Source organism: Tetrao urogallus, assembly GCF_951394365.1.
Source record: "Tetrao urogallus genome assembly, chromosome: 20".
NCBI lineage: Eukaryota > Metazoa > Chordata > Aves > Galliformes > Phasianidae > Tetrao > Tetrao urogallus.
The window spans coordinates 9,225,607-9,360,423 of NC_136833.1; the positions used below are offsets into that span (position 1 = coordinate 9,225,607).

A 134,817-nucleotide genomic window follows, 5' to 3' on the forward strand; every position below is an offset into this window, starting at 1 on the left:
GACGCACCGGAACGCAACCGCTGCGCTCCCACGTGCGGTCCGCGCGGCGTGCAAGCAAACAAACGAACCGACGAGCAAAAGCGCGCGTCGCACCGGGAGGCGGTCGGCGGCAGCTCCCATCGGGAACGCCCGCAGCACGGCCAGGCCCCGTCGCCTCACACGCAGCAGAATGGCCTCGGCCACGCCGCGATCCCGCAGCACACAGTGGCACCGCGGACAGCGGCCGCCGTGCGGAGCGGCCCAGAGCGGCTCCCCCCGTCCCGCTCGGTGTCGCCGGGTGACCTCCAGGCCGGGCCGACGGCACTGACCTTGGGCTCGGCGCGGCCGTGCAGGACCCTCTGCGGCCCCCAGAGCGCAACAAACGGCCGCGCGCGAGACGGGCACAGAACCCCCGGCACCGGCTGAGCGGAGCGGCAGAAACTCCGGGCCCGCGGCCGAGGGCTGACAGCCCGGGACGGAGGGCCGCGAGGATGAAGGGTTCCGGGCCCGGCCGCACGCGGTACTTACGGACGGTCCGGCGCGGCGCTGCCCCTCCCGGCGCCGGTGCCCGAGCCGGTCCCGGTCCCACCCGCCGCCCCCCGCCCGCGCCGACCCACGTGCCGCCCGGCCGGGCCGCCGCGCTGGGACATGCACGGCACCGCGCCCCGCCCGTGCGCCACGCCCCTCTCGCGAGAGCGGCGCCGGGACCGCCCCGCCCGCGCGCCGCGCCTGCGCGCCGCGTCCCGCTGGCGCCCGAGGAGCGCCCCGACCGCCCCGGCATGAGGAGGATCGCGGCCTCGCCCCCGCCCGCCGCCATTCGCTGCTGCGGCGCTCCTCCCGACGTCTCGCGGTGCGGCTCCCTGTCGGAACCGTCGGCCACGCTGCTCCTCGCTGCCGAGGGGAAGTTCCGGTAGCACGAGCCGGCGGAGAGCGACCGCAGCCTCTGGGTGCTGGGCTGAGGCGGGCGGAAAGGGCCGTCGGGGCGGGGAACGCCGCGCTCCGGGCCGTGGGCGCTTCGCCTTCGTTTCAGCGTGAAGTGGCGCCGTTCCTCACAGCGCTGCGCGGCACGGAGCTGACGGCGCGCCGCGAGGAAAAGCTTTGGGGTGGCGGCCGGGCAGCGCTGCGCGCCGTGCTGTGCGCGGGCAGGTGGGCGCTGCGCGCATTTGCGGCGCCTGATCGTGAGATGTTTCCTTTACCGAAGGTCACGAGAGCGCGTGTAATGATAAACATTTGAGCTGTGGGGTCACAGGAGCTCAGGAGCCAAATGTTTGGAGCAAACATGTAAGTTTCTTCCCTTGTTTTGTTGCCCTGCCCCTGCCAGCGCATGGCCTCACCTTGTGTTCGTACGCTGAGGCCTTTACTCCTCTGTGTGCTTTGCATTGCTCTGAAGCAGGCTCCCCTTTGGCTCACTGCCACTCTGTGCCATCTCTGGGCCACGTTCAGTCACGTCTGTCTGTAGACAGTTGGGTGGGTCTCACACGCTGTAGACCTCTGCTCTCACTGTGAGAAGAGCTGGAAGAACCAGTAAAAAGGGCAAAGAACCCTGGCTGATACTGCAGGGAGCAGGAGGACACAGGCAGCAAGTGAATGCACTTCACAGAGTGCAAATTAAGGCAGAGAGAACAGAGCCCAGGACAGGTGAGGAGGCAGAGGCAGTCACTGCGACCCTCACCTAGCGTCTTATCTTAACCACAAGTACTGAATTAATAAACAAGGGCTTGGAAAACTCAGCCCCAGTCAGGCCTGTCTCTGATCTGCCTCTTCAGGACACAGTCACTTCACTTACCTGCATCTTTAACGCCACGGTCTGGGTGAGCAATTCTTGTACAGCTCAACAAAGCCATTCTGCTGAGCATCCAGCTCTGCACAGAATTCGTTGTCTGAGCATACTAGTCAGGAGCAGAAGCTGCAGAGCAGATCTTTTTCATTTTTCTAAAGGACAGTGTGCTATGAAAAAAAACCCAACAGTTTAATAGTTCAGTGGGAGTTTCTTAAACACAGAGTTAGTCATCTAGTCATCACTATAATGCCATCATTTGACTGTACCTTGAGATGCAGCTGTCGAACTTCATCGTTGCGTTGAGCAGCAAAGTTGTACTTGTTTGAACAAGTTACATCATGGGAGACTTTATTCTACGTTCTCCACCCACACAACCCTGCAATTTATTTTCACCTGAGAACTTGTTAATAATACCAGCGAAGAAACTAATGTTCCAAGATGTTTAGGATTCACACACAAATCTTAAATTCTACTGGCAGAAACAGAGCATCACTGATTTGATAGGGAATAGTCAGTAGCACTCTTCACAGCAAGAAGAGTTTTAGTTCTTAGTTCCATGGCGCTGTGCCTGAGCATGATATACTTACTCAGGTTAATGTGTTTTCTGCCTACTTTATCAATCCGGATGGGCTTAAAGGGAGGAAAGCAAAATAAGCATTTGATGATCACAGAAGTGACCAACTTGCAGTAGAACTCAGTGCTCTGGTAGGATGCTGAGGAGCAGACTTACAACATTTCATGCAATGGGTGTTTCTTAGATGTAGCGGTTTGCCCACGACAGCATTTGGTCACTTTAACTAATGGCTCTGAGCCACCCTGGGGTCAGCAAAGTGGGGCAAAGTCCAGGACATTTCTCCCCTGGCCCTCGAAGCAGTGCACTGTGATAAACAGAACGGCCACTTTGCTTTTATCTGCTGTGCTTCCTTAAACCAGCTGCACACAGCTGTGAAGCAGCCTGAGATGAGGCTGATCCTCACAGTGATGTTACCGTTCGGAGGTGTCAGATTCAGCTCACTATATGTGCCAAAGTTGCCCTCAGTGCTGGCACCCCACCAGCTTCTGAAAAGGGCTTTCAGCTGTTACACCCGTGCAATTTTTGTTGTTTTTTAGCGTTCACAAGAAAGTCTGACATTGTTACAGAGAACTGCAATTTTTTATGAAACATCTGGGCTGTCTGAAGTGTGAATATTGAAAAGACTTGTTATCCCAGTCAGAGGTATTTGGAAATATTTATGCTGGCCAGAGACAACGTAGTATTTAGGAATTATCTACTCTCACTACAGGTCAGTCTTATTCAGGGGTTTACAGCAGTTTAAACAATTGCAGTTTTCCTTTTTGTACAGTTTTACCCTTATTTACCTCTAGAACAAAATTTGTACCCTTTCATCAAAGAAGTTCTGAATTTAGACTTCTTTGTAAAATATTCTGGCACATTGGTGCCAGCTGGGCAGGGATTCTGAAGCTATTTCCAAATGGAGAAGTGGTTGCTCTGAGGATGCCACTTTTTTCCCTTGTGTAGAGTTGTTCAACTGCATAAAGGCTGAGCTAAAATAACTCCCCTTTCATTCTGTACCACAAGTAACAGGGAAGGTCAACTGTCCAAAAGAAGAATGTCAGCATTTTTAGCAGCAGTCGCTCAGCGCGGCTGCAGAAAATACCTCTCTTAGGGCTCCTCTTTACACACAGTGCTGCTATTTCTGATACAGATTAATGAACATCTTCTCTAAAGTAAAGAAAATGTACTCCTATAGAAGACACTCAACTAATTATGATTCATAAAGGCAGCATACAAGTACTTACACATTTTTAGTGGAAGAGTATCCCCATAAAAGAGAAATATTTCTTTTTTGTCATAAAGGTTGCCTTACAGTTGAAACTTGAAGCTTTTAAGCGAGAAAAGCCCAAATAGACAAATTATACTGATGTGTTCTTTAAAGGCCAAGCAGCTGTTTTATTAAAATACTGAATTTACATTAAAAAGTCTGAGTCTTTCAATTATAATAACCTTACTGAAGTGACATGAAATCCATGACAAGGAGCTTGCTTTATTCTGTCCACATTCTGTCCTCAGTTATCCACAGACACTTCTGCTACTATTCAAAACTGTGCAAGTTCACACCCACGTAGAAGCACATTTGTCTGGAAAGACAAATCCCAAGGCAATTGGTTCTCATTTTCCCTAGGACAAACAGCTTTTCAGCTCTCAGTTTCAAACCCATCCAAATCTGTGTCCCAAGAAACAGGAAAAGGATTTCAGGATATACCAACTCCCGTAAGTGAATGACCTTCAAACAACTTGAAGCAGGTTGAATTTACATTTTACTTCAAAAAAAGGCAAAGTACATACATGAGGAGCAGATGGGAGGAACAACAGTTACCTGAAACCAGGCTTCTACCATTTCTGCCTAAGCTTACCAGCTGTGTCTGAGTCAGCAGGGCTCTGCCCGCCCTGCCACACTTGCTGACCACAGGAACAGGACTGTTTGTATCGAGGGAACATTTTCAAAGGTGAGGCCCGAGTGGAAAGAGTAAGATATCATACACAGTGTAAGTTTATAGTACACAGCTTTGTTTTTAAATGACATAACGCAACAGCAGGAAGGAGAAGTAGTAGTTAACAATTACTAACACTAGAATAGTCAAATTTGTATGTTATACATATACAGCAACTAACTGCTTTACAAAAAAAGCAAAATAATACAATATATTGTCACATGTATTTACAGTGTAGTAAATATACTTTTCTGTCAAATTTTACACAAAAAATATTTACAGGTGAATATACTGCATTAAAAAAAATGGTGGGACCAACACTAAAAGTGACTTTCTGTGGTAAGTTTGTTGCATAACAGTAAGACGTGCTTCATTACATTTGTAAAAATTAAACTTAGGATGAAACAGAAAAAGCCCTAAAACCTACAACCCATTTAGGAAGAGAGCACTGGAATGCTCCCAAGTGCTCGGTCCACAATACTTATTTGAAAGGTTTCCTATTCCTGGAAACTTCATGCACATTAAAGCAGAAACATTGGCATAATTAACAGGTAGGTTATGTACTATTCAAATACTACTGAATTATCTTTAAGTCAGGGAAAATACAAACACAAAATGTTAATCATCTTTACAGTACTTAACTGTAGTTAGTACATAATGGATAGCGTGTTCTGAAACAGGGGTGTCAAACATACAGTCCCCATAGTGTCGCTACGTGGTCCACGTGTTACAATCAGATTTTTCTGGATTTAAGTTTTCATTCTGAAGTACACAGACTGCATGGCTGCAGAGCTGATCCTCAGACCATGGGGAGGGCAGCCTGTGCGGTGCTGAGCGCCGCCTGAAACAGTGACTGGAAGGTCTGAACCTGGGAGTCTCCCACTTACATCAGGTTTCAAGCCTGATCTTGAAGCACTGTCACCAGCAACTGACTGCTGATCACTAGCATCAATGGAATGACAGGATGAGGAGAGGGACAGAGGCTGGATCAGAAATGGAGAGCGGTGCTCACAGGAATGAAACAGAGCAGGACACAGAATATGCAAAACAGGAAAAGGGAGCAAATAAGGAAGGATGTGAGAAAGAAAACAAAAAAGTGAAGCAATAGCAACGGCTATTACAGGGAGCAGGTTTTCATGGTGATGGATGACAGTAAGGCACTGACCAACCATATACTAATCAAAGTTTACGAATGAAAGGAAGGCGTTTTCCCCCTTGATCTAAGCACAAACGTCCTAAACCCTGGTGTTGCTGTGTGCCGGGGCAAACACAGCCCTGAATTACATCTTTGCTGTAGACTGTGGCCACCTAGAGTACTGCATTCATGTCTGGGCTCCCCGAAGGCAGATACGGACCTGCTGGAGCAAGTCCAGAAGAGGCCAGGAGGATGCTCAGAGGGCTGAAGCAGCTCTCCTATGGAGACAGGCTGAGGGAGTTGGGCTGTTCAGCCTGGAGAAGGCTCTGGAAGACCTCACTGCGGTCCTTGGGGGCTGCAGGAAAGGGCTGTCAGGGAGCGCGAGGGCTTCAAACTAAAAGGATAGACTTAGAGCAGGTAAAAGGAAAAAATTCCTCACGGTGAGGGTGGTGAGGCCTTGGCACAGGCTGCCCAGAGCAGCTGGGGGTGCTCCGTGCCTGGAGGTGCTGCAGGCAGGGCTGGTGGGCCCTGGGCAGCCTGTGCTGCTGGGAGGTGCTGGCAGAGGCTGCAACGTGAGCTTTAAGGCCCCTTCCGTCCAAACCTTTCCACGGTTCTGTGTCTACAGTTACACTCAAGTTCGGCTCTTTTTTCCTGAAATGTTTGACACCCCTGCTCTGACAGTTCGGGTCACCTCACTGAACTACAGAGTGAAAACGTTCAATGACTCCTTGCCAACAAATAGAACAAATTAAATTTTGCCGACTTGCTTTATCAATGTATCATTTGTTTCAGTCAGGACTGAGAGCTTACAGTAGTTCTGGTTCTCACTGAAAAGGTAATTTTGGTTTCACCATACTCACAGCTGTAAGAATGCATCAGTTCTTATTTCATGATGCATTTTCTATTGAGGCAATGCAAAATATTAGAAGAGTTGCTCTCAAATGCACTCAGTCCAAACAGAGCAGAGCTGGCAGTTCATCTGGAATTATTTTTAAAGAAAATTTTCTCACAGAGAAACAACTGAACATTAGCTTTTTGTATCAGTAAATCACAAGAGATTCTTTTTTCCTCCCACCTATGGAGGGAATAACTCTAAAGGCTTCTACAATTCATTGTCTTCAGCAAAACAGAAAGGGCTGGAAGTAGCTTGGTTCAGTATAATCAGGTGCAAACCGACAGCGATACCGAAGCTATTAGCAATTTGATGTACGAGATGAAAAAGGTTTTTAAATCAGTGACTCCCAAAATTACAAATGCATAGCAGCTGAAAAACATGGCACAAGTCACTGCTCTGTTCCTTAATTTAAGTCTAGCCTTGTAACCCTTCAACAGACCTAACAGTTCAGGGATCATGATTCCACTGCAGCTCCTACACAGTCAAGAGTAAAAAAATGTGGTTAATTGCACAAGTCTTCATATTTTCCAACGATTCTATTTCAAGATTGCTAATTCTACATTTTCATCCTGTTTTGGCAAACTATTTGCATATTAAGCTTGTGTTCATAGTTCTTCCAGGACTGTAAACAAATTAGAAGAATTGTTATTTTATGAATCAATACAATAAAGGCATTTATTTACATAAATGTTACATTGTTACTGTGTGGATACACGTGAATTATGTGCTATATCAATAAAATCTGAACACTTATAATTGTACCATTCTCTAATAATTTAGCTGTGGAGTTTGATTTACTGAAAGCCACTAACAAAATTGCACTAGAGGATTTCATTTTTTTCATATAGAGGATATACTTTTCTTCCCCCCTTCTAAAGCCATTTATAAGCTGTTAACTTCTGTTCTTTAACAGCTAACAGTTAACAGCTATTAACAGTTAACAGCTAGTTAACAGCTGTTAACTGTTCTTTAGCAGAAGGTTTGCTTAGCCCTACAACGAGCTGTCAGGCCTTTGTCAGAATGCCCATCCACCTCAGATCCAACGCTCTGCGCATCTTCAGCCCGTGCAGGTCATGTCTGTAGCACACAGTGCTACATCTTTACACGTCATGCAACATAGCAGCATATTATCACAGTCCCCATTGCTAATGCACTACCGTGGCTGGCAAGTCTTTCACAGTGATAGCAATTTCAGTTTCATATAACCCCCAAGTAGGAGCCCTTACAAACTAAAACCCCTTGAAAGTTCTGCAAGAGAAGTTTGATTGCAAATGTCTGTACTGATAGCAGAAATTGCACTGCAAACATTCAAACGTAACCTGGATTTGACAAAGCGTCACTTACTTTTAAATTTGTGTACCTTGAGCAAACATTTCTGTTTTTATATCACTGCTTGGATGGCACAAAAGCAGTTTTGCCAAACAACCTCCCAGAGCTGAAAGTTAATCAATAAAATTTTCCCCTCTGTATCCCAACAGTTTATCTGCCAAGAATTTCTTGAAAGTGTGTATTGTTAGAAGGGCAAAACTAAAGCATACGTTAAATGGAAGAAAGAAGCAATACATTTTAAACACTGCTATAGTGACACCATAATAGTCAGTTCTTGACAGTTTTCTTAGAATCATAGAATCGCAAGGTTGGAAATGACCTGCAAGATCATCCAGTCCAGCCATCCTCCTATCACCACTGCTACCACAAGCACTAAACCACATCTTGCAGCTCCTCGTCCAGACGCCTCTTGAACACTGCCAGGGACGGCGACTGCACCACCTCCCTGTGCAGCCATTCCATGCCTGACCACTGTGTGAGAGAAAAAGTTCTTTATGTCCAACCTAAACCTCCTCTGGTACAACTTGCGGCCATTTCCTTGGGTCCTGTTTGTTTCCTGGGAAAAGAGGCCAAACCCTCCTCACCACAGCCTCCCTTCAGGAAGTTGCAGAGTGCAGTGAGGTCTCCCCTGAGTTCCTCTTCTCCAGACTGAACCACTCCAGCTCCGTCAGCTGCTCCTCATCAGCCTTGTGCTCCAGACCCCTCACCAGCTTTGTTGCCCTTCTCTGGACACACTCCAGGGCCTCAATGTCTTTTTTGTAGTGAGGGACCCAAAACTGAACTCAGTACTCAAGGTGCAGCCTCACCAGAGCTGAATACAGGGGATGCTCACCTCCCTGCTCCTCCTGGCCGCACCATTTCTAATGCAGGCCAGGATGCTGCTGGCCCTCTTGGCCACCTGGGCACACTGCTGGCTCATGTTCAGCCGAGCACCAACCAACACTCACAGGTCCCTTCCTCTTCACACTCACAGCCACTCAGCCCCAAAGCCTATAGCACTGCATGGGGTTGTTGTGGCCAAAATGCAGGACCCAGCACTTGGCCTTGTTGAACCTCATCCCATTCACCTCAACCCAGCAATCCAGCTTATCCAGATCCCTCTGAAGGGCCACCCTACCCTCAGGCAGATTGACACCACCTCCCAACTTGGTGTAATCTGCAAAACTACTGAGGATCCCCTCATCTAGGTCATCAGTAAAGATATTAAACAAGATGGGCCCCAGTACCACAGTACCAACTCCGGGACGACGCCACTTGAAACGGTCTCCAGCTGGACTGAACTCCACTGACCATTCATTACTCATGGGGCACAGCCCTCAGCCAGTTCCTCACCCAAAGCAGGGCAGACCTGTCCAGGCCACGGGCAGCCAGTTTCCCCAGAAGAAGCCTGTGAGAGACCGTGTCAAAGGCTTTGCTGAAGTCTAGGTAGACTACATCAACAGCTTTTCCCTCATCTACTATGTCCCTTGTCTTTCCACTGTACAACCTTTTATAGTCTAGTTAAAGTACAGCAAAAAAAAAAAAAAAAACTCCTTTGGAAAGACAGTTTATCCAGTCTGGTCCATATACAGTCCAAGTGTTTGAAGCTATGGTCTGGGGAATGAAGAGACTCAGGAAGCCTCCTTGTCCTCTCAATTTATTGCTGATTACTAGGAATTTAATCTAATCGACCAATTCTGGCTAAGCTCATTGTACTGCAGCTATTGTTAACTTTCTTTTAAGCACGGTAAAAAAAAGTCCACAGCTAAAAATCCTACAGGTTTGAATCAAAACCAGGATGATAGTAACTTCCCCTGGCTCATAAAGCCACTACCTTGAGAAGTGTGCAAACAGGATTAAGTATTAACACTTTCCTTTATAGAAGAAACAAACAAGGCGAATCACAGAAGCAAGGTAGAACCGTCTATGGGAAATGGCTTTCATATTTGGACAAGGTATGTTCCGCAGTGTTGAAGAACTCACATCTCCTTTGCCTACGAAGTCCTTCAGGGTCTACAAGTGGTTCTGAAACACTGGCTTAAATAAAAAAAAAAAAGCAGAAAAAAAGTACGAAGGCATTAAAATTGAGGCAATGTTTCAGGAGTTGATCATCTGGCAACATGGCTGACAGGATGGGAACTTGAAAAATTAAGTGCAGCATCACAACTGGTGGGGGGCCCTTTGCAAGAGGCCCACGTACGTCAGTCAGTTTCAAAAAAAAAACCCAAAAAAAGATCAAACAAAAAAAACAACCCCAAGTTTCACACAATCTTCTTAATGCTGTGACGTTTCAAGCTGCCAGCACTTCGCTGCTTTTGCACCTGGCTGGCAGAGCCGTGGCGCATCCTCCCGCTGTTGGTGTGGCCAGCGGTGGGCGAGAGCTCCACGTTCTCCTTGTCGATCCCTGGGAACACACACAGACCAACGAATTAGCCTCGCTGCTTTGCCACCCTGCCGTCAGCACCATAACGACAGATGTTTCTGCAAATGAACAGGTTAGCATGGAAGTGCCTTCACGGTACAAAATACTGTGACACCCTCGATGCCAGAATCAAGGCATCGTCCGGCACCCTGCCGGACGATGCGGCGCCAGGCAACGGCAACACAGGTGGCACCCGGTGACTGTGCTCAGGATACAACCCAGGTCTGCCATGCGAACAGGTGGCGGCGAGGAGACAGCCTCTGGGAACACAAGCGGCCAGCAGTGCTGCCCTATAGCTGGGAAAGCACTTCAGACATCCAACTAACAAAATATTTGAAATAACTCCTAACTCTCTTAGCAGGAAGTAACACAGCCTTACTGGTGACAATGACTCGCAAATGAGAGAACTGATGCAGCTGTTTTATTGCAGTACTGCAATATGAAGAATAGTTTTTTCAGATCAAATGTACAACTCTGAGCTCAGAAAGCACAGCCCCTGACCAGATCCAACACTTCCCTGTGCTAACCTTCGTAAGGACAAGAAAAGTCACTGCAAATACTCCTGAAATTCCACTAGTAACAAACAGGGCAGTGAGACTCGGGTCCAGTTCAGGAGGGAGGGCAGAGTGCTGTGCTCTGGAGTTGCCTCAACACCCTGCAGCTGACAGCAGTGTCAGAGCTGCCTGTGCACGAGGCTGCTCGTTTGCAGGAGCACCTGCTCTGATGTATTTGTGGGCAGAATGAACAAGGGTACTTGAAAAGAAAATGCTCCATCCATACCCTCAAAAGATGCCCTCCCAAATCAAGAATAAAGAAACTCTAGGGCCAAAGCTTGGACATAACTGCACGATCGCTGACAAGACGTGAGTCTGGAAATTTTCATGACTGCTATTGCAAAAGTGCTGCTCTCCCAGACAAAGGCAGGAGGTAGAAGGCGAGGATGAAACCAGCCTGGATTTCTACCCTAGTGCACATACTCTTCTAGAAGCTTTAGATGAATTCTACTGTGTTGTGCTAAAGGAATCACATCAAACAGCCAACCTAAACAAACCCCTCCAGTGTAACTTCATGCTGACATGATGACAGCACATGATTGGGTATGAACCACTGCTCTACATCTCTGGGATACAGTCTGTCATTTGAAGACATAAATGTCTTAGTGCAGACATGCTTTCAATCAGTCATTACTTTTATGCTAACCCTACTTTGAGTTAATCACTCGTGTGGCAGCATCTTCGTGCAGCTGTCACTTTACTTCTGCTACAAAATGAGTATGCTTGAGGCACGTCTAACAACACTAAGCGCTTACAGTACATGTGCAGCATTGGAATGAGTAGTAGGAAAGGTATTTTAATGGGAGAGACTCAAAGTATAACCAGCAGCAAAAATTAGGATGTCTGACAGCAAATGAAAAGGTTGGAGCAAAATCCTATCACTACAAACAGTATCTCCCACACTTCTATGTCTCATCCCTCTAAGAAATTGATTCTCATTGGCACAAGCAAGAATAGTGATTACACTCCACTGTTTCACACAGTTACAGTGAAAATCGAAACTACATTCAGAAGCTGTCTGTGGTCTGCTGTCCTGCTCCCCGTGTGCGTGAGCTCATGAAGTCACAAGCTATGATGAGAACAGGAAGCAACCTGCAAGGTGAGTAAAAAAAGTCTTCTGCAGTCTTATTTATTTATTTCTCCACACAGAAGCAGAAATCAAAAGGTGCTGTGAGAATTCATTTTATTGAACCCTCTGTCTGCTGCAATTTAGTCCAAAGAATTTGTGTCTGCTTCCTGGCAGTGTGCAAATGATGCTGAAGCTGACCTCCTGTGAAACTAAAGAGCTCATGAAATAGTTTTACATTTTAGCTTAATATGTGCAGCAGAATAATTTCACATACCAAGCTTCCACTTCTCTATTACCAAATGTATCTTACTCTTGAAGATGTGAGTGACTTTTGCTGCTATTCCATTAAATATTACTAGCATCACACGAGAAATGCAACAGCTTAGCACTTACACTGAAGCCATTCCTGTGTCCAGGATTAGTAAACCACTTCTCATGCCACAAGCCCAACCCTAAAGCAGATCAAGCAGCATCTCGTGCAAATATGATGGAAGTAGAGAGTACCTTGATGAGGAAGCTGCATGAAAACTGCAGATTTAGAGCAAGGCAGAGAAGCTTTACAAACACAGAATGAAAGAAAAAACGTAAGTGAGTAATGTCTGTGACAAGGGGTGGGGAGAGATGACAGACAAAACATTCAATGCAATTGCAAGAATGCAATCATGTTTGATGTGTAAACACATTTAAAACATAACAAGATGGAATACTTGGCTGTATAAATTCAGTACATTTCCTTACCTATCAAGCACCGCAACTGCTACTGACCTGGGGAGTGCTGGGAAGTTGCGAGCGAGGTCATGGAATTGGAAAGGTTAAGGTTAGCAGTAATGCTAAGCTGGCTCTGCACTGCGGGAGGATACGGAGATGTGGGTGTCAGGAGAGATTCTTCACTGGTTTCCTCATCAATCCCAGGCAAATACGTGTCAATCAAGGCATCGAGAAACTTCACTATGAGCTCAGCGTAGTCTGGAATTTGTGTTTGCTGTGAGAGATGGGGGGAAAAAAAAAGGTTGGTTCACTTCCTCCCACTTTTCTGTCAATGAATTTCACCCCTAACTCACTGTAGGTTTCCTGTGCTTTTGCCTGAAATTTATAAAAAGCATCTGGAGGCAACTATGTGTGAAAATCCACTTGTGATCCTTCCCAGATTAATCTAAATGCAATACAACAGAGCACTCGCAGATGTAATTTCAGTTCATCTAAGAACTGCAAAGCCAGAGGAGGGGGCTGTTCCATTCGTAACGTTCAAAGCAACCGAACTTAAAATGTTATTAAGAGTATTACTTGTACCCCCCAAAGCCTACTGACGGAACACTGCTACTCTGCTCGTACAGTTCTTGTAGCAATGACTAGAAGCAACAAATGGAAGCACAGATGGTCAATGGTTTTATTTCTTCTGTTGTAACATAGAATTTGTCCTTATGGAATTATCATTCTTAACGATTAAACTCTTAAACAGTAAGATAAGGATAACAAACCAGAGTTTCTGAATAATATTCCATGTCTTTGGAGTCTGCAAACTTCAGGGTGCTGAAAAGCTGTATTTACCACCTGACTGCTTTTATCCAGCCTCAGTAAGTTTACCTTGAGTTCATCAAAATAGCTGCTGCAGGCTAAAAAACTTCTAGCCATAAAAGCGACCCTTATGTTACTGACTTGCTCGTGTAAGTTTTGTCATTTATCACTTCTCTGCATCATACCTGGAGCATCAGCGTGCTTCATAAAGAGAACAAAGGTAAAAATTGATGAATTTATCTCTTACCTTGGAAAATGGGCCAGCAAACCTCCACAACCCATTAAATCCAAAACCTACAACAACAAACTGAATGTTATGAAGGATTTATGAGGTCAGAGAGAATCCAAACAAAACTGATCAGCTCTTCTGCGAAGGCGTTTTCATTAGGATATCTAACTTTGAATTCAGTAATTAAAAAAAATTACTTTGTAGATAAGAAGTTTGGTATTGGGGTGGAGACTCCTCATGGTAGACAACACTCTGAACAATCCCATGAATTGGATTCAACAAATTTGGATCTTGACACAGCGACAAAAGGGTGTTGATCTTGGAATCCAATAAATTATGCCTAAAGAAAAGAGCAGTGGGTTATTTTTTTTCGCAAAATGAATACGCACCTTTCTAACCCATATCTAAAAAACTGCACTGAAAGAGTATCCCGAAGTACACTTTGTATGTTTCGATATGTGCTTGGGTTACTGATTAGAAAATGTGAGTCTATCTGGGACAAAAGTATATAAAACTGTACATGTTGACTTATATAGAAAACTGTATGACCACGTGAAAAGTAATTTGATTTTCCACAGTACCAAATAAATGCCAAAGCCATGCAAAGTCACCAGGCTACTGTAATGGCAGCAGCGACACTGAAAGCTTTAGGGAGGAATGGATGGCTGCACAGACAGGCTCCTGGCTGCTCCCTGGCTGCTCTGCCAACCTGCCCAGACCCCAGACGTGTGCCAGAGGGCCGTCTGTAGCAGTGCTGTGTGAGGATTCCCATTCCCCTAAGAGCATTCCTTCTTCCCCTACGTTAAGTAAATGTAATGTTCTCAAACTGTGATGGACATTTGTCTCAAGCAAAGGACAGACTGCTGCTCATAAAGTACAAATGATAAAGCACCTCACACGTGCTTGCCCTGGTCCAGAGACATTTTATAGGAATGCCAAGTACCGAATCATCACAAACAGCTTCAGATACTTACACAACAGGAAAGACCTTTGGGAAGACAACACTGGCTTCTGCTAAATACTCATACAGAATCCGCTGGTCAAATTCATCAGTAGTGTACTTCACTAACGTTGCCTGTGATAATGCAAAGGAATAAATCAGCATGGTTCTGAGGGAGGCTGAGTAGTTACAGGCTTTTTTGCTTGTTATTGTAGTTTAAGGTTTTTAAGATTCCAGGATTCCAGAAGAAGCAGCATTACAGAAGATTAATTTGAAGACATGGCATTAAGTTGTTTTATGTCATGAGAAACAATAAGAACAGTTGGGTAATAGCTTCTATTTTGGTCCAAAATTAGCTAATCAGTTTTTGACAGAACTGTGCAACTGAGTCTTTCTGCATTATAACAGGGCTGCAAGGTGTACTGGTGTACCTGGTGAAAGCACTAACGTACTGGTTGCCACATTACAATTTAGTCAGGGTTTAAATTGAATTGTGCTGGTATTCTAGCAATTTTCTCTTCTTTTAAAATACGTAATACGTAAGAAAGCTTCTTGTTATATAAAATCAGTTTGTAGTAAAATTCTGTCAGGAAAAAGAATCAATTGTTAGACATGCTCTGAACTATAATATAGAATCATGGAAATTCCAAATTTTCCCCTCCCATTGTTTTTAATGGATCTATAAGAGTGATTCCTAGGAAGTGTGAAGAAAAGCAGCTAAAGAACAGAGTGGCACAGTGCATTCTAAGTTTGATCCACGTGAATTCATGAAGCACCACAAGGAGCGTTTCTTTGGACGGTGAAAGAACATCAGAAAGTAACACACAATAATATACAGAAAGAAGGCTTACAAGAACTGTAAGCAGCAGTGCTTGAATTTTTGGATCAGTCAGAACTTCTTCATCCAGGAGAACATTTGACTCAGAAACAGAAACTTTTCGGAGATGGGGGTGCTGCTGAGGTGATATTCTCTGGGTTTCTGCCAAATAAAAAAGACCAACTAATCAAAAGCAAAATAAACCTGAGCCAAAACAGAATTATATTTTGCATAACAAGTTCAATTATATGCAAACTTCAGAGTTCACCATAATTTCCATAAGGTATAAAAAAGCAACAATTATGCTGTAATACTAGCAGAGCTAGATTGTCACATGGGATGTATTATCAAATGGCAAACAATAACCCCAATTTCCTATTCAGTGAAATACAGGCCCAGGGGTGGTAAGTAATGTTCTCAGGGTCAGGCAGCAGACTGACATCAGATACAACAGAAGAACCCTGGTCTTGCATTGCAATTGGGGATGGGGTCACAGGAAGCAGATGTGGGAGAAGATGAAGAGAGGCATTCTAGGCATCACATCAGATTCCACTTGCAAAATCTGCAGCTAGGGCTCAGTAAGCCATAAAAAGCCAAATTTTACTTATTTCACTCCTGCATATGGTACTTTATAGCTGCCCCTTATCCTGTATCTACAAACTGAGCAACTCTAACTCAAACCTCAATTGTCAGAGATATGGAAGACTACACTCTCCAGAAGCCATTATTAAGATATCTCTCCCTTACCTTGCAGTAACCTAAGCAAATAAACATTGAATTTGGAAATAATCCTTTGTATATAAATACAAAGCATTTATAATTAGTGTTATTCTGAAATGTTAGTCCTGTTTCTCACCCATTTCATAATCATTTTCGGCTACTCTCCTCATTTTGGGAGGCGTTGTGATTCCAGATTCCATGTCTTGCCTTTTAGGAGCCTTTGTGTCCGATATCAAATGGTCAAAACTTTTCCTTGTACCTAAAAACAATTTATCAGGAAATTAAAAACATTAAACCTAAATCCACACTTCAATATTTCTGATTGTCTGGCCAACCTACTATCCTATCTGCAACATATCAATAGGAATCTGGGGACATTTTCAGAGGTGGTAGAGAAACTACGGGTACACCATGCCGCTCTCCATCACAGTTTCCAAAATGCTTCACAATGCATATGAGAATAGCATGCAGTTTATTCAAGTATGTAAGCTGTGGGCATGCTATGGTTTCCTGCTCAACACATCACATTGAATAAACATGCCAAAATGTGATTACTGAAAAGGAAGCAGTAACGGGATTGTAATGAAAGAAATGCCTCTCTTCTTCCACGTGCACTCACGTAAAGTTATGTGCAGAACTCATCTTGTTTCACAGAATCATCATGCTTTCAGTTGGAAGGGCCCTTTACAGGCCATCTTGTCCCACCCCCGCAATGAACAGAGACATCCACAACTCCACCAGGTGCTCACAGCCTGGTCCAGCCTGATCTGGACTGTCTCCAAGGATGGGGCACCACCACTTATCAGGGCAACCTGTTCCAGCGCCTCACCATCCTTACTGTAAAGAACTTCCTCCTTATATCCAAACCACCTCTCCCCTCTTGTAGTTTGAAACCACTGCTCCTTGCTCTGACACAACAGACCCTGCCAAAGAGTCTGCTCCCCAGAAAACTGAACTGGCATCTGAACCTTAAGTATCTCAATTATCTTTTTTTTTTTTCAATCACTTCAGCATGCACATTCTGAGTAACATTTCCCATATTCCTGATCAAAGCAAACCAAATTATTCCTCTTCAATTGCAGTGTCCTCTCTTTCCATTTTGTAGAAACCATGTGCATTGCTCTGAATTGCTCTGAATTAGGAGTAAGTACTAAAAGTCAAAACAAATACAAGTATAATTTTTCTCCAGTAACATTTCATGGAGTATCCTGTAGACAAGTTAGTAAATTAGGCATCTTAATAACCTAGAAGCTTTTTAGTGTTCGCTTGCGAAGGCTGCCCCATATCCAAACTCATGGACTTTCGCGTTCGAGGGCTTATCTGTCCCACTGTTGGGTAACTGGCAGCCAGATGTCTGTCTGAGCCCTTTGGTGATGACCACGGTTGATTTTCCTTTAGTGTCCTGAAAGTGCAGAGAAATTAAGAAAATCTTTAAAACTTTTGCATATTCAGACATTAATTTTTCAGCTAGCCAAAGTATCCTATATTAAACCCATATTTTCTAGCAGTTTAATCTCCCAGAAAAATGTTTTAATAAAAAGTATTTATGTGGCTAGAAAAATGTCTGAGCTAGTAAAAACTAACAATCTGGTATGAACCTAATGCTGAAGAGCCGAAAATAAAGCAATAAACCATCAGCAAATCTGCTCATGAGGCAAAACGTAAGACATTAAACATCTGCTGCTCCGTACTGGGTACTAAAAGGAGAGGTACTGAGTAAAGTGCTCCGCACTGAGAAAATCTGACTCTGCATGGCACTTCAGGGTTGACTTCCCAGCTTACTTCTGTGGCTGCATATGGACAATGGATAAGATGTCAAAGTTTCCCAATGACAGGAATCAAGCAATTACTTAGCATCTCCTTGCTTCTTAAAAAGACAATTTTATTCTAAAATGCAACTGAAGAATGAGGTGAGATTAGGTCTCACAGAAAAGGGTTATCAAAAAAGATTAAGAATCTCCAAAGCCATTAACTGAAGTCTGAAATTGCTTCAGAGATCTCAAAATCATATTCAGAGAAATCAAAATCATGCACAAATTTCCCTATGATTCTCGGTCACAGCAGCATGTTGGTCAGGAAGCACTGATGTGCAGGTGAACACTAACTTAGCTTTAACGAACAGGGGGTTTAGTTTTCTATATATCATACCTTACCTTTAGATAACTTAGTAAAGAAAATAGAGATTGAAATTTGGGTAACTTTTATTATCGAAAGGATAGACAACCAACCTATAGCTAGTGTCACTGTGATGTATGGGGTATGTATCCATAGGAACGTTTTCCATTGCGACGTCTGTCAACAAGAGAGACTTCCTATGTTTTAGGCTGCAGCGACTTCGAACTTCCTCAGACACTGTCAGCAAAGCTAAATTAAAAAAAAATACAAAGTTGGTGCAAATTTTCTATGTCAGGAATACACTGAAGAATGTAAGCATCTATTTACATTTCTTCTTAGTACAAAAAAGACCTCAGAGATGTAATTACACCTTACTGAAATGTACAGATTAAAAGTCGGTCATTAAAAAATAATTGTATTCCCCAACTAGCTAAAATTCCATGATGTAAACATTTGCCCTCATACAGCCATGTTTTCTGCTTCCAGACCACTAGAAATGTAAATTCTGCAAGGAGCAACACACTTTAGAACTTAAAACCAAACACCTCCAGTCTCCCTGAAGCATTTTGGAAGTTGCACAGTAGGTCCTGAGCTGACAAGCCTTCAGACCACACTGCGTCAGTGACGCACAGCAGCCTAACCCAGACTCTTGTCCAACTCCAGTTACAAGTTTCCTTCATACTGATAACAGAGTCATTAGCCTAACACCAGAAGACATTCCCACAACAACCCACTCCTTTCCAGTTAATGCAAGTTCAAAAGAATGTTTGTTTAATTTCACCTGCTAGGTAAGCCACGCTCTGGGTGTTCACCTCGAACTTGTCACAGTTCCTGTGTTTGTTAACCAGAGCTAGTAGTGTATGTAGAATCCTGACTGTTCTTGCTACAGTGGTAGGTGAAGGATGCCTGTACCCTGCAAAATGAGGTTTAAACACCAAATCCTGTATTTAATTTTTGAATACATATTTACGAAGCACAAATATTTTTTAAAAGCATTTATAAATACTTCCCAGCATGTTCTCAGGACACTTCATATGTAGAGTAATGAAGTACAGCGCTAACAGAAATTGCACATTCAGGACTATTAATTCAGTCCCTCTGTCCAAAATCACATAATTACAAATGTCTGTGCGTATATTGCATCCATATCTCACAAATCAATCTTCAGTGAGGAGACACAGGCAAGCACAGAGAAAGAAAGTATTCTGGGAGAAAGAAGTAATGTACTGCAGCAAATGAAACCACACATTCATTTTCACACACGAGCAACATGCACTCTTACCTTTCAAGAGGTGCCCCACTAGTGCAAAGTTGAAATTGGAGTTGAAATTTAGCCCAACAAAATGATCCATCTGTTTGCAGTGCCATTCAAGTGGTCTCCTGATCTCCATGAACACCTCCTCTGGGCTCTGACTCACAGAAAATAAGACATAAGAATATTTCATACAAGCATAGAGTGGTTTTGGCTGGGACCTCAGCGCACATCTCCTGCCATGGGCAGGGCCACCTCCCACCAGTTCAGGCTGCCCAGGGCCCAGCCAGGCCTTGAGCATCTCTGTGTATGGGGCACCCACAGCTGCTCTGGGCAGCCTGTGCCAGGGCCTCACTGCCCCCATTATGAATTTCTTTCAGAACAGCCTATTTGATCAGAGGTTACTCATCATAATCAATTAAAACAGTGACAAAACATAGTAATTTAAGAAAGAACAGGAACCTATTGACTGCACTCCTGACTTGAATACATCTATGTATTTCTCTGTTGTTTGGGACTAACCTAGTTAGGCCGTCATCTCTACATCACAGTGTACTGCTGATATTACACAAGTAAACAGCTTGTAACGCAAATTTTAAGTTTTAATTGCTTAATTATTGATCACTAGGGTAAGGAATATATATATTTTCTTTTGATTAGAACTAACTGCTTGCATGAACTAAGGGTTAATCACAACTGACTACTAGCAGAGGGCTTGCTTACCTTATCATTGAACACTCGAAGGCTATCCAAGGTATGCAGATTCTGTTCAAGCAGTGCTGTACCTGCTGAGTACAGGTTGACTTCATCCAACTGCAGTACTGCCATGGCTACCCAGAAGAGGGCCTTGTGCATAGGAGAGTCCTAGAAGTTGAAGGGAAACAAAGAGACCACGATTCTACTTTCACATAACACAGTGCAAAGCTACCAAGTAAACAGTGAAACAAACTGAAGTTAATATAGATTTTTTTTTAAGTCTTTAGCTGTGTGAATGAAAGTCAAATATGCACATTAAAGCAGCCCTTCAAACACACCTTCAAACACAAAAAGCAAGGTGTTTTGTTTCTTTTTTTAGCATATTTTTAAGGCATTAACAAAGAAGGAGTTGCAAATGCATCCATGCTCTCCAGAAACCCCGCCATAGAAATGTGTTCTTTTATGTGTGCATGACAATGCCACTCCACAGGTAAATTCTGAAGTGATTCATTAATGGTGCACCCACTGATATGCTGATCAATTCACTGAAGTAACATAAAATGGCTAAATTAATCTCAAGTAAGACATGATCAAAATTTATTACAAGGCATGATCAGAAAGATGTATGAACAACTGCAAATTCAAAAGCCGAGATGGAAAATCTTTTGGTGAGAATGAATGCAAACTGTGGTGCAGCCTTTGCGTACGGCCCAGTGATGAAGCAGAACTGTACATTCTGAAGGCTTTTTAAAGCTTCTGCACATACAAACATCTGTGACATACTTCCCATATGCAGTACTTTCAAGCGTGAGTCAGAACAGCGATGTGTGAACATCAGATACCACAAGACTTACATACATTTTTAAGCTTATACTCGTAATTATAACCTACAAAATATATTCTGTTTCCTCCAAAAATCCAGTTGCTTACCTTGTTAAGAAGAGGCTGCAGTTTGGTGAGTGCTATAACTGTTGCTTCTATTAGAACTTGGCTATTGTAATTATCAGGGCCTTTTAAACAGCTCTCAAGTCCCTTTTTGTAGAAAAAAAGAATAATAAGAAAACAGAACCCATAATTAGATTTTGCTTTATGAAAAGATGAAAGCTCTAAACTATAATGTAGTTCTCAATTAGTTTACAAAGGCTGAGTTCCCTTTAAACCAATTTGAAAGGAGTTTCAGAAATGAAGATCTACACAAGCATTTATTTATTGCTGTAAACAATCATGCAATGTCTATTAAAAAAGTAAGGGTGCAAGAGCCACAGAAGGGCTTCTGCAGTTCAGACACTGCACAGTTAAATTTTATGTCTACATAACGTTAGTAAAATACTTGAAGAAATTCAGCACTGTTCAGCTGCTATAGAACACAACCTCCTTTAGAAAATATGGACATAATTACCAAGCTAGGTAATATGTTGCAAAGTTTTCTTATATAAATATTCTGCTTTTTATTGTATTTAGTTGTTAATGTCCTTAAAAAAATAATAAAAAAAAAGAGTAACACATACAGGTAGCTGCATTACCAGAAAATTGCTCATTTATTGTAATACTGACTCTTCTGGATCCAAATTCAGTGTCACAAATTTTAAACTCAATATTGAGAACTAATGTTACTCTACAAGTAGCTGCACTGATAAATTTATTGTCACCAAACTAATTTAAAATAGAAGGCCTACAAAGACAATTTCCTATCAGGTTTCTCTGTAGAAGAATATGCTTGAAGAACGTATTTACTGTGAAATCATGCTGCATTTTATATTCAATAGGAATACTAAAAAAAATTAGTTACGTTATGTGTCAGAGAGGAAGACAAACACAGACCCTTATACCTTGCTAAGAATTCGGATTATTTGTTTTATTTGTCCATGAGAGACACGCTTACTTATACAGCCAAAGACAACAAGTGCTCTTGGCTGCAGGGATGGATTATACTGGAATGCAAACCTGTGGAGAAACAGAGTACACTGCATTAAATGAACATACAACAGACAAGCTGTACAATGGAAAACTGAAAATTCCAGGTGTACTACAGGCAGTTAGGGGTCATGCTTTGAGATCTATAACATACTTTTGAGCTAGTTCAGTCCACTGGTCCAGCCACTTGCATGTTGGAATATCTCTCATACAAGCCTAAAAAGAACGAAATTGTTTGAACATATATAGCATAAAGAAAATGAATTACTTTAATTCAGAGTGCTCAGTTATTCTAGTTGTCAGAAATGCTCCTTATCATGTCACTGGAGGCACTGCCCGTTAAACTGCTTGCTGTAGAATAAGCAGCACTAACTTTGTTTTGAAACACGTACCTCCATGATCTCCAACAAAGCTTCAGTAACCGTTTCCAAGGAGGTCAGTGCAAAAGTCTCCCTCTCGTAGGAGCCAGGTGAAAATGACCTGTCTCGATAGCTGGAGCGGAATGCTATGACTGCAGCTGATTTCACTTTGCTGATTCCAAACAGCAAATAAAATTTAGGCAGAGAAAATTCAGTCAAGCTCAGTCTTAAAACTTGCTTGGTCTCCTCTGTTGAACAAATTTTTACACATTAGACTTAAAACACTGACACACAATTCATATTTTAAACACACTTAAGCTCACTCTCCCACCAATACACAAACAGGTGATAAACCTATGCATGTTTCTATACTGTTTTCTTTGCTACTTGTCTCAGAACGTGCCAGAACAACTGTGGCCTGTTGCACAGATCATTGAAAGCAGTCATGAGAGAGAGGCAGTCTGGAAATAGATACAAAGAAATTTGTCTACAGATGTGATTTTCTGAGACTTTTTCTCATATTTGTTAAGAGAATGGAAACACGGAGCGCTCCTGCATTGGAAGGCCAACATTCCTGTCAGTTCAAACTGCAGTTAAATTCTGGTTTGGGCTCCCATTGCAATTAAGTCCCTTAGATCAGAAGAAAATGAAGGCCCTGGTACTGGCACTGCATATTCTTACAATTCTGAACTTTGTTCCAGTACTGTGTACTTCAAACCCATTTTTTAAACAGGAAGGCTTGCCTTTCTCTCTGTGCATCACAGCAAGGCTTTTCCTTAAATACAAGTGTCTGTGTCTATGCACACACTCTGTCAATACACTTAGATATCATGAAAGGAGCTTTTAGATACTTAAAAAAACAAGATTACATAAACTTCTTGATTTTTTTTCACAAAATCCAGCCTGATTTTATACTGTACTTCTGTAGGGACTGCTGCCCCTTCGCTATCTCAAATATTTTAGGATTGCTAAAGTACAGCTGTATGCAACATTCCTGCTTTAACCATGCAGTTTCAAAATTTCCTTATGTAACTGATATTTGTTACCACATTATGCAACTATTCAAAAGATGCACATCAGCCAGTTTTAGCACAGATGCATTTTATCCTTAATCTGCATTACAGGAACTTACTGGTACTTACTTTCTTCTCTTTTTCAAAGACCCGTTATACAATTCATACTACACACCTGCTTGAAACCAGTTGTATTTTAACTCCCCCTTCATAGTTATTCTGGCTCATACCCTTATTCTGGTTTCTACACAAGTTCAACAGCAAGACAGTATTTTCAAGCTCAGAATTGTTGAAAGAGAGAAAGATAACTCTGGTATTTCTGAAACTAAAAAGCAACCAATTGAAAACCTGTTAAGAACTTACCACTAAAATGAAGCTGTGAGCAAGTGCACAGAGAATGAATGATGTTGATGACAAGACCATGAGTGGAAGCTCTGAGAGAAAGGGGTCCTGTGGCCACCAACAAAGTAACCACATGAAAGAGGTAGGGGAGATGTGCAGCCACATCCAGAGAATTGTTGAAGGACAGCATCAGCATGTAGCGTGCTAGAATGGCAATATCATCCCACATCAGGTGCTGTTCCAGCGTAGGAGTTGGAGACAGACAAGTCTTGTCAATTATTTTGCACATCCTTCCAATCACCTGAAAAGAGAGCAACCATCTTGCTTTTATGAAACAAAGAGCAGAGCTCAAAATTTCAGTAGAAGCAGTTACAAATCAACATTAGAGTTATTCTTCTGGGTTTTTTCATTATTGCTGAGTCATCAGAAAGCATCTCAGTGCTACGCTGTTATCTAAAGGTGAAATTACTGTTCAAGAGGCAAGGAGGGAACTCACTTTGCTTGAAACCAATTTTACATTTCCAGAAGCAAGCGCTACCGCTGTGTCTGCCATAACCTCAGCTTTAATGGATCCTAAGCCCCCTGTGGCACTAGTTTTGATGAAACTGTCCAGCACTACGTCAAGAAGATCTGTAATCTGGTAGAGAAAAAAAAGCCTTTCTTACTGTTTGGTTAACATAATTTTTCTACAGTAAACAATCTCCTGAATGAGTAATCATTACATTTTTTCAGTTGAAGGTGCACAGCTATCGTAAGTGTAAGCGACAGTCCTAGTGATCTGACATCTTTCTGGAAAAAGCCCATTGAAATATTAGAACTGCAAAATGAACTGCATCAGATCAAAATGCTTCACAACTGCAGAAGAACTATGATACGGTATCGTTTTTATTTTGCTCTCTGCTTCAAAGCACAGCTATTCATAAAATGCTGCACTTTGCACTTACTGAGAAGAAACTGGATTTGAGGTGGAAAAGAACCTCAAAAAACACTTCTGGGAAACAAGCAAGGTCTTATCTGTCAGAAACTTTATCCTCATGTAAGTGATTGAAAACACTATAATCTGCTTATGAACAAATTACAAGAAATCGTGCATAATTTATACCTGTCCAAGACTTCCCCATATTTTAGCCTGAATAGAAGGGTACATCTGTTTTTCATTTATTGTCATTGTTATAAGCTTATCAAGAATAGCAGTGACTCGCTGGCGCTTCGCGTCGTCGTTGTGTTTGCAGAATCGAACCAGATTGGACAGCCAGGGAGTCATGTACTCCAGACAGAGATGTTTCAGTTCAATACCTGAAATAAAAACTCACTTTGTAACAAAAGATTGCTGTTGGTGTCTCTGAACAGGTAAATAATTATTTGCAAGCACTACCCTTTCATTTTCCTGCTAAAGTAACGACTATCAGATCTGAGCAAATAATACCCTAGAATACAGCTTTCATAAGGAGCACACTGTTAATAATAACATCCAATAAACATCTGTAAGAATCTAGCAAGGAGATTTTGACATTTTAGTATCTTAAGACATGTGACAAAGATGTGTACGCTTAGTATGAAGTGGGACTAAAGAAAATTTCTCTTTAATCTTAAGAATGTATTCCAAACTGCTTCCAGCAGTAAAATCAGAGCTGTTTTATGTCTGCAAAACAGAGATAACAAAAGCAGAATGGTAGAACCAGACAGGAGATATCATCAATCTGAAAGGCTTAAATTTGAAAGACACAAACTGTTTTCTTCAGGTATCTGCTAGAACTCAAAACTTCACCAAGATCTTTTTTTCTTGTTCTCTACATTCTTAATTCTGGTGAATCAAAAACAGTGTGATAGAGATCTGATCACCAGATTACTCCCTGTACAAAACTGACAGGGGTACGAAACAAATAATTTGTGCTGTGATCACACTGAGTAATTGTCTAGATAAATGAGATGGCTGGTGAAAGCTAGAAAGACTGGGCTCAGGCTGCTTTATTTCTTTCTATAATATCTGCTTCCTTTTTTTCCATGCAGAAAGAAAAGGGTACATTCAAGAGTGTAAATCAAAGTACTGTTGGAGTTTCTGCTCCAACAGATGCCCCCCCAGGTCACAACATTGGCTTTTGAGGATGACACAGCTTCACAGAAACACAGAATTATCAGATTAAACTTGATTGTTAAGAAACAAATATAAACGGGTCATCTTAAAAACATCCAAATCAGTTCTAGGAAGCATTAGTAACAAAGTTGCTGTGATTCAGTAACATGAGGAAGTCTGTTAAACTTGACAGCTTAAATCCTTTCATGTTCACAGTTAGTAGTGAGGAACACCAGCGTTACTTACTCGATTTGCTAAATCCTGAAATACACTCTTCCAAGAACTCTAAGGTAAGGTGTGGCTCATTAGCTGCAAGAGTCTTACTAATTGACACAATAAAGAGCGTGTTGTTGGCAGGAATACATAGACCTGAAGTTTCCAGTAACTGGCCCTCAATCTTTAAATTAAAGGTACAGGTTAAGGCACACAGAAGATTATAGGCAGCAGACCTGTAAACAAAGCAAGCAATGTGATTTGTAATAGTCTTCCTGTCTGTTTTGAAATACACACATTACACTGAGACATCACAGCAATGGCAGTCACATTTCCAAAACCAAATCAATATTGTTATATAATGTATTATATTTAAAACCTGAGCTGCTTTTCTGCATCAGTTAAGGTTCAGAGACAACATTTGCCTCGGACAAATGAATTAAATTACTCCTTTGTTTTAAGCTGTTTCTGATGAAGTTACAGAGTATGCTGGAAGAATTTGGTACTAGACTTCTCAGAAGAGCATCCAGTTCCAGGAAATGTGAGGTATTTCCAAATGCACCTGAGTGGCTGAGAGGCAGGAGCCGAGGGCCACAGTCTGACAGTGAGCAAGGACTCATTTTTGGAGGCTCTGCAAGGGACAGCTATTAAGCAAGAAGTTCAGCACCAAGCCAATCAAATGTACCCAATAAATACATATTGCAAACCAAACTTTTCCTTACAAAGGGAAATTAATTTAAAAGATCAGTACCGCAAACTGGGGTCTGAGCTTCCCAAGTTGAGCAATGCTATGTTCAGCAGTGTTCCAGGAACATCCTTAGGGCGAATTTTAGTGTGCTGTGGGATGGAGTCTGGTTGTGACAGCTCCCACCGTGTCCGTATGTGAATAATGGACCTCACAATAGCTTCACACTCCTGATGCATGAAGGTGAGCGGTGTTCCCTGGTTGGCAATCGTCAGTGTAAACTGATTCTCATCAACAAGACATATTTCCTCAATCTCAGAGGCGTAGTATATGTCATTTAAAAACACTGTCTGTCCCAGGACTCTCGTTCGTTCTGCTGATGTCACTTGCACAGCTGTTGATCCAACCTTAGAAAGAGAATCAAAAAATGGTTGAGCACTTGCTGTTAATGATACAAAGAGACAAGTCTGACATTTCTATCTGACCAAGATACATGTATGAAATTGTATGAAATAATACTGTGTTGTGAGACAGAGAAGAAAATTAAAAGACAGCAGAAACGCATTTAAAATCTTATCAAAATAGAACAATTCACTAATAAAGCATGAAAATACTTACTTTAATAGACACTTTGGTGTCTTTGTGAGCCAACTTGAGGGCATTGTGAAATACTTTCAAGTCCTCTTCCAAAGCTAAAGTAGCTGCTGGAAGTTTCTGCTGGTCATGTTCAATGTGCTCCGCCAGCTTTCCTGGAGAGTCTATGAAAATCAGCCTTTTGCTTCCTTTCAAACCTGTCAAGAGTCTTTCGTGGTATTTGGTGTATTCTCTGACCCAAGAATTACAGTTATAAATAAAAACTGCTGAGACATTTTCATAAGCAAAGCCTGGAAAAACTACAAACCATTTAGAAAGAAAGTCAGTTTTAAAGCGATTACTGGGGCCAGCATGTGTGAGGTCCACCACAATTTCATATGGCTTTGCGTAGTATGGCTTCAGAGTTAGCAGGACGTGGTATATCAGTAAATCTCCATTGATCTGGCCAGTCTTGAAACTGTAAGAAAACATGACAGACACTGTTGGCTTTGCCTTCTAGACCCATAACAAAACATTTCAGTGGTGCGTCACACACACTGCTACACTAAAACAGATTGCTATTTACACAGCCCCAAAAATGTCAAACTCAAAGCAATGACACTGGACTGGCATCCATAGCCTAAATTCTGTCACGACTCATATTCCAACCAAGTTCAGCCCAGTATGCTACAGCTTGGTTTGGATTCATTCATTTTGAAGTGCCACACCACTTCCCACAGCCATGAAGTCTCTGGACAGCCAGGAGGCTGATCCAGCACCTCCAACCAAAGGAAAAGTAAAATCCACACTGCTGAGGAAGAGTGCACTGATTGGCTCAAAGCCAATGCAAGTTAAGGGTTTCTTTGAAAAAAGGTGTAAAGTATCACCCCAAACTCTATTTTTATTACTTTTTATATTTTAAACACATTTCTACAGGTTCATATTATACCTACTTTTATAAGTAGAAATAAATTATTTAAATAGTCTTGGTTAAGACTAATTAAACACTTACATACCATTTTTTTCAGCTCATTTTGTCTGCTAAATACTGCAGCAAGCACAACAATGTACTCTAATGCTTGGTGGATGGTTTCTAAGAACGGTTGGTCCTTTGAGTAGTACAGAGGACACATCTGTGAAATAATTCTTACCTGAAAAGCATGCAGGAACTATAAAAATATTAAGAACCCTTTGCTGTCATTCAGTGCTTTGCTGAATGTTATGAGATCGAACAGAGCATCTGTCTGAACCAAGTTTTCAGAGTTAGTACAGCAGATAAAATTCTACTAGAAAGGATTAAAAAGCAAACTTTGCAGTAGTTTTTGAACTTTTAAAGACTCGTGCTTGTTCTGAGCTAGCATCAACTCAACTCTTTCAAAGCAAGACAACAGGCTACGGAAACATCTGCTAAGCACTGCAAGCACAAGTCATTTTGATCTCAGAGGGACACTGCTCCTGGTAACAGCTGAGTTACACCTGAGCACAGGATAACAAAGGAGATACCCATCACAAATGTAAAGTATTTATCTGTCTGCCCGAGAGACTTTTTTTCCTGTGTTACTTCCTGTTACTCAGAAAGCTAATTTGGGCAAGTTGGTGTTTTTCCCCCTCTAAGATGTCATGGCATAGTCGTTTAGAAGAAAAAAAAAAGAAGAAAAAAAGAAGGAAGTGGGTCATCACTGTGGTTTTAGTTCTCCACTTAGAATACAGGACATGTAATTTCAGTTACAGATTTGCTTAAAAAAAAAAAAAAAAAAAAACCAACAAAACCCAGCACTGTCCAAGTCTACTTGCTTCATGTTAATGGACGTTTGCATCCCAAGAGCAAATACACACACAGAGAAATCTTACTGTTAATGGACTAAATATCAAAACACCAACTTTCTTTTGACTGCACCACAGAAAGGTAAGTGCACATTTTCCTTCTACTTTCAGTTCCACTTGAAAGTTTCCTAGATTTTGTAGGAAATTATACATGAAAGTAAGTTTGACTTTTTTTGTTTAAGTACAACTCCACCAGTAACAACAGTTAACAATCAATCTCTGCCTGATTTAAGGAATCTGATAAACAATTGCTTTCAGTGATGCTAGAAGTTGTTCACAATCAGACTAAAGAAATAACAGCAGTCTACACTGCTCTGTAGTTCCTCTTACTGCGGACTGACACTGTTACTCTGCACTGACAGAGGACCCTATCAATACCTGGGCACAAATTGCTGAGTTAAAGAAAAACAGAAAAAGCTACGTAATGATCAGTCCCTTTGCTAACATGATTATAACTGAAGCCTTTACAATACTAGTTTCTTTATTTTTAAGAAAAGCATATTGGTCCAAATAAACATTCGTACAGCTGCAGATCTCGGGCAGTAAGGATTGGAGTGCATCTGCACTGGAAAATGCACCTCATTTCTGCACGTCATGTAGAAACTTTGTGAAATGCCCTGCTTCCCTCCACCCCCAAAAAGGTTGTGCTGTTGCTGCTTTTCCTCCTTTTTGAAGACTGCAACAAGGCGTTCCCCAGTAACTGTTACCTCAGGAAGATAAATATTGTACCCAGGCTGTAGCTGATTACTAAGATGGTTTCTAATTCAAACTTAACAATAAGGACTCAGAGCAGTTTAGTTTGAAGTGCGAATTGCAAAGAAAGATACAAATATATCCTCCTCTCCTCTGCCTCATGAGCAGCCACCCACCATCTCACCCTGCTCCCATCCCAGGCCTATCACGCCCTTCCCTTCCCTGGGGGGCTCCAGGAGTATGAAAGATGTCATTTGGATATTGAAAAGACAGGCAAGCTTAGCTCTCTGATTTTTGAGTGTGAACACATTAAGTTCTCTGGTAGATAAGCTAAATTTCAACTATGGCAAAAGCAAATTTATTTCTGGTACATTTCCAAGTTACCAAAACCTAGAAACATACAGATGTGCTTTGTTACCTTTAAAGTAACAGCTGCAAGAAGAAACACATTTCTACAAACAGCACCATTAGTGTCAGTCATCCTTGATAGCATTTATACATGAACAAGATGTAAACTACAGCACTTGGAGGAAACATTTCATTCTGTTAACAGAGACAGGGAGCACAACAACCAGCCATAAGACCTGAGCCTGTCTCACACACATAAACCTGAGAAGACTCGGCACAGGCATGATGCAGTAACTTCCCTCTCTCATCAGCATCACTCTGAGGTTGTCCTGTTTGTCTCTGATTCATGGTGCGAATCTGAATATTACCCTAATGTAGAGCAGAGCATAATACTAATGGTAATCGGCACAATTTCAGAGGTTTTAAAGGAAATATCAAATCTGAAGTGTGTTTGTGATAAACAGTCTCTTGTACAATAAACCAGATATTAGAGAACAAAGATCTTCCTAGGGATTTATGAAATACTCCAGACATCCGTGATAAGAAATGAAACGATTAGAACAAGTTACTGCTGCCATTTACAGGAATGTTTTCATTTAAGGTCTCTGCTTGGCCATCTGTACAAGCACAGTTACTTCTCCCATATTTGGGGAAACACGGTGAAGCAGAAAGCGGTACTCTGTAGGTTTTACATGGGTGCCTCCCTTCCCCATTTAAAAGCAGAAGTGATGAACTTAAAGATGGTTAGCTCTAAAGAGGAGGAACTACAGCAGTCTGTATCGACACCCACAAATCACGGAGCACTCAGCAGAAAACACTTTCCTCTCTTTGCTTCATGTTCTTTTTTCATCTTCATACACATCACACATAAACCTCCAAACACTGGAATTCAGCGCTGTAGGAGCTGAAGTCCAAGACCACCAATTCAGTCAGGATTCCAAGCAGTTGAGTGCACCCTTCCACACATGGCAAGCACGAGGCCAAGTTACAACACACTGCTGATCAGAAAAGCTGCTGGCTGCTAAACCCGACAAGCTGATTCAAACCTCTAAGAACTAGCATTGCGACTTCGTAACACCAGAATTTCTATTTTTGTAGGTGACTGAAGATGAAGACAAAGAGACATGGCAAACCACATTCTGCTTTCCCTCTTGGGATAATCTTTTCATTGTGTTTGCAATTAAGTGCAAACCATACTGACTATCCTGTGGTTACCAATGAAATCTGGTATCCAAACTGCCAAAACCTAACTTGTAGTCAGAACACAACAGAAGCCAACACAAAATCTCCTGCAGGCATTGATTTTAACGACAAACCAACACCCACTGCTGAAATGCTGACAGCCACCCCCCAGTCTTTATCTTCAACAACGGGCCCGAACTCCTCATCTTCCTCTGCCCAAAGTGTTCCTGACACTGGAGGACCTAAGAATACCAGCACACCCAAGATCCCCATGACAAAAGAAACATGTGAAGACAATAAGTTTCTTACACTGATTTGCTTTGTTATAATAGCAGCCCTTGTACTCATCTGCACCTTCCTGTTTCTGTCAACTGTTGTAATAGCAAATAAACTGTCCTATGTCAAAAAAGCTCAACAAGGAAAACGTCGGCCCAGGAGCAATGGCGATATTCTGGCTACCAACAGCTTCTGGCCAACTGCAGCAGGAACGTGGCAGAGGATACCTAAGGAGACAACTGGAACTGATGTGGTAATGCAGGACTTGCTATCAGAGAGAGATGCTGCAATCCAATTGAGAACCCAAGATGAATCCACTGAGAGTCACGTTAAAGACACAGATAATAAACATGAAAACAAAGAAACAATGTCACACAAAAGCATTTTTACCAATTTTGTAGTTGAGATTTAGTCAACTAAAAACACCTTCAGCTTTTACATTTTATACTGGATTAACATGAGACAGAAACTTAGCTTTCAAGAAACAACACACACTGTAACATGGGAAAGCTAAACCTTCAGGTTTCTCATTTTTAAAGGTAGTGGGCATGCTGTGAAAACCTGTACATCAAGAAGGGAGTAGGACTGCATTAAAGAGATTTTTAGAAGTAGCACCAGGGCTGTTTTAACTCCTTTAACCAGCAATCATGGTTGTACCATGAACCAAACAGGATAAAGCAGGACAGAACTTTGCCATTTTCAAAGATCACTGGGCGACAAAAAAAGGAAAGGACAGTTAGAAAATGCTATATTTACGCAGACTGAAGTGCTACACAGGCACTTGCTATTTTAAGAAAACCATAATTCAGTCACGACTTTGATGCCATTACTGAATCAGGAACTATTCTGTTAAAATGCCTTTCACGTTTATTCTATCAAAACTTCTTAAATCAGCTTAATGTCTTTTGAACCAGACTGAGAGCAATCATGCTTTTTGCTTTGATTTTAGCTGTAAATGTATGAAGCTTGTACTGTATGTTAAAATATAAGAACTCCTTTTTGTAATCATCAATAAACTAGAAACATCAGTAAAATGTTAAATTAATTTTAAATAAAGTTTACATTCTGTTTTTTCTCCAAGTCACGAGGGGTAAAACCACAGTATCATGGAAAAGCAGGAAAAAAGTAGAGAATCACGATCCTATCAGTGGAAAGAAGGAAAAGAAACAGTAACAAGAGTGGGATCTGCAGCCAAAAACAGGTGGAAACTGTGAGGATTGAAGGGAACTTGAGTGAGGTAAGACTCAAGAAAGTGTGTGTCATAATATCAGGATTTGCATGTGCAGCAGGAGTTGGCAACAGACTGGAAAATAGCCAGCACAGCCAGCAAAGCACAGCAGCAGGCATGGGACATGGAATAGCTATAGTGGAAGGCACAAGAATACACTTGCAAAATGCTGTGAGGATAGACATACACGTTTCTTTGGCAGGCCAAAACACTCAAGGAGACAAAAAAGTAGTTTGGGTTATGATACGGAAAAGAGACAGCAGAAAAACAACTGCTTAGAGCACGCAGTCCTCCTTTAATGGTGGCAACAGGCACCAACACTGTCCAGACAGAAAAGCAAAGTGGGGAAGGGGAGGCAGAGGAAGGGTGAGATCTGCAGCTGCCTGTAACACAGCTACCTGAAGGAAGATGTGCAAGTCAGCACCTCGTGATCAGAAGTGCTCTATGACTCACTGTAGCGAGCCTACGATTGCATTTCCATTAATAACAATGATAGCTCATCAAAACCACCACTGAATTTTTATTAGTAAAAATGAAATCCAATCCAAAGTTACTTCTGTGTCATTCAAAAAAATTTGTAAGCACAATTATTTTCAGCAAGGACTGGAAAACAAGCATTCATGAATTCCTACATAACAGACACATACCCAACAAAGGCCACCTAAATATTTGAGTTTTACAAACACAATTGAACGGAAAAGTTTGCTTTTAAGTCATGCAAACCTTGAGCTAAGCTTCTTAGTAATCCTCCTACCCTTGACACTTCCTGCAGCAAGTGTTGGTAAACTTCCTCTTTAGCTGCAGAAACTTGCTTCAACGTGAGGCAAGCCATTTCAGAGCTGCTCGACTGCTAGCACAGCCTGTCCTCTTAAGGCTTCAAACGAAAAATAAGAGAATGCTTGCTTGACAGAAGACAAAGGTAAGAATCAAATTCAAAATGTAAAGACTTAATATTTGCATTATTTATTTTTAAATGATCTGCACTTTGTACAGCACTTCCTAAGCCAATTCAAAGTTCCTGCAGTATTTGGAAGATGCAGACATTCCATCCAGTTCCTAAGGTGTTGCCACTGTGAACTATCATGAACTCTACACATATGCACCATTTCAATATATTTTAAAACAGAATATATTTTTGAGCAGAAGAAAAGAAAATGGGGTCCTTTTTATCTGTTTTAAATCTTACGTTTAGATAGTGATCTCTAGAAGCATTAATCTGCTGCTCATGCATGTTTGCATCGTTGCATCTGAAATTAACTTTTATAGTTACGCATACTGAGGTTCCAGGTGCAGCTTCACAAGAGCAGCGTGATCACAAATTATCTCAAAACACACAAAGTAACTTCAGGTAAAATCACAATAGGTGTCTGTATTTTAATGATTTGCATCACACAGAAATTCAGAAACCTGAACTCCGAGCAGCACAGGAAAAAAAGTCTGCTCCATCCCAACTTCCTACCGTTAACACAAACCTCCTTCGTTACAAAACCTTCCCCGGTGCAGGTGTTTTTTTACAAAGACAGTTAAATGTTGGAGTTCTGTACCATTATAGTTGCAATATTTGGAAACTTTTGCAGAATTATTGCACTCTAACCTTAACTGTGCAAGTGAGGGAAGAACAGGAAATAGACCTTAAAGAACCTTTCACCCAGGTCTCAGCTTATCTCTAGGCTTCTCTCTCAGTCCTTCAGGTAATAAAGTAGGGCAATTTTCTTTACTCTTGTTTGTCAGTACTGCTGTGAGTGTTTCGTATTTCATTTCACATCCATAATCATTTCTGTGACAGATAAAAGCTATTTTGAAACACACTTTGCACTTCTCACCAAACACCTTTTTCAGAGAAGGTGGAAAACAAAAAAAACCCACAATGATATTGATATCAGAGACAAAGCTGTCAACCATACAAATGACAATAAGCATGCAAGTTCAATCTGGCCTATTTGTTTTAGACTCTAAATATAAAATTGTCTGGTATCAGTAGTGTCACTTCAGGTTCAATTTAATGTGTTTTACTTTATTCTTGATGTAGGAGGAGACGTACTTAAACAGACTGCAGGAAAATGGTCAGCAACGCAGTAATATTGCTTCTCTTCTGTGGAGAAATTTGGAAATCACTTTCCACTGAAATACCTTCAAATGTTTCCACAAGTGAAAGCATCGTGCATGCCAGCACCAGCAGCCCGGCAGAGGACAGATCTACCACGTACCAACTGCAAACAACCGGCCCCAGCATGCAGAAGCCTGCAGGAGCGCTGACTGCTGCGACAACACTGCCACAGCTGCCCGAACCACACATAGAGCCCACCAACGGGAGCTGGGTGGCAGCAATGATAATGGGCATTGTTCTGGTTGGTATGGTAATTGCTATTAGTATGATTGTTATATGGAGATGCTGCAAGAAGCCATTGCTAGCCGATTCAAACTGGGCAGGTCAGTCTCCATTTGCAGACGGAGACACTCCAGATACCTTTGTGGACTCCGGCCAGGCTACCAAGCGTTTGTCAGTTTTATTTATGTTGCCTTGGAAATTAAGAGAAGAAGCATCCGTACAGCACGACCCTCCCGCATCAGAGAAACCACCCAACGGCGCGGCCAGCAACGCCCGCAGGCAGCAGCCCGCAGCAGAGCACAGCTGCTCCGCCACCGACCCCGCTGCAGCAGCGGCTCCCGGCCCAGAAGCAGCGAGCCCAGAGCAGGTGCTGCACCCACAGCCTGCCGAGGGCCTCGAGCTGCCGCCTCCCCCTGCGTGGCTCACTGAGCTCACTGAGCCGGCCGAGCAGCACGCCGCGGATCCCGGCCAGCAAGAGGAACTTCACTCGGAAGTGAAGGAACCGTATCCCCCACCGCCCCAGCTAATTACCGAAGAGATCTGTGAACCTCCGCCACGGCCAGAACAGCCTCAGTAGACTGTGCCAAAATAACTTTCCAAAACGCTTCTCATTTTTCTTAAATGAAGCACTCTTCAAGTAACTGAGTAATGGAGAAGTTGACACAGGCAAGAACAGTGAAACCACAGCACGAGCAACAGCTCCCCGGCATTTCTCAACTTCAGCTTTCACAAAAGGGAAGAATCCCTTACTGCCTGCAACAAATCTTGGCAGAATACAGCACGCCTGGTGCCACTGCACGGCCTAATAGTGACGCCACTGTGCAGATAACAAATGATTCCCGATTTTGGAGTCTGCAGAAAACTGCGTGTACCTCTGTGTTCAGCACATGCAACACACAGATGGATGTGCACAGTGAAACTTTAGAGGGGCTCAGAGCTTCTTGCAAAGGTTTGTTCTATTAGACTACGTAAATGAACGCAATGAATTCAAGTTAATTTTAATAAAGCTTTCTAATTCGAAGATGTTTTGGTTGCTTAAAGCATAACAGAGTTATTTGCTTAGATACAAAGCTTCTAATTCAAAACAGTCTAAATGCTCTGGCATGCATACATACAGACTGCCTCATACAGAGGTCTGTTTTCTGCGTCAGATGGAGGAGCCACTTGGGAACAGAGGATGACAGGTATTTAAAGCAAATCCCTCAGCAGCCAGCAGTCCAGATCAAAGACCGATGAAATGCATACTGTAAAAACTCTCATTATTTTGTTTTATTTTTCAGTAGTATAGTAGGGTATTTTTGATAGTGTAGTGGCTGTGAAAAAGAGGATATGACTCCAAACACATGAAAAACAAAAAGGTGGTGTTTTACCCAGATGCTGGTTTTGGTGGATGAAACAAACAGTTCACAGAACATCCAGACAGACAACTATCAGAATTAGCTGCACATGTTTACTAATTTCTTCCTTTTTTCCTCTCAAGCAGGATTTTCAGAATGGATTCAATGTAATTAATCTTTAAAAATTGGTTTAAGGTTGTCTGGATTGCAGGTTCCTTTAACTCCAGGTGCCCAGGTTGGCCCATTCTTTCTGGGCCTCAAGTACGAGATAAGTTCGCTATCCTGTCCAGAACCATGCATTTTTATTTTAACTATTTGATGGTAAATTGAAGGGAATTCTCAGAGGTAAATTACAAGCATGTATATTTTACTGGCATTTAATGCCTAGATTTGTAGAAAGAAGCTGCTAGATACTAATGCTAGGTTTCCATGACGTCTCTGCAAAATGACAAAGAACTTGCAGCTTTGAGTTTGCTGGGGGAGGGAACATGTTTGGATGTCACATAGGCCACCTGTTCATACCTGCTACAATGGACATTCCATTCCAACCACATTCTGGTTGCTCAAAGACTTTGAGGCTTTATGCATTGCACCATGTTAAAATATATGCATATATTTTGTATGTGACAAACGTGTGCATTACAAACTATGCATACCCTTGCCATATTGTTTGGAGCAAAGCAGATAAAGATTTCCTTAGAAAGCGGTAAATTCCTGCAGTATGTGCTGCTGGGTATAAACCCAACAACACAGAGACAACCTGATCCAAGCAGCACAAAACCAAGGATTTTTAAATTAGGAAAAGATATTCTGGCAGGGTAGCTTAAGTAAGCTCGAGATAGGAAACCTAAATTAACACTAACCCTTCTTACTGGAACAGAGACTAAATGAAAGCAGAAAAGAGCACAATTCACAGGACTTCTAGAATAGAAACATTTAAATGGGTTCATACACTAAGCTAAGAAAATTTTATATGTAATGTTTTGATGCAGAATCGCGGCTACAAATACATAAAGAAGTTAACTGATTCAAATTAGAAAACCCAACTATTTTATTGAATATGTATGCTTTGCAATAAATTTGAGTCAGCACCAGCGACAGCTCTGCAGTCCTCCAATGTAGTGCAGATCAGGTGGTTGCAGAGCCCCAGCTAGCAGCAATACGATGCAGCTGAAGAGGCAAGCACAATCCACAGACAGCAACTGTAGCTACTCTCTAGAACAAGACGACCTCTAAGCTTAAATCTTTCACAGAAATAATGTGCTGATATTGCAGAAGACATTACGGTAAGTTTGTGTTTTCTGTTTTTAATCACAAAACCTACTACAAAAGTAGAGACAGAAATAAGAACGAAATTATTAGTTGATGAGAGATGCTTGCACCAGGAATTTGCTGCAGTGTCAGAGATTTCTTACTAACATTAATTCAGCTTTCAAACATGTGTTAGCTTTGGGAATGTAACTGACACGATAATAAGGAAAAGTACTAATGTGCATGTTACTATGAATGCAGAATTTGGGTTTCCAACTAAATTCCTAACCAATTTAAGATGTATTTTAAGCAATTCTACTTAAGTAAATAGCATGCCTGTATGGGGGGTTCTGCTACATTACTGCAGAGATTTGTAAAGCAGATCCAGTTGACAGCCATTTTTTCATCCTGTATAAAAGAACACATTATTCCAAACATAATATAGGCTTGAAATCACTAAAAACAAGAAGCAGACATTGTATAACGTTTGGAAGAGACTTGCATTTTCGGAAGAAAGCCCTCATTTGAGCTTGAGGGGGAAAGGCAGATGAAAAAACAAGTCTCGTTCTGCCAGACAACATGACAGGCTCTGAAGGGATGCTTTGTAAAGTCTCTCTTGAACAATTACAAAAAGGACCGTGCCACAAAGGGGTTTATTGATATTTTTACTTAATTTCTGCTGCAACTAATCACTGCAAAGACAGCCCTTACAAATAAATAAAATACATTACATGGATTTAAAGGGTGTCATTTTTGTATATTTATTTTTAGGCAGCAATGGAACACCAGATACTGAAAGCATCTACCTGCCTGCTGGTCTTTCTATTTTTCATACCCACTGTTCTGGGTATCTGTCCTTCTATCTGTACATGCTCAGGAAACAACAGGAACGTGGACTGCTCAGGCAGAAACTTAACAGTATTGCCACACGGACTCCAAGACAACATTACATATTTAAATCTGTCATTTAACCAGTTCGTAGATCTCGATCATCAGCTGACGAGATTCAGCAATTTAAGGACTCTTGATATTTCAAATAATTGGCTCAAGAATGTTCCTGCTCATCTGCCCAAGTCCTTGTGGGAATTGTATGCCATAAATAACAACATTAAAGTCCTTCAGAAACTTGACACAGCTTACCAGTGGAACCTTAAAGTGCTGGATGTTTCCAGGAATATGGTGGAAAGAGCTGTTTTGATCAACAACACACTGAGCAGTCTCAAGTTTCTCAACCTCAGCAGCAACAAACTTTGGACAGTTCCAACCAACATGCCCTACAACATAGAGACAGTGGATCTATCCAATAACTTCTTGTCTCAGATACTTCCAGGAACGCTGGTGAGATTACAGCACCTCACAAGTCTCTACCTACACAACAACAAGTTCACATACATTCCTGACAAAGCTTTTGATCAGCTCTTTCAGCTGCAGGTAGTAACACTATACAACAACCCGTGGTCCTGCAGCGATGAACAAAATATCTCTTATTTGCTTAAATGGGTGCAGGGCACCACTGCCACGGTGCGAGGGGCTCCCTGCGCCGACCAGTCCACGCTGTGGGCCAACATCACACCGACCTCCGCCGCCGCGCCAGATGCCAGCTTCATGATTAAAGGAATGAAGGCAGCAGACATTGCTGCCTCTCCAGCGGCAGCTGAACCGACCCACATGACAAAAATGCATAAACTATTTAAAGCAAAGGAAGTTACTACCTTGGCTTCGTTAAGCCAGACAGTACTGTTCACGAGCACAGAGCGGCCCGTGCTCCTCTACCCCGAAGAGCTGACGACCAGGAAGGTCAGCGCTTACGAAGCGGCTGCCACACACAGCATCCACATTAAAGATTCAACCGATGTGAACTCAAGCCTGACTCATTCAACGGGATCATCCACCACTCCAATGACTCTTAGTATTACCAGTGGAATGCCAACAAACTACTCCAGAATGCCTCAAAGCACAACCACTACCTTAAGGAGAGAGGAAGCCACTACCAGCGCTCTGAACACTGACGTGCCCTCCAAAGCGAGCGCCTGCGAGATATGCTTGTTTTATGCTGTAATGCTTAATGCAGTGGCAGTGCTTATTGGTAGGAGCTCTGAGGTTACTCCTGTGACACGTAGCTGGGGGGGAGGCATCCAGGTCAAACAGCAAATCAAGACACGACAAGTCTGAAGCCCTGACTGATCTAAAGAAAATAACAGTTCCTAAAGAAGTGCAGACTAATGTCTCGATACTAAGCTGCTACTTATTTTAATATGTCTTAATTGAGTAAAATTAACCTATGCTCTTGTTTTTTAAAATGTGCTTATTTTGTATTTAAATTTTTAATTTTACTTGCACAGAATTTTAAGTACTGATTGTATTATTTTGTCACTAAACAACTGGAAAAAAAAGAAGTCCTGTATCATATCTGCATTGTCTTGCTTGATTTGCTGGTGAGAAATTCTTGTACTATAGCAGCACAGATTCTTTGTAAGTTATGATGCCATGCATAAGGAAGGGAAAATGTAAAGAAACTAAACTTAGCTGTTTCGCTAATCAGAAGTAATTCTTGAGAAAAATCGCTAGCATGTATATCTATGTTTGCTTCATATGTACTAGGATATTTTAAATACAAAGAACAACCATTCTGAATTTAGGAATTAAATATGACAATGCCACCATGTCCATCTACTAAGAGGGGCTTAACTGAGAAGCTAACACGGTCCAGCTTCAGCATGGGAAGAGTGGTAGGGGCTGATCTCTCTTTTTGCTCTGCCTTGACTTAGAATTGTAGGCAAGTTATTCCTTGCTCTCCATAATAGAAAACAAAAAAAGATAGAAGTAGAGGAAAACGCGACACGTTCAATGCCATGACACTCTCCAATAACACGGGCTTTAATCTACATACATTAACAAAACCAAACAGCTTAACTTACAATCAAACATCTGAAATACTTCAACAAAATTCGTCCAGAATTCTTCAAACTACTTTTTGATCAAAATAAAATAAAATATTGGCCAGTTTCAAATGCAAGTTATGTAACACATCAATGGAGCAGTTTAAAGCTCTCATTTAAACAATTCCTGAATCTTGTGACTTAATTCAAGCCATGGCAATGAACATGCCCAAGGCCTTCCAATGATGAGCACGAATGCTGTTCTTGACATCCGCGCCATCAGCAAGTAGAAGTAGATGCACGCATGGTTCTGACCACTGCAGGAAAATTACGTGGCAAAGGTACTTGCTATACTACTGATGAAGTTTTGCAAACAGCATGAAATGAAAACTGAAGAACAAGTTAATTGTAAGAGTATTATTCACTTAATATTGCAAATCTTTATTCAATATTTTCCAAGCATTTCAGGCCATTTAATTTCCAGTTATTGTAGCACAAAGGTGCCACAAAATCTAGACAACCTCAATACCAAGACTGCAGTCCTTTACCTATTTCTCCTAGGTATCACTCAAGGCTGCAGATGATTTATAACCACTGGGTATCAGAAAAATCACAACTTTCCAATTGTGAACTGTATTTCTATAATCAGAAATGTGTTTTAATTTCTAACAGTACTGTAAATGTTGCACAATGAATTTGTACAGTTATTTCATTGGCACTTAAGTAAAAATAAAGCTATGTTTGTATTGAAATGAACTAGTGACAGTGTTTCTTTTCACTATTATCTTGCAGACAGGTAACTGTACAGAACAGATGCTATTTTATTACACAGATCTATTCCAAGCGGGCATTTGGCTCAGTCTTTATGTCTTACGGAGAAAAACTATGGTATGATCAAATAGTACTATTTGGTTACTCAAATTTCCCTAACACTGTTTATTAATAAGCTGCTGAAATAGTGATAATAGCCTGCCCTTCTGCTTCTTACCATTTAGAACTTGCAAACCCCTCAGACCAATGTCTACCCACCAGAGAAAGCACTCCTTTTTTCATCTTAAAAAAAAAAAAGAAAATTATATATATAGGGGGGGGGGGGGGGGAAATCACAGATGTGATGGAAGTGAGATGGCACTCCCTTCGAACTCCAGGGCCATGCTCTATATCCAAAACTTGCCCTTGGTAGATGCAAGCAAAGAGGGCTTCTCAGTCAGACTGCCTTCAATAGGCAGATTAAATTTGGATTCCCTTGTATTTTTCTGGAATACAAATGAGTTGATAACAGAGCACAAGTAGGCAGGCAGTGTGGGAGGCAGGCACCTGTTGCTTGGCAACAGCACAGTCAGATTGAAATAAAATCAACACGCATGGCTGTGAGCGCTGCAGAACAGCTTGCTGTGCTTCTAACAGGCAGGGCACTCAGTCCACGATAAATATAAATACCATAATCCGTCCTCAGGAAATTCTTTGTTTCAAAATAACTAACACTTCAATATAACATTCAATATCTTTTTGAAAATGCTGCTGTCTTTATCTGTTGGCTGCTCCAGACGTGATCCAGCACGCCTTGATGGAGAAACACGTTTGCTTTCAGAAGGCTAAAATTGCTGCACGGGCAGCTGCAGTGTGAAACAACTCTGAGGTTTCTGTTCCCATGATTCCTATTAATTAGTCTGAGATAGCAGCTTTAAAACTTAATGGCAGTACTTCAGGATCAATATATACTGAGGTATTGATCACTGTAGTAACAGAGCAAGGATTAAAGACAGAGAGCACTGGCTTTGGAAGTCTGGTTGTTACCCAGGGAACAAAACACAGAGAAAAAAAAAGGCAGAAGAGATTAAATTTCACAGCACAAGAGGATATCAACTGATCCAGATATGTCAGAGAAATGACTCAACAATGCCCTAGCAACAAGGCTTTAAGCTAAAAAAGAAAACCTGCCTGCTGCAAGCCCTCAGATGTACTGGCAGCTCAGACCTGAACAGCCTTTCCACATTTCACACCTCCAAACATGACATCTGGCTCAGAACCGTGAGCTCAACACCCCAGAGGAACACCTCCCAGCCATGTCCCCATTCGTAGAGACAGCGCAGAGAAGACGTCCCACCTGCTAGGTTTGAACAGCAGCCTTGCAGAAAGAAACCACAGGCTTACATAGCAGCCCAAGAGAAGTAGTAATAAAAAGGGTGATAAAGGCAATAAATAGTAACTGGCATGACAAATAGCTGCCATCCAGCCTCATAATCCACATTCTGCTTTATTCTGGCCCATTACCAATTTGCCCAAACCTGGACAGATTTCTCCCAAACCCCTGTATACAACGTTCACACACAGAGCTGGCCCCTTAATCAAGGAGCATCAGACATCCAAATCACAATCACCATTTAATGACACTAAAGATCATACGTTTTCTCAGATAAAGCAAGCAGAAGCTGAATAAATTCCAAGTGTTCAGAGTTTGCTTCACTTATCTATTGGTGTTCACTACGCATCTCACTTGAAGAAAGGTAGAAAAAGTCTTATTTCAACAGGCTCACTCACACCGAAATTAACTATGCCAGGGTACAACAGCAATTTTAAATATATTTCAACAGAAATCATATTTATTCAAATATAATGGAAGCATATTTTTATTTTTGTTGTCATACAGTCAATATAACTTCCATAAGATATGGAGGAGGGCAGAGAGAACAAGTTCCAACCCATTTTCCTCAACAAAAGGATTGGTTATCTTGAAAACCTGAAGTATTTCTGAAAGTACACATTTTGCTTTTTTCCATCCTAAAGAGACTGCTTTTCCTCACAGTGGATACATGCACGAGTCTCAGAGAAGCAGTTTCCAAAATGCCTTTGACAGAACTGAAGGAAGGAGCAATAAATGCAGGTAGGAGTTGAGGTCTGCAATGACCCAGCTGACCCTTCTAACTTGCCACAGACGGATGACAACTTTTCAAGCTTATTCAATTACAGCAGTGAACAAACACAAGAACTGGGAGAAAAATCAGAGTTTCCAAACATCCATTTTTATTCCTGTATTTCCAATGTCAGTTTTTTTTTGGTTTTTTTTTTTTTTTTCTATTGAGAGCAGCACAACTAGTTTAGAAGGGGTCTGAACATAATACATCCTATAGTCCTTAAAATTCTACTGACATTCAGGTTAGTGACGCTGTCTTAAACAACCTGCAGGCTTTAAAAAACAAATTTATTTGAGCTGAACCATGCTGTCCCAAGAACACCATACCCTTTTTGGAGCTTATGCAGAAACAAACTTCAAAATTGCGTATCTTTGGGTTATTCTAAGTGTTCACAACAAGCTAGTCACCTACATGATGGAGCAATTAAAAATGGGTCCTTAGCTGAACTTTTGTAACTATGTGTGAACTTAGTTGCAGGAGCCTCCAGGGAAAAAAAAGAAACTTAGTTTCAGTCCTGGCACTGGATACACTCATTTTACTGCCAACTCTGTATCACAGCTCAACCTCTCAGGCATCATTCATGTTTTCTCTACCACCTAGCATAGACGCAGCGCTCAAACATAAGGTTTGATTTTCCCAAGTAAAAATAAAGGAAAATGAAAGGCTTACTTACTTACATTTTCTTATATAGTTTCTAATTCAGAACAATAAATTGTTGAAAAACAGTGCAGAGAGAAGTGGGAAAGAAAACAAAATTTATGTAGTGACTGCTTCTTTACGTTTAGTATTCCTTTGATTGGCATAGGCTTACGTATTCATTAAGTATACAAGAAACTTGGGCACTCTGCTCTCAATCCACGGTCTACTTCCACACAGATGAGCTATGTCACACTTCCTTTTTTCTCCACCTTATGATCACCTTACCCAAACGACCATTTACATAAATTGTTTAATACAAACAGAATATGCCACCAAGAAATGCCTTCCTCAGCTCGCCACGTGCACTCAGAGGCTCTGCTGACAGTTCACAACACCATTACCTGGAAGAGGCCTCACAGAGAGCAGCAGGCCACAGCCACCAGCTTGGGCACCACAAAAGCTGCTCAGCCTCACGTCAACAAACAGGAGCACCATCGCTCTGACTGCGCACCTGCTAACATGGTACAGCAAGCAAGCACCCCACTGCCAGCACACAAACACCCCAGCAGCAGCAGAAGCAGCAAACAGTGTGTCAGGAGCAGTGCTGGGCAGCTATGTTGGCATGGCTCTGTACCCACCAGCACCAGCAAAAATCACATTGCAATAGCAGCAGAAGCACAACCATGAACCCTAGGGGCACCAAAAGGCAAAGCAACAATCCGACCACAGCAGCATCCACAAGACCTGACAGCATGGGTGGTACCATGTGGACACGAGGTCCCAGCAGCAGCACTGGGGTACACCAAAGGCACCACCAACGCTGCCCAGAGGAAAAAGGCACCAGCAGCGAGCTCAGTGACACAGCCTCTCGCATGGCTGTGAGCACGACGACTCTCCTCTCGTTAACAAGTCTGTGCTCAGTACTTAAAATCATTCTCAGTTTCTATGGATACTGCTTTGAACATGCTGTCCTCACAGATCCACAGATCTTAAAAGGTCATTATTTAATAACTGAATTAAAATACCAAGTTTCATTCACATTCTTACTGTAGTAGCACCTTTGCAGCCTTATTTCATTTGAATTAAACACAGATCTAAACAGAGAGAATTACTACTTGTTTGATCATAAACTGACTAATATTAACCTTGGGATATTCTTCCTAAATTCGGTATTGCAGCATGCTACTTGTTATGAATAACTGAAGCAACACTATGGTGTTCACTGTATACAAACCTTCCAAGTACTTGTATTACTCTTTAAAATGGGATACAGGGTTTCTCAAAAAAATCCACATCTCACATTTAACTTGTTATTCATCATACTTCATAATGTGAAGATGTTATAATCACTGATAAAGGCTTAACAGTAATGTGGTTGAAGGGTAAATAGCAATGTGGTTTATTTCAAACAGTGAAAAAATAAATAAAATTCATTTAAAGTTTCAGGTATATTCCTACAGGCACCTACACAGCCCAGGGTATAAGAGCTACAACAGTTCTAATTTAATTCCAAATCACAGTTCAAAAATACGGTCTCCAAAATTTAGCAGATAAGCCACTTTCAGAGTCCTGGTTGTGTCACTTCACATACACACTTGATACTTTTGATTTTGCATGTTTATTTTAGACAGGGTAGGCGAAAGATTCCTTACCGCCGAGCAATGTAGTAGAAAACAGGATTGCCAGCTTTAGATGTCCCAGCCTGGTAGAAAATATTTAACGTTTTCAATGCTTTGAACTCTTCTTTTTCATGCACCTGATGCCTAAGAAGTAGAACATGACATCAACTTTTCACAACTGCCTTACAAAAAACAAACTAGCAAAACCCAAACCCTCTATTTGCATCTTTAAACAGAAGTATTAAGTTCATAAAATCTTGAACCTTTGTTAAATCACAAAAGCTACCAAGGTTTCTCATTTATTAAAATCTACTTACAACCATAGCAGGTGCGTGTGAAGCCAACTTTTTGAACACTCCTTCAGAATGAAAGCTGCAGGCTTAATAACTACATATGTTACTCAACATGCTGAAGACTGAAAGCTCATAATAATCTCATTACCTTGTCATAAATTCTTCAAATTTCGAACTGGTGAGATTTAAACTGGACCAATGTGTATCTGCCACAGGTTTGTGCTCAGGTGGACCCAGATAGGCAAGAAGAGTAGCCATTTTGTCAAAAGGTCGTCTTCCAACAGCTTTGTGGTCCCTAGAAACAGCAAATTTCTTAAAGATAGACCTTTCTTTACTCAGTAATTCTTGTAGTGTTTTGCCCAATATCCTCCCTTGTCTTGAAGAAGCTATATTTTCTTTTTTAGAGTTTGAAATTTTTTTTTTTTTTTCTAAGAGGAATAATGAGAAAAATGCATTACATGTTATTTCTACAAACCACATGACAGACATTGAGATATAACTACGTAAATGCACAGAAAGCTGGCAGTAAAGAAGCCAAACGCTTCAGACCCTTTCCCAGTAATGGGCTGTAAGTAAGGAAAGAAAAAACTAAAAAAAGAAGTTCCCAAAGGTAAGACTTCCATCAATGAAATTCTTCTCAATATTAACCACAAAAACATCTGATTCCAAATTCCAAATGTTCATTCCCAATTAGCAGTTCCTTTCATAGCATTCCTAAGCCTTACCTATTACTGGAAAGGTACTGGCCAATTTTCTCCTGATTGTTCCACAACAACCGGTGCAAAGCAAGAACATTGCCATCGCTGATGAAAGACAGGCTGTGATTGACGGTGTCACTCGCTGGGCAATCGGACGCAATATCAAGGAAAAACCTAGAGATCAAAACCAGTGATTGCCATAAACATATTAGGGAAATCTGTCACGTAGGCACGAGTTAAAAGGCCATAAGAACGCATCTCTGCTTACAGTTTACACAATAAAGATCCTTTGCAGAAGTTCCCAAAGGACCTACCTTCGAGCTGCATCAAAATTGCTTTTTACAAAGTCGTTAAAAGGCCTCATATGTTCTTCTTTTGTAAACAGGACATGGTTGGCAATACTCTGAAGTATCTAAACAGCAATAAAGAACAGGTAAGGGTGCAGAAAGGCCTAATGTCAAAACTGCTACGATAGCCAGCATAACTTCACTACCAGAAATACCTATCTTAAGTTGCTGTGAAACCTCAAAACAAAACAAAAAGCCACACAAGACAACTAAGTTGAAGTATCTTCTTTTACATTATAATAAATATTAGGATAAGACTTCACTTAGACAGGCATAAAGGCAATATATGCTTATTTAAAGAAAATCACCATTTCTCAACATTAAAAACACACGCAGGTCACAGAAGTACAGAACCATTAAACTACCAATCTTGAGACTCAAGACAGGGGGAAAAAAAAGGTCACTTCTTTAGAACTTGTATGAACTTAATCAATATCAGCATATCCTCTGTACTCTGGAAATAACGTTGTTTTCAAATAAGGTTATGACGTGTAAAAGCAGCAAGCTGCAGTTCAAATATGATCTCCGCCGCTCAAAAATACGTTTAACTAAATGTTCCTCACATCACTCCACTGAAGAAGAGAATTATTTCAGGTAGAATATGAAATATGGCCAAATAAAGAGAGAAGCTGATTCACCTTTGACATCAGTTTCAGTCCCCTCTCAATTCTGGGCGGAGGCTTTTTATCTAAAATCCCTGCTTCGTACGGGGAGACGATCGCAGGGTTGATGAACCGCAGGAACATGGCGCTTCCAACCGCCCCAATGCTGTTCTGAGGAAATCGCTGACTAACAACCTACAAAGCATTATAAATAATGTATTTGCATTAAAGGGAAAGCAACTGCAGGAAAGTCTCGCATGGCAGTCCCACATTATGTATTCTTTCCATAGTAGCGAAGCTCAACAAGTCTGAGTAGGATTCTCTTGCCTTGATAGGTCTTGCATTGCACGACAATCAAGAAAGAGAAGGAAGGCAGAGAAAGGGAGAGATGGCTGTGCAGACACAGGCTAGGTTTACTTCAGCTTTCATACAAACTTCCTCACTGGGGTCAATTTCTAAACACAAAACTCCAAGTTACTGACTACTTAAGGCATTTGTCTACTTGTCATTGGCTTATGTTTGTATTCAAGCATGCAGTATTCCAAAGAAACACAGATAATTCTTTTTAGATTCTTAGGTCTTTTCACTTCTATTTTCAAGGTCCTCTCCATCAATAGGAAACAAAGTTTCAGGAATAACCTGAATTTGAGGGAAGGAGATATTTGTTGAAATACTCTCCATCTCCATCGTATCTCATCAGATTTGTCAAAGAAGGAAACACAGAATGGTCCAAAGCTGAGTGGGCAATGTCATAAAAAAATTCAATATTTATACACATTTTTGTAAAACTAACAGCTAATAATAATAAATCTGATTCTATGTTTCCACATAACAAAATCAGCAGTTTCATACGCAAAGTTAAATTGTTTGCATAGAACACAAACACTCCCCAGTTTCCCATACTTCAAACAAAAACCAGAGCAATCTCCAATCATGCTTCTTAAAACAGATAAAGCCATTAGCACATACATAACATATCAAGAATCACTATGGTTCAGTAGCAACTGCATTCATAGTTATCTTGGGAATCATTTATTGATAATACGTTCTTGTAAATTATTAGTTTGCAGAGAGATTTTCTATTTCCACACGTTACTGTTCTGCCCAGCTACTGCAAAATGTAAGGGAGTATTTAATAAAAGCCCAAATTTTCATTCTACTCAGTTTTGTTCTTACATTATGTTTTGAAGTCACTGTTAAAGAAAAGGGTAAGCCTCAGCTTTTAATGACACCACTTCATCACAATTTCCAGTAAGTCAGTTGCAATGGGAAATCTGCTTGTCTTCTCTAAGTAAATACAAATGCTAAATTTTATTGCTTACTCACAAGGCAAACAAACAAAAATATCCGAAATAAGTCATGGGAGCTTTTTTTTCCTCCAGCAATTCATCAGTTAACTGTTCTTCCGGCAGGATGCAAGCTGAAGTCGTTACCTACTAAAGCATTACAACAACTAAACAGACTCAGATTTTCCCCAAAACCAAAGAAAACACTTTCCTTCTCTATTTTTTTTTAATTTGAAGATGGCAAAGGTAGAGGAATCAGAATATTACATACTAAGAAGTAATGTTAAAAATGTCTTTTTGTTTACTCAGATAGGCACACAGAGAATATTTTAAATATAACTTAATTCCAGTGTTAATTGAAATGAAAGCTATTTTGTGCCAGAATTAGTAGAATGATTTCACAGTGAGTTCAAACAGACTAAAGTGAAGATGTTTTGAACAAACAGCAAAAGATTTCTGTTGTGGGTTGAAAGAAATGGCTAGTAAAAAGGTCTCCAAACTTACTGATTTTTTGTTTTCCTTTTTTTCTTTTACGGTAGCTTTATTCAGTAGAGAGTGGCAAGTTGCCTACAGAACAGAGATGAGCACAAACAAGTCACAGCACCAACTACATACAGCAACAAAAAACCAATGTTGACTTGTACGTAAATTGCACAGTAAAATGTAACAAACATAACCAACAGAAAATGAAATATATAAACTAAAGACTGATGATGGAGGTTTTATTCCACTTTTTTTTAATTAAATCTTGTTTACAAAGCACTAAATATAAAACAAGCAAATGTTGCGTTTCAATCATTTCTACTATTTCTGGCTAGATTAAAAGTCAAACCACATTAAAGTGTTCATGATATACAATATAGGGCATTAAGTTGTATATTCAGCTTTCAGATGCAATTCACCATTCCCAAATAATTTTAATAGTACAAATAACAAAGTGTTATACCTTTGAAATGCGCATTAACTTTTAAAATAAATTTAGAGTTTAAAATCTTCCCAACGTTTCTCTGTGTGTCCTTCAATTTGGTTAATCTGTGATTCATCACGGTTATTATGACTTTGATAACACTAACAATAAACACATTTCTGTGAAAAATGGAGGGAAAAAAAAAAAAAGCAGGTCTACATGATAGTCTAGATATTCATTTTGATTACGTTAATTTCAAGGCAAAGGGACCCACCACAAAGCATCACATTCTCCCGTATTTTACATCAGGATCTGAGCAAAACTACAGCACATCAGCCTTCTACTGCTGCCCTCCAAAGAGGAACATCCTGCTCTTGGAGCTCAACCCTCCATCTTCCATAAAGGCTGTCACAGTAAACTAGCATCACCAGCTGGTTGGAGCTCTATCAATAGAAAAGCTTACAGTGTTTGGTGGTTTGAGATCAAGCACACACCAAGAGTCCAAACATCTTTAGAGTATCAGAGGAGAAAAGAACTGGAAGAGAACTCCTGTAGCTTAAAAATGTGACAGAGTAAAAGCAAATGAGTGAAACTAACCAACTGATGAGTTCAAAATTATTCAAGACCTTTTAATATTTAATCAATGGTGCATTTACCAAATTTTTGACCTTGTATAATTTCCAGAAGGAAACAGTTAACTTCAAAAAGTCTTACCCATCTCTACTCATCACGCTACTTCATTCAAAGGAACTAAAATTTCCGTCTCTCTTTATTAAGAAAAATCATGTTGTTTGTGTGTTTAATTCCATATGTTTTTATGTTTTTAGGAGATAGTCAGCACCATTTCTTTGTACAAGAGACTATAATCCAGTTCATTCTTGAGCACATAACATTCCAGAACAAACATCACCTGAAAACGAGCAAGTGTGAACGTGATGCAGTTACTGCAGAACTAGCAGTGAGCTGTGTGTGTCCAGGTGAAAATGCTCACTAGGAATTTGCTCTGGTAAAAGCAGCACCTGCCAGTGCAGTCTGCAATATCCAATGAATACAGCATCTCTGTTTCTATAATGTTGCCACACTAATTAAAATTAGCTACAGACCTCTTACAGAGTAAGAATACCTGATGAGTATCACTGCTAAGCTAATTTGTTTTTTTCACTTGTTTGTTTGATTGATTTGGAGAAGACCAGCAATCATCTGGTTTCAGAAACAAATTATTTCTATTGAAACAATGCAAATACAGCATTCACTTACAAAAAACAGGTAGTACCTACTGCACAGAATTTTTTCTGACTGTTCATAATTAGTTCAAGGTTTTTTCTCCTGCGTCTGCTTCCACTTTCCACAACTATCTCCCACATGCAACAAAGGCTGGTAACTCCTTTGCATGCCTTCCTTCCAGACAAGGCTCAGAAAATCTGTTTTCCTTGTTGCACTTTACACCTGCTCCTCTAGAACACCTCAGGGCTCACAGCTCACGAACTGCTGCGCACAGCTCTTCTGTGACAGCATTCTCCTCCAGGACTGGAGACTATATTCCCTACCGGTCCCACAGGCAGCAGGAGCATTCCACAGGTTTCCTATGTTCAAGCATTGTTTATAAATGGAACCAGGAACACACAAAGGAATAGTCCCAGTTTGGCAATTTTCTTTTGCAAAGTTGATACGACAGCACAAAACAACCACAAGTCACAAACTCAATCTTTGTAATTCACATCATGAAGAGAACTCCACCAATTTATTTATCTTTGTCTCTTCCAGGTTCTCTTCCTCCTGTTTGCTTCTTTATTTATCAATACTGTGTATGTGAAAACATCTGGCCACCCCTTTAAGCAAAGCACAGCAGCCCTTTACGCACAACACACTCCAGGCATTTGGCAGGCAACCCTACGGTAACTCCAGGAGAACACGCTGCCCGTATCAGTAGGAAGGTATTTTACTTTATAGACCAAAATGTTCTCCAGTTATCATTCTACATTTTAAATATAACAATTTCCCTCCGCCTAATCATCCTCAAAGTACAAAGCACCTGCAGCATTCCAGTTACTAGGTTAATGTTATTTACCAAATCATATGCAAGTGGACACCCTTCCCAGTAAAAGTGAATGGCTTTGCTTACAGTTGTCCACAGCAGACTAGAGACTCCTGCTTTCAGATCTTAATCAAGAGACATGATACAGTGAGATCAGAATAAAGTCTGTATACTGTAATGTCTTGATTTCACCTGTAAAAGAGCTTACTGAAGGAACCGCACATAACTACAACTCTACCAAACACAGCCAAAACATTTTAGACATTTATTCTCTTCCACTATAATCAGCTACTAGTCATGCTTTCTAGAATTCAGGACTTCAGCTAGTTTTGTCTCACTGGAGCCCATACAACTTTGTTGCTTTTTGTTGTTGTTGTTTTTAAAATTTATTTATTCACAAGTATTTTATAATCTTTTTAGCCTGCTCTTCTATCAAAGGTGTAAAATGTGAGGTTGTGTCCACCTGTAAATATTATTCCCAGAGCAGTGATCTAGATAAGATATTTAATAGACAGTTTTGGAAAAATTTACTGCAGGGGTGAAATACCCTTGAAGAATTTGCTACTATTTTTATGCAGAGAACTTAAGATTAATAACTGCACAAGTAGCTATTATACTTGTGAAGCTGATCAAAGGTATGAAGTTAATAAATTAAATTTAAACAAGACCAATTAAATCAGAAATAAAAAGTGAACAAGTACAATGCTTTTATATTCAAAATGTAGTTTTGCATTCTGCTGCCAAGTAGCAGTGATTTTTTTTTGTTCCCTATTTCTGCCTTCCCTAGAGAGGGAGCTGTATGACAAATTGATGGAAGCGAATATCACCATTACCTCCATAGTTAGTTAATCTTTGGTCTCCCACTTGAGATGCTAAAACACTGAGATTATTAGGACTGAGTTCTTAGCTGTGACACAACTGCTTAAAAAAAGAAAATATTTTAGTCACCTCCTCACTGCCAGCTCAAGTCCTAAAGCAGCATCTCGTCTTCAAGCTCAGATCCCTGCTATTCACCAAACTTCTGACAGAAGTCTTTCAGTAATACCACTGTGCACCCGTTATCAGACCAAGCTGTCAGAACTGAAAAAACGAACCCCAAAGTTCAGGGGCAGGCACCCATTGCAGGCATACCTGGTACAAACAATGGCACACACTGCGAAGTTGTGGAGGGAATTCCGAAGAAGAATTAATGATTGCATGGAAAAATTTTTCTGTCATTTGCAAGAGACTCCGCTGGTTCTCTTCAAGGCTTTCTGTAGGCTCCAGCCTGAAACAGATCCATAAACGTAAGACTGAAAATCAAACAAATCACACTAGCTGTACTTGTACTTTGAGCAGTAACCTTCTTCCACAAGGTAAACAGAAATTTTTATAGGAACATTTACAGTCTTTCACCACCAATATTTTACATTGCACAAGTAGAAGGTCATTTAAAACTCAGTAATAGACAGCTAGGTTGGACTCTCTCTTCCATACAAAGACAAGCATTCATCACTTCCAGAGGTCTGCACTATCAGTTTGATGGTTTCTCTGAAAGCAGTTCCTGAATTAAGAGACAGATGTTTGAAAGCTAAACTATTAAAAAGGCGGCCTACTGTTTGGTAAGCTTTTTAAGAGAAGAATGATGAAAGTTTTCTAAGAATTAAAGTCAAAACAACTGACAACAGTTACTAAATCCAAGTCCTGAAGTGACACGAGAAATTAAAACAAAAAAACTGCACACAACACACATGCATTCCATCTTGCTTCTGTAACTAATTCAATGACCTAAACCAGATGCCTTCTGGTACTGCTGGAAAATGCCACATTATGCCTACACAAAAGTATGAAGTAGTATGAAATAGCAAGCAGATGAGGTTTGTAAGGGCTCTAAGCCCTCAGGGCTCAGAGGACATGCAGCAGAACTCATCTCACTGCACTGGACAGCTCTGTAAACTCTCCCTGGGTCTAAGAAATGTAGATACAATGAATGTACCTAGAGGAATGAGGAGCAGAAAGCATGAAAGTGTGAGAAAAATATCTGCAACAATGAAAAGGGAATCACGATGACTGGGAGACAAGTATATAAATAAACACATTTGTTCCCCCCCTTGAATCTCAAACCTTGTAGGATCCACCTCAAAGCTGACGTGCTGCCATTCAGAGGATGTGATCACTGTTCTTAATAAAGGTTCCAAAAGCTTCTGCAAATAAGTAGCACCATATACCTGTTGAAAAAAAGAACACCAAAACAGCATACGTGGGCAGGTTAAGATAGCAGTCCACAGGAACAGGACAAAACTGTGAATTATGACAACCTGAAAACACTTGATTTGTTTTGGCATTAGACAGACTCCTAAAAAACAGTTGTGGTCAACTTCTGCAAGTATTTTAACTACTTGGAGAAAATTATAGCTCACTTCAATAACTATAATAGATGAGAATCTTTCTTGAAGCACAGTGACTCAACACAGTACTCTGTACAGTACATCAAATTTTATACTGAAGTGAAAGCACAAACAAGAGCCTCGAATTCATCTCACCATCTTTAAATTGCCCATTAAGTAAAAGCTCATCATATTACTGAGGTGGACATAAGTTTTAAGAGACTTACAACTGAAGATTATGTAGGTCAGGATTTCAAAATAACTGAATTCTGTACAAGTATTTAGCTATTTTTACCAAGTCGGATCTTCTAAATATCTAGTAACGTTTGTCTTCAAGCCTACAAATCTTACATATGTTTTTATTAAACAATCAGTCAGATTTTTCCACAATACAGAGCACATAGACCAAGAAAAATGAAGCATTTTTTACTTTGGAAACTTTCAAAGGGACTAACTGCAGACTTAAGTCCAACCAGTTGAGCCAAACAGTCCTGGCAAAAGGTTAGTTCCAGAAGGATTGGTATTTTTTATCTACAAAATTACTTCTATCAACAAAAATTATTTCATCAAGCATTAAACACAAAACTCCCTAAATTTTCAAGAGATGTCAGTAAGATGCACAACTAATTTAAACCGAGCTTAAATCCTAACTTTCTAGTATTTCCATAAAATCCATTTTCTCAAATGCTTGACACCGCAGGTGGTTAGCTTTGTATTTTTGTATTACTAAACCCTTCCTGTTGTAGACGTGATTTGCAGCAGAAAGAAAGGTTAGACAACATACCTTAAAACAAAAAGTCATTATTTTACTAGCTAAGCTGTTTCCTCGGAAGAGTGTCTGCATGGAATCTGCTAGCTCAACCTCCTTTGAAAACATGTTCCAAAGTAGCTGGTAGAGCAAGTGCCGGGAATCAAAGAGTGTGACCAGAACACGAGCTAGCTCATCCTGAAAGAATCAAGGCAACATTCATCTGAGCACCCAGTTACAGCAATACACGAATGCTTTAAATTTGCTATTTGCATGGAAATATCCAGTTAAGCACAGACAACCCTTTCTTTAATCTTCCCTATGCTACTGTGTAAAAATCTCTTCCATTGTAACTCCTCATGCAATTTCAGAAGGTCCAGATAGATAAGCTGTATAACAAGGACCAATTAATCTTGCTAAAATCTCCACAGAGGAGCAAATAGAGTTTTGTTCTTCCGCATTATAGCACACAATCTGTAACAAGTAACATCAATGAAAACAAATACATAATAACTGCATATAAAATTACTTAGACATCAACTAAAATTCAAAATAAAACTCTGGTTTGTAATTAAGATCTCTTAAAACTGAATACATTTTTTCAGAATATACTCAGAAAAGCTAACTATTACAAAACAGAGGTCTAATCTCACTTTGGTGGGCCCTGTTACACTTCAAAAGTGTTTGCACTAATTATTTCAAGTCTTGTTATTTTCAAAAAATATAGGAAATAAAACACATGAATCAACTCACCCACTGAGAACAAGGCACCACGTTCGCTAAAGCCATAGCAATAGGGAGCTCTCCCTGATCACCCATCATCGTAACCAACTCCACCAGCCTCTCAAACCGATCTGCCAGCACTGTTTCTGCTAACGTATCAAATTCTGTTCCCTGCTGTAGAATTTTGGTGAGGACTTCCATAAACGTAGCTCTTGTCTGGAGGTCTTTATGATAGCCCAAGCCTCATTTAAAAAAAAAAAAAAAAAATAATAATAATAATAATCCAATAAAGTGACTAAAAAACATGTAAAAATAAATGGAATACATAATCACGGGGTTTTCTCCAACTACATTACCTATTGAATGCATAAGGCCACTGTCCACATTTGCATTGAGTAAGTTTGACATGGCGAGAACAGTGCAGTGCCGGAGCGAAGCCAGTCTTCGGGACATCCCACGTTTCCTGCCACCTGTTTGAGCACTTTCATCTTCAACTTCACTACAGTCATTCAGAAGGTTCATAAACAGTGTGAAATACCTAAAGGAAAAGAGAACGATTTGGATCATTGAAAGATTATATGAAGGCAACACTATGAAGATTTGCACACAAAAACAAATAAACCATAAGCCTTCAAAAAAGAATCCCATGCATGCTCCAAATAATCTTTTTTTGTAGTACTGTCTGAATTGTCTAAGAATATGTTGAAACAACAGGAAGGCAATGCCCAAGAAACACGTATACAAATTCCTCAGATCAAGTAACTGAATTTCACAGGTGCACCTTCACAGCCAAATGCAATTTCAAACCCAGTTAATCCCTCTCCCATGAGTTAAAGATATATCTATGTTAAGGGGAAACAAAACCAAACCTAATAATTGTTTTCTAAACAAACATGTTTCCATTAACATAGGAGACAGATGGGTAAAATGGTGAACGTATGAGGTAACTTTGGACAATTAAATTTATTCAGCTAGAAGAAAAAAACCATAGTTTGTAGTAAAAAAAATTATATGGTGCATGTACTTGGAGCCACTGTATAATAAAAATAGTTAGAAGTCACTATTTACTTAAGAAATAACTGAGATTTGGCTTCCATCAACTCAACACCATCTCCTTCTTCAGGCTGTAATGGAAGCCCAGCGAGAAGAGAGACCACTGCTTCCATACTTGCTTGGTCCAAATCTCTGGGAAAGAAAAAAAAAAAAAAAAAGCTGTGAATCATTTCAGATTTCAGCAGGATTGGTCTCTGCTCCCACCTGAAGATTTCTCTTCATGCACCAAGTCTTCCACTTATGCACCTAATTGTAGCTGAAAAGTCTACCAGAATAAGGTCCGCATTCTGTCCAGCAGGAAAACGCAACCACATAATGCAGAACAGGTTCAAGCAACACATTATTAAAGGGCAACAACTGAAAAGCAAGTATGTCACTAAAAACATTTAACACTAATTTTTTATGACTTTATAATGTATCATAGGACAAACTAACTTCATAAATTAAAACTAACAATCCTAATGCTAAATCAGAAATTGTATTAAGAAGAACTGAATAGAAATTGGAACACTTTGAAAGAGCCCTCAGGAGCCATGCCAGTGAATGTATGCATTAAATATTATCCTGTTGCTGCCCATCAAAAAATTAAGTTTCAGTTTTGGCATTTTCCTTAAAATTACAAGCACTAAAGAAATTCCACACGGTCCAGCTGATCCACGTATATCAAATGTCACCAAAAACACCATCAGCATTTCAGAATCAGCAAAACAGCATCCTTCCATACCTTGTCAAACACTTCACATCTTCATCTGTTGCTTGATTAGATGTTCCCATAACCCAGTCTGTCAAATACTCCACCATTTTGTTCCTGTAAAATATGCACATACAAAATTGCTAGCTTTTGGTTTTTAAACAACAATCTATTTCCTCAAGCACACTCACTACCGTTTACCTCCTCTGAATTATTACAAATTCCTATTTGAATCATCACACAGCAACATTTTAGTGGACCAACAAATACTCCATCCAGCATTACGTGCAGATTTCTTTTGTTTTTTTTTTAAACATACATTTAGCATCCCCAAAATCAAAACAAAAACTTAATGTAGCACCAGATTCTAAATTATTAATTTGAGGACAAGGACTGTTATGAAAAAGCGTTGGTTTTTTTACACAAACACACACGTAGCGGAACAGAATTACACTTGAACATGTTTACTCTTTCCTAAATACTTTACTTACCTAAATTTCATTTCTTGGCAGAATGAAAGGTCATCCCTCCGCTCCATCATTACTTCCACCAACTGACAGAGCTTAGTTTTTATTTGAATCGCATGTACCAAGTTCCCAAGCACACGCACATACCTGGGGACAAACAGCAAAAAGGTGAAGCAGATACTTCATGGTGCATAAAAAACGACCCACGCATCTCATACATCTTTTCAGCTTCATCTCAAAACCTACATGCAATGGACCTGCATAAAAGATCAGCAAGTGTTTGGGCTAATCTTTTTACCAAGTGAGGAAAACAACCTTTATATATCAGCTAAAGATGGGTATCAAATTTCTTCTGGTCAAAAAATTTCCTATCAGTACAAAACTGAACAGAAACCTGCCCATCAACTGACTGCCAACCACTGTCACAACTGCATATAAAAGAATGAAGGAATACTTCCAGAAAAGGAGGTGAGCTATAGAATGGTTGGTTCTGATAAACAAAAAAGTCACCTTCCATCAGTTCACTTAACACTACAGTATAACCAGTCTCCATGATTAGTGAACCTTTTAGGACCCTAAGAAAGGGGACCGCAGTCAACTTCCTTGATGGATGTAAGCAAAGGTATGAAATAAAAGAGTCTAATTTTCCTCTGTAAACACATTACTTTGTATGGGAAAGGCAAGAAGGTTTCTTACCTAACCAGGTTTAGCATCATTGTCTCAATACTAGCTTGTCCAAGATGTTCTGAGCTCCCTTCTGTATGATTGTCAAGCAAGTTCTTCATTATAGCAATGGTTTGTTCTACAAATTGTGTGTTGGTCTCAGTTAACAAAACCTACAGGAAGAAAGTTTCTGGTCTTAATTATGGACAGAAAAAAAAAGGGGGGCAGCTGTTTATCAAATATACTGCAGAATTTCAAAATCTAACAGACAGGCATTTTTCAATTATCACTTGAGCAAAAGAACGTTAACGTATGTCATTATTAAAACAGGTTAACACTAACCAATCTTAGAGATTCTGAGAACATTCTCACAGGTTCTGTTGTTTAAGAGTTTACTAAGAACTCAAAAATATTTTTAATAACTTTATGCTAAATACAACTTGGAATCAAATACAAAAATTACAGAGGCATGCTCTCAAACAGTCACAACATTAGCAGATCTTTTGTACAAACCACGAACTGACACCTCATTTCAATTACCAATGTGAAAGACAAGACTGATGCTTTTTATTAAGATACAAATGTGAAGGAAACACTTTACCTGTCCTTGAGAATCAAAAAACTTGCTGATGGTATTCTTCAATTTGTTAAATAGCATTGGATAAAGTGCTGGACTCAACTCCAAACCCACCAGATCTTTAATATTAGTCCGTATTTGCAGTCCCACCTTCTCATGGTTACAGACCATCAGAGTCAATAATCGATCTATGAATTTGCTAACAGGAGTCTCTGCATTTCCCTCAGTGGATACCATAGATATCATGGAGCCCTTACGCTCATTGATTGGGCCCATGGGTGGACTGTAGGTTGCTAATCCTGCATTGCTACGATGCTGCAGGCACACTCCTCCGAGGGCACAGAGGAATCCTGTCATGTTGATCCATTCCTGAAGAGAATCTGTGTCAGACAAGTCTATGGAGCCTCCCCCACTAACATGCGACATTCGCCTCTTCACAATTGTCTTATGAAGACTCTCAGTAACCTGAAAAAGAACAACTCGAGATGAAGTCTCTTCAATTAAGCAAAAATAACAGAGAGATCAGAATTTGAAAGCATTCCATATCGAATCCTGCCATTTAAAATTCCAGTCTCAACAGTTTTTTAAGATTTGCCTTTTGCAGTTTATTTTGGCCGTAAAAGAAATGTATCCAGGGGAACTATTTTTGAAGAAGTTGAAAAAACAAGGCTAAAAGTGGCCCAAAGCGGGTTGTAACTCCCTGCTGAATACCAGGATAGAGCATATTTAAGTGATGACTGCCAGCAGCTTTTTGTTTCCCTTTAAAAAAAAAACAAAACAACCTTTCAGTGGAAAGGACTGCACAATTTCTCTGGTAGTATTCCAGAGTATTCTTTTCACTTCATAAGTTTAGACTCCATCTGTCTTACAATTTAAGTAAAATTATTTCTCTCATCAGTGGGCACAGAGGACTGATTTCTGGAATACTGTCATGGAACTCACATCCTTCTAGAGAACTAGCTGCCTAAGTTAAAGATAAATTCCTTAAAATACATAAATTTAAATATTTACTTTGAATTTCTAAGTGTTGAACCTATGGAAAAATCATAGTCACCTGCCCATCTTCCATTTTGGTCTTCGGATAGTTAAGGATTAGTTTTGTAGCTTGTTCCCATTTTGCATGTGTATCCTCCCAAGCCTAAAATAAGACATATCAAGATTTAACTTCAAAATTACTTGAAACAACAGCCTTTTCTGTGTTCAAAAAAAACCAACCCATATCAACCAACAGCAACAAAAAAAACACAAAACCAACAGATATGTATATAAGTTTATTATAAAGTTTACCTCTGTGTTCCCTGCAGTTGGATGTTCAATACGTCTTAATAAAGCCATCACTCTTTTCTGAAGAGCTGCTCTCCCTACAAAGAACAGAATATTTATCAAACAGGTTTCTGAAAAGCGACCTGCATCAAATATGAGATCTTTGAAAGTAATTTTTAAATTAGCAAGAGGAACATAACCCCTTAAAGTGTTTCAAAAAAGGTTCTCCTGTCACACTTTCACATCATCACAGACACCCAAATTCCCATTTTGTTCCACCTATTTCAATGAAAGCAAGAGTTACACTTGAATCAAGAATCTTATTCAAAGAATTTCAATCCCAACAGCCTTATTACCCAGGGGCAAAGATATTTATCAGATTCATCATTCCTACCTGTTGACATCATATTGCTAACAGATGCAAACTCCATGAAAGTGTTGTAGTTTGGCAAAAAATTATGAACTGAAACTTCATCTACTCCACATCTGATATCTGCTTCCTCACAGAGGTGACGGAAACAGGACATTGCAACAAGGACTGCCTCAATATCCGGACTCCACAAAAACATGTATAAGGCGACTTCCAATTTTGTTTGGGCCTGGCGACAAATAGGTGTTCCACTGCATCCTGCTGTACTTTCCTTGGGAAACAAAATTCCAAATTTGGTAATATTGCTTAGGAGTATGACAGCTTTCCTATAATTTAACTTTATCCAAGATCCTTCTCAAATTTGCTTTTATTCCAGGAGAATGAACAGTCCTAACCGAGATCAGAACTCTATTGTACATGACACTGCATAAACAAAGTGGCAAGAAACAACCTTCATGACTACCTTCATGTACTTATGGAAGTCCCACTGATGCTAGAAAATTGTGTGCCAATAAACAATTTTTTTTGCTCATAGAAGATATTCAAAATATCATTTCACTTTTTCCTGCAGCTAAAGAGTAGATCAGAAAACCTTGTCTGTCCAATGGCATACCTTACTGAAATGTTTGATATTTTGATTTTTTGCAGTACATTTCAACTGCACGCAATAGTTCAAAAGGTGAGATTTCAGGTTTATGTTACTCACCATGGAAGAATTTCCTTTCCCTTTCCTGAGGGTGGCTCCAGGAGCACAGCGCATCATCTCTTCATGGTCAAGGGACATCTGACTGGTTCCACCTCCAGAGACATCATACAGGAAGAGGAAGTGACAGGAAGTTCTGTCTGATTGCTACGAAGAAAAGAAAGAAAAATAATAAACCACCTTATCTTTTAAAACAATATGATTCAGGACATGGCACTACCTTATCAAGGGGAAAAGCTCCTCAGAATTTACAATGTATCTTTCACACTGGTGCTCTAAGAGGGCCTCATAAATACACCCACATGAACAGTATCTTAGAATGATGCTTTCCCTTAAGAAAACGAAGTATTTTGAGAACCATCTTCAAAATGCATCACCTTGAAGCAAGCACACTATGCCTTCTCCTCCCTTCCTTGGGCCTGCCCCTGAAATCCCAATAGGTTTCTTGGTTTTACTACACAGAACACATACCAACATAATTATAGTTTAAATGTAATTCAGTCTAAAGAAGCCAAGCTCAGCAGCACTATAATTCTCTATACACTTGATATTTTAACATAAAAAGTAAAAACCAAGAGCATGAAGCAGAGCTCTGGAAACAATTATTATCTTTTTCTTATCCTGATATTAATAATCATCCTCTGAGCATTACGAAGGAAGAGATTTCTAACAACTAAGTTCTTCTCTACTGAAAGCAGGATTACAATCTTAAGCAACTCTGTGTCTCAAGGACAGCTGATTCCTACTTCAAGGCAAAATACAAACGTCTTCCCAAATTCATAAAAAGCCAGAATGCCCATAGTCCTGAGCTGCAGTATGAGATATTTTACAAATGTACATTATGTTGAAGATAAAGAAAAAAGCCTACCACTCAGCATCAAAACAAACTCAAAGTCTCCATCAGTAACAGCTACCAATGTTGAAAAGAGAAAGAAGATCATTTAAAGATAAAAATGCTCTTGGTACAATGGACATTTAAGCATGTCACATATCACACATGACATCTTCTCATGTTAATATATCTACTTCCAAGCCAGACAGAAAAAAACAAACTCTTTATTTTCAGTAATAGGCCTTCAATTAAAAAAGTCTGGTTTTAATTCTAGCAGGTACAGAGTTCAAAGTGTGTTCAGCTCGGAAGAAGTCTCTTAGTATTTGAAAGAAGCAAGTGAGTTCTAGGACAAGGCTGAACACAAGCTCAATGAAGTGCATTTTCTCATAACCATCCTCCCCTCTCTCTCCTCTTGCAGACCATTTCCCCTGTATTAGGGAAATAAGTGCAAGGCATCACCTCCTCAGAAATAACTGAGGTTTTGGAAAACCATTTTCAGGGAAAGTAAAACAATCCATGTAGCTGAATCCTCACCCTAACTTCAGCTAAGGGTTCTAATCACAGATGCCTCACAGCATTGTCTCACAGATGACAGAAGACAAAGCATTTTTCTCTTGGTGGAAATCAGAAAACAGAAAGTGCAAGTGTAGCCACTAACACTCCTCCAATCATAAAAATAACCTAACAAAGGGAGTGACAAAACGGATATTTACGTACTTTATTTTTTAGAAGAAATTTATTCCTACAGATGAGAATCTCTCGCAGCCACTTGAGGATTTCTGTACTGCTGAGCATCTGATGACTGGTTAATTTCTTGCAGATATAAAAAAGCATTTGTGAACTGCAGCAAAATGAAATGAAGCATTAACTTTATCATCTAACAACAAAATATTTGAAAAAGTTATCGCTACATTTTACATAGAAGTAGACGACTGGCATGAATGTCCTACAGATGTGCTAACACCTTCTTTTAACCTGTATAATAGATATGATATAGGTGTGTACTTCAAATGACATAATCCCCTCTGACCCTTCCCACCACCCAAATGGCCTCAGCAGTTCCCTAGAGGAAGTTAAGCAATCTGGGTACTTGCTAGAAGTCCACACTCCAGGGCCGTCGATTCAGAAGTCCTCCATTTATCCACAGAACAGATACAGCACAGACAGTGGCAGTACAAGTTTACCTACACTGCTCTGATAACGTGTCTCAACTCTGTTCTGGAAGGAACACATCTAGGGATGTTCCTCCTTCATATCCATTCAGGCCTCACACTCTCTGTTAAAACTGCCAAAGGGTCCAAATTAGTGTCAATTTTAAAGGGTTTCTCCCCCAGCCCAAACAGACCACAGATTCATTTCTACTACTAAATTACAGTAATGAGTTTGTTATCGCCCAGCTAGGTAGGACTCAGCCCCAGAACTATCCCATAATAAGCCCTTAGAGCCACCTCTAGCAGTCATGCAGGCCCATTTGTTGATGCTAGTGAAAGTGTACCACCTAGACTTCAGGCTTCCTTCCAAAACAACCTCCTGTACCAAACTGGAAGAGATCACCAAATTCTCTTCTGAGAAGAGAATGAGCTGAGTTGGCCAGCTCACGCAGTTCTTAGAATTCTGAGTTTACAGGCTCCTTAGTTTTTGGTTCAGCTCTTTTTTAACTGACTTTTTTGCAACTTTGTTTACCTTAGTATTCTCCAATAAATCAACTGCAACAGCTGCTGTGAAGTTATAAAAAGCAAGACAATTTACCAATAAAAATTCTTTAAACACACAAGAAAGACAAATGGAAACCACAGGTCAGGGTCAACTACTACTTTCTTTAGCTGAGGATTTCAAAGTCAAGATCAGTAAATCCACACTTCTAGAATTGCTTAGCATTATCCTCCCTCAGTCCACACAAATACAACAGAATTCAAACAACAAACACTTGCATGCAGGGATAAAGCCTTTAACTTTTTCTATCAACAATCATTGCTACTCCTCAACAGCACGCTGAAGAGAATTGTTAAGAAAGCCTGCAAAACACTTGTGGATATTTTTGTTAGAATTCAAATTGCATAAGGCAGCTTTGTCAGGAGAAAAATGCTTTAACAGAGTGCCAATTCACGCTGATGTTACACAGCTTTCTGAACTATTCACAGCTATTGCAAAAAAGAAGAGAAATCAAAACCCATTCCTCTTACTTACAAAAGTTAACTTACCTAATTTCCCAGAATGTTTCTATAGGTGCATCAGGATTCCATAAGTCAATGCTGTCTAACTGGTGAAGAACTAGCAAGGCCTAAATTCAAAACAAAACAGCATCTCACTTCAGATAAGTTTGTATTTTAACATTTACTGCAGACATTTGTTCAAGCAGTCCTATGTATATAAGCCTCTAATGGTGACTACAAGATTTCTTTAGTTAAAGCTCTTCTCCAAGGCCAGGAAAATACTTTCCTCTTTGTAACCATTCCCTGCACAACCAAAGGCTTTGATAGACAATGGTCAGAATCTATTGCTAAGTGCTTATTTGTGAACAATCACCAAAACTGAGACAAGCACCTACGAGCCCAATCGGGCTGTGCAGAGCGCAACAGAGGAGCAGAGGAACTGTCAAACTCTGTTTGATCGATGCCAGGGCAGAACAAAATGTCTTAGGAGATGTAAGGCAGCCACCGACTGGCAACCCGAATGGCTGTGTTTTGAAACTTCCCCTCTAGGTCTCTCCTGTAAAACTTTTAATGCAGGAGACATTTAGCAAAAGACCAATAGAGACACATCTCTAAAACAACTTCATAGCTGATCAATACCTACCAGGGCTTCTAGAAAAGCCCCAGTTTGTCCAGCACAGCCTGTACGAACCATCTGGCATAGAGAACATTCACCTCTTACCTCCATGGCTTCTTGTGCTATATCTGGCATACTGGACTGTGGAACGAGTTGTACAAGGCCTGTAATTAATTCAGCAGTGCTGCCTTGTGTCTCAGGCCCTTGCTTCCTTGGATTCTAAATAGCGAAAATGAAAGCAAGTTTAAGAAGCAAAGCTTGTCAATGACTGACCATGCTACTGACTGATAAACAGTAATTTTTGTAACTAAACTAGAGGATTTCCACATCTTTAATAGCGCAGCAGCCATGACACCCCATATTATATCTCTGACATAATAGAAATCTATTTAAATTAAACAACAAACAGACCAGACAGAAGGAAAATGCTTAGCGCACTGGTTAGATGCTCATACTACCCTACTTTTGGCAGCACTGCATTCCCACGCCCTCCACGTGCAGACATTTGATCAATACTCAGTTTACTTCTGATATTTCAGATTTGATGTACAAGATTTAGTCACAGAGTAATACTGTAAAGAACAGAACATTCATTCTGACATGAATCCACAAGAAAGCACTTTCAAACATAAGGCTTATTAAGTTACGGTTCTCTTTCACATCAGAGTGAATCTTTAGTAATTTTACATATCTATTTTAAAGAATGCTTGCCCTAATTCTTCTTTTACTCAACACCACGAACAACAGTAACTGAAAGCTGTAAGGAACTAAGAAAGAACTAAGAAAGCATCCATTTTTCTGGTCACTGAAACAAGGACTGTAATCCCTTCTTTCTCCCTTCAGTTACACAGCTGTATGTTCCCTTTCATTGTGTTCCCCTCTGGTTCTGTAAGATGCTTCATTTTTCTTGTTGTCTTTTTGTTTTGACAGTTCAGATGAAAAGAATGAGCAGGGAAGTATCCTAGATGTCATGGGTATATTTCTAATTTTTATTCATTTAGGAACTTCAAAATGAAATTCTACTATTTGAATGAAATATTCAATATACTTACACACAGCAAAAGCTTTGGATCAGCATGGATCAGTTTTACCAAGGATAAGAGCAGGAACTTGTAGCTTTTGGTTTCCAAGTCAGTAGGCTTTTCTTTAAACTTAAGGCTTGTCATTTTCTCTTTAAACGTAAGACTCTGACAGGAGGAAAAAGCAGTTATAGCCAGCAAGGAACTATACGTAGAAGTTGCAACTAAACTTATGAAGCATTATTGTTTACATTATCTATGACTCATGAAACAGCTAAAAAGTACATTCAATTCACTCAAGTACAGTTGCATGGACTTCTGCTTAAAAATTCCCCGTTAAATATGCATATGCTATCACTATTACATCTGTAAAGTTTACTTAATAAATACTTTAGTGAGCTGCAGGTGGACATGAGGAAAGCTCAGGATAAGACAAACTATACAAATGAAACATGTAGAAGAAATAATAAAAATTTAGAGCTATTTCAGCTGTTCTGAGAGGAAAAAAAGATCACAAATAAACCTGAATACATGAGAGGGTAGGGAATTTTTATTTTCCAAAGGCAACACACACTATTTTCTGTCATAGTTACAGTCTGGATTAAGGCATTTTCATCTATGTGACATCTGAAAAGAGAGTGCCTTTCAGTTCTCAAAGCACATAGTGCATCTTTTCATTAAAAAATGCTAGTTCCATTTGAAAAACCAGGAATTGTCCCTGCACCACTCAACACCCTCATCTGAAATGGAGGGCACTATAAAGTTTGTATCAGCAACTCATAAGGAATTCTGACTCGACTCCACTGTGAATGGCAGCACGTTCCAGCACTGCCATTCACAACAGAACCCAGCATGACCAATGCACCTCACTAACAGTCACACAGTGCTGGCTGTGCAGTCAGTGCGTAGGGATGTCACTCAACATAAGGATTTCCGAAACTGAGAACATGCTTCGACCCCACAGCACGCACAACACTTCAGAGTGAACAATCTTGTTGCACAGCAAACTACTGCAGCATCTTCACCTTAACAAATATAATCTGGACAAATGCTGGTGTCTGTGAAAAACACTCATTTATCTCTCTATGTGTATTAAAAAAAATACGAGATATACTGCATGTACTGGACCCCAGGATGCTCAAACATGGATTTTTATCTGTCTCCAGTAAACATACAGAATTTATATTTTCATTAATTGTAAACTCCATCACCAGGGACTAAGCTAATATTTTTGCCTACTGCTACCAAAATAGTCGAGAGTAAACTGCACAAAAAAAGACTGTGGATATTCAGCACAGGACAGAACACTTTAGAAACTCAGCTTTTCAATTATCTAATTTATTATTTGATAAAATCTCAAACAGTAACAAGCTTAGTGAAGACAAAAAACAAGTTTTAATTTTGAACGTAAAATAAACCAGCTCAAAATCATCCTCAAGTGAAGTAAAGTATATACACAATATTGTAAAATGCAATTCTTCCAGAAATGCTCAAAGCTCACACCACTTTGCTGGCCAGTGAATATATATGAAAATAGAATAAAATCTACCACACAAAGTATCTGATTAAGAAATTGATACTATGTTAGTAGAGCTAACTCATGCTGTGCAAAATCTTAGTTTGCTGCAGTAAGGGAGAACAGACACTTGGCAAAAGAAGCTGATCAGCTTCTATGAAGTGTTTATTTACTTCACACTGTCAAAGCTAAAGGCAGGGACACGACTGCTGTCTGCACAGGCATCAGGGGGATAAACACCAGTTTGAAGCTAGCAGACAACAGTGAACAAGAACACATGGGGATAAAGTTACACATAAATAAGTTTAGGCTGGAAATTAGAAAACAGTTCTAACAACAGAGCTGGGAGATTCTGGAAGAGTGTTGTGATGGAAATGTAGAGGGCAGAAAGAACAGAACAGATCCAACAAAAAGCCTTTACCAATGCAACAAGTTTGTATAAGGGATGACATTGCAACTGCCAGACCAGCAGAAGCAGTCTCCTCCAGTTCTGTGCTCCACGCAAAGCCACCTTTTGTGTCCGAGTGAAGTGATGTGACTGCAGCAGTAACTATGCACAGAAAAGTCAGGGCAACGAAAGGCTTTTCTGCGGTAGTTACGATGGGTCATACTTACAGCAACAGAGGCCCACTGCCATGCAAAACAGTGACTGGTTGGCATCTGACCATGAGCGACAGCAGCCAATAAGAATAGAAAATAAGAAGCAGAAGACAAAGCACCACCAATCAATGTCAGAGTTGACACTACAACACCCCTGCTATTTTCTCAACAGATGAACATACACATGTAAAAAGCAAGTTAAACAAGTTATAGCTTTCAACTAAAGGCATTTTGACTGTTTTCCTTTCATATCACAAGCCCAACGGTAGTATTTTCATGCATAATTTTAGCTCTTCTAAAAACAAACATCCAACACACTGTGACAATACAGAACATCAGTGAGCTAACGTGACACATCCAGAGTCCTACACAGAAAGATCAGAAGGAAATGCGGTTGCGTGTGAACTTACTGAATAAATCTGGACGAACCACAAATCTGAATTTACTCAAGATTTCTAAGACAACCGAGAATACTGACTTCATTTCACAATGTTGAAAGATCTTTATCATTGATGCTGTCACCAAGACCAGTCAACTTGCTATCAGAAAGCAAGCAAGACAAATAAAAGGAGGTAATAGTGTAATAATCGTGCTAATCATGGTAAAAGCATTCCGGTTTTCAGAAATTAACCTCACATACAGAATGCTTCCATTTTTCAGATTAAACAGAACTGGATATATTATCTAGCTATTCACACAGCAAGAACACGTAAAATGAATGGTTAGCCACGGAGGACAGTTACTTCTATGTTGCCAGTTTAAAAGCAGCACGAAACAAAACCTGGAGAAGCATGTGTCACTACAGCATAGGAACAGCTAGTCAATACACCATGACCTGGAAAGTTTACAGAGCATGTATGGCTCTCTGTTGCTTTTTGGATTGTAATGTTCTTCCCCCCTCTACTTTCCAGTCTAAAGTTAATGAATAAAAAGCCAACATGGAATGGAGAGATGGGAAAAGCGATAGGTTTGTGTTTCACCAACTTGTTGACGAGTCTTACCGGAGTCATGCGAATTGCTGGATGTGCCCCACAGCCCTGAATAGCTTTGTGAAGTGTCTCACTAAACATGCTGCGAAGCTCCACGGAATGGCAGTACACAGCATCGATCCTGGGCCACCAGTCCAATGCAGACTAGGAGGAAAATGCAGAAGTGCTCAGCAGGTGTGCCATAACATGACTTATGTCATGGTTTACATATGATTCTGGGATTTATTCCACAATTCTTAGACCTCTAAAATGTTTAATATAACAAATGAGTGTTTTGCACACTATTACAGATCTTTCATTTCAGTCTTAAATGAATTGTAACTGAAGCAACAACTCGAAGTTAGCTGCTTACTACTGAACAAACAAACTGAAAATCTGGGAAACCAGAGTGGATTTCAGGATACAGAGAGCTTAATAATACTATAAACACTCAACATGTGCTCAACTCATTCTGATACACTACGCAAAGTAGAAAAGCGATGCCCTAAGCACTTGATAATATCTAAAAAGCTGTATTATTCAACATATTAATCGTAAGTAAAACAGCATTAATTTAAAAGTGTACAAATACCATAGCAATATAATTTATTTAAAATTACTTCCTTATGTTTCCTCTGGATACACCACATCCACTGTAGCACATTCTTCTCTAGTTCTCAAAATGCCTAATAATTTTTTTAAACAGTGCTCTCATTATCATGCTGGGACAAACGAACTGGAGTGACACCATGTCGTCAGTAGGGCGGCTGCTCAGCACTGACTGGTTCCATTTTCACACTGACCAGGAAAACCTCTCAAATGGAGAACCCAACCAGCAGACAGTGTGAAATAACATTTGCACACGCTTGGCTATTAACAAGCAACTCCTGCGGCACGGATTTAAGTTGAAGCAGCTATGGATCTGAACAGAAGCCACAGATAGCTGGGCTGATTAAATATTTTCAGAACTTACATTTGTGATTATTCGGTGGAGTGAATTTACTAGTACATAATGAAATGTTGATGGGGAACTCTGTGCCAAGCAGATCTGCAATGAAAATAATACATAAAAGCCACATTTTTTCTCTGATACCTTTCATTCCACACTGAATAACATACTGGAGCCTTTTAATTAAATTGACAAAATTGTCAAATGTAAAGACATGAGAATAAGGAACTCTAACAGGCTAAGAAAAGACTTATAAAAACACAAAGTAATGTATCACTAAGGGACACTTACACAGCTGAAATTATTTACCAACTCCCAGCTGCTGTTGGCACATCTTTGATAATTTACAAGTCACTGACAGTATGCAGAATGACTTACCAGAACGTTGTGCTCTCACCTTAAAGTGTTGGTTATTATGCGGGTTTATGCGGAAGCATGAAACTAAGCAGTCAATCATAAGGTCTACATCTGCATTCTGATTGCTTCTTGAAAAAGGTTTGCTCGGATTAAACAGCAAATTCTATATACATTTTTTTTTGTTAAAGAAAGAAGAAAAAAAGAGAGACACCAAGATTATTTTTGTCTATTTTCAATACATCACATGGGGGGAAAAAAAGGAGCATGTATTCTACTCTAAAAATTTCAAACAGTATCTACTGCTGTGACATGGCACCTTGGGGAAGCACTGAAGTAGTCAGTAAATTACCCAGGTGTCATGGCTTCACCCGTGAGGCACTAAATGAAGAAAAGAATGCAAAACTTCAGGAGGAAGAAAGCAGGGCATTAACAAAATAAAAAAAAAGGAGTGAAATTAAGAATTGCAACAACTCAATCAAATGCTGCAATTTAAAAAAAGAAAAAAAAAAAACATTCCATTAAAGAACACCATGGCATTCATTTAAGGGGAAGTTTGAAGATTTAAAATTCAAATTTCTTCATTGCAATTAGGAAACATAGTTTTACCTTAAGATCTACTACCATGGACTGCACTAGTAGGAAAATGACAGAATTATCCTCCCAGTTGATATAGGTAGATGCTTTGCACAGTTTAACACAAGCAATAGCAGCACTTTCAGTCAGCTGTCTGCTCCCACTGTGGCCTGCAAGTGCTTTCCTGAGATTGTCCAGGAACAGTTTCTGCAGAATTCAAGTGGGTAACAGTTATCATCAGAGCTTTGGTAATCTGTGATCAGAGTTTTCAGAAACTTAAGTATTAAACCATATAATGTTGCATTTCCTGAATAGAAGTCACAAATACCGGGGCTGCAAAAAACCAACTTGATGCAGCATTTTTGAGAAGCATTATCTGTATTACACATTCATTTTGGATCATTGAGGGCAATCAGAATGCAATAAAATCAGATGCTGGTTCACTCACAATAAGAATGTTTGCAATCACACCAAATCCTCCTTCGGCAGGTATTGCAATTACAGAACACACATTACACACACTGAACAAACTCAGACCGGTTCGACACAGAGCAGCTAGAAGAAATGCTAGCTGTGTGGTGGAAACAAGGGCATTGCAACACTGGGATTCAAATCTCTAAGGAAACATGCAAGTTCTGAAATAACATTATTTAGGACATACTAGCTGCATGAATTATTGACAATGAAAGAACGTATGCCAGTTGAGAACAAAAAGGGTGCAGAAATTTATATATGGAATTTTAATACACTTGAGGTATAAAAGACGTAATAAAATAAAATATAGAATAAGCAAAGAGAAGCATCACCTAGAACTCAGAACTAAGATAATTTTCTTTTCTTACCTTGTTCATCTTAGTTTCCTCTACCACATCCTTTGCTATATCTTGAATTATCTCTGGACACAGGACCAGGAGTATGATTTGTAGTGGCCACACTGCTGCTTTACGTTTTGTGCTCTCTGCAAAGCCATCCACTAAGTCAAACAACTTCTCTGCACAATCTGCATAAAATACAACCTCAAGTTCAATACTGCTTTTAATTATGAAAAGACAGGAGTAAGAGAGCAATGATATCTCTGCCTACACAGAAAAAAAGTCCTGCTTTGCACATCACAAACATGCTACCCAAGATAAAAGTCGAGCGAACCATTTAAAGCTCTGGCTTATCTGAAAATATTAATTTTTATCCTTTTGGATTAAAGATAAACAGAGCTGATGTTTTCCAACAAGTTTTTTTTTTGTGTATCAAGAACAAAAATACACATCTGAAGAGTTTGCATCTCTTCTGGGGGTCTATTTCTTTGTGTTCTGAATCACAAAACAAATCCCTTTAAAAGTTGAGACAGGAAAGAAAGCAGAAACACATTCTTGCCTGCCCTGTAAAAGACTGACCGAAATTTGTTCTGACATGTAGGATGGACAAGAAGGGAAAAAAAAAAAAAAAAAAAAAAAAAGACACAAAATGAATGTGGGGATGCCTTGTGGGAAAACAAAACCAACTAAGAATATCCACAAACCCCTCATGATTTAATAGGAAAAAGTTAAAACCAACTTTTGAACAATGTGTCATTTGTTATGTCTCACCGGCCATATCAGTCTGTGGAGTCTGATACAGCTTTGTGAATTCATCAGGATAGTTTTCCACCCAGTTCCAAAATGCCTGCAAGTAACACAGAACATCTTTACGTTCCAGAGCTTAAAAAACATAGTTTTTGAAATTACATATTTAAATAAATATTTCAGTGTTAACTTTTAACAACTCGGCATTTCTTGCAGGACACAAAGGGAAACACCAATGCATATTTTACAATCAAATTCTGAATTGCACATATTTTTAAGTTAAAGAAAAACAGCAAATAAGCGATGAAACAGAAAATTAATAATACTTGCCTTTTCAAGACTGTTGATAACAGCTAACTGAGCTACTTTCTTAAGGGCTTTAAACTTGAATACAGTCTCTGTAAAGGTAAAACATCTCTGCATTAAAGAGAAGCTTAGTTCTAAAAAGCAGCAAATAAAGTTTATAAAAAACGTGTGAGGTGCAAAGCCTCACTTTTGAAGCCTTTAGAAAGTAAGCACTTTCTGATACTTTAAAGGTACTTGCATACCTGTAAGCACTTTGTAAAAATGTGCAGGATATTTGGATTAAAGAAGAAAAAGCTGAACGTATCAATACCATTGTGTCATCTCTAACAACACATATTCAGATATAAATATTTCAGACAGGTTCCCATCATACCTTGCAAGAGTCGTTTTAGCTTGGAACAATCCACACTGATGTACTGTAGAAGCTCAATGTCGTGAACATCAGCATTATCTTCTGAACAAACAGTCAGCTCCTGCAATCTAAAAATATGCAAAGTAAATTAACTTCTCCTTCAGATGATCAGACAGGTATGTGCACACACCCACGATTCTATACATTTGCAGAGCAGCAGAATAATAAATGATCTCCACATCTAATATGATCCTCTCAGATAAACTTATCCAGGTTTAGAAATAAAAGGCAGACTTTGCAAAATTAGGAGTTACAATCAAGTCCTGTTTAATCCTCATACTGAGAATAGATCCAAAAACACCAGTGGTAAGTCTCACAAGACACCAGTATCAGCTGGTGACAGCCTGTTTACAGCCAAGATTTGCCTGAAGACTTCTGCTATCTCCCCTCTTGTAGCTCTAATCTTGAAATCTTTTCATCCAAATTATTCACTTGGAGTCATGACACCTTTAGACTACTGTTCCTTAGCAGCAAGTCTTGCCCCAGCTAACTTCTCTATAGTAAAACAATGACTGATGCCATGTGATAGCACAGAAGGGAGCTACAATCACACTCAGTAAGCTGAACAAGGTCCTTGTTACTTGGTGCAAAAGAACAGGATGAAGTTTAATCATACCGTTCTAAATCCAATGGCACCTTTTCAGTTTTGTACTGGATAATTTACTAAGCATCTCAACAGATACCAGGCCACTAATAACTAAATCATATGTTCTCACAAACTAAAGATTGCCATGTCTAGTTCCAAAACTACAGATGTGTTTTTGACAAGGAATGCAATTTCTAGTACTGCACACAAAAGCAGCTCTTCATTTCTTCAACACCAGGGAAACTTAACAGCCCACGCTGGGAATGGGAAGGTCCCCACTGCACTGCTTTTCATGCCAAAAATCCCCCAGCTGCTGTGCAAGGCCTAGAAATATTCCTAAACAGGAAGCACAGGTCAAAAGATCAGCAATGCTAACTGTCGGCAAGCTGACCCCTGTGGAGATCAGCAACAATTGGTCAAGTATTTAACTATTTCTGTGCAAGCCATCCTGAAGAGAAAAACAGGTCAGGGGACAAAGGCACTACAGTACGGTCAAACTGATGCTAGGAAGGATTTTAGAGCTTGAGAAGTCAGCCATGTTACACACACGTGAATAAGGATTCACAAATTAAACCCAAAGACTGTCAGAAAGTCTTAGCTGAAAAATATGTCCTATAAAAGGAGCAGATATTCAACTTTAGGCTACAAAATACATTTCTCTCAGTCATCACTGTTTCATTTTACAATAAAGTTTGACTTGGACTTACAAAAGCAGGTAAAAAAGAGCAATAAACACAACTCAAGGATTATGCTGACAGTAACCCAGAACAGATATGGAACAGGTACCTTTTCTAACCCTAAAGTCAAGTAAAACTTTGACTGGCAGAGGAAATTTCTCTAAATACCACTTAAGCAGTAAAAGTTTTTCAAAAATGAAGGACTGCAGCTCACGAATGATCTTCTAGGCACTCATTCTCAGGTGTTCTAATACAGTGGCTGAGTCAAGCTACTAAAACACGTACCTGGTGGAAATGCGGCTGAACACAGCATTGAAGTTATTGCAGCTAAGAGAAAAAAGAACCCCAGAGGCAGAATTGCGCAGTTCAGCTGCATGCTGGTTCCCTTCACGGTAAGTGTGGATGAAGTGGCAGATTTCTGGCAGCAACTGTTTTACCAGCATAGTCTCGTCCAGTCGCATCGTGTCCTTCGGTTGCTAAAATTAAACATTTGGCACTTCGTGATATTCAATTTTCTAGGTTCGAAGGCAAAGAATGGAGCATCTGCCACTAGTAGCACAGGACCTGAATCTGGATTTCAAATTCCACTTGCATGCTACCACTGACCACACGACAAGCTATGCAGAAAAGGATTCTTCCCGTTTGAACAACAATCTGCACCATTCAAACCACGTTACAGTTCTGAATTAGTCTCCAAAATATGTAGGACGTGAAGTTGACCAATGCCATCAAGCAAAACACCAAATTCGTTTCTGAAGTAAAATATATTACCTGAGTAATGTTCTCTGCCAACTTATGTCAAGCACTGTCTTGGCTTAGAATAGTGGCACAAAGGGCACAGACTCACCCCTACCTCCCTTTGGTTAGTATTCTGACCCCTATACTTCAAACAGCAAATCTTTTTTTAAATGAACTGAAAAAGAGGTGCTTCTCTGTTCCTCTTCCCTGGAATGGCTCTATGAGAGTCAAAAAATGCCTCAACTTTCCTGTAAAAGAAAATTTCAATTTTTGCCAGTTTGTACAGTATGAGACATAAGGAAACTATTTGCTGAAGAATTTGAAGTGAAACTTTGCTCTAGTAAGAACAAGTTTTAACAGAAGGGTCAGCATTAAAGCTTTCTAAAATTCTACCAATGAATTTACCATAGGGAATTGGGAAGTTTCAGAGACTCCCACTTTGTTGACCTGAGCTCTGTTGCCATGAGAACTTGATGAAACATTGAGCAAGAACAGTGAGCAAGAAATAAGTCTGAAGATATCACAGAACACAACGCTCTTTGTATAGAACTTTGGCTCAGTCTTACTGTACATATATGGGCTCAATTTGCTCTCGTTTGAATGGACAAAGGGAGAAGCATCCAGCATAATTTTAGGCTGTTGAAGTATCATCGTGTATCAGGAAAAAAAAACAACGCTGATGTTTCAAGCAAAATGTGTAAAAGAAAATTTTAAAGAAATTAAATTTCAGAAATTAAACAGGTTTTGGGATGGGGTCTCCTTTGATTCTCCATATGAAAGATGGAAAATGAACCAAAGGAGGTATTTACTTTAGCTTTTGCAGCCACACTTTATTATGCAAAGTGCATTTACCTGGGTCTTCTGTGAATCCTGATGAACTCACAAATACTGAGACTGTTTTACTACTGTAAGATACAGTGCTTGACAAACCTAGTGACCATGTAGTTATTACCTTATAAAAAGCTTTCAAAAACAGAGAAACAGCAAGAAGCTTGGGTGATTTCATGATATTCAACCAGGAGCACAGCTTTAAAAAGGAATTTCATTGCCTTTCTTATTAAAGGAATAAACCACAGATTTGCAAATTTTGTTCACAGTGAAATTTGGCTCTGGAATTACAAAGTTTAGCACAGTAAGCTGTACAACCATCAACATCCCAAAGGTAACAGCAAACTGCCTTTCAGCACAGCTCTGACTGGAAGCCTCAGGACGGGACTCCCAGTGGAAGTTTGAACAGAGTTAACTAATGTAAACTAGGAAGCACCTGCAAAAGCAAGTTTTAGAGTAGCGATGGCAAAGTTTCTACTGTAAATGCAATTACACAAAGCTGAAATAAAATTACTTTACTAAATGAAACTCACAAGAGACTTTAAGTGGAATATGCCACATGCATTCAAAGTTTACAGCAATCTAGCTAAGCTAGATAACCAAGTCTAATTCTTTACCTGAGTGCCCCTTCTTACCCCAGCTCACATCTGCCTCACAGAATACAGATGTCTGAAATTTTCTAACAAATTATTACATGAAACTCGTTATTTATAACTCCAGACAATCAGCTGAGCACTGAAAAGGCCAAGTTCATCGGTTTGCCTGAATCTATATAAATGGAAAAATACTTCTGATCACTATTACTAAAGTCACTATCGTTAATTCTAGGCAGGAAAACACAGCCCACAAATACTTAATTCATCAATTATGTAAATAACGTTCATATATGTAAAATTCTGCTCTTTTTAAAATAGCATTAATACTACTTTGCTCCAAATGAGCTAAGTTTTATGTTTTGTACCAGTAATAACTGACAGACAGGCATTTGACTTATTCTCTTAACTCATCTGATACCATGCTCATGCAAGTATACTCACCCCTGCTAGACATTTTTCCAGTGTATCCAAGATAATCAGTTGAGATAGATATAAGTTCTTTTCAGCAGTTTCTCCAAATATTCTCTGGAAGAAGAAAGGATATGGATCTGGGTGGCACAAATTTGACTTGTAACACATTAAAGTAATGCTGCAGAGTTGCATAGAAAATTATGGCTCCTTTACTGCTCTAAAGTTAAGTTCAGAAACATAGCTAGTCCAAAAAAAAGAATTAAAACCCTGTTGCTGAAGAAATATCTCTGTACTGCCTGCAGGGCCAAATCCAACAAGGAATAAGCAGTTACTGCAGAATAAGAGTGGAGGTGCACTGCAGCCCCCTGCCTTCATCAGACCGGTAAACTATTCAGAAATGAAGGTTACACCTTTTCAGAAACTATTCTGGTACCAATTACTGCTGACTCTTTTCCAATTATGTATTTCATTGCCAACATCTCACTTAACAGAAATGATGTTGCAACAAATCTATACCTACAAGCTTATTCAAGTGCTGCTAAATTTATCACAGACCACAGCAAGAAACATGAGACTCTCCAAAAGGATGCCACGCTTTAGAAACAGGATGGAGGTAGAGATCCATCCAGCACTTAAGCTATCACCCAATTGTTTTGCTGGTACTGGCTGGTTCCAACAATACAAAGACAGCAAAACAACGCAGAAAAGATTTAGCCAGAACTGTATCAGTACTACTGCCTGAGTCCACAGCCAACTTACAGCTGTCCAAAGGAGGTTCCTCTCAAACATCTCACACTGCTCAAGAGGTTGGCTCAAAACTAATTGCAACTTCTGGCAGAGTGCAAACCCTTTTTCTTAATACCTTTACAAATAATGCTGATTTGCACAGTAACTTACTCCACTGAACAGAGGAAAAAAAAAACAGTTCTGTTCCTCAGTGAAAAGCAAACATAGATTTTTTAATTAACATTTTTAGCTCTGCTGCATTCTTCATCTAAAAAGGCTGCAAGCACTGCTCCCCCAGCCACCTGCAGCACCTTTCCAGGCAACAGAAAGCATCGTCCTCATCTCCCAACAAGTGGTGCATCCCCCCAGCTTGCACAGCCAGTACCTCAACACTGCTCAGAGGCCCAGATGACTGCTCCCTTGGCTGCCTACAACCCTCCCAGCTACAGACCCCTTCCCATGAATAACAAAGGATTTCCCTTAACCACCCTCCTCCCTTAACTTCTCTGCTGCCATAGCCATCTCCCCATCTTGATTTGTAAAACAGTGCTGTTGGTGAATGTGATCATATAGCAAGAAAATACGTAGGAGTAAAAAGCGACCAACATTGACTGAGCTTCAGTGTCTCTTTGCAGACATTGTGCAATGTGAATAATTAAAAATCATATTGAGAATCATCCAGCAATCTAAAATGAGAGAACTCACCATGTTATTAACATTTTTTAAGATATTAGTGAGACCACTGATGACCAGAGAGAACTTGTACTTGGAAATGTTGATGAGACACTCCTTGTTGTGCTCTGTGCTGACTTTGGTGTGGGTATTCTGCTGGCTGGCCTTTATGGGAAGCTACAAAGAGAGATAAGTCGTGTGAGCTTTCTTGCACTGAAATTTTCATTACTAGAGATGAATTAAATAAGACACCAGGAACAACCTCGAAACACATTCTATAAGACAGCAACAAACAAATGGATTATTTCACTTTCTCTTGCTACTAGAGATGTCTTCACAGCAGTAATACCAGCAAGCTGAAACAAGAGGAGATGAAGGCAAAGGTGCACAGGGGTGCGAACTGCAAGGAGACCAGGGCAGTTCTGAGTAACCCCTGCCTGGAACTCAGGGCTGCCCAGGAGGAGCCTCCAATGTGAGCCTCAGCCACAGGCACGCCTGAAGGACCGGGAGCCCCACGTCAGCCCCTTCAACATCCCGCACTGACAACTCGACTGAAGTGCAGCTTCTCCAGAATTATAAGATTCAGAGTGACTGAAAAAAACACCTGAGAACACCCCTCATGCCGTACCCAAACTTCTCCAGGGTCACAAAGCAGCCACTCCCCAAGCACGCAGCCACTGCCCTCTGCTTCTCCAAGTCAGTCAGTTTCAAAACATCACACAGCAATGTGAAAAGCAGTAAGTTGTAAAAATTCATTTTAATGAGGATTTTTACAAAGTAACCAAAAAGGGAACCAAAAAAGTAATCGGTATTGCTGTCCCTTTCCATAGATCACGTGTGTCACTTGTATTTCTAAGTGTGACTCAGGAACTCCCTATCCACAGCAACTTGAATCAAATGCCACTGCTAGATTTAATTCTGGCCAGAGCTCTCAGTACAGGCATATTCTGAAAGACCAATAGCTCTAAATGAATGCCACAACCTTTTTTGCATGAACTGTAACGAAGAGTCCAAAACTTGAAATATTTTTTGACAAGTTCTGATCTCGTCATTAAACACAACCAATTCACACCCGCCTCTCCCATTTGTAGGGAAACAGGCCTCTGTAGCACACTATCTAGCTTTTATGCCTGAGAGCAATTTCCTCTCCACACAAATTGCAGGTTACTCCGAGTCCAAAGCACTGGTATTTGGGTACCACCGTCCCAATCCAAAGGCGACCGCAGCGCCGCATCCCAGCAGCAGGCACAGCGAATGCCATCAGGGCCAGCAGACGAGCGCAGGCCGGTCCTGGAGGAACGCCTTCCTCAGCTCGGCGGCTCCGGGATCCCCGAGCGCTCGGCCAGCATCGCCGCCAGCCACGGGGCCGCGCGCATCGCCGCCCTACGGCGCGGCCGCTCTCACAGCGCGGCGCTTTCAAGCGGCGCGGCGCGATTCAGCGCTCATTTCAGAGCTGGAAAAGGCGCATCAAAGCATTTCTGACTCAGGCTTTGTTTTCATTGCTAGATGTTATTTTTACAATGTATTTTCGGAAGTCGTTAGCAGAAGATAGATACATTTAATTAAAAATTTCAACGTTACTCGTACTTTTATCGGAATTCTGAAGTCTGTGCTGACAACGGCAGAAAGGCTCAATACCACCAGTGACAGAACGCTCAGAAGTGCCTCTCCAAGCGTCAGACCCAGCTCCTGTGCTGCCATGCAATGGAAACATTGCGTTACACGCTTCTGGAGCTTCCTGCCACAACAGCCACTGCAGCAAGGTCACCTAGAAGTAAAGCTGCTTTTTATACTGCCTTCTGAAAAAGGAAGCTACATTAAAAGGAAATATTAGCACTGAATTTTTTTTAGATTCCTCAGCTATTTCCTTTGTGCTTTCTGACAAGCCGGAGCACTCTGCACCCAGATGAAACGCAGTGCTGAGCGACCAACTAGAAATTGCTCAGCCTCTCCACCAAAATCCAATCTAAACCTTACAGAAAAAGTTGAACCTTTACTTTAAGTTTTATTTTAGGAAAAATACAGACCGAAAATGGATTACCTGCACAGCCTTTGTTTGAATCAGAAAATAAAGCACGAGACTGCTGTATAACAGGAGTTTCCAAGCATGAACACAGGCATCACGTTGAACTCGTCGCAGGTGGGCACAGGGATGGTCACTGTGCTCTCATCCAACTGCTCTCACCAGCAAAATAGGAAGCAATGGTCAGCAGCCTCGTGAAGCACACTGGGACGCACAGCCCACGCAGAGGTGTGCTGTGATAAACCTCCCTCCCTCTTATCAGTTGGACTAAGCCAGGTTTAGGTATCAAACCATCTAAAAAGGACAGGGAACAATGGCATTTTGGTCCACGATTGGCCTTCCTTCTTGAAGCTGGCAAAGAAAAAAAAATACACAGACTGAATCTGGAATATTTCCAGCTATCATGTTCTAAATATTTTAAGATGAGCTGAAACAGAATCTTGCTGCCACAGCTGAGGAAAAGCCATTAAATACTGAGCCTGACAGTTGCAGTAAGAGTACAAGCCCCTGTGCGTCCTGAATCCAGGACAGCAGCAATCTTGTGCTCCCAGTACTGCTGACACTAGAAAAGCCAATCAGGAGCAAATAACAAACCTATCCTGAACAAAAATCTCCAGTGTCATTCTTAACAGCATAAAAATATACCTACATCTTCCATTTCAAACAGTTTATTGGAACTTTTTCATTAGGCTGTAATACACAGCTGTATCACAGACTGAAAATACACACAGCACCACTACTTCCTCAGCATCACCAGTTAAGGATCAACAGGTATCTCCCTGTGAAACTATAAACACGCACTGCACCACCTTCTGACAGCCTTAATTCAGTGGAAGTGCCTCATAACTCAGCCTTCTGAAGAACAGGGAACTTTGAAAATAGATTACAGACATTGCCCTTAAAAAAAAAAAAATAGTAACAAAATTACATTTTCAAACAGTTACCTAAAGGTTGGTACCATCAACAAACGCCTATTTCCCTACTTCAGCAAGGAATGATCATCAAACCATCCTGCTGCTTTTCATCAGCTGATGAATGGACTCAGTAACACCTGCTGCCCGTGGACCATTCCTGTGTCTGTTCTGCAGGTCACATCTGCACGCAGAACAGCAGCTCTGTAGAAATACTTTACATACACTGGTTCGGAAAGTAAGAGCAAAGCTGCTTCAGGTTTATGTTAGGGAGACATATGGAAATAGCACCTCTGTGCTCCAGCCCAGAAGCCTGCTTTGCTTCTCAGCTCCTCTGAAATTTTTTTTCAGACTAGTTGCACACAAAAAAAATTCACCTTCTGCACAGCCTGGTCCTCCTTGTAGCAAAGGACTGTGCTGAGCCTGAGCACCAGAGCCCTCGGAACTTACACAAAGTACTTTGGAATTCCTTAAAATACAAACTTATCACTACTAGTGGTTTCTTAACAAACTCAGACGAAAAAGAATGAAGAACACAAAGCCAGTGCTTGCAGCGAGCACCTCTTTGGGTCTGCAATTCTGTACAGATGTCAAATGCCACAGAGAGAAGCAACAGGAGGAGGGAAGATCTGCTTTAACACAATGCCTTTTAATGAAAGTTAGGGGAACATTCCTAATGGCATTCAGTTTTTATACAAGCTTTCTTAACTGGAAATAATCATATCTCAAACTACTCATGGGGAGACTAAACCAAAACCTAAACCATAAGGGGCTTCTTCCGTTACAGTATGTCATAATGGTTTAAGTTGCCACACGTTTATACTGGATTAATATTTTCATTCTATCTGACAGTCTTTAAAACAGCCTAGATTTAACTGGGTTAGGCACTGAGGTTTCTTTGCTAAGTGTAGAAGAGCCATTTCTGTGATTTCACCACTGCATCAGCCTTCCCATGACTTCAGTTGTAACACATTAAAAAACACTATAAAATTGCAGTACATAAAATTGAACGTGAACACTTCCAAAGGAGAAAAGGGACCGTTTTATTTTGCAAATTCCTGGATACATCTGAAATAAGAGAACTTCACTAAAACACAGCCCAGCCTCTTGGTGCTACAGCACTCTAATTCCATCCAGACCACTGAAAGTTTTGAAAAATGTATTCATAACTACTATATATGAACACCTTAATTGATTCTGAATGCAATGTACAAGAAATGGGATCTAATCTCACATGTACAGTCAATTGCTTCTTTCTGCACCAGCTGAAACCTTCAAGCAGTCTTCAAGGGTGGCTCAACACAGAGTGCTGCAGCAGCTGAAGTGTCAGAATTGAGCGTAGATGGGCAAAACTGGCACTAGCTTGGAAAAATGCATTCAGTCAGTCAGCCCTCGGTTAATTCATAAAACTGTGCTTGCCATTCATTTCAGGCCCAGAGAATCACGCACACAAAAGCAGATTTTGGTTAAAGCATCGCTTATAACAATAAACAAGAGTAGACAAGAACAAACTGGTTTGCACTGATTTTGGTTGTTCTCAGTACGATTAGCATTCTCTCAGTTTGTTGTTCATCTGCCTTAAAATGAATGAAAAGATTGTCTGTAAGTTTCGGTGAGAGATGGATACATTTTCTTTCTCTGTGAAAGATGGAATGAACCTTGAAAACATTTGTCCTCTCCCCTGTAGAAAACAAAACAGAACAACTCTCAACTCAAAACAAACACAACTCCCCTTCCCCACTCAAATAGGACGATAACATCAGACGGCATCCTGGCTCCCTCAATGCTGAATCAAAAGGTCCTGCATGCAGCAGGGCAGACACAGAATGCAAAGGCTCAAAAATGCATCATCATCACTAAAACGACACGCGCTATATTCAGCACATTTTGATTAACTACAACCTTAATTTTCAAATGAGCGATCAAAGACACAACAAGTCGATAGCTTAACAAGCACGTGGTTACCCAGTAATGACACAGAGGTAAGCAGCTACAAGAAGCATGGAAGAACCACCACCGACTCAGAATTCACTTAGCAGCAGCAAGCTGCCCTTTGAGGATTCTTTTGAGAACGGACACTTTTCCACCCTGAAGATCACTGCCAGGCGAGGCAATGCAGAGGAAACTACACGTTAAAAGGAAACCAAATTGAGACCCCTGAGCTGAGATTAATGAATGTGAAAACTTCTGATTAAAAGTAGGCATTAATATCTCATGTTTGTCTCACTGCTTCATTCGCCAGCTGACACAGCGCTAAAAAAAAAAAAAAAAAAAAAAAATCGCACTGGTTAAAGAGAAGCACTCAATAAACTGATTAAAACATTGCAAATAGAGCCCATCATCAATACCAACGACCACTACAGTCAAAACTGCATTCGATGTAGACTGTCCCTGCAACTCCAATATTATAGCATCTCAAAAACCAGAGCAGCTTCCTTCCTGTCAGGAGAGGATTCCTCCCACATACCTTTCTGCAATTATTCCATAAAATGTGCAGAAAAATACTTCTGTTTAAAAAGCTCAAGTTCTTAACTCTTAACAGATGTTGGAAAGCCCGGTTCCACAATATACATAACAAAGCAAACGACAAAGCCTTGGGTCTTTTAACACCAGTACACAAAAACATATTCTAGCAATACTGGGAAAATAATCAGTACCGTGCCTTTAAAGCCTATGGAGAAAATGATCTATGATTCCAGATAAGGCGGTGTGTGGGGGGATACATTGGCCAAGCAACTACTGTGCCTAAAACATACATGAAAAATCTGTATCATTTTAAAGTCAATAGGCAAAACTTTTTTTCCTTAAATAAATTTCATTCAGAGCAGTTTTGACATAAATGTAAAACAGAGCAGCTTACTTCCACGCAGCTCAGCTGCCATCTCCCCGCAGGTTGTCCAAAGCCAAGAGTCACCATCAGGGACACATGGCTCAGGCAGGTGAACAAAACCCAGGGCTCGGAGCCAGCCCCATGCTTTGGCCCAGTGCTGGGCTGAGCCCTCAGAGAAATGCCTTTGGCGCCACGAGGGATGCGCTCATGGCACAGCCAAATGAGACACAACAGAAACCGACCACTGAGACTCAACCCAGCTCCCACTTACGCGTCAGGAAAGCATCCTGGGAGTAAAAACGCCAAGCTTAAGCAGCAGGCTTAGCCTCGCTGGGAAGTCACGCCACCTAATCCCAGTAAGCGGTTTCTTCGTGTGGATCAGAGACACAAAGTCCAAGGCCCACAAATCTCTCCTTCTTCCATTCAGAAAACCCTTCTCCCAGCTGCCAGCACTGGCTTTCATAAACAGAAGCAAATATCCGTCACAGCCGCAGCTTGAGGAGCCGCTCCATCCCGCAGAACAGCTAGCTCCCAGCACCGGGGGTGAAATTTCACACCAACATTCACCGTTAAGCGACGGGGAAGAAGGCAGAATTGCCTGAGCAGCTCTCCAGCCACTCTCCTTACGTTCGTTTTTGAGGTTTTACTCCTTTCTGGCGAGCAAGAAGGCGGAAAGCTCAGAATCCCCGATGACATCCACAAAAGACGAGCTCGTTTCTGGGAGCGGTGAGAGTGGAGCCGAGGCAGAAGCGGGCACCTCGGCCCTGCCGGCTCTCCGCGGCCAGCGGCTGATGCTGCCCCAGGCCGAGGCCAGGCCCGGAGCACCGCTCGGCTCCCGGCACGTCTCCACCCGGCCCCGCGGACCCGCACGAGGGGCGCCGGGCAGCGCTCCACCGCCGCCGGGAGAGCCGGGGCCGAGCAGAAGGGCCTCGGCGGCGGGCAGCGCTCCCCCCAGCCGCCCCCCGGCCCGGGCCCGAGGCCCTCCCCCGCCGTTCGTCCACTCCCGGCCCCCCGACCCCCGCGCCGCCGCCCCCCGGGCCGCCCCCTCTACCTGCTCGTCGAAGCGGTTCACCACGGCCTGCACCCACTCCACCGGCTTGTGGGCAGCCATGTCCCCCCGCCCGCCCGGCCGCGGCGGGGGGCGGATCCCCGCGGGGGGGGGGGGGGGGGCGGCGGCGGCAGAGCAGCGGAGCGAGGGGAGCTCCGCGTATCCCTGACGCTCCTGGACCCTCAGCTCCCCGCAGCCATCAGCGCGCAGGGCCCGCCATGACACCACACCGGAAGCGGGAGCCCGGGCCGCCCCCGCCCGCCCGAGCGGCAGCGCCTCGGCCGCCGCGCCAGGGGGAGCGCCGAGACACGGCGGCGGCGGGCGGCGCCTGCGCGGCCCCGGAACCTCCGCGCCTGCGCCCAGAGCGCGCCTGCGCTGTGCATCGGGCCGGCAGAGAGCTGAGGGCGGGGCGCTGGCGGCCGCGCCCTCAGCGTGGGGCGGAGGGGCTGTGCGGGTCGGTGCTTCTGCTCGGCTGTTAGGTGCGGGCTGGAGCGCGTAGCTGGCAGTGTTCTGAGGAGCGAAGAAAGGTTCTTTAGAGAATCAGCTGATCTCGGAGTGACGGCTCCCGGCACGGCACCATCCCTCGCTGCACACGCTGTCATTGCGCACCGCTCGCTCCCGGCGGTTCGGCGGCGGCACTCAGTGCCGGTTCTGGCGGCACAAATAAATGCACGAACTGGGGTGGGACCTCCCGAGTGAGAGTTAAAATGGGCCAACGTGTAGAGAAGAACCGAGGAGTGAACGGGCTGAAAAATGAAAACTGAAATCTAGGTGCTGAAGCAAAGAAGCGTCTTGTTTTCCATTTGGCCAAAGCGGAAGAAAATCTCAAAACAGGTTTTCAAAACCAACAAACGGCACAAAGCGAGGCGGGGGGCGGAGAGGCTCCGAGCCGGGCTGCCTCACCCCCAGGCACGGGGCCGCCATCACCGACGGGTCCTGCATCACTCACTGCCGCGTGCCACAAAGCGCGCGATTGATTCCTTTGCATCAGACTGCATCACAGCCGTCAGCACCGGCATATCCCAAAAAGATTTTTAAAACTAAAGGTTGAATTATGCTCTAGAAAATACTTTTGCTGTATTTGTTATATATATTTATATCCAAATCAAACCGACATGACTTGTGTGCATCCTTGCTGAGTATCAAAGTGTCCCATAGCAATGAGCAAGGAATGACATCCACCTGAGGCAACTCAGCCACAATCTTCATAGGGATCTCTGCACCCTGCCAAAATCAAAATAATAAGAACTAATCGGAGGGGAGGGGGGCAGAAAGTTTTCAGCTGACTGATACTCGTGAAAAACATATCTTGAAAAGACAAAAAAAATTAGGGGTGATAAGATTATCTGAGACGGAGGCATCTTGGGAACTCTCGACTTCAGTAGAAAAAGACTTCTTCCCCTCAGAATCAACTAAACCAAACAAACAGTGCTTCTTCCTGTTTCTCAGGGTGTTTTTCCCAAAGCAGATCTGTTCCCTAAAAGCAAACACGACTTGTTGCAGGCTTCCCAGATCTTAGGGGGGAGGGGTGTTTCAGAGGCTGGCCGGTGATGCTGGAAATCCTCAGTGCTTCCCTCAAACTCTTTGGAAATTTCCAGCCAGTATTTGGTCACAATCACTCTTCCACAATGTTCAGCTTCCTTTTATTTTTTTTTTCCTTTCCTTCCTAGATTCAGTGCAAAGTGCTCCAAATCACATTATCCTAAAAATCCCTATCCTAGAAGAAAGCACAGCAGCTCTACTGTTTATTTTGGTGTAGGACTTTGCTGGACACACAAAAAGCAGCATGATTTTGTCTTCCAGGAGGCAGACACGTGGCAAGTTATGACTGCTAGGTACAAATTGTTTGAAATCATTGCAAGGTCCTTAGCTCCAGATAGAGTCTGAGTTGTGTACCATTTCTCAGCAGCTTTTGGCATTCTGGTGCTTCTTGATTATTTTGGTAAGGGTTTTTTTTTAAGACACTTTAGTTTAATACACTTTCTTAAGCTTGTATGTAAACTCAAATAAGAAATTAGAGCCTAACTCATCCACAAAAGTACCCCACTGTTTTGTCAGGCTTTAAAGTGAATGTTGATAGTTTTTCCTCACTAAAAATTTCCTTTTCTGTCTGTCAAAAGTGATGGTGGTGATAGGGTCACGCATAGGAGGAGAGTCTCCACTTCATCCTCTGCCGCCTCTCGGCACAGGCTTTGGCCTCATAAAACCTAAAGCGCCAAGCAGCAAAGCAAGAGCTGCGGATCTATCTATGTGGGAATAGTTCCAGACAGTCACGATTCTAGTTAAGTCAAGAAATGCCCCTTGAATCACTTCCTTGGAGGCATTCCGGCACTTCTGCTTTTTGCTTAAGTGAGAGGATGGGGAATCAGGTGAGCAAACCAAGGCACGCAGAGAAAACACCTGGCCAGATCTGTCTTCCCCTGTAAGTCACATCTGAGCTCAGTTCCTGATGGAGAGGGTGTCATTCTAGAGGAAATGGGCCAACTCTGGGGCCAATGGCAAAAATATTTTCCTATTCCTTTTAAGTGCAGTTTGTTAAACAAACTTCAGTTAAATGTGGAAGAAAGGCAGGAAGAAAAGGATCTGCCAAGATTTTGGTAAAAAGTGACGATGTCTCTAAGCTACAAACTCAGCAAACACGGGTTTTCATCTAAGAGCTGGCAGGCTCCCAACGAAAGCTGCACAGCCTGTCTGGCAGTGCTGCCAGTTCTCTCCCCATCGAGATGCTGCCTTTCACCTCCCAGGAGGACGTTGCTCCAACAGGTTTGTCCATTAGAGGGCATTACAGGCCACTAAAATCCCCCAAGTTCCAAGCGTAGGAAAACAGTCCGTATTCATTTTCATTTGATAAACGAATGGTGGCTCTGTATTCTTTCCATGACACCTTATTATCTCATCTGAAATGTACTGCAGAGATTTCGAAACGCAAAGAATCTCTGTTGGATTAAACCATGGATTTTTTTCTGTATTTTGCGCTTTCCAATTTCTCCCTGGCTGCAATAGGATGTGTTAAATCTGAGAGAAAGCAAATGAACTAATTATCTTAATGGTAATCACAGAAAAATGGATTATAATTTAGAGAAATCAGAAGTTGGACACAGAATATTCATACTAGAATTTTTACGCCAGATAGTCCAGTTATCATGGGATAACTGAAACTGAAGCACAGTATTACACAGTAAACCTGTGCTGCTGGCCACCAGTAGCCACTGTAGCCCTCAACATGGACCTGACCCTACAGAGAGCTGGGCACTCATTAACCTACATTGCAGATGTGTTTTTTTTTTCACTCAGTCTTGCAGCACTGCAGCTCCACAAATTTCCTAAATATCATCACGTGAATTAAAAGCAACAGTGAAACACAGAAGTCACTTCTGCCTTACTTGCAGCACTAACAGAAATTGAGAAACAAGAAGAAAACATTCCTAAGCTGCAAAGGACAGGGAAAAACGCCAAGCTCTTTTGAGAGTATGTGGTAGGACAGGAAAAGCAGGCTAAAAAAAAATAACAAAAAAAAAAAAAAAAAAAAAAAAAAAAAAAAAAAAACCTGAAAGAGAGGGCAAGAGGAAAAAATACTTCTTCCCAGCTCAGCAAGAAGGGAAAGGAAAAGAAAAGGTGAGGTCTCAATTGCTTTTTTTCTGTTACACCTGTCAAGCACGTGAGTTCCCCTCAGCTTAGTTCTGTAAGGGAATTAACTGTGGGTATTTTGTGTATTAGAATGGCAGAATGGACCTGGCCACCTCATCTCTTCTTCCCATACACAGAAATAGTTATACTGCTACCAAAGCTCACTGCTATTCTGGAAAGCAAAAATACTGCACAGCCCTGTGCACCTGTACAGCACTGCAGCTATTGCCTTTGCCAGAACATTCACTGACACACTGAAGTTCTTACACCATTTATTGACTCAGTCACGCTGGCATGGCTCCAAATCCAGACCAACAGGGCACTGATGGGGTGCAGTGGAGCTGGGGCTCTGCCAGCCCAGCACTGGAGAGATTCCAGTTGCAGTTTAAGATCATAAGCTGCACAGACGTAAGATGGGCACCAGTGTCAGTGTCTCCTCAGCCTCCACATGACAGCTTTATCACCCTCACACCATGGTAGCTGCTCTGCACTGTACTGCATGCTCTTTGCTCCTAAAACCCAGATCCTCTATGTAAGGTGCTGCACAAATACAGATTAAAATGAAACCCCTTCTTTGCAGCCTTAACTGATAAACATGTAAAAGTCAAAAGGGCAAACAGAGCCCAGGGAGCGGTCTGACTAACTTTGTTGTCACAGCAAGGCAGCAGCACAGCCCTGAGCAGTGCCCATGCCCACCCTGCGAGCGAACTCCAGCTCATCAGAACCTCAGAGAACAGCTTAAATGTCTCTAGGAGAACATAACCTTGCTGATCAGCAGTTTAAGTGAGGATAAACACTAATTAGTAGCTTCTAATTTGGATAACACAGCACAAAAAGAGAGTTTACCCACTTTTATTTACAACTATCATCAAGATCGACTCTCGCATTATCTTATTACTTGACTGCACCAGGAAACTTTACTTTTCTGGAGTGAGTGCAGCCCTGTCCCACCTTTGTCACTGGTGTCCAAATGCCCTGGGTTAAAACTGCCTAGCAGGACGCTATCAGCCTTCTAATTGCACTGTAAACTGAGCCTGATGACAGAGGATGTTTACACCGCGTGACGTTTCTCAGTGCACGACAAAGCCTCATCACGCGATGCCACAGCATTACATCTTTAATGCTGCCATCTTCTGTTTGGCGAGAACGAGGCGCTTGGACCATCGGAGCACAGCATGCGTGACTGAAGAGCAGAACTTACAACCTAAATTCTACACAGCGTATTTCTGACATAGTGTCACTAAATCAGGACACACATGTATTTCCTGCTCATGTCAGGATAGAGACTTAAACTACAGGTCTTGCAAAAAAACCTCCCTTTCTTGTGTCTTTATTTAACAGCAACCTTTCCCACCAAAACCCTGGCGGCCAGGCACGCACAGCACCAGAGGTAGCAGCAAACAGCTGCTGAGATGAAAGGTTCAGCTGCAATTAATGTGCTCTGCAGCAGTAGATCCATCTGCAGGTCTGAGCACGTACACCTCATCTCCCCGTGTGTGGTCACCCAAATGGCATCTGGGAAAAGGTAAATTACGCTCCCCAAATCCTGCTTTGTCTCACTGAGGAACCCACTGCTATGTCACAACTTTGTTACTATGCATTTTCTATACAATTTGTGACTTCAGGGAGACGTAATGAACATGTAACAAGAAATCTCATCAGTCTCCTTTGGGAAACAGACAGTACAAAGCAGTTACTAGTAAAGGTGAAGTACAGACTGCCCGCTATGCTGCTTGCATGAGATACTTATCACATGTTAACTTGTGGGTTTTCAGTACTAATGGCAACACTCAGCTTTTACTTTCTGTGCTATGGAGCTGCTGGAATAATGGAGCACATAATTACATCCAGTCACTCTTCAGTACTCAGATTACAAAACCAGACTTCTGTGCCAGGCCTTCAGGAAGTAAGATGTGGAAGGAATTACACAAATAACCTGCAATTACATTAATGCAGAGAGCGGGACCTTCCCCTAAAAGCCATCAGACTCACTGACGTGACCGCATCTGGCTGATCCCAGGTGGAGAAAAAAGCAATGCAGGAAGCAAATTACAACAGCCGTGCTGGTGCCTCTGCATGCAGGTCTGCTCAGAACCAAACGCGATGAAACGAAACCTCCAGCATGGAGGCAGCTACAAAGCATAAATGTGCCTGCACCTCTCTGGTTTATTCCTCTAATTTCAGCAATGAGCTGTGCTCACTTAGGGCCCTTCTACATAGCTACAGCTCCACCTGCAATAGGAGCTGTCTGTGTGTACATATATATATATATATATATCTGCTTTTGTTTCCTGGACTGTTTTACTCAGTCATTGCAAACTGCAGGCCAGTGCTCAGATCTGTACAGATCCAGCTAAACTGTCAGCTCACATCACATGCATTATTCTGAATGTGCCCGCCTGGTGATATCCTGCACTCTGATCTGCAGATGTGTTTGTGGGAATTTCCCTAAAAGCAGAGAGGTATACACATTGCTTCAAAACAAATGCTGCTTTTGTTTGCCTAAGTATCTGTCCTCACACTGAGCAAACACAGGCATGCATTCCATAATCTAAGAGGCTGCACTGTAGATAGGCTTATTTCCATTTCTCCTTTTCTCCTTGTACCTATTTCCAATCATTTTTAACAGGCCATCAAAAATGGGAGCCAGGAGAGATTTTAAGAAATTCTCTTGTCCAACCTCCAGCGGCAGAGAGCCTCCATTTCCCCCAGACTTCACCCTTCCCGTAACCCTCTGCACATTTCCTGCAGCAACAGGCCTGGACACAATCCAGCCCAACATTTCCATGCTCAGATCCCTACCAGCTCCGGCTCACCTCTGGTCTATGAGCAAACATACTTTATCAGTGAGCAACCTGCTCTTTCCCAACTCAACTGCAGCAGGAATGCAGCCTGCTTCATTTCCAGGCAGAAGCTGTCAGACACAACCTTATCATTCCCCACTATGCTGACTTTTTCTGCTCTTATTAATTTATCGATCTGCTTCGCAAAATGTAGGTATTCAATTGTTTCATTTTTCCTATTAAATTCAACTTGCTTTCTACAAATTTAATTTATGGAAAATGTATTGGATTTGACAAGGACACCCTTCATGTGATTGATTTTCCCTCTGCTTGCACAATCCTGCTCATCCAGTGCCAGAACACAGACTTCATCAAAAGCAAAAAATATTCTTGTTGTAAACATGTTCAGCAGTTTATTGCTGATTACAATTTAGGTCAGCATGAATAACTGTATGCTTTTCTCCCAGATCAGTTTTTATTTTTTAAGAAGTGATGCTTTTTTGTATCTACACAAACGTGTTTGGAACTGGCACCATTCAGAATATTCCCTGTTATCTCATTATCACACTCACAGCCAGCCGGGACACAGCCCTTATTTCGACTGCTACATGACTGCTTGGCATTCCTCTGGTCTCACATCAGCTTCCCAACCCTGGCCCCTTTGGGCCCATTCCTCATCACAAAATAAGTCAGTATTCAAACACAGTATTTTGCATTCTCTTAAGAGTTTGTATCCTTATCTGAAAGCATTCTGCTACTGCTCCCCAACTGGGCGGTTTTATTTAAGTTTGCTTTAAGGCTGCTCTTTGTGAGTTGCCCACATTCACCTGGGAAGCATGTAGCAATGTCGGGGAGTATTCTGACTGCATCCCATGCTTTGGCCGGAAGGTCTTCTATCTATTCAATTTTAATGAAATAATTAGAACAATGTTTATAACCCTGGTTATAATGACAGACTCAGTGTTTTGCACCTGTAAACAATCACATGTAACTGCAGACCAGAGTGCAGGAATTTAAGCCAAAAGAATGGAAAAGTGCTCAGTAACATTTTCCCCTGCGCACTGGAACAGAAAGTCGCTGCAAATCCACCAGGAGAGCACAGCACTGTGCTCCTCTGCAAGAAGACTTCATCTGCAAGGAGCCTTCGAGCTCTGAGGCTACAGAAGTCAACCACAGAGAAAGCAACCAGGCACAGAAAGCCAGCACACTGTCTGAAAGGTCTGTGAGAAAAAGAGGGCAAACTGCTGCGCAGCAGAGGTCAGAGATGGCTGAGGTTGTGTTGGCGTATATCAGGTGCAGACCCAACGGAGACTGCCTTGCTCTGTCTGCAGTACAGGGACCCTCTTCCACTGTCATGGCTTAGGGCAGTTCAAGTTCACACCTCTCCCCCTGACCTTCAGCCGTCTGAGATAACAGCTCTCGTCACTTCAGTGGGTAAATTTAGCGCAGATGTTCCTGAAAGCACTCCCTCACAAGGTGCAACATCCAGGGCCAGTGTACAAAGAAGGAATAATTCAAAAGCTAAAGTGAATAAACCCGGAGTTCTGTGAAGCTATCCATGGTGAAAGCGTCCAGTTCACTACACGCAGAAAAGCCATCTGCTCTATTTATTGTAACAACAAGATGTGGTCTAAAAATGATACAATCCCTAAGAGACCAAGAGAATGCTGAGAAAAAACCACAATCTCATCTCTCTGATATTCCATCTGTGCACTTTTTCCCCACAATACACCTTTAGCAGGCCTCTACAGATTAACCCCTTAGATACCAGATGCATCAATTTACAGCCACCTCTGGAAAACTAATCTAACAGCTAAGCAACAGAGCAATGGGGGAAATACCAGCTTGGAAGTGCAAGATGGAGGCAGCCTCACCCCGAGTGTGGGGCGACTGCAGGAAGTCAGATGTTGCTCCTGGTGCTCCACAATGACCCTGAGAAATGGCCTCGTCTCCTCACTCCCCTGCCAGCCAGTTTGTCTCTGTTTAGAATGCAGGCTCCTCAGGGCCAGCAGTCTTATTCCAAGCAGCTGAGCTGTGCCAATATCACTTGCAGACATCAGGCAAAGAACAACACGTACATGAGATGAAATAGCTGAAACTGTGCCAGTCACAGCAGGGTGGCAACAAGGGTGGCAGGGAGAGACTGAGATGGGCAAAGACTGCCTAGAATTGTTAATATTTATAGTATATGAGTATGTGAAATCACAAAGCCTGGTACACAAAGTCTCACACACTGCCACAAGTTTCTTGCAGGGCTATGGTGTGTTTTCATGTATCAGTTTTTTGAGTCCTGTAGCTCGTGGGGCTGTTACCTGGACCACCTTCACCTTCTGCTGAACTTGGAAGATCTGTCAACCTTGGAAAGTAGGTTACTTTCACCTACATGTCTTCAAGGAGCAAGAAATGTTTTATCCAGTTCACAAATGCTTTGAGTACAAAACTCTCAGAACTTTAACACCTTTTTGCTACATTTGATACATTTTCTCAAGGGTCAGTTAATCTATTCTTGCAACACGTTTTTCCCCATAAGGAAGATCATGACTGGGGCCTGCACGGCTGAGCCTCTGCACCTCACAGAGCACAGAGGAGCCAGGCAGGAGCCCAGAACTAAGGCCGTGCCCACAGCCAACACTGAGGCAACCGCACAGCCTTTCGGGGGTACTTGGATTTTCTCCTGCTTCCCCAGGCCCCCCACACCCACAGTCAGAGCTTTCCAGGGTACGCTGTTTACGCTGTGGCAGTGAGGACAGCTCTGTGTCCTGGGGTGCTGACAGCAGTTCTCTCTTTGGCCAACACAATGTTCTGCTGCTCACCGTTCTCTCTGCTGCAATCCCTTTTCCTCTTCAGCCCCCTGCCCTCTTTATTCAGATTTTATTTATTTTTCTTTATTATTTTTCTTCAGATATTATTTTTCTTTAAATATATAATAGTATATTTTAATGACAGACCACCCAGATGCAAGCACTACTGCACAGATCAGCCACCTTGACATCCCTGTCACTGCCCATAACTGTCCCCTCAGCTGCCATTTGCCGTCTGTACTCCACAAAACAGTGACTGAAGGGGTGGGACAGAAATCCTGGGTCTGGCCATGGGCTCTTCTAGGACTTTGCTGTCATACATTGAGTGTGCTGAGCTGGCTCCCCAAGGTTGGTCTGTACAACCCAAACAGCCACAGATAACAGAAACGTAACCTTGCTAGTCCCCAAACAGAAGATTATTGTTGTGATGGCTTGCACAGACTGAATGGGGACCTGCATATTAAGCACAGCATGAATAGAAACTGTGATCAATATTCACTTCTGATCTGTACCAGGATTCATTAACTGGAATGAACAGCCTTTCTGTGGTGGAAGCCTTTCAGTGAAAGCCATAGCAATGGAAATGAAACAGAGCAAGCACTCCACTGAGGGTCCTGCAAGTGCCTAGAAGGCAGAAAATGCAGGAAGCAGACACCTGGGTTCATTCTACAAATTCCAGGCAGTGTGACAAATGAATAAAACCCAGTTTATATAAGAGCGTCACGGTCCCTTGTTTGGGATACACATAACCTAATAGAAAGTGACTGAGTCAAAACAACTGCCTCAAAGCTGACTGAAAAACACATACAAAGTAGCTGAAAATTTCAGAGAAAAGATTAAACAAGTGCAGTGTGTTAAAGTAGATTCGTCAAGTCAGTACACGAGAATGTTGAATCAGTAGATCCTGGTGCCTTAGCAGCTGGGGAAAAGCCCTGTAACCTGGAAGTACTTCAGGCAGACAGAAAACAAAAATCCTCTTTCATTTGTAACTGCTTATAACAGTGTGTGGAGTCTCAATGGATTTAGATGGCACTGAGCTTATTAGCTTCCCAGCTGAACAGCGCTGAGCAGACTTGGCAGCTGCATCCACAAGGAAGGATAATGGAAAACACATAAATCAGCCTTGAGTCATCTGCACAGTCCTGCAGGCCCTTGCTACATGTGACTGTGTGGGGTATGTGCTGGTGCCACCCTTGATTCCACAGTTATGCCTCACCAGTAGCCCACGGCAAAAACCATCTGAAAAGTCATCCAGCTTGCTGCACTTATACAGCAATAACTACAGCAAGGGCTCTGAGAATGGGAAGTGTGATTTCTTTGTGAGTTTTGACTGATTTTTAGAACAACACTTTTTACCAGCTATAAAGGTTAAGTCAGCATCATGCAGACAGAACTCAGCTTTCTGCCTCTTCTGTCCAGGCTCCAAACATGAAATAAAAGCCCTGCCAGCCAGGTTTGAAGAGAAATGTTGGTAATGTCTCCAGGACAGTCTGTGACGCCAAACAATTTCCAATGAACTTGCAAAAATCTGGGAATTTACCTATCACAATTTGTTTCCAAAAGGCAGATTGGAAAGCTCCGAGACTGGCAGCTGGACTCCAGAGCAGTGATGGCTGAACAACAGAGCAACTGCTGGAAAGCCTCACTGCTAGAAGGTGCCTTGCAGAAGACTATCCTCTATTCCTGTGTTATACAAAGACCATGCTAAATGAGCTAATCGTCTCTTCTGGGCCTCAAATCTATTACACAACTGAGCAGACGGCATGCTGAGGAAGAAAGACAAACTACTGAAGTAGTCCTTACAAGAATATCAAAGCTTGAAGAAATGATAAGTTGGCACACACTTTGCTTCTTTTTAAAAAGCAAGAAAGTCAGTATCATGGCAACACTCCCACAAAGCCATGTAACCTGACTGCTATTTTCCCAGGCTGTAACAGCTCCCAAGGTAAGCAAACAGAACCCAGCCTTACTCAGGCTGTAGGTGAGGCTCAGGCCCCGAGGAGAAATCTCATGACATGAATTGCCTCAGACATGAGAGGACCCGGTTCAAACATTCTATACTCATGAGTAACTCCAAAGCAACTCTTCGCGATATTCACTGGCTACAAATCTGCCTTGCTGTGCAAAGCTGATGAGGGCTTTTTCTTCTGCAAGCAACAAAGGACTGACAGAGCAGGAGCTGCATTATGCCGCTAGGGAGTACAATGCAAGCTGGTGTTACAGTGAGCTGAGAGAGTAGCAGACAGGCATTGAAACAAAACCACACCGAGACTGCAGTTACCCAGTAGTTCATGGACAACTCTATCAATTTTAACTGTAACTTAAAAACTTAACCATAAAACCAGATCTTGCTGAATCTAGACACTGAACTGTTTTACAAAGAAATGTCAGGAAAGCAAGAACCTTCCGAGCATTTTCCAGCCTCTGGTCAGGGAAGATGGAATCAGGTGCACACATCAGTATGGTGCACACACTGCAAAGCACTCATACAAGCGTTTACATACTTCTCAGTTCACAGGTTGCTTTGCAGTCCCATGGTCATTTAGATATCAAGCATGCCACAATTTGGCTTAAAAGATAACGAGACAACTGCCATGTGAGGCACTGAGGCATGTCACCAGATGCCGGCCAGGCAGCAGACCCACACAGGAATGCTTCTGATCCCACACGGAGGCCCTACAGCCCATCCACCAGCTCACCCCATGTAACAGAGCCATCCGGCTGCAACAGGTTCCCCTGAGATCCTCCCAACAGTGAGAGCCCCATCTTTGGGGGAAGCACGCTCCCAAGGTTCAGTCCATCACTGCAGTCAGGGTGTGGTATTTTTTGGTAGAGGTGGGACTGGGCAGGTGGCAGCCGCAGGAAACTGAGCTGCCTTGGTGAAGCAACGGCACGCACTCTTTTTTGCCCAGATATAATGAGAACACATCCAGGGGACTTTCGGGGCTGTGACCACCTCTAGGTAGGTGTGCTGGCTTCTGCAAGGCGCAGGGTCGAGCTCTGCAGGGCAGCGAGAGCCAAGGCGGTTCGGGATCCAAGAGGAGCCCGGCCAGGCGTAGAGGGGCAGAGGGGCCGGGGCGCTGCAAAAACCCAACGGGCGGTGAAAGCGCAGAGCTCGCGGCCGGGGAGCCCCGCACAGAGCGAGGAGGGCCGGAGGGAGAGAGGGAGGAAGGGAGAGAAGGCGGGAAGGCAGGCCGGCAGGACGATGAGCGCCCGCCCGCGGGGCGAGGCCGCCGCTCCCCGCCCCGCACAACTCCCTGCGCCGCCGCCGCCATTTTGTCTCAGTGCCTGCGTCCTCGGCGAGCGGCGGTCGTTGTAGCTGCGTTGCGCCCGGCCGCAGGTTTCCGCGCCCGAGCCGGTCCGAAGGGCGGCCCCGTAGATGGCCAGCTTTCCCCTGACTGTTAACGAGAAGCTCATCGGTGAGGCGGCGCGGTCGGTCGGTCGGTCGGAGCGGCTCTGCTCGGGCTGGGAGGGGTGGGCGGCCTCGTCGGGAGCTGCTCCCGGACCCCGCGGCTGCCGCTCGGCGTTCCCGGCTCCCGGGCTGCGCCGGGTTGGGGCCGCGCTGCCGCCTCTCGCCGCGCGGTCGGGTCGCGTCGGGGAAACAGAACGCCTTTGTCCGCGGGTTTCGGAACGAGACGGCGGCTTCCAGCGGACCGAAACGCGCTGTTATTTCACGACGGGCTTCTTTCGGCCGTTTGTGCCACTCAGGGCAGGACCCAGCGGGGCTTTCTTCCCCGAGCTGTGGAGTCTTTGGGCGGGCTGGAACGTGGTGCAGCACTGCTGCCATGGCAGCCAGCGCCCGGCCTCCGCTGCAGCTGAGGCATACCGAAAGTCGGCCGCTTCTTTTGTGACAGTGGGCAGCTGCTTTACAAGTGATGAACTAGCAAGCAATTGAGTAACACGCTGCCTGGTTCCTCGTAACATCTTAAGATACACTTAATTAATTTTGAAATGGAATTTCCTCTTTGTTTCTCTTCAGCGCGGTCGCGGGCTGTTGGAGAACTCTTGGCCCCCACTTCTCCTTTCGACAAGAAGTGTGGACGTGAGAACTGGACTGTTGCGTTTGCTCCCGATGGATCCTACTTCGCTTGGTCACAAGGACATCGCATAGTGAAGCTGGTCCCCTGGTCCCAGTGCCTTACTAACTTGTAAGATAAAGCTGCGTGGCTTTCAATTAGCCTGAAGAACTTCAGGATTTCAAAATAGGAGATAACTCTTCATAGAGTTCCTCTTGTATTCTTTTGTTTTGCAGCTTGTTGCACAGCACAAAGAATGTTGCAAATTCTGCCAGTACAAGGCTTTCAAGACAGAACAGTGACGGCAGTCAGCGAAATAAGCCCTGTGAACATATAATAGACTGTGGTGATATTGTCTGGAGTCTTGCTTTTGGGTCTTCAGTGCCCGAGAAGCAGAGTCGCTGTGTGAATATAGAATGGCATCGTTTCAAATTTGGGCAGGACCAGCTTCTGCTTGCAACAGGCCTGAACAATGGGCGCATCAAGATCTGGGATGTGTATACAGGTAGGGAGGGTGAGGGGAAGCTGGCATTTTGGTGGACTTTATGCGGTGTTAACATCATTGATACAACAAATAGCTTGCAGAACTGTGATTGCAAATTGAACATTGAATACAAATTGATCTAAAAAAGAAATCGTGGGTTGCGACTGGAAACATACTGCACTGGGAGAGGAAGGAATGGACTCAGGTTGTGCTGAGATGTAAGTGATGGCAGATGAGGCCTTGGTGCTGCGGAATGGTTACATATGTGAGGGACTTTATGCACATTAGTTGTTTACACCAAAATCTTTCGCTGGATTTTAAAATTTTAGTATATTTTAAAAACAAGAGGTTACTTTTTATTCTTGAGTATGGGGAAGAATATATGTGAGTTTAATCTGAACAAAGTACAGCCCTTCATTTTAAACTGTGGTGTTTCCGTGTAACAGGAAAACTCCTCCTTAACCTGATGGACCATACAGAAGTTGTCAGAGATTTAACGTTTGCCCCGGATGGCAGCCTGATTTTGGTGTCTGCATCCAGAGACAAAACACTGAGAGTGTGGGACCTGAAAGATGACGGTATGTTTTCAGTTCATCTGCTGTAACGCACGGGAGAAATATGCACGTACTCCATTGTTGATGGCAATTAACACAGGTCAGGACTTTTAAAAAAAAAACAAAACAAAAATTCCTATTAATCATTTACTCGGTATGTTCTCTAAACGTTCTGTGCAGACTGACATTGCAAGATGTTTGGAAAGAGTATAACATTTTACAGAGCTTTTCAAATTGGATCTGTAACGTTTAATGGAAATTGATTTTGTGAATTATTACATATCTCTTATTTTTTAGGAAATATGATGAAAGTGTTGAAAGGACATCAGAACTGGGTATACGGTTGTGCATTCTCTCCAGATTCTTCCATTCTGTGTTCTGTTGGAGCTAGTAAAGCAGTATGTGTCAGAGTTTCTTGTTCATTAAATCTACTCAATTGTATGCATAATCATTTTAAATCTAAGTAACTGTAAGCTTGTGCTCTGTGTCATGGATTTCTAATGTTTTATGATGATGTAGAAGTGCATGAAATTTAACTAGCAGATGTTGTGTTGAGACACTGATTTTATGAATTGAACTTGCACTGCTTTTAGTTGAAGAAACTTTAAGCGTTCTTTGAAAAGTAGTCTTGCACATCTGAACATGTCTGTAGAATAAAATCGATGACTAAAGCTTCCAGTGTTAAAAGATACACAGACTAATGCATAAAGCTACTTTATTATTGATTCTATTCTTTCTGTCTTCTACTCAATGAAAGGGACTTTGCAAAGTCTGAGGCAGTCACGGTATCTCTGCGTGTTCCCAATACGAATGGCACTCACGTGTCTGATAGAACTAGAATGAAGGACAGCATACTGGTTTTCTTTTCACCTGTATTGTAATGCCCTGCTAGAGAACTGAAAGCAGTGCAGGTAAAGCACATATGCAGTAAGCTACTTTTGTTGGCACCGAAGAACTAGATTAAGACAAAAAGGAGAATTCAGCCGAGTTACAGGGGCTTTTTGGGCAGTTTACGAAGCCTATCTATGCTGATTAGTAAGCACAATTCAGTAATTGAATACTGCTTTGTATAGATGACTGTTCAAATGCATTTTATGCTTTAAATTATCAGTGCAGCTTTGATAGAGAATAGTTGAGTTTGGGGGCTTGTTTTTTCTTTAATTAGAGTAGATGTAGATGTATACATTGATATCTTTAGGCTGTGTGTTTTGCATAAGCTTCTTGCTTTCCCTGTCACAGGTGGTGGCAGCAATATTGGTGTGATTGAGGTTAAGCTGGCACCACTCACACAGGAGCACAATGGTGTTAGCTGGGCAGAAAGAGTGGCATCTCTGGCTACCAGGCTGGGGGCGAACTTTACCATAGGATGAAGTAACCTTGCATTCGACTGCAAGGTGTACTGTACGTACGCAGGTGCTGGTTGATGTCCACTTTCTGCTTTCTTTCTTTCTTTTTTTTTTTCTTTTTCTTTTTTTTTTTTTTTTTTAATTAATAATTTTCACAGCAGTGAAACATACTTGACTCCTAAAACCTAGTTTCTAGTTTTATGCAACGCTGGGGTCTTAGAGAAATTGGTTCAGCTTTAGGAAATGTGTGAGGCACTAAGGCCACGTTTGCTTTGGTAAAACATAGACTTATCTAAGATGTTTGTTTTTAATCTGTGAGTAAGGGGAAGAAAAAATCAAGGACCCTAATAAGCTCTTTCAGGGACATAATATCTTCTGCTTAAGATCATATATTTTCCATAAACTCATGCTGCAGAACAAAGATAGTTCATATTAAGTAATTATGCACAATTTTCATTTTGATTTTATATACATATAAAGTACAACTGCATGTAAAATCCCAGAATAATATTTTATCATTGTTTATAATAGTGTGCAATTAACTGAGTAAATTGTAATATTAATGTCTCTTTTATTGTTGACTTGATTTAAAATGCATAAATTCTTTCTAATAATATGGTTAGACTTCCCTATTGTTTTGCCAGAGACATAACTTTTGGCTGTGAAAATTCTCTTTGCTTGCAGTATCTGTTTCTCTTCCTAGGCTGACGTTGGTGATCCAAGCCAATTGTAAACAAGTGATCTTAAACTCAAAGGGATGCCACTGGAGTAACAATATGTTAACCTTACACTTTCTGTCTGTATATTTCTTAAAATTTTGGTAGTTACTGGAAAGAGGGGACTGTAGAGTTTAACCCTTTTATTTCTGCATATTTTAATAAAATAGTTTTGTAATACATGATTTTCAGTAAGCTACGTGGTTAAATTGTGTTGTCTTTATCTTATATTTTGTCTTATTTTGTTAATAACATTTAACAAGCGAGTTAGAATTTGCATGTCTGCTTTAATTATTTTTTTAAATTTTCATTTTAATCTCGAGTATGACACTGAGCATATTTCTTAATTGTAGTAATTCATAATGCCTGATTTTAATATAATCCTAGTTAAGCAGCTATTCTTAAACAAAGTAATTGCTTCACTGCTTCGCTGAGCAGAGCTATAACATTAGCTTATGTAATTGCAGGTTTTTCTCTGGGATATGGATAAATACTCCATGATACGAAAACTTGAGGGACATCACAATGATGTTGTAGCCTGTGAGTTTTCTCCTGATGGAGCTTTACTGGCTACTGCATCCTACGATACTCGAGTCTGTGTCTGGGATCCATACGTTGGAGTTGTTCTTATGGAGTTTGGGTAAGTGGAGTAGTTCCATCCAGGCATTCCCTACTGAGGATTGATGGTCTTGTTTGGCTGTAACTGATAACAAGACTTGGGAAAGAAAATCTTAGTAGCAGCTGACAAAAATCCCACAGTGGTAGCATAGTGGAGTTTTTCCTTCTGAGGAAGAATTTAAAGCACCAATACCTCAGTGTGCACTAATGAAAGCATTTTTGGTAAATACTCAGTACTGCAAAAGATACAGTAGTAAAATTTCCGCTCCCGATTTCATAGTTAAAATGTTCAGCCCGGTTTTTTTCTTTAAGCTTAACCGGTTGTGAAGGAAGTCTGCTGTAGCTCTTAAGTATTACGCTGTTGGCTCTCTCTCTATCTGCAGGCATCTGTTTCCACCTCCTACTCCAATATTTGCTGGAGGTGCAAATGACCGATGGGTGAGATCAGTGTCTTTCAGTCACGATGGACTACATATTGCAAGCCTTGCTGATGACAAGTAAGTATGGGGGAAGATCTGTTGGACTCCTTTAATTCCTCCCGTATGATGTGAACGTTTAATGGCAGTTGGGTTGGCCTGTTTTAAACTGAGAAATGGCATTTGGTAGTCTTGGTAAAAGTACGTGAGGTGACTGCTGCATGTTTCTGTTCATTTTGAATGCAGAAAATAATGAGCTGTGTACAGGGGAGATGATCAGAGCAACAACAGAAAATAAAAAGAGAGGGGTTATAAACGATGAAAAATGTAAATTGAAATAACAGTGCAGTTAAGAATTTTCTGTTGTTTTAGTTTACACAGCAAAAGGCAAAGTACTCCATGATCTGGTATTCAATTTCTGCTAATGTGCAAATCACATTTTGAAGATCTGTATTTTAAGCTTTTGAAGAATGCTTTCTCAAGATGACAGCAAGGATATTAACTACAGGAACACTTGAGTTTTTTGTTTGTTTAGTGAAGATAAGCATTATTGGGCTTTCCTGTCAGGAATTACGCTTAAGAGAGGTTTTGTAAATCTTCAGGTTATTGCCTTCTGCTACAGAAGGCCAGCTTTTGTTTTAAATGGCAGAGTTAGAAAGGTTGAAGAAATACAAATGATGGTATATATCAGGAATGAAGAAGTGATAATATTTCAGGCCACATCTGAAATGTATTGTATGCATATGAAAATATTTATAGGAATCCCCAGAATTTTTATCAGACTTTTTCTTTTTTTTTTTTTTTTTTTTTTTTTTGCATGGAAACAGAGATGATACGAGATAGAATTAAATGTCTGTTCTGATAACTGACTGCTTCATTTTTCCCTTTTCAGAATGATAAGATTCTGGAGAATTGATGAAGAGTACCCTGTACAAGTTGCTCCTCTGAACAACGGGCTCTGCTGTACCTTTTCTACTGATGGCAGTGTTCTAGCTGCAGGGCAAGTATATGCTCCCCCTTAAATATTAAAGTGACACAGTTAGGTTGTTAGTTAAGTGTTCTAAGGATCTTCAGTCGTAACATGCAACTCAATGCAGAAAATCCAGAGTCCGATAAACTCATTTCTTATCTTGGAGAGTAAATAAAATACAGACCCACAAATGTGGTTTGGAGCAGAATCATTAGATAATCGAGGGCAGTAATTCTGTTCTCTTTTTTCTGGTTTATTTACTCATTCATTCTTGCTGTGCAGGACGCAGGACGGCAGCGTGTACTTCTGGGCAACTCCAAGACAAGTCTCCAGTCTCCAGCATTTGTGTCGCATGGCAATTCGAAGAGTGATGCCCACAAACCAGGTCAAGAACTTGCCTATTCCATCAAAAGTGGTGGAATTTCTTTGTTACCAGATTTGAGCAGAGAAAGTAAAAATTATATCAAACTGGCAGGTGGCCCGGCTGCTGAAACTGGCTGAACACTTCAAAGAATCCTCAAACTTTACAGCCTTTGTGATTAAAACGCTACAGGTTTTCTAGAGCTATTTAAAAGTGATATCCTAAATATTGTGTCCAAATACCTGACAGTTAAATTTTTAATATTTATGGAAAACACAGTAGAAGTATTCCTGATGTTCTCAATTTTCTAAAATGTAACTGTGAAAACATGTACATACGTAGACATAAGCTGCTATGTGCTGTCAATGTATCTTTAACATTGCTTTTATCATTTTTTATGTGTGTCATGTATATATTGCTTTGGTAGAGCCATCAGATGCATCTGTGCTGTAAAGTGGAAGGATAACTATTATTCTGGGACACTGAGTTAGAAAAAATATTGACATAAGGAAGCTTAACTGCTCTGTATGTATGTACATTGGTTGGAGTTCAGGAAACTGATCCGCAGATACGAATTCATGTTAGTTTACTCGATGGAAAGGTACAGCTTGGCTTTTTAGAACAACGTATGGTGAAGGGAAGTAGGTAAGGTAGTGAGGGATGGAGCATATCTCTAGTCAGGAATTTTGCCTGTGTTAGCTAAAGGAGGCCTTATGTTCCACATCAGCAAAACAGGTTCTATTGAGGTATTGGGCAGTGTTGAAGAAATATTTCCTTACGTTTCTAAAAATTTAACTACTGTATTATTGCCTGATGCTTTGTCTGTAATAAGAGAAGTTTACAGACTCAGTTTATTATTCTTTGACCCTATAATATCTCTCTGGGGGTGATTATTGGTTAATGGCCAAAGATAAGCATAGTACTTGTTTTTGCCTTCTGTTATTTATCTGTACCTGCAGATATAAAGAATGTATGCATTGCATAAAATGCCTGATTATATATATTTTTGTTGAATTTTTTTTATTAAAAACTTGTATAAAAATATATTGCATCTGGTGACTGATTTGTCAGCTCTATCTGCGTGCACCAGTTGTAGCTGCTCTCTTGCACAGCTTTCCTTTCCAGGCCCACAGGACACTGACCTCAGTAAAAATTCAGTGTGGGGAACCCCAGCACGACCAGCCCTTAAATTAGACCAGGTCACAAGCATTCGGTGACATAAAGAGTTCCAGTGCTTGTGCACTGTGTCAAATGGAGGAAAGGGAGTTCTGACTACAGCACGTAGCCGAGGTTGTGCAGGCTGTAGTAACATGTAAGTTGAATGGGGGTTTTTACTTCCATACGCTTCCAGAGTACTGTTCAACCTGTGTCACAACAAATATTATACGATGCATACAATGTATGGCAGAGTCACAGTAAATCATGGCCAATGGCTCATTAAAAATTAACCAAGCTACATCAGTGGCAGCTATGCTGGGTCCTCTGTGGTGACAGACGTGCAAAAGGCTGCGGATCCTTTGGAAGTGCAAAAAGCATCTGCTTAGGGATGGGAAGTAACTGCCCTCTAACCACGTGTGAATCCCTAAGGAAGCAGCCAGCACTTCCTAGAAGGCCGATTTCATCCTTGAGAGGGTGGGCAGCAGACAGAGCCAGAGGAGCCTTGAATCTGAGCAGGACTGTTGTCCGTCTTACTCCAGCAAGTGAGGGAACTGTTTCCATGCTCTCGATCCCTGTACTGGCTGGCTTAGAAAGAGTGGATTCCTGCAGCAGCACCAGCACTGGTACTATGATGGAGTGGTGAAAAACTTCAGGGAGTAAGATGAAAATGGAAAATAGGACTGATGAGAATTGTTTTTCATGAATTAGTGCATATGGGATGTGGCAGAAGCTCACCAGAACACAACTCCTCCTATCACAGAAGCTGGCAAGTCTGCTATGCAAAGAAGGCATCTTTTTGATGGTTTCATCCAGCCTCACTTGATCAAACATCTATTTATTTATTGGAATGTGACAGATGGTCTACTTGGCTTCTACCAGCTTAGCTACTACATACAGAAACTATTAAGAAATCAATCCCTTCATTCTTGGACATGCTGTTGGCATTTTAAGAGACTAGGATGCTTCAGAAATACAAGGTGCTTTTCTGCTTCAACAGTAGGGTCTTACTGGCAGATCTATTTTCGTGTCCTTGTTTTCTTGGGTGACATACAAAAAGTCTCTGACAAAGCAGAAAGAACTGATACTAAGCACAGCCCAGCAGGCCTTAAACTGAAAAATAATTAAAAAAAACAAAAACAAAACACCAACCAACCCTATAAATATCCCCATTCCTTTGCTACAGCACAGTTAAGTGACAACACATGTACTTCAGACTCATAGTGAAAGAAGGTAATGTTGTGTTTCAGCCCATTTGCAGTGCAATGTACTGTATTTGCACATGTACAAAAGAAGAGAGACGATGGCCTGTAACAAGCAAGCCATCTTCTCTTCTGAATGCTCAGCCCAGACACTCAGGCCTACTTTCCAGGAAGATTTTCCCCAAACACTGTTTCCAAACGTCATAAATCAACTTTCCACTTCACAAAGACGACTACAGAACAAAGCCAACAGAACAGAACTTCCTCAGGAACTAAAATCCTGCTGGCAAGGAAATCGCATACGTGTCACCATGCTACTTAATGACTCACTCATTCGGTGCAATATTTTTCATTGAATTGCTCCAATTTGGGACAACATTTTTCTTTTTCCCCCCTAAATGCACATATGAAGACACAGCTTCTCATACACTAGCTGAAGGAAAAACCAATGAGTTGTGTGGCCCCTAGAACATTCCACCTCAACCTGAATGCAGAGATGAGTAGCTGCCAGACATGAAGTTTTCTGCCAGGAGCCTTCTGACTTACAAATACACGCTCCTAAAGGCAGTCACTCTAATCAGCTTAGCTCTGTTCTGCACTCTGCCGGAATGTCTGTCCTGAGGAAGCAGCAGCCCTCCCCATGAGAGACCGCAAACCAAGAAGTTAGCAGTTACTAACATTTCTGTACCTGCAAACATTAAACAGATGGATGCAGACAGCTGTGATTTGAGAGTATGCGCTTAATTGCTCTACTTGATAATGGAAATAATTGTTCTACAACCTCAGAACAACCTACAGCTAGAAAACTGGCCAGAGCCATTTGTTAGGAACGGAGGAAACAAACTGCAACTCTGGAATGCTATTAAGATGCATGGAAGTGGTTTTTAGGCTGAAGGGTGTTTTGCTGTTGTTACCAAGCTGTGAAATATTTGGCCTAGTTAAAAAGAGCTCATAAAGAGGAAAATTTAATGGAGCAAAAGTAGCCCCTTTGTGTTGGTGGCACTCTAGCTGGGACTGAGCAGAACCAGTTTTAGATCCATTCAGAGTCATCTAGAAACATGCTCTGCACAGCTGGTATTTCTGTGCAAGCATAATTAATGTCCTTAAAGCATTTTGTAATCCTTTGCTGAAGTGTTCTCTGGGTATTAAAGAAAATCAATAAAGTGGACAGGAACTGGGCCAAGAGGCCGGAAGCAGAGTCGTCCTGCAATACGCTGACACACTGCGCTGTCTGAGCACTGCAAGCACAGCCTTGCCAGGCCAGGCAGCAAAGACAATTAGCAGGAAGAAGAGATGATGTAATAGCTTGCAGAATTTCCTAACATGGGCAGAAATATCTAGCAGTGGAAGAAAGACATGAATAACTGAGAATTTTTGGATCTAATGAGCTCTTCTAGAAAGAAAAGCATGTTAACAACACAGAAGTAATAGACAACGGCAGTCAAAACAGGCAAGAGGAAAGTGAAAATTTCTAACATGCTGATAGTTATTTACCCTGTTATTGTTCATTAACCCTATACGCAGTAACACAGAGCACATTTCTGCTGGGGACAGGATGCTGGACAACGTGGAGCCCTTACTGACCAGTTCCATTCTTCTCTGCCTGGGCACTGCAAAGCCCCAGTATCACCATGGTACTTGACAGTTTTCTACGCCATGAGCCCGCAGATTCAGGCGCACCCTAGCTGAAGGAAAGCCCAGCTATGGATCCAATCACAAATTTCACTTATTTGTACTCACACTAAGTTTTGTTTCTAAGTGTTGCCAACCTTGAGAGATTTTGTTTTGTCTCCAGACAGCCTGCCTTTCACGATGCATGTTCTCTGCACTTAGCAAGTGTGACTTAAATGTAGAGTCTTACTGGAGAGGCTTATTGAAGCCATCAGGCCAGGTTCACTGAAATGTGTGATTTATGGAAGCAAAGGAAGAAAATAACATCTCAGTTTCCTCTCCTTCACCAATTCAGAGCATTCCACCTACTCCCAAATAAAAATTATCCCCATGAAGCCTCAGTCTGCTTCTCCTCACTCTGAATCAGTTTTTTTGTTTGTTTGAATCTTTTCTCCAGGACACAAATGATAATTTTTAGACTAAGTACACAAGCTACGTCATTAGCAAGTGTATATATAATCAATTGCTTTCAAGCCTCTACCTGCTGTGGTGCGGAGGGACACCACAAGGTGAGATTTGCAACTGATTCATCCCCAATATCCCCAAGGAGTTTCCAGTTCTGACCATCATGCAAAGCTAAGCCCATCAATAAGGCCAGGAACACAGACATGAACTCTCAAAGCTTAGCACATCCTCTGTGGGGTAGCCAGGGTGAGGGACGTTGTGTACCAGGAAGCTTAGCTTGAGACTCAATTCTGGTTGGTAGTTACCACAACAAGCAAGTTACAAAGCTGTTGGTGCTCCTCACAGGACCACAATACTTGATGGCATTGGGCTGGCAATCAGTTACACTCTGCAAAGAGAGGTCCAGTACAGTTCTAGGAATATTACAGTAAAGCACTTGTTTTTGACCAGTGCATATTTATCCTCCCTTTCATTCACTTATAGCAGTATTTCCTGACAGGCCCAGACATCTGAGCTGCCCAAGCTTTGAAAACAGAAGCAATAATTACAACTTTTGTTATTACCATTTCTAGAAGCACAAGAAACCCACAAATGACTTACAGACAGTGGAGCTATGTCTGTCAGACAGGCAGCCTGGCCAAGGCGATCGCTCTACCACACAGCCAGCAGAGACACAGAAGAAGGACTTGAGCAGAAACTGCACTCATGTAACACAGAGAAGACCTGAGAGAGGACAGAAAGATTAAAGATGCAGGGAATAATTTTACACAGGGAGGATAGTGCTCAGGCTGAGTGCAATCAAGCCTACTCCAAGCTAATATCAATTCCCTCCCAGCTGTTATTAACTAGCACTTGTCAATAGATTACACAGAGAGGGGCAAGGAGAAAGAAGAAAAAAAAACAACAGCAAAAAACAAACAGATAAAAAAGCAGCAGCATCAGTAATAGGAGCCTCTCTGGACACAAAAAAGCATGGGAAGAAGGACTGCAGAGATAGCCTGCAAACTGATCCTCAGTGACTGTCCCTGTCCCCTGCAGTCCTGGGCACAGATCCTCTGCTGCATCACACGGGTGCGTGGCTGCCTGAAGGCATGTCAAAAGTGAGACCAAGAGATAACTTCCTCATCATCAGAAGGAAGGTCTTTGGAAACGCTGTGAGAACAACACCTATTTTCAGCATTCACACAAGGCATCTCCGTTGAATCATCCAGGGAGAGACCGAAAAACACTCCTAAGTATTTTGTGGGATCGGTATCATTAATATTGCAGCTAAATGAGGTCTTCCATTTCAACAATTCAGAAATATGGTGATGAATCCCATAACCTCTATTCCTCATAAATTACAATGTTCTCATAAAGGATAGACGTTGTATGAGATCCTATAGGAAATGTGGTCAGGATCATCCCATAGGAAAGGTGTCAGGCAAAAACTCTTTAGCCAAGTAATTGTTTCAGATTAGAACCATCTGAGTAAGGCAGATGGGTTTTATGTGTGATGCTGGCTTCTGCACGGGGATAATTTTGTTTTATAAACACCGCTCCACACAGCACACAAATCCAGCTGCAGTAAGCAGTTCCAGAACAGCTTTAATTATCGATGTACTAGAATGAAAGCAAAGCCAATGTAAACTTCAGATAAGCAATCAGTAACTTTGTTTAGGTCATTATAACAATATTAGCTATCAGCTAAATTACACCTTTTGTAACTAGTTGAATTCCAGACAGAAGTTCTGGAATGTATGTTATTTCAAACGGAAGATTAGAAAATCCCAAACACCCACTGTCTTTGCAGATGTCTGACTTCTTTGTTGCATGGAGGAGATAAAATATTTATTTATGGGCTGTTATATTGAAGTTGCCAGGCTGGGGGCTATATAACAGAAAGACTTAATCCCACCTCCCTCTGACCTCGCTTCTCAGCCCACGCAAGCTTCACAAACACTACAGATAGCTCAGTTTGCCTGTGCACAAGATGATGGACTTTTCGTCACTGCACTGGAGCATACTCTGCACTTCTTCAGGTGCCTAGGTACATTACCTCATGTATGTGAATTTACTTGAGTGTCAAACAGCTACAGTTCCTGCCTATGTGGTTCTGTGTATACGGACAGGAGATAACAAAAGCAAAACGCCCTTAAGTCTTAATGCTGCCCTCTGTGTGCATTTATCTGCCTTCTGTTTTTTCTAAGCTGAACACAATGGCAGCTACTGTCTAGTGGTACCTAAGGAGCATAGGAGCACAGAGCTGTGAGCACTTAGGAGAGTCCATAGGAGTCGAGGCAAAAAGTAGCACTGCAGTGCTCGGAGATCGCTGTAAATGCAACCTGCAAGAGGAGAGTTACAGGTGAACTCTTACTTTGGAAAAAATGCCCTGCCTGAGAGCTGCGCCGGCAAAGTGTAAAGCTGGCCCGAGTCCTGCTGAAATGAACAGCATTAGTCATGCAAGCGTGCCCTACAAATCTCATGCATCATCATGAACAAATGTGTATTAGCCTGCTACATGTTATGATTTGCTGTGCAGAATTATGGTCCCTTTGCAAGGTAGAAACCAGCATTTTTAAGGAGGTATATCAGAAATTATAATCAAAGGCAGCAGTTCAGAAGCATTTAAATCCAGAGAGGAAAGACAGACATAGGAAGCTTTTCCTTACTTTCTACCCCTTTAAAATCTGAGCTGCCATTTAGCTGTGCTTTCTCCCACCTCTACCCTTCCCAAATCTTGTACACTCTGCAGAAAGACATAGGTTTTTTGGCACGTCAAGTGGGCTCACTTGGATGATTTCACTCTTAATCTCTTGAAAGCATAAGTGCAGAAATAGCTGCTCTGTTGGATAAGATTCAATTTAAAAGAGTCAAGCACTAAGACTGCATTTTCATTATTCAGGTTGGAAATTCAGTACACAAAAGATTAACCAGAGAAGTAGCTGAGCAATCCAAAGAAGCTTTGAGATCCACTTAATTTGTCAACAAATGTCAGAGAAATGGCTAAGTACTAATTCATCAGGTAGCCTAGAAACATGTCCTTTAAAGGTGACTATAAAATACATTTTTGTATGCATGGTGTCCTTCACTGTTTCTTTTTTATGACTTTTCTATTATTATTTCAATTATGTTAGGCCACACAAATTCCACTGGTGATCCAAACAGCTCATCAGCTCAATGACTTGTGAGAACACATTAATTATGCTTGTTTAATTAAACCACTAAGATGTTACTGATGCTACTTCCTTCTCTGTTACTTCTTGCTCCTAAAGACAAATAACTCTTTGTGAAGGCTATCCTAATCTGCTTTCAAAAGATATAGCATCAATCTGCAAATCATCCTGTACCAGAATAAATACCAGGACATAAAAAGTATATGAAAAAAATACACTGGCATACACTATTTGCAGTGTAAATGCACATCTTCCTGCCTACCTGCACAGCTTGCCTGTTTAAATGAGCCACTAGGGCATGTTTTGATGTATTATTAATTATTGACTAGCTCCTTGTGGTCACAGCACAAGAAACACGTCCAGGGAAAAGATTTTAAAAAGAAATATTGCTTCATCTTAATTGTATCAGGCGATAGAAGAAAAAAAATCCAAGGTCCACTGCAGATAACAGTAACAAGAAGACCTCGTTTGGGAAGAACTTTGATCCTGCTGTGGTGTCAGTCACAAGACTGAGATTTCTGTTTGCTGCTGTCCCAGTCTGTTTCCTGTTAGGCCACCAGCATTGTAATGGAGCAGCTGAACAATTGCCCCATGCACATAAACCTCAGCAACACACCTACAAAACAGTAAGACATTCAAGAAGGGCTGCGGGCTGTGGCATCAAGAGGAAATTCCTAATGTACCAAGCTGTTTGCTTGACAGTGATTCAAAAAGCACAGTTCTTTCAGAACAATAAATCAAACATAGCTGCTACAATCGGCACACTCAGGGGAATAAGCAAAAATTAGGTTTTCTTTTATTGCTGTAAATCAGCACTAGATTTGGAGTACAGTTTGCTAATGCTGTTTCTCTGATCTCAGTGCCACCACAGGTGAGCTTCACCTACTGCCTGGGGGATCTTTTCTGAATATACTCCAGTGCATAATGAATTAAAATCTAGCTAAACAGAGCACATCATGAGTGATCTGATGAACAACTGACCAGATCCTAATGAGTCATCATTACAGCAAAGAACAATTTGCAATAAAGAAAAGGAAGTTCGAGCTGTCTGTGTCACATGGATTAATGTGGGTGTGTGTGACTCCAGCCAAGTGTGCCCAGGTGTAGCGCAGACCTGCTGGTGTCCAGCTGGCCATGAGGCTGCGCTTCCTGGGCCTGGGAACAGCTTGGCCCTTGAGCTCCAGTTCCCACATCCAGCGAGCTGGCGGCTGTGTGCGTGTTCACTGCGGTGTCCCAGAGGAAGGTACAAAGATCACTTGGCTGCACATAGTTCATTTACTGTGCCCACTGCCTCATGAGACGTCGGGGGGCTGGAAGTGTCCTGAAGTGTTTCAAGTGTTCACCAAACACAAACCTGTGTTTGCCAGGATGGTGTTCAGCTGAGACATTCAGTGCGACATTTCTGACTGATGGCCTGCACCACTAATTCTCAGGAAACGACCCACCTGGGCTTAATATTCACTGCTGGCATGGAATATACATTGCACAGACAGCCTCATACTTGGTGCAGAAGTGTCTCTTTCCAGCTAATCTGCATAATCAGACCAGGAAGGCTTGACTTAACCGAGCCTATTTCTGTCTGCAGAAGGATATGCAGCTCAATTCATGAGCTCTTCTGGCAACATGCTCCAAAATAAATTCATTCAAGACGTTCATCTGTGTGGATGCAGAACTTCTTAAATTACCCTTTTCCTATGGAGCTCTTTGCCCAATAAGCAATTCCTTTAAAGCTAAGCCAGCACCACACCCCAGGCTCGCCTCAACCAAGATTCTTACATACAGCTGTGAGAATGCTTTGTGCAGTGTGATATGTAGAGAATGGTTTCCTCTTTTTACTATCGGTTCTGCCTAGTAGTGTAAGAAACATGGTGATGAGAGTGTTTTTAGGCTACTTTTTTCCTGAATGTATGCAGTTCTTGGCTTCAGCAGCAGATGCAATTACCTACGTACTACTCAGAAATGAACCAGCATTTTAGATAACTAATTACCTCAAACCATACATTACTCAAAATGCAAGTCAGCAGCATATATGGAGAAATATGACAAAAATAGCACTTGAAATGCTCATGGAAATCAGTAAACATTTAAATCTCTATTACTACAATGCAGTAGAATACAAGTCTTCGAAAACCAAGTCTCTCTAGTCCAAAGAACTCCTAAGCTAAGCTGACAAGAGACAAAGCGATGAACAGAAAACATAATCCCTTGTTTAAAGAGAAATAAATGAGGCATAGAGAAGGAGCCTGAGGACAACCTCAGAATATGACTTTCCTTCCTGATGTGGTAAGATAGTGACACAAGGTTTATTTTGCTTCTCAGAACAAATATCAAATACAAATATAGTTCAATAAAATGTCTACAGGGGCAGATGCAGAGATTTTACTCCACTCGTGACAGATGTAGCTTTGCTGCTGACTCGGTTTCCTCTGCTCTTTCAAAACTGATTAGTCTTGTGATTTTACACCAATGAGTCCTTGTTCTTAAGAACTCAACTTCAAGAATAAAATAACCAGAGCTGAATTTCATCTCAGAGCACAGGAGCACAATGTTGTTCCATTTCCAGAATCATGGTAAAGAACACGATCTCTATTTACTTACATACCAAAACCCAGAGATACCAAAAGTATGTTATTTTTAAAGCCACGTGCTCTCTAAAGATATATTCAGGATTTTGCACTGAACCTCACAACTCAGACAGTGGGGCTGGCTGGCTTACACTGAGATCTGACCCAATGTGCATCCTGATGAGTTTCTACTTTCATATATGACTTTGATTGTGATCCATTTAACTCCACTCGAGAAGCTGGGATTGGTTTGAATTGTTGCTGTATTCCTTTGCCAGGAAGAAAAAAAATAAAAAGGCATGGAGAAAGAAGGAGAACTCCCACTAAAAGGCTTCCAGTTAAAAAATTATAATCGATTGGTGAGAATTCAACTTCTCCCCATACTGGAACCCTTTCTGAGTCTACAGTGCTCTCTGCTGGATAACACACACTATTGCTTACTTGGTTTGAAATGGAAATAGTTTCTTGGATGGAATTTGAGAAAACCACTGTCTTCTCAGCACATCCCTTGGCTCTCTCTAACAAGATGGTGAGTTATATGTTGTCAAGCTTCAAGGTGCTATCTGCTCTATAAAGGCAAAAAATGCTCACAAACAAGAGAAGTGCAGCAAAAATTAGCACATTATATTGTTAGCAAATATCTGCTATTCTCCTTCATTAGATGTGTTATGTGTCAGCTGCCACATGAGCAAAAAGTGGGAGATCCTGGAGTCTATTTCTGACTCCCTCAAGCATTTATTTGCTGGAGTAAAATTGAAGTTTTTAGTAGTTACAATGATTACAACACAGACTTTATTCAAAAAGTGTTGTGAATCAGCACTGATAGCAAAAGAATTGCCAGACAGACCATGTGAAGGAGCAAGAATTCTAGGCTCTCTGGCTGTCTGTGAACATGCAGTGAAGGAAGGCTTTTGAGAAAGCACAAGAGAGTGCAACCAACTCCTGCACCAGTGGCTGTCTGCTAACTCCATTGCTGTCTGCTAGGCAGTAAGCTGCAGGGTTTTGTTCCCCAGATCAGCGTGCTTGCTTACCTCCGCAGGCAGAGACATTCACCCACAGCCTCCTTATGATTATACATAAAGGCAGAGACTCTGAGGTCAGAGTCGAGAGAGTAGCTCTTTAGCAAGTAACAAAACTACCAGGGTGTGTTTAGATGGGAATCTGCAGTTTACCCAGGGTCTGAAGGTAACCTGCAGCAGCTGCACTTTGTGTCATAACAACCATTTGCATCCCACTGCAGATTGGATTTGTCAGCTTTAGAGGAAGAAAACAAGCTGTGTGGGATTTTCTGATCCATTAGTGCCCTGGCTTTTTGTAGGAGGCCATCTGCTTGGAGAAGCACCGAGTATGACAGGGTTCTGCTAAGGCTAGGAGACAACCTCTGACTTCTTTCGTTTCCTCTGCTTTAATTTGGAAAGAACCAATGCATGAAACACAAACAAACAGTCCCTGAAAACCAAAGAAATGCATGTCTTCAATTCTTTTCCTGAATATTTACCTCTGTTAACTTTTCCAGGACAAGTCTCTTTCAGAAACACACCCTCCAAGACTACAGCTGTGAATGCTGCCCTTGAGGAGGAAGAGGAAGGAAATCATAAATTATGCACAGCTTTATAGGCCTTTCATGATACAGTTTGCATATGAATCAACAGAGCGTGACAGTAGCCTCATGGAGGCTGGAGACTGGCATCTGTCAAAACTTTGTTTCCTCCTTCTAATGTTGCTCATTTGTCATCTGCAAGCAGTACTTTTTCCTGGGCCTGCAAACAATCGTGCCTTTGTTTAGTGGGTCTATATTGCAAGAGTCCTTTTGCTGGAAAGCTTCAGCTAATGATGCTCATTTTCCTTACTTCTGGGAAAGAATAGTCTGGCTCCCAGCCTAAGGAAGAGTAGAAAAACTGTAGCAAGTATTGAGGAATTGCATTCTGAAATTATCCCAAACACAATTAAGCCATCAGTCATCACTTCAGAGGCTCTGTAAAAACTTTGTTCCTGTCAGATACAGATGGCATTTTCTTGAATAATTGAGGTTTTGTTGCTTCATTTCAGTTTAATGCTCCATTTTGTTTACCATCACTACACTCTCTTGCAAATAACATCCTTCACTGCTACAAAGATAGCAGTTCATTTTCCAGGGAGGCAGCTGTGGGAAAACTGGATTTAATCACTCAGCTAACTGGAGTCCACTTCTGCCTCTGCAGCCATCTTCCTGCTTTATGTAGCTTTAAACTCTTGGTGCCCTGGTTCCTAACACTGTCCCATTACCTTATACGTGAGCTGTTAAATGCAGGCAATCAAACATCTGAAAAGTGATATGAAGCTAACTCAAAGAACATTAAATACAATTATGTTCTTTATTGCCACCTTCCAGGACCCTCACAGCCATACCTGTGTAGATTTCACACAGCTTATTTTATTCTTTTTTTTATCTGAAGTCCTGAAGAATCTTCTTATTTCTTTGTTACTGTAGTGAAAGCTGAGGTTTACAAGAAACCATGTTACTCCAGGAAATAGGGCTTTAAAGTGAAAACACTGCAAGACTAACTGCAAGATTATGAGATCAGGCAGATGTGTTGGAGAGGCTGAGTCACAAGGGCCAGATCTGCAGACCAAGAATACAGTTCACATCCTGCCACCACCCTCCTCTGAGCCATCAGGGTAATCTTCCTGCAGCACAGGAACAATGTTCTTGCTGCTCTTTAATGGATACCATCACTTACGATTTTTGTCTCAAACACTTTCCAGGGACAAACAAGGGGTATCCAGCCAGGAACTGGGGGGGAGTGTGCATGGATATTGGCTTCTATCCAAGAAAAGTCTAAAGATATACATATTTTTAGTAACTAGTTAAGTCATCAATTCTTTCACATCTTACCTGAAGCCAGGCACTATTCTGACCTGACCTAATGCTGTACTCTGTGCAGAATACAGATGCCATCAGGATTGGATGGACCCACCCCAAACAGCAGCACAGCAAGGTAGGAGGTCAATAAAGACAGAACAACTTCTATTCACAATTATCACATCTCCACAGCACTTGAACTCTGTAGAGGTGCTGCCCTCCAGGACAGCCTAAGCTGCCTATCCTCACTGTTATTAAAAGTACCTTGGGTGGGCTTATGGTTCCTAGAGGCATAAAATGGAAGAACTATCCTCACTCATCACAAGGACTACATTTTCAAATGCATATTTTCCTCATACAGCAGCAGGGATGTGTACAGTTGTTTCCCCAAACTATGGGCACAAGGCTATGTTACAACTCTGATAATGAAGGAGTAATTAATAGAAGATGGTGGCGGTGTGCAGTAGGAATGCACAGTTGCTTGGAATACCTGCAGCAATAATGCTGGGTTTTGTTCAGTGATTATCACACGCACGCTTGGAGACAAAGAGCTTGACAAAGCAACTTCAGGCTTACAACATCACACCCACCATTTATCTTCTAGTGGTCTCTGCAAGGAAATGCATTTAGGAAGGCTTATAGCTGAGCAGTGCTCATGGACAGGAAAGAAGTTCCAGGAATAGCACTGATGGAATCATGTCTCTAGCCCACATGAAGTTCAAAGACTATTTTTAGGCAGAGGCCTAAACTGAAGTTTTAAGACTATGTCTTTTAGGGCTTGTTGCCATTACTGAGATGAAGACTGAAGGGAGAACTGCCTGACTTTACACCATCGCATGGAATACCTGTGGACATCAACAGAACTTTTTCAGGAGAAAAGGGGCTTCAATTATCAAAACCATGGGAAAATGTATAGGAAAATGCATTAGAGCATCATTTACAGGGGGAAGGGACCACAAGTGACTTGCATGACACAGTCTGAAAGTTGGGACAAATGATGCCTACTGTGCCTTTAATATTCTTACCTTCCAGTTTCTTCTGCACATAGTATGACCACTAGTTACTAATGACCAGCCTCATTAATAAGCCATCTGTGCACCACCCACTTCTGCATCATTGTATCTTTGGGAGGCAGAGAAATTCTGGAGCATGTTTGAAATATACAGAAGTTGAGGAACTTACCCAAAGAAACGCATGAAGTCTGTGTCAAGTAAACATAGGTTTTCTGTGCCACTGGCTAAAGCTTGTGTTATGAAGGTCTGCATTCCTTCTTAAAAAATAAAAAAAAATTAAAAAAAAAAAAGAAAAAAAAAAAGAAAGGAAGCAGCTGACTACCAGTAACATTGAACCAGGATTTTCAGAATGCCCTATTGCTTAGCAAATATGCTGATTATTTGGCACCCCTTAATTTATAAACTGAGAAGCAGAATTAATGGGGCCTGTTAGACGACATAATCTACTAGTCAAATGTTCAGAATTTTATAAGATAAAATCCTGAGTTTTCTTTGGCCTTTTAATTGAGGCCAAATATGGGTCACCTCATTTTTTCCAAGTTAGAATTTTTGTTACTTGTGCTCTGGACTCGCTTTCTGGGCCAGAGAAGATGTGGTGTAGCTGCTGGAGGTCAGTTTCTTTAAATAAAAAAGTAATCTAGATCAATGGGGGATTACAAGGCACAAAATCTCCTCATAGCTAAGTAGGGACAGCTGTCCTGGATGGCAAAACTGCCCTGAAGTTTTAGTCCACAATGAAATACCTTCTCTCTTGCAGCCTGTTGGGTTCCCCCCCCCAGCAGTGAGCTTGCCACAGCGCTACTTTTCTTTTTACTGACTAATGGCTTTGGTCCATCTGCGAAGATGTTTTCCTCACACCCACAGGATGCCAGCAGCCACAGCTCAGTACTCACTCTGCAAACGAGCCCAGGAGTACAGACGTGCACCCTGAGGTGCCAAGCCCTAAAGGCACCTTGTCTTGTTCTTGGGTGTCAGCAGGAAAACCTTACCCTTTAAACCCAGCACTGTTATTTTTCTCACCACTGTTTGAATTCAATAGTATTTCTGGTCACAGGAGCCTACTTTTAGTGTTGTGGCAAAAGATTACATCTGTACCTGAGTTCAAAGACACTGTAATATATAAACACATATAGAAACACAAACACACGCTGTGTAACTGAGAGTGAGAACCATTATCTTGTTCTGGGTCTGCCTCTATCAGTATTTGCTAGTGTCTCAAGCAATGGGGAATCAGTTCCTGACTGCAGCTCCTGAGGGCAAAGCCACACATACGTGCATGACACAGTGAAGAATATTTAGGTTCAGAAGTAAGAAGCCCGTATGAGATGAGAGGCTTGTTTAGGTGCAGTGACTGGATGTGGGGAGGGCGGCTTGTGTTTGCCTGCACCGCATGGGTGACTTGTGCATGAAGCAGCACTTGGAGTCGAGGTGCAAGAGCACAAGGAGCAGGAGAGGGCTGGCTCTCGGGTTATTAAGCCGCTGGTATTCCAGTAGCTGCAAGAGGACCACTTTTAATTTATTTAGTTTTAAATAAAGATGGTTCTTTAACTTCCTGCAAACGGCTCAAAGCATACAAGGATCCCTTGGCTGTACTTTACAGAATTCACGTGCGAGAGTGCAGGAAACCCAGAAGGGAGAGAAGGAAACACATCCACCCTCACCCTCTGCACCACGCACACGCTCCGCTCTCGAAGAACGCTGCCTCGGACTCCGCCGCCGCGCCGAGTTCAGCACCGACTGCAGCCGCGCCCGGCAGCGTTGCGTTCCGCTCCGTTCCGCTCCCTCCTCTTCCCTTCCCCTCCCGCTGCCGGCGGCGCGAAGGGAAGGGAGCTGCTCCGGGGCAGGGCGGGCTGCAGGGGGCATCCGAGCGCTAAGAGCCTCGCAATCAGAGCCGGGCCGAAACTCTTGATTTCGGGGCCCTGTGGCATCGCTGCCGTGGTGCCAGGGAGCCCGGACAGACAACGCCGTGCGCAAGGGAGATTTACAGACCCGGGGCGCTTGGCTCAGCTGGTTAGAGGCTCCGCTCTGAGCAATAACACGTTGGCCCAGCCGATTTCTTACTTAAGTCATTTCCAGGAGCAGGAGAAAATGCAGAATTGTGCAGCGCTATCGGGCAGGCCGTTTGTTCAGCGCTGTGTCACCCCAAGGTGCAGAGCCTCGCTCCAAGCAGTGCGTGCTGCTCCTCTCCCAGGCAGCTGCACGCACCACCCTGAGCAAGGCTGGAGCCAGCGTGAAGAGATGAGCTGCAGGAGAGCTGTCACCTCTCCTGTTGCTGACACCTGCATCGAGGATCTCAGACACCCCTTTGTCCCTGTGTTCCACAAAGTGAGGACCAGCAGCTCTCATAAAGTTTGCAGAGGTGTTTTAGGGACTTGCACTCACTGCTTTTCAGTTACAGTGAAAGTAGGACATTGTCCTGACTGCGCTCCTTACTCATAGATCTGAACGTACTGGAAAGCAAAATCATCCATCCAGGAAGGACTTTCTCAGGACACATCACACTCACTTCACCAGCAATGAATCACAGAGGTAAATTGTTTCCCTTCTTGTTACCAACTGTTCCCTCCAGTAAGGATTTAGGTGGTTTGAACCAAGACATTACTGTTTTCTAAGAAACTCCCAGAGCTGTCTCTCTCTCTAGCTTCCTGGAAGATGCAACACTCACAGTGTCTCAAAGAACTGTGTCTGTTTTGAGTAGAAAGAGCAATAGTTTGGAGATGATTTGGACTTAAGACACTGGATCAAGCCCAGAGGGAACAGGAAATAAGCACTGCTCTTATCTGCAACATCAACGCGTTGTGTTCAGCAGCCCGCATAGACAGCAGGCATCTGTTCTACAGCTCTTCTTATAGGGAAGAAGCATTCATACATTTTTATCCCAGGATCCTTAAATAGCCCTACACTGTGTGAAAACTGTCAAACCCTTCACTGTAAATCCTAGGCAGGAGGGAGTTAAGCTCCCAGCCCTGCACGTCCCAAAGTTTTCCATAGTTCAAATCTCCATCTAAGCTCAGACAAAATCCTTGATTCCCAGTGACAGTAAGGGATTGCATTTCCATTACGAGCTTGTCATCTACTCCCTTTGTGACATTACTGCACAGTATTTATCTCAGTAACTCGATAAGCTCTTCTGAGTTTTCTTGCACTTTTAAATCAATCCACTGTTGCTACAGATAAGCAGCCATTTTGGGTCACTGGAGAGCAAACTTCAGATAAGAAAACTCTCCAGGAGGCCTCTGCCAGTCTCCTTTTGCTGGCAGTCTTTTGTTTCTCCCTTTCTTAATACACAGGATCTCTATGAGGTTGTTCTTACTATGTGGGAAAGTACAGCGATTGCTTTCACGAGCGGTTGTGGAATCCATTCTGCTCTTGGGACTCCCAGAGCCCAAATTTGCACGTCCCACTTGTGCATGTGAGCTGATGTGGGTCACATCAGGATGTGCATACATCCTTACTGAGATACCTCAGCCTTTGCCCAGCACTCCTGCAGCATGGCCTGAAGGCTGGTAAGGCTGTCAAATGCTCTGCTCCCTGAAACCGAGGTTGATATTTATTTACCTCCCTTAATATGTCATCATCTGAGTCAGTAAACCTTAGTTTCCTGCTAAAGGCCATTATTTCTGGAGCTGAGACACACCTGGTAGAACCTTTCTGAAACATCTGACAGCGCAGCTCAGCTGGATTTGGTGTGTATTCAATTTTTTTTATCCACTTTGCCAAATAACTTAAAAATACCAAACTAGTATAAAAAGCTTGCCTACACACAACTGTTTCTCCATGTAGGCAAAGCTTGAGTAGGAATTTAATGAGTTACCCTGCTTTCATCTTATTTTTTGCAGCTTTCAGGAATAGAAAGGAGCTGTTGTGCTGTTTGTGCTGTTCTGGCCATCCAGCACAGATCTCCAGAACAGCCCATGTCAGAGCCCGCTCCTACACCTTGTCTACGTTCCTGTTCTTGCCATCATTGTCCCAGCTAACAATCAGAAGGGATTGCCCACAGCCACAAGGGAATGAGCCAGTGCAGGCCTTTTCCTGGTTTTCAGAATCAACAGTTCCTTACACCACTTCAATATTACACAGCATTTCCCAGAGGATGAGGACCCAGGCTACCAGATGAGCTCACCATAGTCTGATTTCAGCTCTGCCTGTAACTCACAACAGCAGACCAGCTTCTTATCCTTGGTGCAGCAAGACTTTGAACAGCACTTATCTCTGAAGTCAGTTTAGAGCCCAGTGTATTAGAACTTCTAAAAATGATCCTCTAAATACCATTTATTGTGATAAACTACTCCTCATTAACTGATCGACCTTTTCAAAAACTTGTGAAAGAGACAGGAACGTTTTGATTGGCTCCAGTTTGCAAACAGATTATGACATTACCTGTGTGATATGCCAAAACTACATATCGTATAGAGCCAAAAAAGCAAGCAAAAAAGCAAGCCAGACTGCATTTCTCTCCTAATACCACACTGGGATCTCTGGAGAGTGTGCTATGTCTAAAACCAGCCTTTATTACCAGGAGCACATTGGAAGAATTCTTTTTCTCTTTATTGTCCTGTATTAGAGATTCTGCTCCTCTAAAAATCACCAGAGGAGGCAGACCTGGTGTTCAGACTGCACCTGACTGTAAGGAGAGCATCCTAGACTGCATGGATCTGTTATGCTTACTAAACCTGCCTTGCTTGTCATTAGGACATGCATTGGGTACCCTGACACACAAGGTACACCTCCAGCTATAAACTCGCAGCATTCCCAATTCAGGTGGCTTAACTGAGCACTGAAGATAATCAATAATAGATTATTTGCTGCTGCTGAACTGGCGATTGTCATTACTTGCTGAGTTTCCTTTTTCCCTACAGAAGTAAGCACACACAGCTCCACACATTGTTATTTGTCAGTCTGTCTTTCTCTGCTTGAATTTCCATCCTCTCTCCTAACCACCATACCTGCCATCAGTGAATACCTAACATCTGTTATCTTTCTGATTTCTCTGCATGTAATTGGCTCTAAGCATATATTCCTTTGAAGAATCTCTCTGCCCAGCAAACGTGCACTGTGATTACTTTGCTGAGTGCTATGCCTGTCCATTATTTACAAGCTTCTATCATGCCCCAGCAGCAGGAATGCCATACATGGGATTAAAGAAAGCAACAAAGCAAGAACAAAAGCCAGGTTTCCCTGGCAGCACAATTTATATGCCTTTCTAATGCGTTGCCTTATCTGCCTCACAGAACAGTGACAGCTCCCTGTTGAAGAGAAAAATAAATTATACCTTAAGTAAGCACTGTTTTTCTGCTTTTCTTGTGTCCCTGGTAAGGGAAGACTGTGCCATTCTAGCTGCATCCCTTTAGAGAAAAATGCATGCATCTTTATTTAGAGCCTTAAAAACTTGGAAATACTCCATAGGGAAGACAAGTCCCTAACATTTCTGCAGCCACACCCCTGTCCGTAATGTTGCATGGTCATTTTTTCATTGGCTCCTGGTGGGGTAAAAACCCCATGTGCCTTTTTTCCGATTTCTGTCTTGTATCCACGTCTTCTCTTACTTTCTCATGCAGCTCTAGCCTCAGCTTTTGGGATTATCCAGAGGCTTTTAATCTGAGGTGAGAGCTTGCTATAGGAATAGCAACTGAATGTCAAAGCTCAAGTTCTTTTCTCAGCTCAGCTGCTAATGCATACATTTATTTTTTTCTTACCCTACTTTTAATTCCCAACTACTTCTCCAGGAGGAAAGTTACTCTGTTTGGAGATGCTGCTTTGTGCAGCCTGCAAGAGTGTGGATAACCTGATTCAAGGAACAAGAAGAAAAGGGAACAGACATCCAGTTCTGGTCTAACTCTAAATTACTGTGTGGCTTACTACAATCACTTGGACCTTCAGATGTGTTGGATAATTCCATGACAAAAAGCAATTTGGGTTTTGTGGCTAACTGTATCCTCCAAATGTAGCTTCTCTCATGGGAAAGTTTGAGAACTCTTCAGTGTCTGTAAGTAATAATTCATGCTGAGGCTTTGAACTCGCATCACAAGATTATCTTCCCTAGACATGTAGGGTTAATTATCTGTAAAATCTCCACTCTCCTGGGAAATTTGCCCCAAATCAATAAGTACATTATAAGGGTGTATAATCAATAGATATTAAGATGTTACAATCACAAAATAAACAAGAGAGTCAGGCGAAGTAGATTATGATGACAAAAGAGAATAAATGGAAGGCTTACCCTTATGCTGGGCTCACCCACAAAACACCAGAAGGAGGGATCTCCAAACAAGATCCTTCTCCACTGGCAGCCAGCTCTTCAATAGGTCTAGGAGAGGTGCAGCCAGGCTCCACCCCTTCCGGCAGCACAGGTGAATTGCCTTCAGCTGTGCTCCTCTGGCTGACTCATGGCTCACCTCAGGTGATCAATCAGAGGTTCAGGCCGTGACTCAGCAGTTCCCATACACAGGGATTCCACAAACTGCCTTGACCTACCTAGTATTTTCATAAGCAGAGGCAGTGTACTACATGGAACAGAAATTTGTGTATCTGTGTGCCGTGTTCTGGTGCACAGTGCACCTCTTACCAGTATGTCTCATGCACTTGGACAGAGGTTTGGACTGAGAACTGTCTGCATAATGACTAATGTAACTAGAATTCAATCTTGATTTTTCCCTCTACGCATCATGGTACAAAAAAGAAAACATTAAGTCTGGACTGCTAAAAGCTAGGTTGAAGTGTTAGACCACATCACAGTAACAGCAGTTAACAAGGCTAAATGTCCCCTCTCATAGCCTATTCCCAGCTTTCCCTATACTGCTGTAGTAAGCAAAGCCTGTTTGTTTTTCTAGCACAGGCTGACCTTCTGTGCAGTCAATATCTAAAACACATTGTCTGAGAAGAGGGAGTTCACAACATTGGATTATGCAATTATATGAGAGCACCCAAGCGTTTTGCAATGCAGACCGCATCCAGTCCTGCTGACTAGTTGTGATTTTCAAATACATTGGAACTGGCACGTCTTGAAATGTGAATTCTTTGCAGATGGCTGTAACTGCTGTAGGCAAAACTCCACTATGATATTCTAAACAGTTCCCTATTGTGTGGCTCTGGGGCATGTGAGACAGGGAAAGATGTGAGCAGAAAGACATTTGCAGCTCCAGTTCTGTTGTTTTTCAGATGGGCCAAGGCAGGTAAGTGGAGCTGGGAATACTTTTGTAGCAACCTTTCTGCCTGTGAAACTTCCCGTTTGAAGGGTCCAAGAGGGGTCAGGATGTAGAAGAAATACAGAGAGTAACAATTTGCTAGCTGCTATTTTGAAGACATCTAGAAGAGCCAGGTGCTGAAACTCCACAGAAGTATAGCTTTGTAACAGAACTATAGAATGGAAAAGGACCAGATGAGTTCTTTCATAGCTTGAACATATACATAAAATTACTAGCAAGTGTAATATCCTGATTATCCTTACGGAAGCATTTGTATCCTTGTGATTTTGATATTTCAGATTTCCTATTTTAAATGTGAATTGTTCAGGGCAAATTACATTTGAGGGGGGAGCATTTTTTGTTTTCATGTTTTGGTAAAATATACCATATATTACCAAACAGAGCTGTTGAATTTGGAGGAGTTTGCAAATCTCAGAATGGTACAGAACTACAGAACTTGCAGACTGTGACCACAATCCCATCAAAAAAGAAACAAATTCAGACCCAGTACTTCAAGCTCTGAATTGATTTAGCTCGGTGAATATTTGGACTAACTCCACTAAACCAAGGGAACTGTTTTTATTGCACCATTGTAATTGGCAAAATCTGACCTACTGAAAGGGATTCTGGGAAGCAAGGGTATAGATCAAATCTTTTCATCCTTGTAATTGAAATCTTAAGTGCTCTATGTAGCTTAAACTTAGATATTAGAGAGAGGAAACATTGTCTTCTCTACTCCATGAGGAAGCTAGCAGATTGGATGATTTGCCCAGAGCTATACTTTCTGAAAGATCTAAGAACTGAACTAGACTGCCCCAGTCTCAGTGTCTCAACCACAGGTCATTGTTCCCTTTGAAATGATTTCTGAAATCATTATTATACTGACTGGAAGCCAAACTACTGGAAACACATTCTGCCAGTGAACCACAGGCTATGGTTGGGGACTCTTTCCTCACGCTGCCTAAAAAGTTTCACAATATAGCCCTTAGTTTTTCATGGCACTAGAAACATATTCTGGCTTGAAGAACAGATAGATTTACCAAGATAAATCTTGCCTTTGAAAGTAGTTTTCAATTTTTATTGAACAGGACTTTCCCATGGGAAAGAAACACAGTGTGCTGCTTCATGCCAACATTCCCTTTCCCTGTAACTACAAGTTTATTAATAGGGAAGAGGGGAGTTCATCTGAGCAAAAAATAAACAGAAGTTGTATCAAATGGTGGAAACATGAGCACCTGAGATGTCAGATACCATGCTAATCCATCAGTTCTTTAATCTGGATAGCTGACCTATTTGCTTTCTTGTGCTCTGCTCTGCCAATTTCCCCTCTTAGCTAAAAGTGCTATGCTTTGAGCTACTCCAGTTTTGTTGGTAAATTATATAGGATGAGGTCTGCTGCAAATCTGTTGCATTAATGTAATACAAATGACCAGAAACTGCAAAAGCTGTCAACTCAGAGTCTCCTGTGGAGTGTTTGGAAATATATTGGCTGTAAAAAGAATTGAAATTAAAAGCAAGGAAGGAAGGAGGACTGGCATGCAGATGGCTTTTGTAGGGCTGGTGTCACTCAACTACAGCCAGAAAAAAAATTCCTCTCTGCTTTTTTAGATAACTTTGCAAAGAGGATGTGTTAGTATTATTTCCTGACACTGGGGGGCCGCTATCAGTGCTGTGACACTGGGAGGCTGCTGTCAGTGATGAGAGACTGCATCCCAGAGAGGAAAGGGCCGTGTAAACCAGTTGTCATTCCCAGCTACACACAGATCTTACTTTCTGAATAACTCCATGATGATCAAACTAAAACTAAGACCATAACTTCATTGCCTCTAACTGTCAATTGCTAACTTGCAGATACACTGAAAAGATCAATGCAACAAGTAAGAATTAAGTGTTAGCTTTTTCAACTTGCTCGTTTGTCTTAATGAAAACAACCACAGTTTGTGGTGCAGAGTGATCATTCCAGTGACAAAAGCTGGGCTTCTGCTGCCCTTCTTCCTGTAATGGAGAGACTACCCAGAATGTTAAAATCAAAGAATCATGGAATCAATAAGGTTGGAAAGCGCTCAACCTCTCACTTAGCAAAATACTTTATCCTGGACTGATAAACATTTGGCTTCGACTGAGCACCTTAAAGTGTGCTTAGGCAAAGCGTGTGCAATAGCAATTAAAATCAAGTACTAACATGACTTCAGAGTAAATGCTTCTGTCATATGACTGCTATGGCACTGAAATATGGACTTAAAATCAGTGCTGTACCTGTGTTACATCTTGAAGAAAAACACTTCCCAGCTCTGGGATCTCTGCCCCTATTGTGACCAGTGTTGTGGCCTCCTCAGGAGGTATTCCCCATCAGAAAACAATGGGGACTTTTTCCTTGTGAACTGCAGAAGCAGGCAGTAGCTGATTATTTCTCAGTTGAATTAATTCTTCAGTTTTGCAGTGAGAACAAGGGCAAACAAACCTGTGAGCTGCTGGATCAGGAAAAACTAAGCTCAGATATGAGAGAAAGTGGCAGGGGTTTATTTTGATCCTTCCTGGACATTCATCTGCCATGAATGCAAACAGTTTCCCATTTGATGCTGTGAGGTGAGAGACAGAATCTTCAAAAATTTGGCTCAGATCCTGCTAACATTTACGTTCTGCTTATCCTGATTCTGGGGCAAACCTTTTCCAGAGACATTGTTACTGTGTAAGCTGATGAATGTGATGCAGACTGAAGAAGAGTTGGCAGAAAATTGAAAGACGGAATTCAAATGCTGACAAGCACTACCCAGGACCTTCTTATCTCTAGAAGTTATTAGCAAGATTGGAGCTTGTGTTTGTGCAGAGCTGGGACAGCAGAGCCCCACCACTAGCATTACTGACAGAACTGGGCTAGTGAGATGGGCTGTGCTTTCTAGCACTTCCTGTCTAAAGAAATTTTTTTGCCAGCCACCCCAGGTAACTGAATAAACTGTATCAGCAGGCTACACCCTTCTCTGCTGGGAAGACAGGAGAACAGGACCGCAGCAGTGAGATTGCAGTGCAACTGCAGTGTGCCCACACATAGAATGCGGCTAGGGAGTAAAAGCTTGACCACCACAAAACAAGTCTGTTCAGAGCTGGATTTTTCAGTCGCTTTGTTGTGTAGGTGCCCTGATTCAGCTGGACACAGAAGTGTACCTCCAAGCCTGACTTTATCAGGACAACTTCTGTTAAAAGGTGTTGGCTGAGTCAGGGCCAATAACAGGAGCCATCACTAACACCGTACCTTTCAGTTTTACAGCCCAGGGTTTCAGATTGTCCACACCTTACTCACTCTGCCTTCCTAAAATGTTTCATGCACTGGAGCAAGACCACAAAGTACTTATAAGCCATGCGTATAACTGATTAACACGGCTCATATCTGTTGCAGGAAGAAGATGCATGAGACACCCAGGTTAGCAAAAGAATTGGCACAAAGGCTTTTTGGCACAAAAAAAAGCTAGGGATCAAAATTTAGCTTTCTAAGTATATGGTTTTAAATTACCTCTATTTGTATGAATTGCTCTGTTATATGAGACTCTATTGCTATCATGATTAAATCTTTAAGAAAATCACACCTGATAATTACAGGACCAGAACGGAGAACATTTATACTGTGGTATGCTTTAATATAAGAAACTCAAATCAAACATACATGTAAAAAAATATGCCTACTGGACTTTATAAAGAGTGTTACTGTGCATAAGCAGAATGCAGAATATATGTTTCTCTATTTTCTGTAGCATCATCAGAAAAATATGTATCTGCATGTACACTGTGCTAGTTGGGTGGGGACTGTTTGCTGGTTGAAAAGTTAAGCATATGCATGTAGCTTTGGGTCTTTACACTCACCCAAATGTTTTCATTTAAAGGAAGTTTTGCACAGTCTTGCATAGAAAATTTAGGCTAGCTTACTGCTTCTTGAACTCATGCTAATGTATGCTGTTTGCTGGTTAATCTGTGGATGCACTAAGTAGCTTAAATACTGTATGACTATAATCCAAAGCCCAAACTGTATGTGGAGTTCTAACAGGGATTTGGCTGGTATATGCTCTTAAAGATGACTTTAAAAAGAAAAAGAAATGTATATATAACTGTTTGTTTACTGAGAATGTATACAGAAACGGTCTAAAGGGATTTTAAGGATGTGTTTTTTCACTTCTCACAAACTCCCATTTGACCAAAATTGTTTATTATACATAAGCATTCCACCAGGTGAAGAATCCTAGTTCAAATGTTTAGTGCCTGCACCCTAATGGGAACAGAGTATCATTCCATGAATATGAACAGCACCTTACCAGCTTCTCTTCCTGCTGGCACAGGCAAGACAACCAATAGTTTGCAACTCCCAAGGGCTCACAGATTAAGACACAAAACTCCTTCACATGAAGCATTTTGCCAACAGATCAACATAGAATAAAGCAAGAAGTTGTTTTCATTCTAGTTTAGATGGCAGTTTCTTCATTCTGCTTTTATTTTCATTTTAGTCTCACCCATCCCCACTCTCTAGGCTTTCTTCCTTTCTTTCTTTCTTTTTTTTTAAGGCATGGTCCAATTGATGCTTTTTGCATGGTTTCTGTGTGACCTTCAGTATTTTCCTCTTACACTCAAACCTCAGTCCATCATCTACCTTGAGACCTGACCCAGTTGTATACAGCATCGTGCACAGAACCTTTGCTCCAGTGACAATCACTGACTTGAACAGAGCCCCGCACACAGTTTGTATTGCAGCTCTGGGTCTCTGGCTACCAGTCTGTTGTGCAGAAGGAAAGGAAGGGGTTACTTTTTTTAGCTAGTTCTGAAAAATAGGGTGTGAGACAAATTAAACTGAGAAAGAAAAAGAATGTAGTGGCTTAGGACACAACACTTTCTGTAGATCACTTTGTCTTCTCCCTTCAAAATTCCGCTTGGTCTTTAACATATATTACAGCTATCATATTGTTATATATAATTCTAAATAAGAATATTCAAGGAATGTCATAAAATCTGCTGCAGCAGAAACTAGGTCTCTCTCTGTAAATATTTTTCTCTACTAAACAACTTAGCATTACAATAATCCTTGTGAACAAAGAAAAAATGCCAGACCCTAATCAGCACGCAGCAGGGGTAGGTCATGAACACATTTATCTTTCTTCTCAAAAGCCTCCCCTGGATAAAGGAAATGCCCTAATACTCAAGGCATCTTGGACACCAGATGGCTGATTATTAGACATTTTACGAAGAGGAAGGAAGTAAAGAGAAACAGCTTGAATTTTCATGGTACTGTAGGGACAGTGAAAAGGAAGGCAGAATGAGAACTTCATCCAAAACTCACTGACAGGGAAGACCCTGATTTCAAAGGGTTTTGAATAGGAAGGAACGAAAGATCTTGTTTGCTTTTCTTTCTGCAGGCTAATTCTCAATTCTTCAAGAGCTAGAATGATTGATTTGTGAGTATGTTTCTTCCTATTATTATCACTGTAGTGATGATAGTGATGATAGTTGAGCCACTTTTTTTGCAGAAGAAAGGTCTGAGTTTTTAAATATTCCCAACAACGTTGTAACCTTTCTTGAAACTATCTGCAGGTTTTTCATAGGCCTCTTTCTCAGGCCTCTGAGAGCCTGACTCAGTGAGCAGGAGCTTGTGGTAAGGCCAAGAGGAATACTAATATATGCAGGCATTGCTTGCAGAATTCTACCTCCTATGTAAGAATTCTATAGGAATACCAATTGGATGCATTTGGACTCATCCTCTCTTAATGCAAGCTGACCCAATCTGTTTTACACTGGCTGAACTAACTAATGCTGTACCTTCAGCTATCTAGACAGCTCTACAGGTTACAGCAAGTAAAACATACTCTAATCATAGATATTTACTGGAATATTTATATATGTATATGTATAATTTATGCTAGAATAGTTATTTTCACCTACCTGGACTTTCAGAAAGCCAACTCCTTCCATGTCTATCTACTACATGGTTCTAGCAACCCTTCTAAAGCAAAGATGTTAATCTTTTCAGGCTCTTCCCAAAGCTTTCTACTTAAGAGCTACAAGACACATGTGCAAGAATGCTTAGGGCAACTTCACGGGTATTTTACAAGTGAAGGATGGCAGCAGCTCCTCCAAGGTCACAGCATGTGCTGTGGAAGGACATGGCTGCCTCGGGTGTGCAGATGAATCTTGAGAACGCGGATGTGGGAGCCAGTGGTCTCTGTGGTCCTGCCCCTCCCATGGAAAGGGATGTGGATTATCCAGCCAGCCCTGCTGATCCCAGCACAGCCTTCTTGTTAGGTATGTGATGAGAGACATAATGAATTGTTTGAGCAGTGAATGTGGTCACCCCATTTCTGGGGCACTGCACATGTAGATGTGGAAGCAGAGCTGCAGAACTGGAAGCAAGGCCTCCCATGAACAGTGCAAGAATTGATGGTAAAATCTCTCCACAAAGAACAAGCTGCATCAGGAAAAAGCTGGGTTTTTTTTTTGTTGTTTTTTTTTTTTCCTTTTGTCATTAAAACTGGCAGAGAGAAGAGTTTTGCTGGCAAAAGAAAGGCATATAGAGGTGTGAGGAGTTTCTATTCATTATGCTAATCAAGATAACTACACTGCCAAAACACTGAAGTGCTGTACAGGCCTTAGGGTGTGCACCTGATCCAGGTCTATAAATGTCTATAAATATCTAAGGTGTGGGGGGCAGAATGGCGAGGCCAGACTGTTTTCAGTGGTGAGTGGAGACAGGACAAGGGGAAACGGCTGGAAACCGCAGCATAGGAAGTTCCACACAAACATGCGCAAGAACTTCTTTACAGTGAGGTGACGGAGCACTGGAACAGGCTGCCCAGGGAGGTGGTGGAGTCTCCTTCTCTGGAGATGTTCAAGACCTGCCTGGATGCTGACCTGTGCGACCTGCTGTAGGGAACCTGCTTTGGCAGGGGGGTTGGACTCGATGATCTCTGGAGGTCCCTTCCAACCCCTACAATTCTGTGATTCTGTGATTCTGTGAAAAGCAGAACCTGGACTCACTCACTTCTGTGGCCATCTAATATCAAACAAATCCACAAGCACAGACTGCAGTGTGAATAGATGATTGATCTGTCAAACTTCCTTTGCTTTTTAAAATAAGAAGAATAAAGGGCTTGGGGGAATGGAGTCATGTGGAGTAACAACTCTGAAAATTACCACGGGCTTTGGAACATTTCCTCAAAGGTGTAAGAGAGGCTGTTGTGATGCAGCTCTGTAATACACTAATGACAGAGGTACTGGCAAAATCAATTAAAACTTTTAGCTGTGGTTGCAACTCAGGGGCTGTAATCTCCTTACGCAATACACTTGACAGCCTTGTAGAACACGAGCCTGTTTTTTGCACCACAGTATATTCCTCCTCCCTTGCCATATTATGGGTTGTTGGGCTTTCTTTCTTTCCTATTTTTATTTTTACTCTCATAATATTTAACCAAATAAGCTTGTTATTCTGCCACAGATAAAACAAACATAGGGAAGCTCCTTGCAGGGATGGGTATGCCTGTCCTAGGGGAGGAGCAGCAGCTTATCTGCCCCAGGATTTTGTGAGGTAATCCTGCTTTGTCATTTTTTATTATCCACGCGTCGTTTTGTTGACCAAAGATTTGTCTTTTTGCCTTACACACATATATAATGCCAATATATAAATTGCACAATGGGGTTATGGCAGCACGAGCCAATCTTTGGTATGTTTATCCATGCAGAGACATAAGCCTCTGTCTTTAGAGGCGAGTGTTTCCTCTCCTTGTTAGACCTATGAATATCTCTCACCAACAAAGTTTGTCAGTTTTCACTGCTGGCAAGTGTGCTGCTATAACAAACCCTGCAGACTGGCAAGCCTCCAAGTGGGGCGGGAGCTAAATCCTCCCTGCTATCATTAGTTAGTATTTACATTATGGCAGAGCATAGAGGCTTCTAGCAGTGATTCAGGCGTTGCTGTGCAAGGAGACAGTAAAAGACACTTCCTGCCCCAAGCAGTTTATAGTCTAAACAGAAGAGCCTGATGATAAATAGCAGAGAAAAGGCAGTACTTTTGCAACATGGAAAAGCCTGCAAAACACGAGATGTTTCTAAAAATAAATATTAAGTCTTTGTATTTGTTTTATAGAATACTAACATTTGTAATTTCAAGCCTTCTTAGTCCTTAAAGCTAGACAGTTTTTACTTATTCTAACAGCTACAGTTCTTGCTTACTCACACGACTCCAGGAGGCAAGGTCTTTTCAGATGAACACATCATGTCGACGATCTTCCTTCCAGTCCTGTGTCAAAGTTCCCTGCTGCTGACCTGTCCAGAGAAAACAATGACTGCAGCTACACAGCCAGATTCTCATGTTCTCTATTTGTGGAGCAAGAATTGTTTCTCTTATCTTGACCAAGTACAACAGCTTTCTCCCACTAAAGCAATTGATTTTTAAGAATAGCAGTAAAGTTTAATTTTCACATACTCCATTATTCTCAGTGCACATTTCAGTTTCCCATCTATTTCATGTACCCATGGTCCCACTGGTAAATACTGCTGTCAAACCTGTGGATTCACTGTTTCATCCCTCACTTTTGACCTTGCCATTTTAAGTGGCAGAAGACTGCTACAAATTCTTGGTTTCTCTGATGACCAGTGATATAAAAGAAGGGAGAAAAGATGTAGGCAGAAAGAAGTGGGTGTTTTGCTTGATCCAACTTGGCCCTTAGTTGTAAATTATTGCACTACGCTTAGCAAACAGGCAGCTGAGCAGGAAAAAATCTGTGGGAGAAGTAAACTTCTACGCTATGCATTTTCTTGAAGGTGTAGAGGCAAATGTCAAATTCATATGCATTGTTTGGTTCTGCTGTAGGCAATGGAGGTGTTTATACTGAGGAAAATGATTAGAATTTATCCCATGAACCTCACCTCGCCATCTTCACTCTTTCTGCATATTCTGAAAAGACTACCTAACAGCATGTCTAAAAATAGGACTGAACTTTCTTAATTTCATAGCAGACAAGCATGCAGGAACTACTGTGTATTATTGCACTGCGCTGCAAAGAGAAAGGAATACTCATACTGTCTGTGTAGGAGGAAGTCTCTGAGGGGAAAATCATCAATAATAAAGGCCTCTTTTATTTGAATCACCTAACATTTCAGCTCTTCAAATCCTAACTCTGAATTTTCTTAAAACAGGTTTCTATTATCTGTGTTAAACACATCAAACTGAGTAATTCAGTCTCATCATCTAAATTCAGTGTTGTGATAGCAGATTGTAATTGGGACAAGCTACCTAAAGAGGTAATAGAAGGCTTGATAAAAGCAGTATGTGAAATGTGTGTTTAAGGAATTACATAAAGGCCTTAAAACATATATGTGAACATATGTGAGAACAGTATAAAATGGTGCTCTGTCATAGCTGGTTTTGTGGGGCTGGAATAAGGGACACACTTATTGTGAAATCCTGCCAGCCTTGACCACGAAATCTCAAACATTACACTACCTCCTCACCTCTGTGTTCGCAAAAATCTGCTCCTGGTATCTCAGGTATCTCAGCATCACATCTGCTCAGCGCTCACCCTGTATGAAGACTGGCTGCAGCTTGGCACGAAACCCCAGCTTGTGGTCCTCTGCTAAGGCACCTTTGGGGCTCAC

The 134,817-nt window shown here is 41.6% G+C and overlaps 5 protein-coding genes across 9 annotated transcripts; 4 read left to right on the forward strand and 1 right to left on the reverse strand.

Annotated features, from left to right (window-relative positions):
- Window positions 1-9,851: 9,851 nt before the first annotated feature.
- Window positions 9,852-85,373, reverse strand: NF1 (neurofibromin 1; the record flags this gene model as incomplete). 3 transcript variants are annotated; one of them, XM_079544991.1, is made up of 60 exons in its annotated part: window positions 9,852-9,994; window positions 12,140-12,190; window positions 12,401-12,617; window positions 13,398-13,444; window positions 13,577-13,719; window positions 14,354-14,454; window positions 15,171-15,298; window positions 15,993-16,115; window positions 17,101-17,258; window positions 18,085-18,220; window positions 18,753-18,884; window positions 19,254-19,380; window positions 19,947-20,087; window positions 20,850-20,951; window positions 21,749-21,863; window positions 21,988-22,049; window positions 22,226-22,440; window positions 23,569-23,848; window positions 24,044-24,184; window positions 24,650-24,843; window positions 25,868-26,070; window positions 26,586-26,926; window positions 27,138-27,570; window positions 45,646-45,756; window positions 46,054-46,200; window positions 46,631-46,777; window positions 46,918-47,015; window positions 47,589-47,747; window positions 49,343-49,405; window positions 52,912-53,047; window positions 53,884-53,987; window positions 54,931-55,092; window positions 55,648-55,859; window positions 55,974-56,155; window positions 56,686-56,802; window positions 57,395-57,478; window positions 57,853-57,975; window positions 58,525-58,664; window positions 59,093-59,533; window positions 60,123-60,206; window positions 60,356-60,429; window positions 60,726-60,972; window positions 61,408-61,551; window positions 62,954-63,077; window positions 64,438-64,517; window positions 65,111-65,224; window positions 66,058-66,192; window positions 68,156-68,200; window positions 69,142-69,273; window positions 70,082-70,156; window positions 70,455-70,577; window positions 71,021-71,194; window positions 71,830-71,987; window positions 72,571-72,646; window positions 72,877-72,944; window positions 73,226-73,332; window positions 74,813-75,003; window positions 77,131-77,214; window positions 78,532-78,675; window positions 85,314-85,373. In XM_079544991.1, the coding sequence occupies 60 exons, from the start codon at window positions 85,371-85,373 to the stop codon at window positions 9,852-9,854; spliced, it is 8,598 nt and encodes a 2,865-aa protein (XP_079401117.1). The 3 variants fall into 3 exon arrangements, with proteins under 3 accessions (XP_079401117.1, XP_079401118.1, XP_079401119.1); XM_079544992.1 differs by lacking the exons at window positions 12,140-12,190; window positions 68,156-68,200; XM_079544993.1 differs by lacking the exons at window positions 12,140-12,190; window positions 49,343-49,405; window positions 68,156-68,200.
- EVI2A (ecotropic viral integration site 2A) lies at window positions 31,066-31,827 on the forward strand (the record flags this gene model as incomplete). The annotated part of the gene is made up of 1 exon (XM_079545124.1): window positions 31,066-31,827. One exon carries the CDS (start codon window positions 31,066-31,068, stop codon window positions 31,825-31,827), a length of 762 nt encoding a protein of 253 aa, XP_079401250.1.
- On the forward strand, window positions 34,704-35,549 carry EVI2B (ecotropic viral integration site 2B; the record flags this gene model as incomplete). The annotated part of the gene is made up of 1 exon (XM_079545007.1): window positions 34,704-35,549. One exon carries the CDS (start codon window positions 34,704-34,706, stop codon window positions 35,547-35,549), a length of 846 nt encoding a protein of 281 aa, XP_079401133.1.
- Window positions 38,338-39,732, forward strand: OMG (oligodendrocyte myelin glycoprotein; the record flags this gene model as incomplete). Its single annotated transcript, XM_079545085.1, has 1 exon — window positions 38,338-39,732. One exon carries the CDS (start codon window positions 38,338-38,340, stop codon window positions 39,730-39,732), a length of 1,395 nt encoding a protein of 464 aa, XP_079401211.1.
- Window positions 85,374-97,900: 12,527 nt separating the features above from the next.
- Window positions 97,901-104,083, forward strand: WSB1 (WD repeat and SOCS box containing 1; the record flags this gene model as incomplete). 3 transcript variants are annotated; one of them, XM_079544979.1, is made up of 9 exons in its annotated part: window positions 97,901-97,940; window positions 98,501-98,669; window positions 98,774-99,042; window positions 99,468-99,599; window positions 99,873-99,973; window positions 102,105-102,277; window positions 102,639-102,752; window positions 103,564-103,675; window positions 103,931-104,083. In XM_079544979.1, the coding sequence occupies 9 exons, from the start codon at window positions 97,901-97,903 to the stop codon at window positions 104,081-104,083; spliced, it is 1,263 nt and encodes a 420-aa protein (XP_079401105.1). The 3 variants fall into 3 exon arrangements, with proteins under 3 accessions (XP_079401105.1, XP_079401106.1, XP_079401107.1); XM_079544980.1 differs by lacking the exon at window positions 102,639-102,752; XM_079544981.1 differs by lacking the exons at window positions 98,501-98,669; window positions 98,774-99,042.
- Window positions 104,084-134,817: the final 30,734 nt, after the last annotated feature.